This window comes from Hakea prostrata, chromosome 7, assembly GCF_041222555.1.
Source record: "Hakea prostrata isolate BN-2017 chromosome 7, UWA_Hpros_2, whole genome shotgun sequence".
Lineage (NCBI taxonomy): Eukaryota > Viridiplantae > Streptophyta > Magnoliopsida > Proteales > Proteaceae > Hakea > Hakea prostrata.
This window is the reverse complement of record NC_142606.1, coordinates 55,490,482-55,634,660: the sequence shown is the minus strand read 5'-3', so window position 1 is coordinate 55,634,660 and position 144,179 is coordinate 55,490,482. Positions and strand designations below refer to the sequence as shown.

General features: G+C 38.2%; 2 protein-coding genes across 2 annotated transcripts; one reads left to right on the top strand and one right to left on the bottom strand.

The window, feature by feature from the left end:
- The first annotated feature begins 26,307 nt into the window (after window positions 1–26,307).
- LOC149011423 (uncharacterized) lies at window positions 26,308–105,697 on the top strand. Its single transcript, XM_089163241.1, has 22 exons — window positions 26,308–27,590; window positions 46,497–46,612; window positions 57,081–57,289; window positions 64,464–64,583; window positions 65,726–65,854; window positions 65,939–66,064; window positions 72,817–72,872; window positions 72,962–73,061; window positions 73,200–73,317; window positions 73,391–73,600; window positions 81,648–81,984; window positions 83,826–83,919; window positions 91,439–91,547; window positions 91,759–92,030; window positions 92,200–92,327; window positions 92,609–92,843; window positions 102,431–102,619; window positions 102,768–103,057; window positions 103,174–103,357; window positions 103,509–103,751; window positions 104,169–104,257; window positions 104,342–105,697. The coding sequence occupies exons 1-22, from the start codon at window positions 26,758–26,760 to the stop codon at window positions 104,487–104,489; spliced, it is 4,335 nt and encodes a 1,444-aa protein (XP_089019367.1). The 5' UTR covers window positions 26,308–26,757; the 3' UTR covers window positions 104,490–105,697.
- A 3,269-nt stretch (window positions 105,698–108,966) lies between these two features.
- On the bottom strand, window positions 108,967–112,621 carry LOC149011422 (uncharacterized). Its single transcript, XM_089164284.1, has 4 exons — window positions 111,885–112,621; window positions 111,697–111,794; window positions 110,384–111,133; window positions 108,967–110,282 (listed from the first exon to the last, which is right to left on the bottom strand). The coding sequence occupies exons 1-4, from the start codon at window positions 112,063–112,065 to the stop codon at window positions 109,329–109,331; spliced, it is 1,983 nt and encodes a 660-aa protein (XP_089020410.1). The 5' UTR covers window positions 112,066–112,621; the 3' UTR covers window positions 108,967–109,328.
- Between the last annotated feature and the right edge of the window lie 31,558 nt (window positions 112,622–144,179).

Genomic DNA, 144,179 nt, shown 5'->3' with positions numbered 1-144,179 from the left:
ACATACACTATATCAAAAGGTGTTGAAAAGAGTGAAAATATGAAGTACAAGAACGAGCATGAGAAGTATGAATTGGCGCTGAACAATTGGACAACCATTGAGGAAGAGGAAGGCGACTCCCAGACATACATGATCAATTATAATTTCATTAACTTAAAGGAAATCAACAAAACCATGGGTCAAGACCAGGTTTCCGGTAAGAAATGCTACTCCCAAGCTATTGGACAAACCAATGTAACCCCAGATGTTCCCCAAAATTCTCTAACAGTTAATATCTATTTTGCATATGTGATTGGGCTACTTGTAGGAACCAAATAAATAGTCCCAATAAAAATGATCGCAGGTTCGAACAACAAATTTGAAAGGGAAATCCACTCGGCAACCTCTAGGCAAGTTGAAGCGAGAATCAAAAGAATCAACATGTAAAACAGTTCTAAGTTCTGGAAGACTAGACAGCTAGTACTAAAATTTCAAAATTCTTGATTCAACAACTCAGAACCAAAGCTCCTAACACTAGGGGGTGAACATGCCATATAAGTGTGGCCAATGATTAGTGGATTTATTGCCAAACAAGGCAGAATTGGCAGTTACATCAGTTATCCCGTCAACCTATATGAATAGTATCTAACCATTGAGACACATTGTGAATATAGTTCTGCATGTGATTTACTACTTTAAAGCTTCCATAAAACAGAGATCTCAATGATGACAACTGCTGCATCTACCATCCAAATAGATCCCCCATCTAAGAGACAAAGGACTTGAACCAATGGTGAGTGAATTCCATAAACACCAGCGAATAGAAGCTACAAATTAACTGAATCTACTAAACGCCGCCAAAATGAACCTACAAAACGCTGCATAAGCAAATATCTCGATGCATGCATCTTAAACTTACCTTTTCTTGTAATACACACTTGGAACCACATATAAACTCGAATCTCTGTTTTCTCATAGATTACCGCTCTAACAAATCCATAGGGACAAAAACGTTGACAACTGCTCATTTTTATTTGCTAATTCCTACTACCGGAATCAACTGTGGCTTATGTCAACTAGGGACCCACATATCAAGGCATTGATAGAACTGTTAAAGTTTAAACTGACTTGTGAAAGTTCTAGAAACCTAACACCTAGCAAGAATGATGTCAGTAATGAAGAAAGTCATAAAACTTTTAAGAAACAAGAAGAAGATTAAAGAAGTCTATAGAATCTTGAAGAAAAGAAGAACAACTTTAAAGAAGGCCGTAGAATTTTGAAGAAAGTAGAAGAACCTTGAAGAAGCTTGTAGAACTCTAAAGAAAGACGAATAATCTTGAAGAAAGATGTAGAATTTTGAAGAATGTCGTAGAATTCTAAAGAAAGAAGAAGACGTTTGAAGAAGGTTGTAGAAAAGAAAAAGAGGTTTGAAGAACATTGTAGAATCTTATAGAAGAAAGTGGAAATTTGAAGAAGAATGTAGAAGTCTGAAGAAGAGAGAAGAAATTTAAAGAATGTAGAAGAAGAGAGTAGAAGATCACAGAAAGAAGTAGAAGATTGAAGAAAGAAAGAAATTATTATTTTATTCATATTTGTCAGTTTACATCCCTTATAAATATAAATGAATCCCACCTCATTTGTAATGAAATTTTAAGGCAGAAGAGAGAGCCTTTATGTGAAACCCGACCCTAACCTTAACCCGGTTACTCTTTTGTCTGTAGGTCCGAAGACCCGAAGTAGAAGTGAAAGTCAACTATGGGCCATATCAGTAGAAGATATAGTGTTCGACTCCGAACCTATGGAGATTGAAGATGATGCCCCATACTTGAAGACAGTGTTGGGTATAGAGAAGAGACTACGCCTTGATGAAGAGAAGATTAGTTGATGACCATAGAGCTTGGTGGGATATGATTTAAAGCCATTTTTCCATGCTAGGTAAGTTATAGAATGTGTTTAAAGTTTCGTTTGATTCCAAGTAGTGGAAGGCCCTCAAATCCCTGATTTTGTCTTTGCTGTCTGCCTGGGTCAACTGGGCCAGGCTACCCAACCAATCGACCCAGAGATGCTGAACTCAAGCAGAATCTTCTGTTTAGGTTATATTGCTATATATACCCCATGACTTCATGATTTTAGTATCCCTAGCCTCCAAAACACTTAGAGAACAAAGGGAAACCATCTCCAAGCCTCCAAAAGTGTAGAAGAAGATCTAACCTTGCAAACTTGCAAGTTCTCTCTCTTGTTCTTCAATCAAAGGTTAGTATTCAATCTTTTGTGTTCTTGATTCATTCTTTCCATGATCACTCTCATCTCTGAACTGAGATTATGATGAAGATGCTGCAACCTTGTAGTCATATCTTTACAATCTCTTTTCATTCTCTTATGCCATGATCATCTCATTCATTCTTAGTATGATTTTTATGATTTCTTCTTAAACTATGATCATATTCTTATTTTGATTTATTCTAGCATTGTAGATGCCTCTCCATGATTATTCATACCTTTGATCTACTGTGTTCTTGTACCAGAATGAGACCTTATCATCTCTAATTCATCTCTTTCATTCATAGCATGTTTCCAATGAAAACCATGATTTTTACCAAAATAGAAACTATGATTTCAAATTAGTAAGTAATGGTTTTAATGGTTGTTTGATGTCTAAATTATGCTTTTTAGTCTTAGACTACTATGTTAGACATTCTCTCCAAGTTTCGTCGCATTCTGGATTGGGTAGCATAGGTTTCGGATCAAGATTCTCTTTTTGGATTCTGATTTGCTCTTGGGCAGACTGCCTAGGTTGACTGGCTCAGTCAACCTAGCCAATCAACCCGCAAGAACAGAATTGGATTTCTTCGTCCGTTTCGATTCGATTGATGCTTATTCTTTTAGGACTACTTCCTAATGATTGTGTGATGCTATTCTAGGGTTTATTTGCTAACTTTGGATTCATCCTCTTGTCCGTTCGGAATATATTCAAATCTATTTAAGGTAAGGAAAGTTGTTACCATATTAACATAGATTGCATAGATTTAGTTTCTAATTTGGGAACTACTTAGATTTGCTACTGCTATGTTAGTTTCTATTATGATATGAATGCTGCAAGTACAGTAGGATCTTATTTTCTTAATTACTTTATGTACTTGGATCATGTATGAATGCTTATTCATTTAATCTTGTCTTAGTATACTCTTTCATATGATGAGATATCTGTCGTGGATGATATGACTGAATTATGATTGTGATTGTTTAGGTATGGTTTGGGATTGGGGAATGTCCTTTTGACATTTCTGTCCTTGGACCTCATTGGGAGTAGTATGGGATATTTCCAATGTTGCCCTTTGACACTTTCTCGGATTATTGGTTTTCATACCTAGGACTTTTCTAGCAGTGTTTGGCTAGGATATTCCCTGTTATATCAGACCCGATTCGGAAGGGTATTGAGACCGAACAACCTGTGGTAGCAATGGGGATTTATGGGCGCTCAAGACTGGTAACCAACCCGTGAGGGGACATGAATCACATTGTGGGGGCCATTTATGGGTAGAGTTGCATATGGGTAGACTTGGGCTCACGGGCGTTCAAGACCGGTAACCAACCCGTGAGAGGACATGAGAGCTTCCCGTTTACTGTATGTTGATGACCTATAGGGTTGATGAGTCCGTAGTCTGGGACTATGCTGACTCTAGTGTGAAGGATACCGGAAAGGATCGCCAGGGCGAGGAATGGACGTATCTGGATCTAAGTTGATATGACTAAGTAGATGACTTGCATTGGGCTAGGCTTTACCCTGACATATGCCAATACTTAGACCAATGGTGATGTGAGAGAGAGGTGACCTAAACCCTTTACCAAGGAATGTCCATGAGGGATGTAGGACCCAACTACCACCGGCAGACCCAAGATGCCAAGATGGCTGAGGGGGAGTGATTGACCTTCCTAAAGAAGTATGGTGCTATGACTTAAAGCATGTCTATAGAGACCAGCATACATAGAGTTAGACTCATACATGCATTGTCTGTCTCATATCATATCACATTATGCTTTGCTTATGTTATCATGTTATTTATGCTATTATGGAATAACTTGCCTTGCTGAGTTTCTTTTGAAACTCACTCCTTTTGTACAACATCTTTTGTTAGACTTTCTGCAGGCATTGATGACTATGAAGCGCAATATGAAGAAACGCAAGATGAAGAAGCATACAATACGTAAGGTGTTGGCAACTATGAAAATTACATTGAGGATTCCTCGAGTGGTCTCACTTGTTACCAAGATTAGCCCTACTGTGGAGTGGGAGCGTCTGAGCGAAATTGATGAAGTCTATGTTTACGAAAACGTTCTTTACAAAGTAGAATAGACTCTAGCTTAGTTAGATTAAATCTTTCTTCTTGTCTTTAGAACTAGTTGTAATTTCCTTTGACTTTCGATCTACATTCCGTTGTACTCGTGGAGTGAGATTCTGCCTCACTCTACATTTGATTTTATATATCTATTGGTATCATTTCCGCACTCTGATGATTATCTCATTACTTTACTTTGATTCATTTGAATAATATTGTTAACCTTGATTTAGTATTGTTCCTGATTATATTGTTGTGAATGTGGGAGGTTGATTTACTAGATACTGGATCTTGTGGACTGTGGATCACACACTCGAGTATGCCAGATAAGGTACCGGCTGGGTGGATGTGACACTTTAAGAGAGAAAGGTGTTGCAACACCTCAGTTATGTGTAAAGTTTCTTTGTTCTTAGCACAGGCTTATTTTATTCAGCTCTGTTTCTTGTGAGTATATCTTTGAGCGAGAGTGTGTTATACCATCACTTTGCTGCCCCAACAAGAACATCAACCGTAGCTAGAGTTGAACTTGCAATGTATCCCAACCAATCCAAGTGATAGATAAAACAACTATCTTAAACACTGCAACTTCTCTCTTGGTTGGCGTACTCAGGGTTACGAATATAAATTACTGAATGGTATGGAGACATACAACCACCTGCTAATTAGGTTATACTTGGAACTGTCAGGAATCAGGGCCACTACAATACCACTGATGGGCAACCAGAGAGATTAGCAAACAAAGAGGTTTAAGGACTACAGAAGGAGGAGATACGTTAACCAATGAAATGAGATGATCCGAACCAAGGTAACCCTACGACAACAAACTATTTACTAAATCATTATGTTTAACAAATTCAGAAACTAATTGATTAGCCTGGCAATTGCAGCTTTGACAAAAAGCCCCACAAACCCACACATGGAGACAACATTGGTTGTTGAAGGCACAATTGACTAGAACCATAGGCACGCAACGCCAGAACAAACACATGAGCTACCCACTACAAATGTAAGATGGCAAGTAATTCAGCATTACATACATATTCTACAACACTAAGACATTGTTTCATAATTTTGCCCATGTTTAAATGCCATCTAATGAACTTGTGGAAAACGCTTCGCAAATGAGAATGTGATCCTTGCAGCTACAACCATTCCAGAAGAGCTTTACTAATTGTTCACATCCCCTGGAGCAGAAGACAGAATTTAGAAGATTCATTCGTGCAGACAACAACATATTCTCATTTACCACATTCGGTGTAAGATTGGACAACAACTAGCAACTGCAAAGGAATTCATTTACACATTTAGAGCCCAAAGCTAAGTGTATCATGAATTGCCGCCAATTTCAATGGACGGAGATAAGAGATCATGATTTTTGCAGTTGGACGTTTACGACACTGAGTAAGAGTTAGACAATAGAATGAACATTATCGAAGACTTCCAACTCAAGGAAGCAATAGTTCAGGAGCTCATGCACAGCATTCATAACAACCTCCCGTCATTAGGGTGCCATGAAATAAAGATTAAAAGTGATACTTCATCAATTCATTATGGACACGTATATATAAATCGAAGCAAATAGATTGGATTACTATCGTTCTGGACAAAGCATTTGTGCAGAACTTTACCAAGTTATCTAGAGAAACAAGAGGAAACCAAGTAGGGAAGAGAATAGTTTTACCAGCATCTTTTATTGGGGACTAAGAGAGATGCAAAAGAGCTATCCATAGGCAATGGCATTAGTACAACAGTTTGCCAAGCAGGATCTTTTTATCACAACATGCAATCTGGAATGGCATGAAATATTACAAGACTTAAAACCTGGGCAGCTCCCCTAGGACAGATTAGACCTTACAATGTTGTAGAGCAAAGGGACATGACCTAAAAGATCTACTATTCAAGAAATGAGTATTTAGGAAGTCACTAAAGATGTGCATGTTGTAGAATTCTGAAAAAGAGGACTGCCACATGCACATATATTGGTCATTCTACAAAAGGATTACAAAATGATCATTGCTGACTAGTTTGACACATTTCTATCACCACTAAGATACCAGATAAAGCAAAATTCCTAAATCTATACAACAGTCGTCAAACATATGATGCACAATCCATGTGGGAGTTTTAAATCAAAGGAATTCTTACATGAAGAAGAAAAAAAAAACATGTCGAATTGGTAAACCCGACCATTTACCAGAAAACACAATTCAAGGAAGAGACTCATACCCAATATATAGGATAAGGAATTGTGGGATACGAGTATTTGTAGGCAGACTGTTGGACAATAGATGGGTGGTTCCCCATAATCCATACCTACTAACATGATATGAGTGATAAGTCGATGTTTAGATTTGCTCAGGTCTAAGGTTGTAAGTACCCCTAGAAATATGTCTACGAAGGTCATGATCGAGTGTCATTTTCAACGACCACCAACAATGGGGAGGGCATAATAGTTGAAATCAGACAATACCAAGATGGAAGATGGGTTCTAGCACAAGAAGCAGCATAGAGAATATTTGAGTTCAACCTACATGAGATGTACCCCTATTTCATGAACTTGCAATTGCGTCTACCTAATAAAGATATGCTTTGGTATTGGGGAAACTAACCTACATAATGTCCTTCAATCAGAGAATACATCTAAGACAATGCTTAAAGAGTTTTTCAACCTTAACAAAGTGTCTGAAGAAGCCAAAAAGTATCTCTATAAAGAAATATTGTTGGGGTAATTGTATTACAAATTCTACAAAATACAAAAAATGAAATTGCAACACAATTGAAAGATGAAGATCCTTAACCAATCCGGAGAGCTTGATGTTGCAACCGAAAGAACCACCGACCAATGAGGTTGAGTCACACTTTGAGTGTTGTCTTTAAGGTAATTAATGCACCCTACTACCAAGGGTTCTTTGCACCACCACCTCCAAGATAAAGCAACCTCCAACTAAAAGATGAAGTAGTTCTTCTAGTCCCTTCAAAGAGCCAAAAGCATCAACACAACACTTAGACAAATTCAAAGAAAGAAATTAACTTTGTAACACAAATTATGCAAGTGTGAGGAGTGTCTCAATTACACACTACATGCAAGGGAGTGTTGGGTTTATATAGGCCCAAACCTCACCTTACACCCCTTAGGATTCTTAAGGCAATGAATTGGATTTAATCCATTCAATAACCTTAACCTCACTCATGGTAATGGCCATGAATAGTCATGAAGTTGAAATGAGAATTGATGGTCAAGAGTTAGAATTTAAGTAAATTCCACCCTTCAAGTAAGCCCACCACACCACCGTGATCAAGACCTTTAAGACCCATGACCAATGTCATGAAGAGCCTCATAACCAAGGTCATGAAAGGCCTCCCTTACTCATGGCGCCTCATTACCACCCTTACCTCATGGGTCCCACACACTAACAAAACAATTAAATAAAAGAAATGCAAAAACTAATTTTGAAACTTAATATAGATTTTATAAAAAACCTAACAAATACCAGAGCATTATGTATGGGTCAAGCAATCCAAATGTTGGTCATCATTAAGGTATAAGAATCAATTCGACATGTGAATTCCGTGAACCCCATAGAAGGTTACGATTTTATCTAAGTACTGAATCACACTAGGGGGCACACTTCATTTAGAGACCTATTGTGCACTGATGGAATAGTTAGCGGCGCAAAGAACAGGTCCACTAAAAAGTGATGATGCAATATTGAAAGGCCTCAAGGAAGCAGCCCATTCTCAAAATGCCTCAAGCAAGCAGCCCAATTTCAAATGCCACAAGTCATACGCTAACTTATCGCAACAATACTCGTCTACTATGAAATTGTAAATGTAACCAAGCTAGGGGATGAAGACATAGAGGCCATGAAGACTACAAGACAGCAAGTGTGCTGCCTACTCATCAAATCTCTTGAATTAAGAGATCAACATCTACTTGCAAAGCATGGGCAGAAGCATAAAGGACTTTGAACAACCACAATTGGAATCCCAAGTAGGTGAAGATTAAGTAGAAAAAATCACCGATGATTTTGCCATATAAATACCAGCAGAAGATTATGATGCAATACGTAAGCTGAATTCTGAACAAAAGAAGGCACACGCCCTTATTCTCAAGTACGTGGAAGATGACAATAGTTGATTTTTCCTCATCAATGGACCGAGAGCCAAAAGGAAGACATTTTTATACAAAGCCTTACTAGCCACCAAAGGGTTTTAGAAATCAGATTGTGTTAGCAACTACAACATTAGAAGTGGTTGCAAGAATAATGCCAATGGTAGTATAACACACTTAAGATCCAAAATACCTATAAAGATCAATGGACAAGTATATGTAGATTCTCAGAATAGAGTAGTATAGTTGAGTAGATCCGCAGAGCCAAACTAATCAAATCGGATGAGCACAAATGGCAAAACATCAAGCAACTAAAGCAATGGACTGAACTTTTCAAGATATTATAGGCAGGAAAGAACCATTCGGTGGCAAAATATTTGTTTCTAGAGGCGATTTTAGACAAGTACTCCCAATGGTACCTCAGGCAACTAGAGCTGAACAAGTAGATGCAAGCTTAGTGATGTTAACTTGTGGCCCGAAATGAAAAAAATACAGCTGAAAAAAATATGAGACCAAGAATGATCTAGACTTCAACAACTTTTTATTAAGAGTAGGAAACGGGGACGAAGAAACAGATTTAGAAGCCCTAGTTCACACACCAGATGAGATGTTGGTGCATTATCCAGATGAAGATTTGGCACAAGAGGAATTGATAAAAAAAAAATAGTGTTTTTGACGTTGGAATATGATGCACAGTCGGCCGATTACATTAAAAGTTGGGCAATCCTAGCAACAAGGAATGAATTGGTGGACCAAATAAATGAAAAACTAATCCAATAATTCCCAAGGGATACAATCACATACTTTAGCTTCAACTAAACAGTGTTGACACTCACTGCCTTGAAGAATTCCTCAACTCCTTAGCTTTTAATGATGTTCCACCTGACAAATTGGTTCTGTAGAAAATTGCCCAGTAATGCTGCTCCACAACTTGGATCTAGCACATGGAAAATGCAGTGGAACAAGACTAAGTTGCCTTGAATTCAAGCCCAGCTTAATCCTGGCTGAAATTTCAACAGGATAATTCTCGAGCAATTTGATGTCCTTACCTAGATTCCATTATATTCTGCAGAAAATGAAGGATCACCTAAGGAGAGAATAATTCTCAACAATGCTTTGTTTTGCAATGACAATAAACAAATCCCAAGGGAAAATATTTCTTCATGTAGGATTCCATTTACCACAAGCAGTGTTCTCCCATGGCCAACTTTACGTTGCACTTTCAAGAGGGACCTCCATGGCAACAACAAAAGTTCTAATAACTAAAGAAAACAGAAGAAAGACTGACACTTCACACATGAAGAATGTCTTCTACAAAGAAGTGTCACTACAATATGGATAAGCGATTTAGTATTACATCAACTTATCCATCTTAAATTAGTAGAAGTTTGAAAACAACAATGTATAACTAATGGAAGAAATCAACTATTTGGTTTCAAAGATGAGCATGAAACCCTCCAAGCTTCCAGAATCACAGAGTGACACCGACTATCAGTGGCTAACTAACTATGTTGGGTTTAGTGATGAAAATCACTTTATCTTTTTGTTTGAATTCAAATTTGAATTTGGTGGGTTCTACTTAGTGTTAAACATGGGTAGCTGTTTGGTATCATTAAGAGGGCTTTGGGAGAGGTAAATGGAGTGAGAAAAAGAGAGTTTCTAGTGACTACTAAAGTGGGTTTTGTCCAAAAACTGGATTGAGCTTTAGTAGTCTTCTTCTTCTTGTGATTTTGCAAGAAAATGGTTCTCTTCTCTCTTGTATTCTCTCCACTGCAACTCCATTGAAGCTTGAGATTGGATTGAAGGGTTTCTTCAAGAGCTTAAGGTGGAAGGGTATTCTAAAGAGGTTTGAGAGGTTATGTGACCGGTTGAGGTAACATTGTATCACACTCAAATCTTGTACTATTTTGAAGATTAAAATAATGAAATCCCTCCCCGTGGATGTAGCTAATCTCGAATATTATTAGTAAACCACGTAAAATTCTTGTGTGTTGTTTGCATTTCTGTGGTGGTTTGTTGTTTATTTGCTTTGTGATTGTCTTTCAACTTATTTGCACAAGATCCTTGGTTTATTTTGTTCATTTGGATGATTTGTTTAATCATCCGGTTCCGTGGATTGGGTCTTGTCTTTTACAAACTATTACAAGAAAATGAATGCAATGTATGAACGGCAACTCAACACACAAAAACATTACTAAGACTTAATTGCATGCTACAACTCTAAAAACTTGCAAGCAACATCACACGCATACTCCTTACTCAATTCATTATGCACTTTTGAAGCAAAATGAGCATGGAAAAGGGACGGAGGAGAGACACCAGCTGAAAACAGCCGTATGTAACTGGCACAAGGTAAGAAACTAACTATTTAGTGTTACAATGGCTACATGGTGATGAATGATGTTGTCGTACTGACACAATTTTGAAAGATTATGCAGGATCACAAGTGTAAATTGCAAAACCAGGGGGAAAAGGCCAATGTCATGGGTCAATCAATAGGAAAAGATCCCTCCTACTACACGAAAGCAAATACAAGCTTCCCTGGAAAGCTTAAATTTGGGGTACTGTGTTGGGAGCCTACACAAGAAAGGTTAGACTGAAAATACTAGCTGATCTTCTTCACTCAGTTGGGATCAACATTTAGACATCCATTTATATGTAGCAGCTGCATCCTACTCATGCATCAACAATCAAGATGGCGTGAATGATCCGTAGAAACTTGTATATGTTGTATACTCTATTTTGAGCTTGCCTCCATTGTTCAAACAAATGCAATAATTCTTAAGTAATTTCAATACACATTCTGACCATATTTTAGAGCAAATTGCAATGGCACCCCAAATGGAGGCTTTAAAGCACTGACACCCCAATTCATTAAACACATTAGTCCTTAGTGAAACAGTTAACCTGTTGTTTATTTTCATTCGTAGGTGGAAGAATATTTTTCCTTTTTTTTTTTTGGTAAATGAAAATAAGATTTCGTGGAAGGGTATAATCAAGGAACAATATATCGCTGAAATAATATCATCGAAATTCGGTGATATCGGTAATCACCGAACCGAAAACGCCCCGAAACGAGATAGGCGGGATATCGCCGAGAAATCCGCGATATCTCGCCTTTTTTTTCGCGGAGAAGAGAGCAGTGATCAGTTTGAATTTTTTTTTTTTTTTTTTGCTAGGATTGTAGATTGCAGCGAATATCAAACACCAGACACGACTCCAAAGGTCTATTATTTCATCTCTGATCTCATCGTCGAAACATAAATGCCCTGCTGCAAGGGTGGTGGTGTGGCTGCTGCGTTGTTTCATCTCGCCGGAAACTCCCTGCTGTTGCAAGAAAAGAGAAGAAATGAAGAAATGAAAGAAAGAGAGGAACGCAACTCGCCAGAAAATCCCTGCTGATGCTGCGTCTGCAAGAAAAGAGAAGAACTGAATAAATGAAAGAAAGAGAGGAACGAGTACAACCAAATTTTTAGATTAAAAAAGATAATAAAAAAATGACATTTACGTTGGGCTTTTGTAACCATACACGTGGTTGTGTGGGGAGTTGGTGATGGTAAATCATTTAATGAGGGTTGAGGGATGAGGATGACGTGGTTGTTCATTCTTCCTTTTGTCAAATCAGCATTTAATGCATTTTATGTTTTCTCCAGCCACTTTGCCTTTTCATTTTGCATTTAATGCATTTTCCCATATGGCGAGGCTTTCACCAATTTTTTGCATAAATTTTCGGCGAAATTCGCCAATTTGTCTAGTTCGCCCATCGGCGAACTACCGATTTCAATCGAAATATCGTTCCTTGGGTATAATAGTCTTTGCTATAATATAATTAACCATTCTAACAGAATAGGACCTATGTGTTTTTTAAACACAAAGTGAGGTGTCAGTTCTTTAAAGCTTCCATTATGGAGTTCCAGTGCAATTTGCTATAAATTTTTAAGTTTTAAATTTTTTAAAAAGTTGGTGGAGGTTGTAGTGGAATGGGAAGGATATGATTTTTTCAAATAGACAATTGGCATCGTTATCATACTATTATATTAAAGTACGTACTTTGGTTTGTGCTAGACACCTAAAAATACAAAAAAAAATCTACATGGTCATTCTAAGGTTCCAAAGATAATGGTTAATGCCACAACCCCAAGCTAAAAGAAATTCGTGATAGCAATAACAAACCAATTCCCAAATCATATCATCACCATAAATTGATCATGAAGCATTGAAGAAAGACATCATGATTTCACATCATTCATAATTTACCTATTCATATATGCGCAAGAGAAACATATTAACAATAGTATAAAAAGGCATCATGTACATAACGTTAGAAAATCATGATTCAAATACATGCACTATCACATCCACCCAGCTGGTATCCATCACCCAAATACTCAAGGGAGTGATCCATAGACATAAGATCCGGTTTCATGTCACATCACACACTATCTCACATAATAACACAACCATGAGCAAGAATAAATCAAGTGTTTGATATTAAAAGGTAAAAAGTAGCAAAGTAATTAGAGGATCTCAGAACGATCTCAAATGAATTTAAAAAGCTAATCCACAAAAGAAAGATAAATTGGAAAAGAATAATTCAAAACAAGGTCTAATTCTTCCATCGGTTTGATTTCTTCTCCAAGCATTTATACACTTACATCTTCGGATCGAAATCTAACTCGTAATCCCAACAACATGTTAGGCATCCCCTATCATTGTTGATCAGGGTCGTAAGGGTACTCCATACTGACACTCGGATCATACCACCGTTCCAAATAGGCTCCCATTGATTCCTCAATTGTACAATCAAAGGGAAATACCTCCAAACTCGAAATCGAGGTCTCTTCTTCACCTGTGTAGACATCTAAAACAACAAACTATGAGGGATGAATTCCGAAGAACTCAGTGAGTAATTCAAATAAATATGCATATCCATCATTCAAAACATGGGATAATAATAGTTACATGCTGATATAATATGAAGTGTCATGATTGCACAAATGAGATGAAATAGTGCTCCTATACTCTAACCAATGCATATCTCTATCTAGGTAGACACGCATTAAGATACAACACCAGCCTCCTTTGGGTAGTCTCTCACAAACCTCTCATGGAGTCTCACCAATTTTAAGCGTCATGACCGAGGTATAGGGATAACAGTCTCTCATCAACGATGGTTGGGCATTAGGGCCACACTCTCTCACCATGACCGTTGGCATGAGTATTGGTGTGTGTCAAAGTGAAGCCTAACCTAATGCAAATCACCTACTTAGTCATATTATTCTAGGTTTAGATACCTCCCCTCATGCTTCTCGACTTCTTGGTTTGTCATCCTTCCCTATCCCTATCTGAGTCAACATATTCTATGGCTCCAACCAACTCGGACTACGCCTTCTCTTAACCCTATTGGTCATCCACATATAATGGATGGGAAGCTTTCATGTCCTCTCACAATGTCTCGCCGATCTTAAGCCCCCATGAGCCCAAGCCTATTATATGCAACCCTACCAATTAATAGCCCCCACAATGTGGTTGTGTCCTCTCATGAGTTGGTTACCGATTTTGAGTGCCCACCACTGCACATTGCTGCCACAAGTCACTCGGCATCAATACCCCCACCGATAGGGCAATGACATGATTGGGTGCCTAACCATGTTTCATCTAGACAACCTAGAGATGTCACCTAATCTACATGTTTCTTCTAAAGTTCCTAGGGTAATGGTTAACCCACAACCCCAGATCAAGTCCACTTTTATTTTGACTCAACAATAACACTTATAATTCAATAACCAATCCTGATTCTATAACTTCAAAACATTATATGAATATAAAAATCTCTAAACTGTAGCATACAATTCAATATGCATGTTTAATATAAAGTCAATAATTAAAGATAAGCGTAAATATATGAATGTCCTCACCTTGCAAGCAACGGGAACTTCTTCAAAGGAATAAAAAGGTTGTCTAACACGTACCAAATAATCCCATTTAAATGTTGGTTAAAAGTTAAACAACCCTAGAAGTCCTATGTCAAAAATCAGAATTAAAACTGCCTGATATGGGTCTCTTGAATAATAACAATATGGGTCTCTTGGGAAGACCCTAGGCAATTGACCTAAGGGGGTATAGATTGCTTGAACAGCCCAGGGAGACCCATGCTGGGAGACTGATATCCAAGTACGGATAGAATAAATCCAACACTCAGACGACTTTAGGATTTGGTTCCAAATAGCTCTCTAAACGAAAAGGAAGTTCTAAAAACACCTAAGAGCAAGATCAATCAACATAAAGCATTCAAAAATCTATCAACAACAAGCATTCAAAAATGCAAATCGAATCGAAAACCTAACGAATCACAAATAGGTCTTTTCGAAATCTAACAAAAAAAAGAAGGAAGAATAGAGTGATTGTGGAATCAATCTAAAGTAATAGCAAAGATAGGGTTTAGGTATCCTTTAATTAAGAATCTTTCCATAAGGATCCACGAATGGTGAAAAATCAAAAGGAGATGAGCTAGGCAAAAGGAGGAGTGAACTAACCTCAAAACTTCAGTTGGTGTGCAAAAAGCTTTCCAAATGATCTCTGCAATATTCTCCTTCTTCGCAATGAACTCTTTGATGTTCTCTGACAGCTTAAGAGTGAAATAACACATTTTAAGTTAAAGAAATCAATAAATAGAGGGTCTAAAATGCCAAAATACCAAAATTGCCATTTCTCCTCGGCGGAAACCAATACGGGGTCGCCCGGGTAGGGTTTCCTTAGGAGACCCATACACCTGGAATTGCTCTAGGAACAATTTCAAGGGTGGCTCATCTGAAATTCCCCATGATCCTAACCTAAAAATCCATATTGTAGGTCCAAGAACCCGAGTCGTGGGTAGAAGGCAACTGTGGGCCATTCAGGTAGAGACCATTGAATTGGAGTCCGAACCAATGGATGTGGATGGTGATGATGCGAATTGGAAGTTCTGTCAGAGTTTGGAAAGAGATCTAACTCAAACATTGACGAATTTGGTAGATGGATCAAGCGTTCCTTGATGACACGTGTGAAAGGTCCTGAAAATTAGGTAAGGCCCTTCTTAAGTATGGTATAGGAGCTAGGGCAGAGCCTTGAAGCTGCTCTTGGAACTAAGTTCCAAGGGTGGGTCGATTGGCCTAGTTGCCCCAGGTGACCAACCAGGCTTTAGGAGAAAAAGGGAAAATTAGAAAATTAGATTTTTTAGGCCCTATTTAATGTGTTTTCATCTAAAATGTATCATTATGATCCATAGCCATTAGAGGACATCAGTACATGTCAAAGAGTGCTTCCTGAAGGTGAAGGACAGTGTGGAGATCTCCTGAAAGACTTTTCGTACGGCGATTGACTTTTTTCATCTCCGTTCATTCTAACTTTATTTCATGATTGTTTAGACACAGCGGTGTAAGTTTCCATGTGCAACAATGGCCCAACAACATCATGACCACTCCCCGTCATCAGATGTACATCCTGCGCATATGAGGAGATTGTCATTTGCAAGTTCGGCAAAAGGGAAGATAGTACAATAGCAGATAGCTAGGTACTGAGTGAGATAGAATTATCTGGGTGGCTGTTACACAAAAGCCTAAGGCTGAGTTCTTTGATCCATTTATTTACAAACCTTAATACTTGATGAGGATGTGGTAAGGTTCGATTGGCCATAGTAGCATTACAAGTGATCCATATACCATAACAAGTAATAATAAAAACGGAAAAAAACCAAGTTAGGGTAGAATTATCCTACATATTATGGGAAAACATATAGTCATAGAAATCCCACAAATCAGCAATAGGGAGGTTCTCCAAGCGGAGACCTAGTGGTCCCGAGGCCCAAACCCGTCGCGTTCATTGGCAAACTGCAAGGAGATGCCAAATTGATTCGCCATGGCTATCACATAATACACATAAGGATCAACCATGGTCCACTTAGCCAATTGCTCCTTGAAAACACGCCAAAGAAAATTTTAAATTTAGGGTGTAACAAAAGTTTCCAAAAGAATTTCCACCATTTAGAAACCCTATGACTAGTACTAGAATTACTATGACAGAATAAATAAAAATAAGCTTGCTTAGTCGACAACTGATTATTCTTAGAGTTAATAGCCATCCAAGAGTCATTGTCCTGAGTAAGATGGACAGAGGCCAGAAGAGACCTTTCCTGTGCGCCAATTGAACCCATATGGTGAGGGAATGAGTCAAGATCTATGACAGCCTCTGCCACACAGACTTTCCGAATCGCAACATTAAGGGATGTGCGATCAAAAGATGGGGCAAAAACAGGAACCACCCAAGGGTCAAACCATAAAGAAGTTGACCTACCATTTTCCACTTTCCCTTTAACCAATTTAGATAATGCAGGAATCACTTTTCGAATACTATTCCACACCAGATCTTTCTTGAACTTCAGGGTCAAACAAAGAAAAGTGTGGGAAATATGTAGCCTTAAGACACTTAGCCCACAAAGAGTTTGATTCATTGAGCAGTCTCCAACCTTGTTTGATAAGAAGAGATTGATTGACCAACTCTAATTTTTTGAAGCCAAGTCCTCCCATGCTTTTAGGTCGACAGCATTTATCCCAAGCAATCATAGTTAGGTGCTTACCTAAGTCCATGTGCCCAAGCCAAAATCGTTGGCAAATAGAGTCCAGTTTCCTGCAAATAGGAACATCTTGAAGGACTAATTGAATCAAGACTGTTCTTCCAGCAAAAGACAAAGTACAGCCAGCAAGTCTAGATTGAACCCTACTCACTAAACTCTCCAAATTCTTAATTCTAGCCCTAGAATTAAACAGATTAGTACCTAAGTAGACTGAGGTGGGTGACATTTCTTTCAGATTCAAAATGTTTAGCAAGTGATTGCGGAAAGCTTGGGCCACATTCTTGCTAAAGAAGGCTTCATTCACTCTTCTCAAAGCTAACCATTTGGCCAGTAATACAAGAAAACATGTCCAAAATGGTTTTAATAACGCATACATCCTCCTCAAAAGCTCGACAAAAAAGGAATATGTCATCAGCAAAGAATAAATGAAAATTTTTAGGGGCATTACGGGCAATAGAGATGCCCTTAAAAGCATTCAGACCTCTAAAGGCATTTAAAAGTCTAGGTAACCCTTCCATGATAAAAAGAAAAAGATAAAGACTAAGAGGACAATCCTGACAAAGACCCCTTGAAGTTGTGAACCAAGAGAAAGGTGAACCATTAATTTTAACAGAGAAAGAGGTGGAAGACACAAGCCCAACCACCAAACTACACCATCTATTATTGAAACCTAGGCAATGCATAAATTTTCTGAAGAGATGACCACTCCACTCTATCATAGGCCTTAGACATATCCAATTTCAAGGCAAGAAACCCAGGTTTGGCCTTAGACTTTTTCATGTAATAGAAAATTTCCTGGGCGAGGAAGACATTATCCATGATCTAACGGTTGGGGATAAAAGCACCCTGACAAGGGGAAATGAAATTATGGAGCAAAGGTTTTAGTCTCAAAGCAACGATTTTTGCCAAAATCTTATAGGAGACATTACAGAGACTGATAGGCCAAAAATCATTAACAAGGCAGGCATTCTCTTTCTTGGGAATAAAACACAATAAAGTATGGTTAGTACCAAAAGGTAACACAACATTCTGAAAAAAATTATGTACAAACTCAACCATGTCAAATTGAATAATATTCCAAAATTGTTGAAAGAAACAAGCCTGATAACCATCAAACCTTGGTGCCTTAAAAGCACCGATGGAAAACACTGCATTTTTAATTTCATCAATACTAGGAGCATCACAGATACTATTAGCAGCAAGAACAACTGGATTCACCTGAAAAAGATTGTCAATTAAGTGTAGCATTGAGGGATTAGAGGAGGTATAGAGTTGAGCCATATAATTAGCAAAACAAGAAGCAATCATTCCAGGTTCAGAAAACCATGTCCCATCATCACAAATAGCTTCAATTTTCCTATGTTTTATATGGACTTTAGAAGCTAAATAGTAGAAGCGAGTATTCCTATCCCCATCCCGAATATATTGCATTTTAGACTTCTGGAACCAAAACATTTCCTGAGCTTGGTAGAACCAGCCTAAACATTGTTTCTTTTGGTTATAGACCACCCAATCAGGATTAATAGAAGACTCAATAGCATACAGTTTTGATTCAATCCGATCACACAAGGAAGAAAGATTGCCAAATTTAGAATAATTCCAAATTTGCAAAAATCGAGATAAATTCGCAAGCTTGCAGGTAAAGGACTCACCTTGCAGTATATCCCAATGCTTACCAACATCATTCTTAAAATCAGGATGGGAATGCCAAGAAAATTGATAATGGAACAGTTTTCTTCTTGTAGACAACTTAGAAAGTGTGTTAATCAGGAGGGGAGAATGATCAGATCCAATTGCAGTCAAATGAGTAACTTATATGTTAGGGAAAGAAGCCATCAAAGACTCATTGATAAAAACTTTATCAATTCACTCCATAGTCAAATGGGGAAGGGGCTTATGATTGGACCATGTGAACTTAGATCCAGACACTCCCAGAACTTTTAGATCATGACCAGAAAGAAGTTGTTGAAGATATGGAAGAGCAGGAGAAGATTTAAAAATGCCCCCATACTTGTCATCAGGTGACATTACCTCATTAAAGTCTCCACAAAGGATAATAGGGTCTGATATGGAGGACAGATAATTTGACAAAAGCGACCAGCAATTCTTGCGGAGGGAATACTGGGGGGGGGGGCATAAAGGAAGACAACCATAGGGGAGGTGTGATTTTCATTAACTTTTATTGCTACAAAATGTTGAGAGGAAAATAGAATAGAAGGGGACAGAGAAAGTTGAGCAAGGAGCCAAATTCCACCCTGGAAACCTCTACTCCCATAACTAGGAACTTCAAAAATTGAATTGCAGGATTTAAGAGCTCCCGAATAATTTGCACTAACAACATTAAATTGCTTACACTGAGGTTCACAAATAAACAGAAAATCAAGATGATACTTGTTACAAATTTTCCCAAAATGAGAATTAGTAAGCTTCCCATGGATACCCCTTACATTCCAACAAAGGATTACCATATTTGCCACTCTCTCTGTCACACCCCACCCAGCCGGATCTGGTCATACCCGAATGCCCGTGGGGGTGATACACCGCAAGATCTAGGTTCAGTGATAAATCCATACAAAACATGAAATAGCATAATTAAATGGACAAGAATAAATCAAGTTTATCATACTAAGTTATCAAAACCGAAATAATGGTTACAATCATCCATTACTTCAAAATAAAAATATAACATCAGAGTTTTGAAAAGAAAAGAGAGTAATTTTCAACGCAGCGGAAAACTAAACTAGACTAGTTCTCTAATGGAATCCCACCCAAAAGAATAGTCTTGATACTGGCATGAAGCTCCATGTGCGTCCACTTCTTCTTCGGTCACTCCTTCAAGAAGATATACTAGCAACGAATCCTCCATTTGGAAGAAGTCCTCATAACCTGCAGTATAATCTAAAAGAAAAAGACATATAAAAGGAATGAGTTCAATAGAACTCAGTGAGGTCAACTCAACATCATATCACACATTCATTCTCAAGATTCCACACCACATATATAACATGAATATTAATAATGTAATTAATGACAATGATATGATATGTGAATGATTATGCTCCTAACTCTATCATTAAGTCTCTATGGTAGACACGCATTAAGTCACACACCAGTCTTCTTTGGGCGGTCTCATCACTCTTCCCTCACAGCACTCAAGCACGTCTGTTGGGTTCTCCGCGGTTGTTGTGTAAAGTCCTGTCAAGCCATGGTCGGGGATTAGGTCACCACTCTCTCACATCACCATTGGTATAAGATCTGGCACGTGTCAAGGATAATCCTAGGCCAATGCAAAGTCATACGGTCTTGTACTACATGTGGTATAGATACTTCCCCTATGGCATCAACCAACTCGGTTTAGTATCCAATATCTCCCCTCATGCCTAGTGCCCTGTTGGTTCGATACTTTCCCACCTAGAGTCAACGTATCCTATGGCACCAACCAACTCAGACTACGTTGACCCCTAACCCTATGGTCATCCACATATAATGGACATGATGTTCTCAATGTCCTCTCACGGGTCATTTCACCGGTCTTGAGCGCCCATGAGCCCTTGTCTATTATATGCAACCCTACCATCTCATGATGACAGTGGGCCTGCTTGACACACAGGACCCAGCCACTAACATCACGGGTTAACCGGCTTCAATACCCCTGCCGAAAGGGTAGTGGTACTCATGAGGTCACCTAACCAAACACTTCTAGACATGCCCTAAATATGTAAATCAGTAATTGGGAAAGAGCCAAGGACACCATAAGAATGTGTCCCATACCGCCTCCTCTAGTATCCTATGGCAGAAATGCCAAAAGGGCATTCCCCATTCCCAACCACAATATAAGCAATCATATAATGTCACCAGGGCAATGGGTGAATCCACAACCCTAGTAGAAAATACAAGGTAGAAGAAATAATAATATTTCTCCTCTCATACAATCACATTCCATTTCATAACAACAATAATAGATTTCAAAGCAAGGAGCAACATCAGAAGTAATAATAAACATAAATTATAGCAATTCATATTTAACAAAAAACATAAAATAACCACAAGATAATACTAAAGCAATACAAGATATCAATAATGAAAAGTAACTAACATCATTACACATGTAATATAAAGTTAAGTATATTCCTCATCTTTTACTTTGTTCTTCCTCCAAATCCAAGAATCCACTCCCACAAATTAGTGATTAAAGATATATTAACTTATTTATGCAAAAGAAATAATTATCACAAATTAGAGCCCATTTGGATTTCAAAGGATATCCTAAAATCTTCCCACAAAAACCCAAATCTGAAAACTAGGTTAAAAAGGGGTAGTTCTCAACCTCACTAGTGAATGGTCACTAATTTGCCACCAACTCGAAGTTTATAATGAAGCAAAACTTTGGGAAAATCTAATTGGAAACAAAAGGATCCTATGGTTACCTTCAATTTTATTAAATTTGACCCATCTCAAAAAGCCTCAAATTTGACTCTCATAAATCACCCGTGTGTGACCCGAGGAGTCAAATTCTAAAATCTTTTGCAAGGGAATAAACCATTACTCCCAAACTCAAGGGGAACCTTAATACAATAAAAGATGATCATCCAATATACCAAACATGCATTTCTTTAAGATCTCTCAAAAGGAAAGAAGAGAAATTGCTCCCAAAACCATGTATAAGAGAAGGATTAAAGAAAACTAACCTTTCATCAAATTCCCGCAATGATTCGAGTTGCAGAACACCTTTGATTGGATGAGAAATACTCTTCTCTTTCCTTTCTCCTCTTCCCAAAGCCTCCGCCTCTTTCTAGCCTCCAAAAATGTGTTTACGGATGAGATAAAACATAAATAGGGTTTTAAAATCCGAATTTCCAATTTTGCCCCTAAACAAAAAATGGGGTGGGGGTTGGTTCACCCAAACGGCCCAAACTTCTGGCCCATGGTTGGACCCTCAAACGAACTCTGATTTCAATGATTTTTGACTCTTTGGAAAGGTCTTTCGACGATCTTCAATTTGATATCTTATTTGCATCAATCGTATTCTCCATCACTGATCTACAGATATTCCAAAATTACCCTTTTTACACTATCGAGACTAATCTTCTCTCTTCACTTAAACTCTAGGAGAGTTTTTTAGTCATTACAAGGGTCATCTACCAACATTGGTTCAATTTCCAATCTTTCGGGCTCGAATTGAATGGTCCACAATTATCGCCGAAACAAGGCTCAGATTCTCGGTCTTAAAACCATGGGTTAAAGGGGTAGAAATCCGGGGGATTTCACACTCTCTCTACCCAAAAAGAAGTACACAAGGAGGAGATGGCACCAAATACTGCACTCCAAATACAAAAAGATACCACACCAGGTTAGAACTAGATTAACAAAATAGGAAACAGATGGATTGCTACTAGCTTGCAAGCGCATTACAAGGACCAGGGAAGACCTAAACAGAAGCACACAGGTTAGAAAGGAGCCAGTTATCAATGAGAAGAAAAAAGTTTATGGAACCACTTAAAGCAACAAGAACATCTAGAGAAAAAGAGGAGTCTGGTATAATCAAGTAGATTCAAAAAAATGGACGTAGGGGTCACCTGAGACTCCGCCAATGGTTGCGCCATAGTGTTTTCCTAGTAAAAAACTGTAGGGCACTAAGTCAAAGAACTAGGCTTAATACCAGTGAAAGTCCTAGCCACTATCTCATCCCGCATTTGGTGCAAAAGGGAAGAGCGGTTAGGATGATTCAGTGTAAGAGAATCAACAAAGGTGCAGGAGTCCATATGATCCATGGAAGGAATCAGTGGGCTAGGGGGCACTGATGTTTATGGGGTGGTGCACCAGTTGCTGGTTCCCAACTATCAGTATCCCCTGAGTCATCTTTCTTCAGGTTAGGGGTTGGTATCCCATGCAAGAACACATGTACTTTAGTATGACAACAATATATATTATAAACATTAACAATTTTGCCTTCAAAATGCACCACTCGATCCCTTCAAAACTCAGTAGGGGGGAAGCCATGACTAGCATTTACATTAGAAGGAAAGGTTGGAGCTTTCATAGGAGAAATTATTTCATTAAACAGACCTTCAAGGTTAAAACTCTCTAAAGGGTCCTCATTAAGAAACTTATCACCAAACATTATGCCATCGCACTCCATTGTAACAGGACCATCCGAAGCATTAGCATTTACATTCCTTGAATCAAAAACATTCCTGCTGACAGTAGGATCACTTTTCTTTTTTAGCTTAGAATCAGTAATGGAAGAAATATTCTTCATTTTGTAAGCCATAAACTTCTCAAGGCACCGAGTAGAAAAGACTTTCGAGGAGTTAGACAACAAAGGTAAGGTTCGAGCACTGAGATAGAACCCTCCTAATGGTAAATCCAAGTTAATACTTCCGTCAGGCATCTTGTAAGTCTGCCACATCTGGTACACAACATGTGAACTTCAAACAAACATTTAGAGTAGAAAAAGTCTCCTTGTTTGTTTTTAAAAGAGACCTGGAACTCCACTGGGACACCAAGATCAACCATGACCTTCACCCGAGCTACATCTTTAGAGAGTCCAAGTGTTCGTAAATGTAGTTGAACATCAACGGTTTTGCCAATAACAGCAGCAGCTTCAATGATTGCATTATCATTATAGAATTCTTTATGTATGTCAAGGATCTGGACCCACACCGCCAGCGGAGGCGCCGGATCCCCCAGACGATACGTCTCTAGGAAAGGAGAGAAAGAGAGATGAATTAGAAAATGGTCAATCCACCAAGGGGCAAGAGAAAGAACTCGGTTACGATGATCTTAAGATAGGAATTCCATTGCAAGGTGTCCGCCATTAAAGCTGAGAATAAGACTAGCTCCATAGCAGCTCCACAAAGAAACAAGTTTTTCAACAAGAATAGAAGCAGAGATCTTAGGGAACCCCATTGCATATCCGAAGCAAACCCGAGAGCTTAGTTGATTAGGCATGAATTTAGATAGTGAACCTTCAACTGCCATCACCCCCGCACCAGCCACCCGCAAAACAGCAGCCTCCAACCGAGCCTTTCCATCAGAAGACCTAGAACTGCCCTCTTGCGGAGACCGACCCAGCAAACCCGATTGAGAAGAACTTCGAGTCGGCGGTCGGGAACCAGACGATGGTGATCGCCCCATAGTCAAGTCAAGGAGTAAAGGTGAAGATAGAAGAGAAAGTTAAGAAGAAGGTATGAGGTACGAAGTACCCAGAGAGCAAAGTTAAGATGAAGAACAGATTAGGAGAGACCAGTCAGAGTAGAACACCGTAGAAGAAGTGAGAAAATAGAAGACCAGATATTGCTATAAATGGCCAAACCACCTCAAGTACTTATTTCGCATGCATGAAGTAGTTGAGGAGATTAAACTCAAACCTAACCAATAAAAGAGTACCAAATGCAACATGATAGTATGCAGGAAAACACGTCAGCTGAGTCAAAACACTATGGCACTCCCTAGTGTTATCCCATGTGACCCCTTAGAAGAGAAAGTTTAGGAAGTGCGGACAAGCAAAAGTGATTAATACTCAAAAAGATAGAAGAAATAATCTACATGATTGAAGGAATAGGGTGGATAGGTGGCACGAAGAGACACATCTCTGAGTTTGAGTGGATTGAATTTTGAAATTTTGAAAGTTACTTACGGGTAATTTATTTTCATCACTAGTTATCGCCCTTTTCTTTTTTTTTTATTATTTTGGGAGAAAGTCGAGTAACCTCTACTGGATTTTAACCACTTCATCCCTTACTTTTCTCTCTCCTGTTTTAGGTGCTTGCTGTCTCCCTTTCCACCTCTAGCAACACTAATTCACCACGGTCACCAATGCCTCCTATCTCATTTTACAGTTTCCCTCTTCAGCTCCTGGAACACGCGACAATAATTCATGGAGCAGGAAAACGCGTGGTGGAACCAATAGATCAATAGTTGGAATAGAACCCTAAGAGGGCTTACAAAGAGAGATGCTGTATCAATTGAAAATGCAGGGAAAGCAAGGAAGAAGATGACTGGTGAGAAGGAGGAGGAGGAGGAGGAGATAGTGGAATAACAAAACAAGGAGAGACATGCCATGAACCACATCCTTTTGCTGCTCGGATCTTCTCTAGTTGAGCAACCCGAGACCTCTTTGTGGGATTTTTTCTTGGAAGAATGACCTCCCCCATTACTACTACCACCACCACTGCTGTTATTTTTATATTTTTGGTGTTGTTCTTCTTCTTGTACCATTCTTCTGCGTTGCCATCTAACTACAGATTCATTGATGACTAACCCAAGATTCATTCATCGTTTCCAAAGAGACGGCGACAGAAGTTTAACGTTAAAGGCTCTATTGTTTGTTTGTTTGTTTATTTTATTTTATTTTAAGAATTTAATGTCATTAAATGACAACTGGTGATAGAATGTTAACATAACTAATTCATAAATAAAAGATAAAAATGAAGAAACGTTCAGTTAAGAGATTCACATGTTCGTTCAGCTACCACCTTCCGATAAAAAATAGTTCCAAAGAGAGAAAGAAATTTCCCTAATATTTAAACTAACAAAAATTTTCCATTATTTAAACTATGCTGAAAAAGAAGACTTGCCCATCATGAATTCAAATCTAACAAGGTCATGGGGTCCAGAACCTCAGGAACATCGACATTGTTAGGTGGTAGTGTTGATCAAATACTTTATATTGAAATCAGTTAGCTTATAGTAATTGGTTATCTTGCTTATTATAAACACACGGAAATTCTTTCTTTTTCTTTCTTGTGTATCGTACGCAGTAATTGGTTATCTTCTTTATTATAAACACACGGAAAGTTCTTTCTTTTTCCTTTTTTTGGATCACACGGAAGTTCTTTCCGATAATGTAAACTATAAGGACGGTTACCAAATTAAATATTCCCTCTTTAGGGCATCAACTATACACAGACGTGAGAGGTTGCGTAAGGTGTGGTTTGGTTTATGGACCCCCACCACTTTTATTGTCGTTGGTAAGAATCAAACTATGTGCCGCACGAGCACTTCAGAATGTACACGTGGCACGCGCACGACGAAAACCTAACCCTAAACATTAATGACACTTGGACCGACGCAGTTCACCTGTCGCAGCCAATCAAAACTCTTCATAACAGCTAAGGTCGGCCGTTAAGTAAAGGCAAGCGAGTGTGTTGAACCGGGTTCGAATTGGTTGAACCATTCAGATTTTGGTTCGACCCTCGAACCCTTGTGGAAGATAAGAGAACATGGTCACGTGTCAAACGACTCACTGTTGCTAGTTACGCGTATGAGTGTCTTGTAATAACGAAAAAGCCGTTCTTTCGACACTTCATACTTTAAGAGTTTCTTGCTGGCCAGGTTTTCGCTTCTCTGTCGTTCTTCTCACTGTTTTCATTTCTCATAATATTTAAAACGACAAACCGAGAAGAAAAGAGAAGAAAAGGAAGGCTTTTGTTTTTGTGGATATTCAGATTCCTGCAATATATGATTTGGAGGAACGGTTTGTTCTTTGTTCGATCGAGTTCTGTTGTTAGTTATGAGCAACAATAACTGACATAAGCGGAGATTCGGGAAAAAGTTTTTTAGATGTGCAGAGGTTTTGCTTTCTAAATTCTCTCATGGTTCTATGAGAGTTTTTCCTACTTGATTGAGTTTAGGGTTTTGATTTGGGCGTCAGGGGTTTAAGATGATATTAGTTTCAGAATTAAGGTTTATGTGGTGATGAGTTCCCACCTTTGTGGATGGCGGCAGCTGCTTTCTGGTTTATCTTCTATGGATTTGTTTTGTTCGTCGTCAACCCTAGTTTTGTTACCCAAATTTGGGTTGTTTCTGCTTCGAAGGAGGATTTTTCGATTCTTCAGTACGATGATCTATTTAGTCATGATTATTCACCTCCTTCACCGCCTCCAAATCCTTCGCCACCCAATCCGCCATCAGTTTCGTGTGTGGAGGATCTCAAAGGAATTGGTTCGCTGAATACTTGTTGTAAGCTTAATACTAGTTTGCAGCTCAAGGATGATGTGTACATAGAAGGGAAAGGCAGTTTAGAAATCCTTTCCGGCGTATCCGTGCGTTGTCCTGTCGCTGGGTGTTCATTTATAGTCAACATTTCTGGAGTTTTTAGTTTGGGCCAGAATGCGTCTATTGTGGCAGGGACAATTTCTTTGACTGCGCAAAACGCGAGTTTGTTTGATGGTTCCGTTATCAACACTACGGGTTTAGGCGGTAGTCCTCCGCCTCAGACTAGTGGTACTCCGCAAGCCGTTGATGGTGCGGGTGGGGGTCATGGCGGCAGAGGTGCTGCTTGCTTGACTGATAAGTCCAAGCTTCCAGATGATGTATGGGGTGGTGATGCTTACTCCTGGTCGTCGCTTACAAAGCCTTGGAGTTATGGTAGCCAAGGTGGCTCAACTAGCAAGGAGGAAGACTATGGTGGGGGTGGGGGTGGACGGGTGAGCTTGGAAATTAAGGACCTTCTTGAGTTTAATGGGACTGTTTTAGCTGACGGAGGTGATGGTGGTCTCACTGGTGGAGGTGGTTCTGGTGGGAGCATCTACATCTACTCTCGAAAAATGTAATTTCTTCTTTTATGGCATACTTTTGTTTAAGCGGATAGTTATTAATGCATACAATCTCTCATTATAAACATGCTGCGTTAGCATTTCTGGTTCTCACTGGAAACTTCTTTTCATTTTGCTCGCCTGTTGCTTGTTGAAATTAACGGAGCATTAGTAAGTTTCATGTGACTTTCTGCTGTTCATATGGGTCCTGTTGATAGCCAGTTACCGCTACTAATTAATTATTGAAAGAGACACAGTTATCCTTTCTTACCATAATTCACTTCGTCAGTATCTGGACACTTATGTTCTTATTATAATTCACTCCTCGTTTTCTGTAAAATTTTGCAAATGTTTGTTTATTTCCTTCTTTGGCTTTTCTGTAACTTTCACTTTCATGCATTTTCTGAAGTTAATATATTATTTTCTTTCCCACCCTGTGGTCTTTATGGCATCATATTGCTTAACAGTCTACATAAATGGAATGCTGGCTCTAACCAAATTTGTCATTTTGATGGTGCAAAAGATTTGTATGGTCTGCCAAATTGAAGTTTATCTCTGTTTCGTCTATCCCACTCTAATCCTTTGGACAACATCCTCTTGTATACCTCCTTCACTGTTTATGGATGAACTAGGAAATTGAAGACGGTCATTGCAGACATCTCATGACCGTCAATCATACTTAATTCCATTTATAATTGTGGTAAAACCTTTAGAAGGAAAAAGCATTCTTTTTGGTTACTATAGCACTCAGACTAATTTGGTTTCTCTGACCAAATTTAAATAACCATGTCATTGTAATCATGCACTTAGGGAATTTATCTTGCGTGCGTGTGGTGAACTCGTTTATTGATTTGTAGATTGTAACATATATGAAGTGTTATGGAGTAAAGCTTAATACATAACAAATACAGCTTCAACTCATCTAAGCCTTATCCCAAGTTCCCAACTAATGGGGTTGGCTTCATAAATCTTGTTTCGTCACATTTATAGTCATTTTTGCTAGAATAGAGTAATTGTGACTGGAAATTTGTCTCTCTCTCTCTCTCTCTCTCTCTCTCCATGAATAGTTTTTTAAATTGTGGGTCTTAACTCCATCATGCATGGTCTTTGTTTAACAAAAGTATCTACTAGAGCACCTTATTTTTTCCCCTTATTTTTGGATTAGTTTGCTTTCGATTGGAAAAAGGAAATGTACATAGATGGCAACCCCCTAGAACCCCTTAATTTTTTTTTTGGGGGGGGGGGGGAGAGGGAGATGGGACTCCACACAAGGAAGACATTCCTTCCTATGCGTTGCCCAAACAGGAACCAGAACCCAATTACACGCTGTAAAAACAAAGGAATCGCATCCTGTTGGGCCATATCAGTAAGTTGACTAGGCAATTTGTTAGGTGACCACACTAGATACCTGTTTTCCACATTGACTCCAGCCTTGAACTCTACGGGTGTTCTGTTCCCTCCACATAGGCCTCTAAACTCCCTATCATTATCTGGTTATGCTCTTACTGTTTCTTGCTTCATGCCTTGTACTATCCATGTTTCTTGGATCCTTCCATTCAAAATATCAACACAGCCATCTAGGAATGAGATCAAATGGATACCTTTATGATCGGCATTAATTGCTGACCCCACCCCTTTAGAGTTGCTAGTAATTCCCTGGCTAGGACTTTTCTCATTTCCCTGCATAAGCTAGTAAAAGTCTTCCATCAGCATCTCTTACTAAACCTCCATAGAAGCTGCTGCTCCTACTAAAGCTCCATCACAGTGTAATGCCACCATGTGTGGGGGTGGTTTAAACCTAACACAGGCTTTAGCTATTCTATCGCTCCATGCAATGTGATAATCCATTTTTCTACTCAATGTTTCATTTCTTGTATATGTTATGGCCTTGCAACTTCATCCAACATCCTCAAGAATGGCTACCACCACCTGATCTCTGGTTGTTGTTTTGTCTTTAAAAATTCTGTAAATTCTTTCAGCCCATAGATGCTAAATGGTTGCACTATATCCCAGCTTCCTGACACCCCAATTTGTTATTAGTCCTATGGTAATACCATACCCAAAGCTGTCACTGGCATCCATGTCATCAATTTGCTTCATTTGTTGGCCTACCAAATATGCATCTCCTAATGAATTACTGAATGCATAATTAAAGAATTGATGATCTCTAATTTCTATCCTTCCAAATGAAGGACACAATTCATCTGCACCTGGATTTTTCTGGGATAAACAAATAATCTCTTTAGGAACGTATTAGTTTTTTTCCCTTCTTATAGTTAATAAAGACATCAAGTGGGGTATAGTGGTTTACTGTTACAGAATAAATGGTGACAGGGATTAAAAAAAATTGGTCATTAGGTTGATTTCTTAGAAGTTTAAGCAGTAAAAGTTGAGAAAAGGAAATAGGTCTGGGTCATCCAGCTGCTACCAGTTTTAGGATTATGGCCAAAGTTGGGCTAGGTGCAGGCAAATATAGGTTGTAGCTTTTCCAAACTGTTGGACGGATATGGTTTGATGCAGATCATAGGCAGAAAGAAGAAAGAGGGAAGGGTCTAGTTCATCATTGAAGCAATTTTGACCCAAGCAATTGCGGTTTTCTGATTTGCTGTATATTCATCACCAAATTTGGGCTTCTTCCCTTAGGAGTATGATGTGAACCAAATTCTAGGGTTTAGAGTTTTAGGATTATGCTTGTAATCGAAGATTTCTTGGAGGAATTAGGGTTTTGAAGGGTAAGGTAATGCCCTAGAAGGGTTTGGCCGGGTTTGGGAATGGAGAATTCTGGGTTTTGAAGCTGGGAACCTTGCTGTAATTAAGGTTCAGATCTGGTATAGAAGGTTGGGATTGGGATTATGAGGTTTCAGGGCTTAGGATGATTGGAATTAGGGTTTTGAAGGGTAAGGTAATGCCCTAGAAGGGTTTGGCCGGGTTTGGGAATGGAGAATTCTGGGTTTTGAAGCTGGGAACCTTGCTGTAATTAAGGTTCAGATCTGGTATAGAAGGTTGGGATTGGGATTATGAGGTTTCAGGGCTTAGGATGATGGGTATTAGGGTTCGGCTGTTGCTGTAATGTAATTTCAGATTAGGTTTTATAAGTTAGGGCTTGGGCAATTGGATCCTAGGGTTTTGGTTGGGCTGGAAATAGGCATATAGTTGATGTTTTATAATGTCAGACAAATCCTAATGGGTTTGGGCTTGTTTTGAAGTATCCTCCTTGGATTAGGACTCTTAGAAAAGTCAACTAGGGTTGGGGGAGGCAGAATGGGAGTGGGATGGGAATCCTGAGAGGGTTTGAAGTTTGGTTAAGGGAAATGGATATTATTAGGTTTCTAATAAGGTTACGGTTTAGGATTTCTAGAGGTTGAAGATGAATTGCAGAAAATTTGAAAACCTAATGGATGAAGGCCTTTTGATGAACTGAAAGTAGGGATTTGAGAAGGAGAAAGGTGTGATCCTATATGGGAAGGGGGTGAGAGGATTAGGGAATCTGAGGTTGTAGGGTGGGGGGTATAGCGCTGCCGCAGGGAAGAAAAAGGGGTGGGGGAGCTTGTGGGTAGGTTAGGGAAGCGGCTGGGATTGTTGTTTACTTGCTTGGAGTTGAAGGTAGGATGTTGGAGTTTTCAATCTCCTGCTGGAATTGAAGAGCAATGGCTGAACTTGAAGAAGACACATTCTCAAAGCGGCCGCAGACCTCCCAAGGAAGCCCACGGCATGTTTCCTCTGAACTCATAAATTTTATTAATCAATTTGACCTGTCAGTTACAGAGTAAGGAGGCTTTATTTATAGCCTCAAAAATAAACAATCTACGACTTAGACTTGGAAACCTAATTTACTTCAAATTGAATTCTTAATTCTAATAATTAGAGCTTTGACTTGACTAACAACTTTTCACATAAACAAAGACACTATCATAACTTACTCTAGGGAGTTCTGATTAGGATTCTAAGAGTAGATCTGGAGTCCTAATAAAAAGTAGGCTTAAATTAGGGGATCTCAACACAACTTGGAATCACACCTATAGAAGGACTCCACGATAAAACACAATTAATAAAATAAAATTACATCCAGGGCCCAGACAACTAACTGGACTCAATGGGACTCAAACCTAGGACACTACAGAATGGGAAAAATTACCAAAATACCCTTGGATCGGAATAGGGGCCATAGGGCTTGGGTAAGTGACCCTAGGGATAGACCTTTTATATTTATATGTGGTTTTTTTTTAATATGATTTTTTAGTTTGAGTTTGAGTTCTATTCTATGTCAATTTCCTTTACTACTTTACTTTCCTATTCAGTTTATGATTGGGTTAGGTCTGTCCTTTTTAGTATAGGAGTCCTAAAGTTGTAATAGGGGCTATAAGTTATAACAACTTCAGATATTTAGAAGGCCAGACCAGAAGGGATGATGAGAGTGAAAAGAAGAGAAGAGGGGAAAAGAAGTAAAAGACAAAGAAAGAAAGAGGGAGAGAGCTCTTGTGTATTGAGGCTCTCCCATATGTACTTATTATCATATAGGGCCCAAACCTCAGCTCAAGAAAATTTTCCTAAACCGAGTTACAACAAAAAGAAGAAATGCACGACGTATAGAATCTCCCAAATCTACTGAAAAAAATATAGATCTACTTAAAAAGAGGAAATATCCTAGGGAGATTACTTGTCAATCAAGCAATAAGAAAAATAGTAAGTAACAAAAATAGTGACTGATAAGCCCCTCATTACTCGGGTGTACAAACTCAAGGATAGGCAGAGGAACACAGCATCACTCGCAGCAGGGGCAGGGGAGAGGACAGATGGCAACTCCCTATTGGACAGCAACCACTATTCTGCTGTGGGCAGAGGTGCAGAAAAGACAGTCCAGGTGGCAGAAGAAGACTGGATAGGAGAGTAAGAGTTTGTTACGAAGGTTGGGGGTATGTAATGAGAGAGAGAGAGGAGAATGTAAGGGTGGGGGGAATAGCAGAAAGGAGGGAGCAAGCAGACTTGCTGGGAGAGGGCAACCTCTCGGGCGTGGTCTTGGGTCTGTATTGTTTGTCATTACAGAACCTTAGTTTGTTTTTCTGATTCCAAGAATTAAGTATCATCTAGTAGGAACAGGGCTGTACCTATTGGTGATCCTTACCAGAATTTATCTAATGCAATGAATGTTTCCTTATTGCTGTTTGCACTATTCTGTATTGGTAGATGTTAGCAGAATTTATTCCTTGTTTGTTATTTGGAGGCTCTAAGAACTACATTTAAGAGGGTCCATCTAGTGACCCAAATAGAAAGTAACCATCCACTGGCTGGAGCATATCATCTTGCACAGTCCCTCTCAAGGTGGAGCTTATAACTCCCATGCCCAGCTTGCAACATTCATTCTTGAGTAGTTGAATGCGGACCCGAAGAGTGAGCTGGTAAAGATGTCTCTTAGTTGCTTGGTATTAGAAACAAAGGGAGTTACAATCTTCTATTTCAGAAAAGTATCTTGGGCAAAATGGTAATCCACTTTGATGTGCTTAGCGCTCATGGAAGGCAGGATCACTATCAGTGTAGATTGCAACTTGATAATCACAAAACATACATTCTCATAGGTTGAGTCACGGGCATGTGAATTACACCATCTCAGTAAGTACTGAGATGAGATGGCTTGTGAAATGATGGAAAAAAAAAATCTCAGCGAATTTTCGGTAATTTTGGCGAAATTTTGGTAATTCTGGAAATTTTGGTGAATTTTTGGAAAATTTGCCAAAATCTTGAAAATTCCAGTGAAATCTTGAAAATTCCAAGGGGTTGTGCTGTACGGGGCTTATGGCTATGCATATGGAATTGGTTGAGCATATGGTGGTAAACTTGTTGATTCCAGTATGGTATCTGCATATGGGTATGGAGAGAGGGAGAGAGAGAGAGAGGATGTGAGATGAGGGAGAGTGAGAGAGAGGATGTGAGATGAGAGAGATGAGAGAGATGAGAGTCGCATTCGCCGTCTATTTTCCTTCTCTGTGGCTGGCTTCTCTTTTATGTCTCTCGCACACAATGAATCCCTTCTCTTTACCCGTTGATTTGACCTTTATTCTTTCGAATTTTGGAAAAACTGGAAACTGGAAAGTAGGTCTGTTTCAGATTTATTACCAATTTTGTTCCTTAGACCTCCACATATTTCCAATTTGGCTAAGATCTCACTTTTCATGATTTCTTGGGCTGCAAGATTGAATGCCATGATTTAAAATCCACCAATATCTAATATATTTGCCAACTTTACTCCATATTATCTCTAAGCGCTCGATCGATCAATTGAGAAGGTACTTAATAGTGTACACCCATGGACAACGAACCATCTCTTTATCAGGGGCAAGTCCACAAGTGACCAAGTTGTTTGTGATATCAAGGCATCCTTCTCGTTGTCCATAGCAGCTTTCCACCTATTGTGGGAAAGGGCCTCATGATGGGATTTTGGAATAACGGTAGCAGACAATGAGGACACAAAGGACTGGTGCAAAGGAGGTAGATGTTCAGTAGAAACAAAGTTAGCAATGGAATAAACAGTGGAAGACGTCAAAGTACAAGAGTGTTTGCCTAGACAAAGTAACTGGTAAGTTAGTAGGACTGTAGAGGTAGAGGGTGGATTCGGAAGGGTCTGAGTGGTATGGTAGTAGCTGGTCGCATTGGAGGATTCTGCCGTTGTTGTCGCCTTTGATACACAATCAATCACTGGCCAATCCTCAGTAGTAGGAACAATAGGGAGTGCAGGAGTTGGAGGTTCATCCTCAGGGAAAACCATAGTTAGATCATCATGAGAGGAGTAAAAAGGAGTATCATCAACACTCACAAACTACTGGTTTGAAATCAGATCAAAAGAACGGTAACCTTTTTGAGTTTGTGAATACCCAAAGAAAATACATTTTGTTGCACAGGGATGAACAATAGTCAGATATCTCAGTTCGAACATATTCTAGGGCATTATTAGACTGGAAAATTTTAACAGAAGCATCAAATTGGGTCTTTATTTCATTATAAAAACTTTGAAAAACAAATTCTGATCAATCCTTTAATAAGTACACCCAAGTCAAACGAGAGTGATCATCCACAAAACTCACAAAATAACAAGAATCTACACTATTTTTGACTTGGCACGGACCCCAAATATCAGAATGCACTAAGGAAAATAAAGATGAGCTATGCGGAGTACTACTACTAGGAAATGTAACGCTATGTTGATTTCCCAATTCGCATGCTTCATGTTGAAGAGAGTGACTAGACCGACAACCAGGAACCATAAGTAGTAATGTGGACAAAGATGGATTTCCAAGACGGAGCCACTGAAGTGGTGTGGTATGTATGGAGGCAGAAACTACAGAAGTTCCAACCATGTTTAAGTAGTGCTGGCAGCCCTGTTCTTGCCCACTCGCACATGTTCCCAGATTCTAAAAATAGAATTAAGAGGGAATAAAATGTGATAGAATAGTTAAGGATTTTGTAAGTTGGCTAATAGAAAGCAAGCTCAAAGGCATTTTAGGTACAAACAAAATAGAAGATAAATGCATGGAAGATGTAGGGGAAACTGCTCCATGTCCAAGTAGTTGGTGGAGGAGCCATCGGCCAAAATAACTGGAGATAAATTTGTACACTTGGTCAATGGAGAAAATAAATGAGACTTAGCAGTCATATGGTAGGAAGCACCAGAGTCAAGGGTCCATGGAGTGGATGTGGATGTGGTAAAAGCAATTTTACTTGAATGAGCTAAGGTAGCAGTGGAGGTGGAGGCTGAATTAGTTTCAAGCTATTGTAGTTGCTTAAGAAGCATGTGATAATTCTCATAGGAAACAGTGGAACTAGTAAACTGTCCACCAAATGCCAAGTTAATTGAGTTGCCCACAAGGATCAAAATTTCGGTCATCTCACAGCAGAACTAGTGGACTGTCCACCATATTCCTAGTTAGGTGAGTTGTCAGTAAGGTTCGAAATTTTGCATCTCGGTTTAAATTGAAATGATCGATATTCCGAAATTTCGGGGAAACTTTTCCTAAATTCTAGGATATATATATATATATATATATATATATATATATATATATATATTGATTGAGAGTGTTATTTTTCCCTAAACCTAACCCAAAGTGGTGTTCTTGATCAATACATGCTTGGCTGTACATGGGCAAAACTGGAAGTCTTGAACATGAATTTCAATCAATATTAAAATGGATATGATGCAAGTGAATACTAAGATCTTCATGAAAATGCAACAAAAAAGGCAACAACTGAAATTCAATGTGCAAGTAGTCAAATACAAGTGTAGAAGTCGGTAGTCAGTGGTACACGGTTAAAACAGTATAAGTGTATAACGTAATAGTATATGAATGAATTACAAGTTACAAATTTACAATACACATCATACCTATGAATAACCTAATAATAGTTGCTGTGTCATGGTGGCTCCATCGTCTCAACCCCGTAGGCTTGCCTCTGTGAACGATGGACATGCTCAGCCTATGTCATCGAACCCGTATAGTGCTCCATATGGTCAGATGCTACCCTTTTGTAGGTAGCATCATCCTCATAAAATAGCCAACTCATCTTAAAGCGTCATAAGGGTAAGGACTGTTGCTTAAAGTTTCGGTGAGATCTTGAAAATTTTGACCGAAATTTGGACTTTTTGACCTTGAAGCAGATTTCATTTTGTTGTTCACCAAAACACCGAAATCTTGGCGAAATTTTGCCAAGATTTCGTGAAATTTAAAACATTGGTTGCCGGTGGGGTCAAAAGAGTTCTTCATAAATCTTATGTTTGCCAATTCATAAGCCAACTATGGTTTACCATTCGTTGCCCAGCATTTGTCAATAATGTGTTAGACTTTCCACAAAAGGTGCACTGGCAAGTGGACTTATCAAGTTGCTGTCCACCACGCTTAGCGGATCCTTGACCCTGACCTCAAATCTGTCCCTGACCTCTAGGGGAAGGTTTTCCACGACCAGAAACTAAAGCATAGTTCTCCTTAGGGGAAGCATTTGAGGTTTTGGAAGGGCTAGGGACCAGCCTATTCAATCGAGAGAAGACTTCATTGAGTGAGGGCACCTTTTCTTTACTAAGCAATTGACTCTTAACCGTCTGATAATCAGGATGAAGTCCAGCCGAAAATTTGGCAACATAAAACTCAGTCAATGCTCCTTCATTTTTTCAAGGTCAGTGGTGATGGGCTGGTATAAGTGTAATTTCTCAAGATAGTCTTTGAAGGTATTGAAGTAATCATTCAGAGATTTCTCCCCCTGAAAAAAACTGAGAAATCTTTTTATACAACTCATAGGTGCAAGAGATGTTCTTAGCCCCAGAGTAGCTTTCATAGAGGTCTTCCTACACTCCCTTTGCTGAAGATGAAACATTGCATTGGCAGCGATGGAGAGCTCAACACCATGGTTGTCAAAGCATCTGCCTAGGCGGCAATGCGGTTTTTCAACTGCCTTGTTTTGAACTGCTTTGTTGACATGCAGTTTTTTTCCCGCTTTTTCCCTAATTGCTACCACTCTGTCGCCTTATGCGCCTTATTGCCACCTAAACGCCAAAACGGTCGCCTTTTTGACATTTTGTACATGATAATATTTTTTCTTTATTTTTTTAAAAATTAAATTTTATTCTACAAAGCCATATACAAATTTAATAGTTAGTCATTTTGGAATTGAGAATCAATGAATCATTAAATGGATAAGGCACTTATTTGGCATCACACTATCATAGAGGTAAGTAAAAATGTAAAATTACTACTTCATTTTCATACTTATAATTTGATATAGTTTATAGACAGATGTTAAGATGCTTGATGAGATGAACTTATGTTTGTGTTCTTTTTTGAATAATCGATTATTGAATGCTTTGTTCTTTAGATGAATGTGATTCTTGAATGTTTGTTTAGCTTATAATAGAAATTTATCAGCTTAAAAGTAGTTGTATTGAAAAAATTCGCCCCAACCGCTTTGGTCGCCTTGCCACCTTGACAACCTTGCTCAGCACTATTCCACAACCAAATGTTAACAATAGAACTCTCCCATCCATTTATCATGAGCAGTTACAGTCTTACAGAGCAGTCACAGATTAAGTTTTCCTTGGCATGGATGTAGGCATCAGCAGCTTGAGGCCATAACAGATAGTTTTGAGACACTACTTAACTTAATGGTGGTAATCTGTACTTGTAGGGTATCAGCAGGTCTAGGTTCAACCGATCAGAAGCAGAACTAGTTGCAACAGAACCAGTAGGATTGAAGCAGGGGGCTGATTTCCAGCCGTTAAAACAGTAGAAGAACATGCAGTAGCAACAAACCAGTGGCAGTATGAAGCAGTCCCAAAATTTAAAAAACAGCAGTAATACTGGAGTAGGCAGCAGTAACTCAGGAAAATAGAGTTCTTTTGCGAATGCCGAAACGCTAAAAGTAATTGTGTGATGGATCATGCCAAGCAGTCCTTAAAAAAGGCAGTAACAGGTTAATGGTGTGTAGGCTGAATTCTCAACAAAAAGAAGGTAAAAGAACCTTTTATCAGTAACAGGTTAATGCCAGCAGTTCTTCAGCTTGTCTTCAGTCTTCACCATGAACCTTTTATCAAGTACGTTGGAGATACCTTCCTAGGGTTGAAATGTTATTCACTCAAAAAGGTAAAGAGAGTAAGAGAATTAGCAGTAAAGCTGTAGAATTTCATAACAACAATTTAGGGTAAACTAATCTATCGATCCCCTCCTTTTCTTTGAGCAGTGGGGGAGGGGGACTGTCATGTGGTGTTATGGGGCAGTGGGTAACTGCTTTTTATAGCCTTACAGTAGAAGTCATCTAGAAATTAGGACTTGACTGGAATAAAGAAACTTACTTGATGTAGGTCTTCCTTTCATGGACATCCCATCGTAGGCTACTTACTACAATTCTTTTATAGAACAAAAGAACTGATTTAGACAAAGAAAATATGACGGACTAAACTGACCCTGATTTAAAGCTAAGCACAGTCACAATAATGCCGCTACTAAACCGATTTTTTTTGCACTGATAGAAACTAAATATAAAATACTATTAAACTAATGTGCTGCTGGGCATCAAGCCTAGGGGCTTTGCTTAGGCTTCTAACTGCTGACTTTTGAATCTGAGAGCCCTAGCAGGGGCTGGACATGCAACATTGGGCTTTCATTCCTCCTGATCTTCCCGCTTGGCTACTAGAGCCTCTCCAAAAAGGTACGAGGGCTCTATCGGGCGCCTGCCTACTGGTCCGCTTGGACATCTTGTTCCAACCATCAACCAGCCAACCTAATTGTCGTAAACATGGGTATGCAGGTATGTATGAAATTTCCTATGGTTTACTTTTAGTTCTTTTTTGTCAAATTAATTTGACCCTTGGTTCAATTTAAGTTAGCAGTCATTCCAACTTAAGTTAAAGGACAGGAGAGTTTATTTTAATCAGTATTAGGCCTTATGTAGGGCTCCAGGATTTAAAGGTTTGAGTTGTGTATTAATTCTTTTGGTTGTTCAAGTCCTAAGTAAAGTAGGACTTCTAATGTAAGGCTGTTTAGACCATTATATATAAACAATGCCCGCTGTTTGTCTCTCCCCTTCATCTTGATGGGATGAATACACAACTTGGTTGCTGAATTATTAAGCTTTGCAGGTCTTCCGGAGATCTCTGATCTAATTGTTCTAAAATTGGATTCTGTATAAGGCTTTTTGGCCCATTAAATAGTCCTGCCCCCGGTTGATGGGATGAATACATGATTTGATTGCTGAATTATTAAAGTTTGCAATTCTCCCTGAGATGTCGGATCTAATTGTTCAAATATTAGATTTTGCTGCTTGGTGGTTACAGTCCAAGAGACCTGGGGTCTTTGGTGCTTAAAATACAAGGTGTTTTTGGTGGTCCAAATCCTAGATCCTTGCTTTTGCTATGGATTCAGTCTACCTTTTCCACTAATCAAGGTCCTCCATCGATGAACAAGATCTGCAACAGGGTTAGTGCATACAGATTATTTCCACTCATTTCTTTCTCCTTCTCTTTCTATTTTCTTGAATTTTGGGATTCTCCAAGATAATCCTAACCATTAGATTTGTCCCTTACTTGGACCATCATCCCTATACATCATCCAAGATTCAGATCAATTTGAAAATCTTAACAATTTCAGGAATGGATTATTTTAAGTTTGAAATATAGATTGTTGCAAACTTGAAATGGTGCATTGTTACACCATTCCATACAAACGTTCCAAATTTTGACCAAAACAGATTATCTGAAACCCGATTGAGATAAGCCATGTCAAACCATCGCAAAAGAGAGATATCAAGATTCAAGACCAAGAGCCATCAATAATCTTGAATCTTGAACTTTGAATCTTGATATAACCAGTGCAGATAGTAACCAACGAACTTCCCACCAGCCCCATACAGTTACCATTAATCCTTAGCATTCCATAACAGATCATCATCCCATTTGTGCCCCTCAAATCCCATAACGAGTTTTCAAGAAACCCTTTCTTGTACCCATTTCATTTAATTTGGTACTTCTAAAAATTTTGATTGATTATTGAGGCCACATGAGATTTGGGTTCTGGTTTCACTGATCTGTTATTGCTGATGCCAAGTTTGTTGATCTATGTTCAAAATTGATCACCCTATGTTTCTATTCCCGGTGTTGACTGTAGTGCTATTAGTATTGGCTCATAAGTTCTGATCCGGCCCAGGGAATGAGTTAAGAATTTCAGCAAGTGTTTGGCCTCTTATTTGCTGAACTCAACTTAATACTCAAGACACCGTCTGAGTTCTTGATTTTGATTTGTGTGACTTTTCCCTAAGAAAAACCAAGATGACAGTTCGAGGGGAGCAGAAGGGAGTTTATAAATGGATTGCAACCGGCTCTCCTGTACTACCAGGGTGAAGGGATATAACCATATCTCACTGCAACGAATTAAAAGTTGAGCTGCAATGGGTGTGCAGCATATATCAAGAACTGTGAAACTTTTGTGTCCAGCGTTTTTGCTTGTTAAGTTGCTTTTTTAATTTTGTTGTAGCTCTTGGGTATGGTGAGGATCTTTACCTTTAATTAATTTTCTTGACTTGCCTTAAAAAAGAAGCTGTAAAGATAGTTGTCAAGGCGTTGCCTATAGTGGTTCTTCTAAGGGTCTAGGAAACTGTTGCCGTTGTGCAAGGTGATATGTTTTATCCATTATCAATTTCTTTTTATTTATTTATCGCATTTTTATTGGCTTTGAACCAATGTTGACACTAATTTGTCCCATACTTCGTTTAAGTAAATTACTTTGTAATTAAGGAGATATTCAAAGTTGTAATAATTATAGAGGCATAAAATTGATGAGTTATACTAAGAAATTATAGGAGTGAGTAATTGAAACCCGTTTGAGACAAGAAACTACTAGTAATGAGAACCAATTTGGTTTTATGTTAGAATGGTTTTAAATGGAAGCTACTTACCTTATTAAGAGATTTATGGCCAGGCTTAGAGTGTGTAAGAAAGTTCCTCATATGGTATTTATTAACCTAGAAAAAGCTCATGATAGAGCCCTTAAATCATTAAATTTGCAAGTGCTAGAGAATAAATGTTCAAGTAAATATGTGGACATAGTTAAAGATATGTATGATGGTTTAGTGACAGGTGTAAGAATTATTTTTTTATTTTTTTCGTGTGGGGGGGGGGGGGGGAGGGGACAAGGTGGTGAATTCTGATTACAGTTGGACTACATCAAGGATCAGCTTTAAGCCCGTTTTCATTTGCACTTGTAATGGATGATTTAAACAAAGACATCTAATAGCAGGTGCCTTGGTGGATTCTAAGATGGATTAGTGGCAAAACTAGGAGTAATGAGGTAGGAATGATCATATTAGAGCTGGTCTAGGAGCAGTTCCGGCAAATGATAAGCTAGGAGAAAGTTGATTGAGGTGGTACGACTACTTTCAACAAAGGCCTTTAAAAGCTCCTATATGGTGAAGTGATTTAAACCATATTGAGGGAATTAGAAGGATTAGGGGCAGATCTAAGATAACCTCAAGATAAGTAGCTAAAAAGGATATACATAACTCAAGCTTTGTATCTAGTATGTTGTCTAATAGAGTTGATTAGAAGGCAAGGATCCATGTAGCCGACCCCATTTAATTGGGACATGGCATGTTGTTGTTGTTGCTGGCTTAACCATAAATTAAAAAAAGGTGATATAATGGATGTTGTTTTCCAAAGAATTAAAATAGGGTGGATGCATTGTAGAGGTGTGTCTTGGGTCTCATGTGATCGACATATTCCTTTAAAGTTCAGAGGAAATTTTTATAGGACCGTATTTTGACCAGTTATGAGGTATTTGCCAAGTGGTGTTGTTAAGAAACATCATATAAACTTAGTGTAGCAAAAATGAGGATGCCAAGATGGATGAATGGCAAAACTAAAAAGGACAAATGAATGATTATATAGAGCTGGTATGAGAGTAGCTCCAGTAAATGATAAGCTACTCGAAAATCAATTGAGGTGGCACAATCACATTCAATGGAGGCCCTTAAATGCCCTTATCTAGTATGACCTCAGTTTGAGCTGATTGGAAGGCAAGAGTCCATGTAGCTGACCCCATTTAGTTGGGACAAGGCTTATTGTTTTTGTTGTACTTTGTAATTATCTCTCCATTGATGTATGATATTATTCATAAATTAGTACCTCTGATGTATCTATTAAAGTAGTTACCAATTCAAATTTTAAAAGGATAAATAATTTCAAAAAGTGAACTCCCCAGTTGGGGGGGGGGGGAGGAAGAAAATTCCGGTCATAGGTGTGATTTTCAACTTTCAAATGGTATGTTTTTTTCAAATTTAAAATTTTAATAGCTTTTTATTGTGATAGAATCTCAGTAAAAGCCAAAGAGTAGCAAAGTGATCTTTGTTTTGATGTCTAAAAATTTATTTGATTCAGGGTGATTATAAGCCGGCTCATATCCATTTCTAGTCAAAGTTTGCTGGTTCCAACTGAAAAATATTGAATCTGGCGATCATAACTTGTAGGGTTAACATGATATTGAATTGGTCCGCCATTTTACTCTTCCCTTATACAATCAAGTAGCTGGGTAACTGCTGCTTCCCAATTGAAGAGTACTGCTGAAACATCAGCCTACCACACAGAATATCCAGATCAGACATGATGGAAGTTTATAGTCTTGAGGTATGAGAACAATAAAGACTAAGTGGTTGAGAAATTCTCTTTCCTGCTAAATGCGAACAAAGAACTAGCGAGGCCAAACCCCATCATTGTGCTTCCAGTTGGCATGTCAACAACCAATTGCTCAATATGCCAAGTGACTTATATGGAATAATTGCCACATATTAGTGTGAGGGAGTGGAGAAACATTTGTGTAGTAAGTTGATACTGTTGTCCTAATCTACCCTGCAACTGGGCTGATTTCCAGGTCTTACAGCCTTCCCCTTTTCCTTAGTGAATTCAACTTTTTTGGATTTCTTTTACTACACCCATAAAAGTTGGTTTGATTGATAATAGTAATTAAAGATGTCATGTGGATGATGATTAATTTCAAAAGTGGACAGCATAGAAGCCAAATAGATTTCTTCCTAACTAGAAGGACTGATAGATTGTTGTGCAAGGATTGCAAGGTGATACCGGGGGAAAGCTTAACTGCACAACATAGACTTGTGGTCTTGGATATGTGCTTAGTCCCAAGAACACATAAAAGGTCCAAGGTAAACTATCCCAGAATAAGATGGTGGAATTTGAAAGGAGAGTACTCTAAATCCTTCGTTAATGAAGTAGTCAAACAAGGAAAATGGGATTTTAAAGGGGATACCAATGCAATGTGGAATGAGATGGCTATGTGTATTAAGAAAGTGGCTAAAGATGTTCTAGGTGAATCAAAAGGAAAGATCCATTCTTATAGAGAGACGTGGTGGTGGGATAGTGAGGTTCAAGCTGCCATTAGGAATAAAAAAGCTAGTTTTAAGACATGGCAAAGAACTAAGGATGTTGAGGATCTTCAAAGGTATAGGTTAGATAGAAATGAAGCTAAGAAAATTGCGGGAAAAGCAAGGGAAAGGAAGTATGAAGAGTTATACAATAAGTTGGGCACAAAGGAAGGGGAAAAATCTATTTATAAGATAGCTAAGATGAGGGATAGGAAGAGTAGAGATCTTGACCATGTTAGATGTATTAAAAATGGAGATGGTAAAGTATTAGTTTGTGAGGAGGATATTAAGAAAAGATGGGAAACCTATTTCTCTAGTTTACTAAATGAGCATTCTTCAAGCACTTATGTTTCGGACGATTACACTTTTCACCAAGGCACTGGTGTCCGAACTTATATTCGTAGAATTTCGATGTCCGAAGTAAAAGAAGCTTTAAGGAGGATGAAACTCGGCAAGACACAAGGTCCCGATGAAATCCCAATTGAAGTTTGGAAGAGCTTAGGAACCCATGGACTAGTTTGGTTGACTAAGTTGTTTAATAAGATTATGAGCACAGGGAAAATGCCAGATGATTGGAGGAGAAGTGTTGTGGTTCCAATTTACAAAAATAAAGGAGATATTCAAAGTTGTAATAACTATAGAGGCATTAAATTGATGAGCCATACGATGAAATTATGGGAGAGAATAATTGAAACCCGGTTGAGACACTTAACTATAGTTACGGAGAACCAATTTGGGTTTATGCCGGGAAGATCTACAACGGAGGCTATTTACTTAATTAGGAGACTTATGGAAAGGTATAGAGAATGTAGGAAAGACCTTCATATGGTATTTATTGACCTAGAAAAAGCTTATGATAGAGTCCCTAGAGCGTTAATTTGGCAAGTACTAGAGAAAAGAAGTGTTGCAAGTAAATATGTAGATATAGTTAAGGATATGTATGATGGTTCGGTGACTAGTGTTAGAACAAGGGGGGGACAAAGTAATGAATTCCCGATAACAGTTGGGCTACATCAAGGGTCAACTTTAAGCCCATATCTATTTGCACTGATAATGGATGAATTAACCAAAGACATTCAAGATGAGGCCCCCTGGTGTATGCTTTTTGCGGATGATATTGTGTTGATTGATGAGACCCAAGTGGGGATTAATACCAAATTAGAATCATGGAGAGTAGCTTTGGAATCAAAAGGCTTTAAACTTAGTAGATCGAAGACAGAATATCTAGTTTGTAACTTTAGTCATGATCGGGCAGATGATGAAGTGGTGATACTTGACGATAAAGAGATTCCTCAGAGTGATTGTTTTAGGTACCTAGGTTCAATCATAAGTAAAAGAGGTGATTTAGAAGATGAGGTTTCCCAAAGAATTAAAATAGGGTGGATGAAGTGGAGAGGTGCATCCGGGGTCTTATGTGATCGGCGTATTCCATTAAAGCTTAAAGGAAAATTTTATAGGACTGTTGTCCGACCAGCTATGATGTACGGTGCAGAGTGTTGGGCTGTTAAGAAGAATCATATAGATAAACTCAGTGTAGCAGAAATGAGGATGCTAAGATGGATGAGTGGCAAAACTAGGATGGATAAGATAAGAAACGATCATATTAGAGTTGGTCTGGGAGTTGCTCCTATAAGTGATAAGCTTAGAGAAAGTCGTTTGAGGTGGCACGGCCACGTTCAACGGAGACCTATAAATGCTCCTGTTCGGAGAAGTGATATAATCCATATTGAAGGAACTAGAAGAGCTAGGGGTAGACCTAAGATAACCTTAGGAGAAGTGGTGAGAAATGATATGTATAGCTTAGGCCTTGTATCTAGCATGGCCTTGAACAGAACCGATTGGAGGGCAAGAATCCATGTAGCCGACCCCATTTAGTTGGGAAAAGGCTTATTGTTGTTGTTGTTGTTGTTGTATGTGGATGATGATTAATATTATGGGTTTGTAAAAAATTCATTTCTGCTCCCTTTAATTTCCTGTGCAACCAATCAAAGCTTTTAATTTTCATATGGTTCTCACAGTCATTGAGAAAGAGCTAATTAAAAGTGAAATCAGACCAATCCGAGGAGAAAATTGGAAGACACTGGCAGAAAAATGTGACGGCAGCAAAGCCATGTTGTAGTCGACAAACTGTTAGGACCAGCTCAAGGGACACTACTAAATAAAAAACGGATATTAATACTGATTGAAGCCTTAACAGACCTCATCTCTGCTTGGTTTCCAGTCCTCCATCCACTTATGAATCAAAGGAGAAAGGAGCTAACTTCTTGATTATATGTCACTGCTACTAATTATAAGCATGTAAAGATATCCAACATGCTCTTGTTTCCATTCAAATTACATATGGATATAAGACAAAAATAAGGTAAAAGGAAAGGGCTTTGGTTAGGTGGATACCATGTTTTGGCCTATTCTTTTTGGGTTTCAAGGATCTTAGTTCCTTTTCAACATTTTTAACTGGTTGAAAGATCTTCTGATGCAAAAGAAAGGTATTACTCACCCTTTCCTGGGACTATACAATTGTCGTACTCTCTCACCATATTGCTGAAGCCTCTGTTTAGTTGGACTGAAGTAAAGGAAAAGAAATAAGACTAATTGAGATGGTTAATTACCTTCTTTGATTAGATTTTAGGGGTGCTCAATCATGGTTGCAAGAATTTCACTTCATTTTATTGCCCTTTAAATTGAACCATACAGCAGAATTGAATTCAAGATTTGAACATGGGAAATATATTGCCCAAGTTAACTGACTCTCTTCTGTATCCTGCCTGACAAGAATTCTTCCTGATGCTGCATATACTGAAGTAGCTGGTATGACAATTTTGTACTTTTCCATATTGTGATGCCTTAGGTTTTAAGAAGTCTGCCTGAACATTCCTGATCTTGCCATTTCTTTCCCAACCGTGGAGTATCCTATTTCTCTTTCATTTACGCATCTTGTTAATACAGATACTTTTTAAATTTCACATTTATCTTGCTGGAAATATTTCCTTCTCTGAAGCATATTTTTCCCTGTCGAGCAGGATTGGATGTGGTCGGATAAGTGCATCAGGAGGTAATGGCTGGGGTGGAGGTGGTGGTGGTAGAATTTCTATTGACGTCTACAGCAGGCATGATGACCAAACGATTTTAGCTCATGGTGAGTGTTCTCTCTCTCTCTCTCTCTCTCATGTGCATCTCTGTGCAGAAAATAATCTGTTAAGAGTACTTTCAATCGAGTAGGCTTTGATTGAACTTGTTGGACATCAAGTGCTGGTATGGGTTTCCAATTATTACTATAGATACTTCACGTGTGAAGTATCGAGCAGATAAGAAAAATCAAGGCATGGCAGCACTTACTAGGATTTGAATTTTCTCATATGGTGGAACCAGTTGCTTCTTTTTTCCTTCTCTTTTCCTGATAGGTAAGTTTCATGTTTTAAAAAGTAAGAGAGCATACATAGAAAGGCAATCACAAAAAACCCTTTCTAGAAATCCTAGGAAAAGGGGAAAAGATCCCTAAGGTAGGATAGACCCTTCATCCAACAGAAGTGTCCAGTTGAAGCTAAAATGAACCATCTGTGATATATCTTCCTTTCCATGTCCATCTGTGTCACTATTGAGTTGCATAGCCTTTCATCAAAATCTGCTGGATGTATTATTCCATCTATGGGCATTGATGTTATCATGCTAATCCTGCAACATACATTGCAGGCTGGTTTTGCTCTCTCCAGTTATGGATAAACTCCTCTTTAGTGGCCCATTCTGTAGAGTATGGATTGTGTTCTTGTTGTTGTTGGTTTAGGCACACCAAGGTCCTGGAATTTTCTGTTGAGGTTATCCACTGCTATCTGATAATTGGAGTTGCTTGATACCTCAAGGAATGTCTTACAAATGCAAACACTGATTCCCTTTAGAATAGTTCTTAGTCCCATGTTTAGCACATATTACTCATTGCTTGTACATGCAAACACCATGACTGGACTCATCTCTATCTGGGATCAATCCTCGAATGAAGCCCTGTTATTAGATAGGTATCCATCACACTGCAGTCTCACCAATTCACATGTTAATGTGCAAGGGGAAGCAGGAGCAGGCTTTAGGGATTGGAGCTGTCCACAAAAGCTGGATGGTGTAGCCCTTGATTGAGTAGGATCAGCTAGGGGCCAGTGCCAGGATCTCAATTCTAAAGGTTTGGATTTTAGAATTTTAGGTGTGGGTAGTTGATTTGGAGTACACAAGAACATAGGTTATATTGGTTGGATGGGGATGAAACTTGTACGTAAGTAAAAATATGAGAATAATGTTTGGGATAGTTCTAATGGAGATCTGAGTTTGAAATTTTGTATTTTCTTCTGGGAGTACAAAAATAGAAAGAGAAAAAAGAAAGAAATTTTGGGCTTGGGACAGAATGTTCGAAGATTAGATGAAGAAGAATGGGTTAGGCGATAATTGAATCTATTTTTGAAGATATTCTTGAACTCTAAGTTGAATGAGAAAATATATTGTTGGGAGAAGAAAAGAATATCAGGTTGAATGGGGGAATGTATTCTTGGGAGTAGAAAGGCAGAAAGTGAAGAGAAGAAAACACATTAGATGTGAGAGAGAAAAGGGGACATGCTATCATTGTGGCTCACTGGAGCAGTAAACAGAACTCAAAATTCTGTTCATCAATTCATCAGCTAAATGGTGGGGGATGCTTATATGTTTATACAGACCTTCCTAAATTCTTAATTTGACTCACAAAAGAACTCCTAATCACTCTGGGAAACTCAAATTGAATAAAATAAAAACAGAATTCCATCAAATGAGTTTAACCTTGGTCCTGTGTACTTTCATTACCCCATTTTATAGGCTTATAAATTTGGCCCTTCACATTAATAAACCCAAGAAAAACTTAATGCCTATAGAACCAACTTATGGGTCAAAATTAAGTATTTGAAAGCCCAATTGACCATTTTAGCCATTCTTTACTCATTTACTGCATCACTGGATGCCCCGTTTCTTGTGTTCAAGTGTTACTTTAGAATTCTGGGAACCAGATAAAGAGAGGGTAGCACATTTAGGAATAGCTTGTTTCTTTGATGACTGCTACAATGAGGAATTTTGTCTTAATCTGTTTATTTCTGTCCACAGGTGATACACTGACACATAATGCCAATTTTCCAACTCAGCTGATATTATTTTCTTCTCCAAAATAATATTTAATCCAAACTGCTGCCTCTTCCAAGGTAGGAGGAAGTCTTCCATCATTAGAGCAACAACAACAAAAAGAAGAAGCCCTTGGCCCAACTTAATGGGGTCGGCTGAATAATCTACACAATAGAGGGCAAAGTTGTGTTCAATGAATAGATAATCTCTAATCTCTTTTGCTACCCAACAAAATGCAGATTGCTGCTCTACCTAACTTTCTTTTGATGAGGTTATCTTTGTTAGGAAGAGCATTCATCAAACACATCTAGGTGTAAAAAATTGTGCCTTTGAATGTTTCTTGCATGCCAAAGAGACGTGCACTAGTCAAAGTTGTCTCCTTTCTGTGTAATGATAACCCAAGCTGATTTGAAACTTGAAACTCCAGTAAAATTTCTTACCCAGGTGATCATATCTTTGCTTCACAGTGCAAAATATTTAATCCAGCCAGCTTCCTCCTAGCAGCTTCTAGTTTTGGAGTCATAATATATATGTTAACTAATTTTCTCTCCTCCTTAATCTTGAATATCTGATCTTATATCTTTTTTTGTCCGCACACCTCTTAATTAGATCCCATATTGTACCACTACTGATGATATACAACCCATTACTGATGATATGTTGAGCTCCACTTTATCCTTGTATTCCCAAAATCTTTCGCAGTTCCGCTTGACGAAAGAGCAATTTTATGGTGTCTTGATTGTCCTTATGGAGACTGCTCCCATTTGACCCAAAGACCATTCTTTGAAGTTACTTACCAGATTTGCTTCATAATGCTAGATACATGAATGTCTTTGACCCTCTTTAGACAAAGTCCACCCTCTTCTTTGGGCTTACAAATTAAAACACAGGATATGTAAATGGAGTTTTCTTTCCAATGAGGGACCTGACTGGGAAATCGAAAACATGGGATCCAGCTTAGCAATAAGGTTACCTGGGAGAGAAAATAAACTGAACCGGTAAATTAACTTCCTTAAAGCATTGGACAGAGAAATTAGAGTATCCTTGCATAAAAAAGCAATCTTGCCTTCCAACCTTCTAGCTTCTTTCTTACCCAATCAAGAATAGAATTGCAGTCTACCAAGGATAATTTTTGTGAAATTGAAGGAACACCAAGATACTGTATAGGCAACTTGGTGTCGGTAAATCCTGTCAAATCCAGAAGTTTTGGTCTCTACTAAGGCCATCTAAATTAATAGAAGCTTAGCTTCATCGAGGTGTAACCTAGAGTAGGTCACGAGGTCCAATAAAGCCTTCAAGCTAGAACTAATAGGTTCTCTGGATGCCTTCACAAAGATCAATAGTTCATTATGTGAAAATGAGGTGAATGGCCTTGCATAAGGGCAGTAGGTTGATTTGCCCATCAACCTCTAATCTTCTCATCAGCCCAGGGAGTGCTTCCATTGCTTAAGTAAACAAATAGGGTGAGAGAGGATCTCCTTGTCTAATTCCATTGTTACTTGGAAAAAATCCTGGTAGACTCCCAATTGTGATAATAGAGAATATAGGAATACCAATACAGGCTCTAATCCACCCCATGTGTCTTTTTTAGAAAGCCCATATGCTCCATAGCTTTAAATAAGAACTTCCTACCAAGAGTATCATAGGCCTCGTGTTATTCCACCTTTAGAATTGCTGTAGGGAAAGTTTTTTGTTGGGTTATCCCTCTTCCCAAATCATGGCACACTAGAATGTTATCAGCTAGATCTTTCCTTGGTGAAAGCTGACCGGTTATTACCAACCAAAGTACCAATGACATGTTGCACTCTATTGGATATTATTTCAGTAGTGATCTTATGCAATACATTGGAGAGAGCAGTCATGGTTTAGTAAATTCCTGATCTTTTTCAATTACAATTTGCGATAGAAATATAAGCTCAATTCTCATGTAGTATTTACGTATGCAAGGGATAACTTTACAAAAGTAATGCATGTATGCATCTGTTCTAATAAATATAGTGACCATGATCATAGATTTAAATCTCGTTTCTGTTGGTATCTCAGTGGGATTGAGACTATCAAAATACCAAATTCTGGTCAAATCTAGTGGAAAATTGGTAATTGGTACAAAATCTGCCAGGTTTAGTGCATGTTTTGGTGAGTTTTATGCATTTCTTGGGTCTGGTCCTTCTTGGACAGCCTACTTCCCAGCCCTGTAAAACGCATATCCATGGTTAGGTTCATCAGAAAACAACCCACGAGGTCTGTTGGATTCACACTCATGCTTTATATGCGGTCGGAACTGAATGTATTTTCAACATGCTTGAAATATAAATGTAAATTGACATGAATGATAAGCAATTTCTATTGATAATAAAGTAAAACATTTAACCTGCATTGAAATATGTATTAACATCTAGCTAAAATATTTGCTTATATGCCATTAGTAGTCAAATTTCATATACAACTCATGTGCACACTGTTCAAAAATAAGAGTTACAGGACAACTTTGATTTGTAGGAGATAGAAAACCAAATAAATCCCTCTAGAATATAGACTAAAAAACATAAAAAAATGATACATATTGTGCAAATTTTTTTTGACACCATGAGTTTGTAGATTGTCCAGTGTGTTAAATGTATCACATTATTGAACAACTTTTGAACATATATTTTGTAAAGTGATAGTTTAGGGAAAAACAGGTTACCTCAGATTGAATACAGTCCTAGCGTTGGGAGCTTCATTGCTATCATGAGTATGTCGGTTTTCTTGTTGAGTTCTTCCCTTGATTTGAGGTATAATTTACTCAAAATGGTCAAGAAACTATACTTGGGGGTTTCCTGTCAAAGCCAGAGACAAATTGAGGTTTCTGTCGAAATCTAGGTCAAGATTTTGATGAGATCTGATTCTGTTTCTTGTCTTTCTTTTTTACGCTTAAGTCCCTTGAATTTCCAGGATGTCATAAAGGGCTGCAATTTGAAGATATCTTGAAATTTTGGTCGAAATTTGGTATTTTTTTGTTACCCACTCTCGTGTCGATGGGGTTGAGATTCTTGAAATGGTGAGATTTCTTGAAATTTCTAACCATGGTCATAGTTATTAACACTGAGGTTTATCTGAAATGAGTGTGCTCCCAAGTTCTTCCTTTAGTCACATGCTACATATACATATATACAAATATTCACTTACACATATACACACACACACGCACGCACGCGCACACACACACACACACACACATATATATACACACATACACATATAAACATACATATACACATACACATTCACACATATACACATATACACATATACAAATACACATATACACATATACACATATGCACATATACACATAAACACATAACACATGCAGATATACACATATACACATATGCAACATATGCACATATACACATATGCAACATATGCACATATACACACACACATACATGCACATATACACACACATACATACACACATACACACACACATACACATACACATATACATACACATACACATATACATTCACATATATATGTCATGGAATGCCTATCTCAGAATGGTGAGACAAGGTTTTGAAAAAGACTGGACTACTACTTGAAAAAAAAGAAAAAAGAAAAAGATAGGACTCTTTAACTCTACTCATGCATCATACTCATATTATGATCATCTGACAGTGTGAGATTCAACGACTTTTTCACGGAATCGTGAACATATCATATAACCTTAATACTTTATGGGATTATATTATCATTTGTTTTCACAAAGAACATCACCTCCTCATGAAGCTTTGTAGGCATCATCGACTTTTTCAGGGGCCATGTTTCAGAGTGGCTTATTTCTAAGTTACTCATCAAGGATTATTTTATATACTGGCCGTCACCAATAGCAGAGGCACGACTGTAGGCATGCTTTATGATTATCTAGTTTGAAAGAAAGAAGAAAAGATAATAAATAATAAATTCATATCTGATATCTTACTTCAGGCCCATCCCTAAAACCTTAAATAAAAAGACTTATCGAAGAGGACGAGAGTCTTCTTCTTATCTTGAGTTCATGCACTTCTTCTATCTGGGTTGAGGAAAGGCTTCTTTCTTTTGGATACCAAAAAAGGAATGGCATATGGGAAGATCCAAAAGAAAGAAGCCTTTCCTCAACCCAGATAGACATGCAAGAAGATATAAGATAAGAAGTGCATGCCTACAGTCGATAAGTGCATGAACTCAAGATAAGAAAAAGACTCATCCTCTTCGGTAAGTCTTTTTATTTAAGATTTTAGGAATGGGCCTGAAGTAAGATATCAGATATGAATTTATTATTTATTATCTTTTCTTCTTTCTTTCGAACTGGATAACCATAAAGCATGCCTACAGACGTGTCTCTGCTGTTGGTGACGGCCAGTATATAAAATAATCCTTGATGAATAACTTAGAAATAAGCCACTCTGAAGCATGGCCCGTGAAAATGTCGGTGATGCCTACAAAGCTTCATGAGGAGGTGATGTTCTTTGTGAAAACAAATGATAATATAATCCCAGAAAGTATTAAGGTTATATGATATGTTCACAATTCCGTGAAAAAGTCATTGAATCTCACACTTGTCATATGATCATAATATGAGTATGATCCATGAGTAGAGTTAAAGAGTCTTATCACCAGACTGTGATGAAGTGGTTATGATTGTTAACGGTTGGGTAAAAGCCTCTCTAGACTCTTCTAAAGGGCAGCAAGTAAGAGTAAGTCCCTACATATAAGAGATGAGAGGTGCCAAAGAACTCGGTCATGGAATGCCTATCTCAGAATGGTGAGACAAGGTTTTGAAAAAGACTGTACTACTACTACTATATATATATATATATATACTCTGTTGTTCTCTATGATTAAACGTACTACTTCTAAAGGACGAAAGTTCACTATCTTGAAGGATAAAAGATCGGAACCGGACTCTCTAATAAGGGCCTCTTGCCGATAAACTACAGTCGCCCCCTCTTCCCACATCAACCCTCGTAAGTAGCAGGATCCCTCCAATTCACTTCCTTGAATTCTTAGTTTTGTAAGCCTATCAATAGCAGGAGCAATGTCCAGTTCAACTGAAACTACTGCTGCATAAAAGGCAGGTCCAACGGCACTACGCCTCCTATTGAGAAAAGAAAAGGTAAAGACTTAGCTTAATAAGCTTTCAAGAGAACAACATGTTCAAACCGAAGCTCCTAGGTCAAAGGCATAACTTGGGTCAATTGGTCTTACATCGCCCCTAGAATTGGATACGATCGTAGCCTAGCTTAAAAGAAGTCGGTATGTGAGAAGGTTTATATTAAAAGAGAAAACCAATACAAAGAAGGCATCCTCCTAAAGCCCTTTAGAAGAGGGGTTAGGAGAATCCACACAAGGATTGCAGTGCCTCCTAACCAATGTCCCAAATAGGAAATTGAGCCCAAGTACAATTTGTAATAAACATGTGCTGCCTTATCCCTTTGAATCAAATCAACTAGCTCTTCAGGGAACTTGGTCACATGCTATTATTGCTGAAAATCTCAAGTGGAACCATGTTGGGTCCACCAATGACACCCATTGACGTTATGGTTAATCCCTTGAGGTCTTAACAGTTAACACTCTTTCAACAAAGGTTTCTTTTCTTCTTCTTCCACTAGTTCACTTAAATGAAACTTACCAACAACTAACTAGCCATCCAAGTGCAACCACAGTTTCATTCTGTACTTCTAGCTTTGTCCCTTGAGATCCTCCAGTTCCTTCCATTCCATCAAACCCCAAACGATGAAGCAATAAATTCCATACCGGGTAGCTTTTGTTGGGGACAACCCTGTGATAGTAAGAGGGTTCAAAACTCGGACAGATCTCTTCGATGTAGTTGAGTTGAAATGCTAATGAAATAGAGAATCCACATTTGTCTCAGTCAATGTTTCGGTGTTTCTACAATATTTCAACCTATATCTTATCATTTTGGTGATATGGTTGAACAACAAGGTACATTAGATGCCTTATTTGAAATGTGCCTGGTCAAATTTTTTACCTAGTTTGAGCATCTTACGTATTTCCCCTTTTCTTTGAGGGAGTAAGGGAAACCCGCTTTTCGCCTTATTTTTGACACCTCACCTCTGCACATGGCTAGATTATGCTGCGGAGGGTTTCAGTGTCATCTCCAAGACATCGGTTGCTGCATGTAGCATGTGTGTGTGTGTATTTGATCTTTGGACTGGTTTATACGAGTCTATATTATATGCATGGAATAAATTTTGATTGAAACGGTCGAAATTTTGACCGAAATCATTGCATTTTCGGAAATCGAAATGAAACCTTCAAGATTTGTCTAAATCACAACCTTTGACCGAAATTTCGTGGATTTCGCAGGTATCATCCAAATTTTTTTGCAAGTTTCAACACTCCAGCTTGTTTTTCCTTGGTTTTTGTTAGATTTCTATCCCATTTTCACCTAATTTTCACAACTCCTTTGCCTTCAAACACCTCTTTTTCTCTGCTTTTGCCTCCAAATACCTCTTAAGCCACAACAACTACAAAAGAAACTCAGGTGGCAATAAAATTTGAAGCACAAGCCATACCCAACAATTCCAAACTCCCCCTTTTTTATTTTTTGTTTTGTTCATGCCTTAAATGATCTTGTATTACCTTGAAATTAATATATGTTTAGTTTAGGACTATGATCTATGATTGTGCATTGTTAAACTTATTTTTATTTTATTTTATCTGCTACTTGTTTTTTATTTTCTGATTAAATTTTTTTTTTAAATTATGTATTTTGAAAAAAAATACATATTTATACATGATATATGGGCTTCAAATTAATATATGTGAGACACCATCCCTTGATCTAGTTGGTCATTGTATTTTGTTGACTACTTGTATATGTAACCATTCTATCAAACAATTCATGTATGTTGATAATTCTATGTTTGTATGCAATACAGTTTGAACTTGTCAGACTAGTCTTTTGTGAGTATACTTGAATGATAAACTTTTAATGGTTTTTTTTGGGAAAAATACTAGTTCCATTGTGTTTATTATGCTTTCAATAGGTAGGAGGCAAGAAATCAGATGAAATGAAAGTCATATATGGCTCGGAACCTGGGGTCCGAATTTCAAAAAATATGCCAGGTTTTGACCAAAATTTCGGTCAAAACCTGGAGATCTCAGTTTTTGCCTGGGTCGAAACTTAGGTTTGGACTGAAATTTGCGCCATGGTTATATGTACTCTGTACTGTTTCATAATTGATCAAGAGACTTTCTTATCAACAGCCTGGAAGGTGTCAAATAGTTTGTAACCTTACTTTTTTATCCCTTTCCTAAGATATAATTTTTTTCCCAACAGCAGTTTTCATTGCACTTGTATTTCAGAATATGCATAGAAATGAAATGCTGATGCGTCACATTCAATTATTTTTGAAAATCGTTTTATACATTGTAGTAAGCTTTATGCCTAGCAGTAAGACAAAGTGAATTAAAAGAAAGTGTCAAGATCTAAATATGCTTACAGAGTTGTCATTTGGACACGCCCATTGGTCAGTATATGTTTCTTCGTTCATGGTGCTCAAACTAGTCAATATATGTTTCTTCATTCATGGTGCACAATTTCCATGTTTTACCTGCCATTTCTTTCTCGTGCCAAAACAATTTGCAGAATGCTAAATATGACAAGTGTGCAACAGGGTTCATTGATACTACAAAGGGTGTGAATTCAAACCACAAATTTGTGCTACTATTTGTGCTGTGTCGGTTTACATATGTTGAGATGGACTAGAATATGGTTTCTATGAAGTATCATTACTCAATATTGCTGTTCTGAACATTGAAACTAACTGGCTAAAGCAAAATGCATGTTTTGGTGAAATTTCAGATTTGGTCAAGGCTGGAATGAGACTAAAATCCGAATTTTGAAACCATGTGCACTACCATCCTTATTGTCCATCCAAGAACCTAAAGACCTATTAAACCCATTCTTCGATCTAGCTAGAGAATCCTGGAATTGCAAAACGCTATGCTTATCAGAAGGAACTTGGAGTTTCTCTCTGACTAACAGGATCCCATGGTTATTGTCATCCTTAGTGATTTTCTAATATTGAGTATGCAATATTACAGGCTTTGGTTAGGACAACTGCAAAGTGGTTGTTGGCCTATTGGCTGGTGGCCAAAGTCATTTGTGACCGCTTGATTGAGTGCTAGTTGGATGGGTCTTCGTTGTACTTCTAAAAAGATATTCTAGATCTCACATTAAAATATCCTGCTGGGTGCTGATTTTTCCCATGTTTTCTTTATTTTTGGGTCTAATTTTCCTTACTTTCCTTATTTAATTGTTAATATTTGTTATAGTGACTTTCTAGTTGGCTGTGAGGTTTGATAGCTCTTTTATATTTGTTGCTTGATCTGGAAGGCTTAAAGTAGCCTCTTATTCCCTGGCTTCTACGCCTCCAATTTGACTAAGTTGAATTTGATTTGGAGTTCTGATATTTTATTTGCAGGAGGAAGAAGTTTTGGCTGTCCACAGAACTCTGGTGCGGCGGGGACTATTTATGATTCCATTCCCCGAAGCCTCATTGTCAGTAATCACAATAGGTCAACTGATACTGATACACTTCTTTTAGAGTTTCCAAATCAGCCACTGTGGACAAATGTGTTTGTTCGAAATCATGCAAAGGCTGCTGTTCCTTTGCTCTGGAGTCGTGTTCAGGTGAATTTAGAGATCTGACTCTTTTATGCTTTGGAATTGCTTGTTCTTTATTCTCTTTCTTGGCTGCAATTCACTTTTTTGCAGGACAAAATCTTTTTGTTGTGTTAGGAACTCTGAATCGAATATAGAAATTAACAAGATTCTATTACTGAAACAAAGAACAAACACGAATAATGATACCCTGATTTTGGTGGTGCCAATCAGTCAGTCACCTCCTACAGCAACTCTGCTTCCCTCAGCCAAAGGCTGCCCAGACCTTACACAAAATAATCGATGCCTCTCCTCACATGCCTTCGCCCTTTCAGTATCCACCAACCTGCAGTTAGTAGTGATGTTCCCATTCTCTCCCCTCCACATGGCATTCTCCCGGAGTCCTAACGTACCCACCCCCCTTAAAATTCACCTTGTTCTCAAGGTGAAGGAGAACCAGAAGCTTTGCCTTCACGTGTTTGCCACATAACCATGTCAGTTCAGAGTCTTCAAGAACAACCCTGCTTCAAAACTTGCCATCTGTCTCTTCACCCACAGTGTGAAGACCCTTGTCATAGCCTTGAAGTGACTCTTTGTTTGAGGTGTTGGACATAGGGACACTAGATCTCCTTCCTCGCCCCCTAACCCCAAACTTGACCACAGATGCTAAAACTTCATTGGCTGATTCTATGAGTGAAAGCTGGGCACCCCAATCACCAACAGTGAAGTTCATTCTCCTATGGATCATCTTGGCTGGCGATAGTGGCAACTTGAAATCATGCGCAAGGTCCACCTCTTCTCCCATGAGGTAAAGCCAATTTGACTCAAGTAAAAGAATGACAATCCCAGAAGCGTATGGGTTTGCAACTTCAGTACCTGGCTTTTGCGACCTCTAAGACAACGCGATTGAGAGAGGAAAGGTGAACTACAAATAGAATCTCATCTTGTGCCTGACATCCTATTGCCTCAAGGCCAATCCTATATCCTAGTTTCCCTGGTTTGCGAATAGAAGTTTTACATCTCCTAATCTCAATCACAAACTTGTATGCACAAGCCATCATCCTCCGTCACTGGAATTTGGAGACTCGGTGGTATAGTGCCGGTCGCCGGCTTCTTACGGTAGATTTTCCCCTTCTTTCGCGGCTGCTGCAGGTCGCTTCTCTGCTGGTGTGAGGTTGAAGGTAGAAGAAAGTGGAACGATTACCACCACTGCCATCGGATTTTGAGGGCTTGATGGCGATATGTCGCTGGTCCTCAAGCTCCTTGTTTCTGCTTGCTTCGGTTGTTCTCCTTGGTGCACAGATCTGGTGGAGAAGATGGAGGTAAGGAATGCACGAACAGTGGGTTTCCATAAATAACCCTGCTCAAAAATCCTTATAAATGGCCTACAGCTTGCTGCCCTGGTTGTGCATCTCTTAGCCCACATTCTAGTTTGGGCCTAGCCTAAGGTCTTTCCATGGACAAGAAATTGGGCTGGTGGGAGGTTGATTCAGTTGGGCTTCCGGAGGCCCAATTCTTATCTTTTTTTTTTTTTTTTTTTTTTTCTTTTTTCTTAAAGATTTTGGCCCAAGTGTTTCGTCTGGACTAGTGGTCCAACTATCTCACGGTCCACCCACTTCTTCTCCTTCTCTTCTCCCTTGATCCTCACCCATGGCTGCAAACCCTAACCACTTCCTTGTTTTCAGCTGCTGGTTCTGCTATGCACTCCCCCTTTGACGATGGGGATGAAGATTGGGTATAACTAAACTGGTACTCACCTCCTAACTGCCCCCATGTTGCCCAATGGCTCCCCCATTCTTGGTGTTGTAACCGGCTGCAGGTTTGCTCTGTCATTGCCTGTTGCCATGGTGGTTTTGCCGGAGGTCTAATCGCCCAATGGCTTTTCCCTCTAGTTCGATTTCACCTCTGCCTCTCTTCACTTCTAATGTTGTCCTCTTCATTCCCTACCAAATCCTTTCCACCATTTACACTCGTAAAAGAAGTGTTCATATGTTCCTGCTGCCCCTCTTTACCACCAAACTCTTAGATATCCTCTCTCAATATTTTCTCCCCCTCCTCTATATCCGCCAGCCGTTTCTTTCTTTGAATATTTGAAGCTTAGCTGAAGTGCTTTCCCCTTCGACTTGCTTTCTGATCTGGCGATGCTTCGCCACTAGCCAAGCTTGAATACCCTTTTGCAGCATTGCAGGCATGATTTTTGGAAACCTCTTCCGTGCGATCAATCCTCCGATCTCGACTGTTTGACTTTTGGAGCTCATCCTTCTTTCAATCTGGCGGCGTCCAATTCAACTCTGAAATTTGACATCATTCCTTGGTCAAAATCAAGTTGTAGGGCTTCTTTGAAACATCTCCAATTGAATTCTAGCCATTTTCTTCAATAAACCCACTCCAATGCCTTACCCCTCTAGATGTTGGAGAGCCACACCCAATCGATAATCATATTCAATCTGGTTGCCCAACAGAAGCGTATTACCTCTGCAGTCCATTCTTGTGCATCACCTTCGCCAACAAATATGGACAATCTAGTTTCAATCTTTCCTCCCTCGGATCGGAATGCGCTCGGTACCAATTGTTAGGAACCTGCGAGTCGAATACAGAAACTAACAAATTCTATTACTGAAATAACAAAGAACAAACACGAATAATGATAGCACTGGTTTTGATGGTGCCAGTCATCCCTTACAGTGACTCTGCTGCCCTCAGCCAAAGGCTGCTCAGACCTTATACAAAATAACTGATGCTTCTCCGCACATGCCTCCCCCCTTTTAGAATCCACCAACCATCAGTTGGTAGTGATATTCCCATTCTCTTCCCTCCACATTTCATTCTCCCAGGGTCCTAATTTCGTTTTCTATTCTCTTGAGATGGAGAAGTACTAGATCATGCAGCATTTAATTGATGAATAAAGGAGGGATTATGAAGGAGGGTAAAAGGAGAACAATGGCCAAGCAGTCAATGTTGAATTTCTTCTTACTGGAGCCACTGTATCATTACATGAGGTGAATAAACAAGTAAAAGAGACCAAACTTCCCAGTTACAGTATAAAACAGCGGAACAGCTATTCTCTTCGTAAAAAGTTCCAAAATACTCCTAATAATAGGTGCATAATAAAACACAACACTCCTCTTCTTTTGAGGGACACACAAATAACTCTACTCATCAAGCCGACACATATACATCACTCATGCCCGGCTTGAAACAACCATCAAGGAAAGCTGGAATAAATTTACTGATTAATAGAAGTGACAAATGAAGTTGAGATCTGTTCTTATCATTTTATCTCATAGAAACTAAAGTCCACATAAATGTGTTTTGCCTGCTCATAAAAACAGGGTTACTGCATGGCGGCCTTATTGTCATAAAACATATTAATAGGTTCACCTATATGGGAAACTAAGAACATGAGAAGTGATTTCAGCCACATACACTCAGTTGCAATATGAGTGATAAGCCCATAACCGTTTATCAGCCTTATCACTAAACGTTGCCATTGTAGTCTGCTTTCTGATACAGTGACATGATTACCATCTACAGATAGTGCAGTACCTAGTAGTTGACCTCCTATCTCTTTCAGCAGTCAGACCAAACCAATCTACATCTGTATGGCCATGATGTAGGCCCTATTGAATGAGGGCCACTTCTTTGAAAATCATTATGAGAACCAACTCATATGGGACCAACAAATAGTTTTTGTGGTCATGAAATATTATTGGGGGGGGGGGGTATCTTTTTTTTTTTTTTGGATGAATGAATAATTTAATTAGTGAAGAAAGAACAACACAAAGCCTCTATAGGGGAGGCTGGAAAGAGGAAGTGAGACCCCAGGATACAACAATGAGCCTGTTCCTTGGGGTGTCATCCACCGAGGGATGGTGGATAGAAGAAACTCTAGCAGAAACATCAAAATAGATGGCTTTCCAAATCATGTCAATTGAATGGGATTTGGAGGTCAATCTTCTAAGGTTGCACTCCCACCAAATGTGATGAATAGAAGCACTAAAGACTAGCTTACCGATCCGGTCACATATGGAAGAACCTAAGAAACTCCTCAAAATCCAAGACCAATCCCTAGCAAATCCAAAGGGCGATGCGAATGGGGCGAAATTGAGGCAAGGGCTTTCCTCCAAAGGGAATTGGAGAAAGGGCAAAGGAAAAAGAGGTGCTCAATGTCTTCATGGTCGCACCAACAACGGGTACAATTTGGGTTAGCAAGGATGTGATGGCTAATGAGGAAGGCCTGGGTGGGGAGGGCGAGAATGAGGGCTCTCCAAAGGGTAAGTGAATGGCGGGGGATATGACCTTTGAACCAGAACCAATGGGGGCCAAGGGGGAAGGGGTGCGGAGGAGGTCCCAGACTGTTATGGGATATTAAGATGGGTGTGGTTAGTGGCGTTTGAATTCCCTTGTTGGATTAGTTGGACTAAAATAGTATGAAGGATGATTGGTGCTAGTTTTGAAGAGATTTAGAATGGTGGGATATCTTTAGATATAGGATGAAAAATTATTGGAATAGGGCAAAACTTTTAGGGAATATAAGTAATAATATAAAGATATGTTCCCCCAAGTGAGGAAAAATAATAAAGGGCTAAAAATAACTAGGATACACAATTTCATGTTCAAATTCCTTAATTTCATGATTCAAAAAAAAAAATTTTTGTTTGGGGGGGGGGGAGCAAAGCTTTTATATACTCGTGGAATATAGGAAATTCAATAGATGTCGAGAAATTATGTAACCCCATTATTCTGACAGTAGCAGTGGGGTTGATTTATAATTTGGAGCATAAGGGGTGTAAATGTAATAGAGAATATTTTCAAGGTGGTGTAATCATAGTCGTCTACAAACTTAGGGGTGTAATGCAATTTGCTCAAGATTTAAAGGTAATTGAGATAAGAGGACAGAAGAAGATGAAGAAGAAGGTGAAACTAGTCGGGAAGACAAATCATGAGAACAAGGAAATTAGCAACAAAAAAAATTGAGAGCAAGATTGACAGTGAAGAATCCAATAGACAGAGAGAATTACTCAGGGTTGGCTGGGGATGGAATAGAGAAGAAAGAAGGTTAAAGAAAATACGTAGAAGGAGAAAGCTAAGAAGAATCAACCTTAGAAGAAGGGGAATATGGAAAAGAGGAGAAGAGGGGGGGGGGGGAGGGAGGGGGCTGCAAACGCCCATTGCTGAAGCTTCAATTCATCTTCCCACCCCCCCTCCAAAATTCTCTTTTTCGTTGCAATTTGAGGGCCTATTTATAGCGTGGCCAAAGCTTTATTAGAAATAGAAACTTGCTAGATTAAAAATAGAAATTAATATCCTAGTTGCTAATGATATAAAATCTTATGAAAATTGGAACTAATTAAAATTAGAAACTACTAGGCTTTATTTTGCAGCCCCATGCATAAATAACTAAAACATAAACTAAACTAAGGTCCTAAAGCTCCCAAAATTAAATTTTCATAAAATCTGATTTTGGGGGCCCCACAAATCTTCTATGAAGCATTCCCAATATACCAAACGTCAGGAGTCCATTGGTGAGAAGGGGCTGGGGAAAGCTTTCACCCAATTCCTACAGTGATGAATATAAGCGCAATTGAAATTCCTGGGGAGTTATACATTTGTGTATTGATAAGACCATTCACTATTTCTTGAAGGTTGGTCCCCTCCAGACCGCCTGGATCCCTCGAGTGAATAGAAAGTTGGATCTACATTGGATCTCACCTAAATCGCCCCATCTATCCTCCTGAGGAGAAGTTTGGTTTCCAACTCTGGTTCGAATAGGAGGAGTACGCCATGCTAATGTGCAAAGGGTTGTGACACTGTTCATATGAACGGTGTTTTGTCCTTCTTTCTTCATGTTTTCTCTTATTGTGGCCCTCCCGGCTGACTTGTCAATATGTGGAACAAGGGGAACTTCTATTTTGGCTAGTTGGCTGGTTTGGATTGGCGTCGAATGCTGGTTTGAATTGGTCCTACCTAGTTGTCCGACATCATGATCATAGGGTCTGAGATGGTTACTAGTAAGTAATTACCAAGTTATACCTTTGTAAAGATAGTGTTTTTGCTTATTTGTTCCCTCCTAACCCACCCCCCCCCCCCCAAAAAAAAAAAAAATAATAATAGTAAGAGGATGCATTTAGGGGATGCCACTTTAAACTGAGATTATTATATTTTGGAGAGTGAGGCATCAACATGTGAGGGACTAGGTTTCCACCATGGACTGATGGGGGAGGCCCCCCCCTTAAAGTGGTTGAATCCCATCTAAATTTAACAAATACTAAACATGTGAGGGACTAGTTTTCCACCAAGGATTGATGGTGGAGGACCCGCTCTTAAAGTGGTTGAACCCCATCTAAATTTAACAAATACTTTGAACATGCTTTAACTGGACTTGGATGTGAAAAGGTGATTACATTATCAGATGACATAAGGCGACAAAAACCTTCTGGTGTTGGTGTGTGGTTCCATAAGGTTCAAGGTTTCAGTTTTTGTTGGGGTTTCAGCAGGGTTGAAACCAAAACGTACCACTGAAAGTCTGAAATGACTTCAGAATAGGTTGTTTTGACTTCTGAGTGCACTAGGCTCCTACATTTAGCAGGTCTTGGGAGGGTCAGAAGTATGCAACCTTCCTCAGAATGCCTCTAATTGACTGAAGGATGAAATGGCACCAACATTGAATCCGTTTCAGTTCCGTTTAGTTGAAAAACTGAAACATTGAAGACCATTCATTTATTTTATTTAGCTTGGACAAGTGTTGATGCGAAGTTTCATCAAAATTTCAGTATTATGAACGCGATTCAAATTTTGCTGCTGAACAGTGAAATGTTGTCAATACATGCCATCCTGATAATAGTTAGGTTGCTATAATCAGCATTAACTAATTTAGAATTAAAAAATACCTGCTTGTTTGAGGGTTGTTTTTTATTCTTATTTTTGGGTGAATCTGTTTTTATTGGTTACAAGATTCAGTTTGAGCTGCTTTTTTTTTTTTTTTTGGGCGCTTTAATATGACAAGTAATTATTGCTTCAATTTGTTTTGTTCTTTTGGACCTCTTTCTTCCCCATATGTGAATACTCTCTTTTCATTGTATCTTCTTTCATTGATGTTTCTGCAGCAGATATTTCTTGGTTTGGTCAATGGTACTCTGTATAATTTTCTAAAATTCCTATTTTGGTTGTAACCTTTTTCTTCATTTTCTTTTGCATTATATAGGTTCAAGGACAACTTAGTTTGTTGTGTGGTGGAATTTTGACCTTTGGACTTGTTCACTATCCATCATCTGAGTTTGAGCTTATGGCAGAAGAGCTCCTTATGAGTGATTCAACACTTAGGGTAAGTTGCTAATACTATTGTTGATTTGTATTTGAATGACATATTCTTAAGTCTAAAATAAAGATCTTCCCTTGAATTCCGTGATCAATTTAATGAATAAACTACTGCAACTTTTGATTCACATCTGCATGGAGAGTCCTTTGAGGAAGGCATATCCTCGTAACTGGTATCCCAAATAGGAAAACAAACCCAATTGTAGTTTGTAATAAGAATGTGCTTCCACATCCTTCTGGATTTTTTGCCTTTTTTGACTGGTGGAGGATGTGTGTGTCAGAATTTGGCATAAACATGGATTTTTTTGCCGAGATCTTGTTGATATCTTGGTTTCTTGAGATATGGAGACGAAATGGAGGTCGAAACTGTGGATTACTCCAAATTAACTGAAATCTTGGATATTGGGCGGTATATCCGATATCTCTTCATGTTTTGGGTATCTCAGTCAAATCTCAGCGAGTTCTTTGTATATCTCGGAATTTTTCTACAGTTTTATGCTCCTACCCTTATCCAGCTTTGCTTTTAACAATAGTGAGTTTAGTCCAACTTGTTTTTACCACTAAGTTGGCCTTGAAATTGAGTTCTCGAACCTTGGGTATAAATGGGCTAAGTATGTCAAACCTAACGGATCTTTATCATTAGTTTCTAATAAGCGTATCCTATACAAGCTTTATATGAGCTTTTAGTTCATAGAAGACTGAAGTTAGAAATAGTTCATTGAGAACTTTAAAAAGTATAATTGTAGTGAAGTACCCTACTTGTTCATGCTTGGTGCTATGAGTGGATTGAAAATATTGGTATTTATTGATTATTTGAATTATCATTATTGAGTAATTTTAAATCCTGTGCATTGATAACTTGACGTGATTCAAGAGAGCGCATCTAGGCGTTGCATTCATAGTTTATTATTTCCAAAAGAAGATATACTGATTACTGAGTAAACTCTAAAGTCAATATCATTTGCAGTTGCTATTTGTTTGTCAGCACCCTGAATGATATGATCCTTTGAAGACTTCCATACTTTTAAGGTTTTCTAGCCTGGTTTTGGATACATATCTTCAAGAAGGCATTTTTTGCCTTCAATGCAATTTTGGGTTTTTTTTTTCTTTCTGATTTAAGTTCTTGCCATTATTTTCAATCAAATTCAGGTTTATGGGGCACTACGTATGACTGTAAAAATGCTTTTGATGTGGAACTCCAAAATGCTTATAGATGGTGGTGGGGTTGCAATGCTTGCAACATCCATGCTGGAGGCTAGCAATTTAGTTGTTCTTAAGGTATTCCACTGCAGTATATTTTCTGTTCTCTGTATTACATTTGGTTGTTGACGTGTGAGATATCTTATTGTATCATCTTTTCAGGAATCCTCTGTCATACATTCTAATGCAAATCTGGGAGTTCATGGGCAAGGCTTGCTGAATTTATCTGGACCAGGAAATCAAATTGAAGCTCAACGTCTCATTCTATCACTATTTTATGAGATTCATGTAAGTGGAAAGCTTCATTATTTAACGTCTATTTTTGTTTTACCTTCATAATTTCATTTCTGATCTGGTTCCTTTCCACTCCATTAATTTTTTCGTCTATATTTGTAATGTTTAGTTTAGTTATGGTACTACTTGATGGGGTTCTGAGTTTCTCTCTTTGAACCTTTTGAACTTACATGGTTTTAATTTCCAACCATCCTTAAATATCGTAACTGGTGAAGATTTATATTGTCCCTGTCCCTGTCCCTGTTTCTTTGATGCAAAGTTAGATACAACTGCAAGCCAAATGGCCAATAACTTCACTCTGGCTTCCCATGGATGGTGGGTGTTGAAACTGTGTTAACCTTTAAATGCTTCAAATAAAAACATAGATATTGTGCGCATATCATCGTTCACTGCATTTTTGGCTGATAGGCACTTATGACAGTGAAACAAGATACTGCTTTTCATCCATTTTGAAATGGTGAGGATCATTTTGGTTGATGTGTTTTTATTGAGATGGCTCGTTGGCCCCTCTGTCAAAGCTTGTGACTCGTTAAGTGAAACAGGGGCCTTTCTGAGCTTAGGGTTATATGATGCAGCCCGAGATTGAAGAGGTTCAACTTGCGGCCAGCTTTCCAGGATTTCAATTCAAAAATTAAGGTTTTAGGGTTTTAAGATTTTTTGGGTCGTTGATTGGGATACGTAGAACATAGGTTATGGTTGTTGGATGGCTTTGGAGAGATATAATGAGGTAACCCTGTTGTTCTAAAGGCTGCCCTCTCTCGGCTGGATGTTCGTCCAGCCTACTTCGAGGACCCCGTATCCCGTACATCATCTTTCTCCCTCCTGGGTCCTGTGGTCCTATGCCGCCGCCTTTCCCGGTCCTTTTCTTTTAGTGCTTCGACCCGAAGCGATAACTTCTAGCTAGTTCAGTGGATAAGATGGCTGCGCTCCAGCTCACTCAAGAATGGGATATTGGCCTTAAGGCAGAGACGAGCTGGCTAGACTCTTATCGAAATTGCATATGCGTAAGTAAAGAGAGAGAGATTCGTCCTGCTTATTTGCTTGATCATGTGCGCGGGAAATGCTTTTGACTGAATTTCCCATTGCTCTCTCTATGGACTGGGTAGATTCCTGAGATATGGGATGAGAAGGTTGGAGGGGAAGCTATGTGATGAGGCATTAAATGAACAAGTGCAAGTGAGGAGGATGCCCAACTTTCAATTTGAATAGAGGTGCTACTGAAGTAGTAGAGAGTGCTGACGTCAAACTCCTAGTATTCAGATTTAATCAGGAGGACAAGATCAAAGTGATGGGGGAAGACCCTTAATACATGCAAAAAAGACTATTAATTCTATGTCCTTGGGCCTTGGACAGGGTTTGAAGAGAATTGATCTTTAGTCTGTTTCGATCTGGAGTTTGCTGCCTAGTTTCCCTTTTTTTTATTGTTTTGTGTAATTTTGAGAAGAAGATAAGGAGAGGAATGAAGGAGTGGAGAAGAAGAGAAGTTGATTTGTGCTATGGAGGCTTTAATGGAATTCGTGAGTACTCCCCTTAACAAAAGTCTCATTTATAAGCTGTTTGCCATAGGATTCCCAATAGGTTTTGTCATAGAATTTAAGTAGGAATAGAACTCCTAATCTTATTCAACTAGGAGTCTCAAATTTGCCTATTTTCCAGGCGCTAACTCACGATGGTTCTATATTCTTTGAATTTTTCCCTTCCTATCACTCCCCTTCAAGTTGGAGCTTATATATTACTCATGCCCATCTTGTTACAAGTACAGTCAACCCTTGCACTTGCTAAAGCTTTAGTGAACAAATCTGCAAGTTGCTCTCTAGTACGCATGTAACTGGGGAATGTTATGCCTTGTAACTTTTAACGAACAAAGTGACAATCAACTTCAATATGCTTGGTACGTTCATGAAAGATTGTATTGCATGCTCTCTGAACAATAGCTTGGTTGTTGCACCGCAACTTACATTAGTGAGTCATCAACAAATCCTAACTTCTGGAGTAATTGTTTTATCCATACCATCTCATATGTGGTATGTGCCACAGCACGATACTTAGATTCTTCGCTTGACCTTGCTACCATAGTTTGTTTCTTACTCTTCTACGATGTTAGGTTTCTTCCAAAAATTGTGCAGTAGCTTGTAGTTGATCTCTTTATCAATAGGTGATCCAACCTAGTTAGATTAGAGAATCCTTCAACATTCCTATGACCAGATTAGTGTAAAGAAGTCCATGCTGTGGTGCTTTCTTAAGATACCTCAGAATTCAAATAATGTGTTGTTTGTGGGGCAGACAAAAACTGACTCACATCATTGACAGGAAAGGCAATGTCAGGTTGAGTCACGGTTAGTAATTCAGCTTCCCTACAAGTCTCCTGTACTTCTTTGGATCATTAAGAATGGTTCCATCTTTTGACATTAACTTTGAATTGGTTTTTATGGGAGTGTTTAGGGGTTTTGATCCCAACGATCTTGTTTTAGAGAGTAAATCAAGTACATACTTCCATTGAGACAGGAAGATGCCCTTTGTTGATTGGGCGACTACAACTCCTAAAAATTATTTTAGCTTGCCCAAGTCTTTGGTCTAAAATTTCTCTTGTAAATAGGTTTTTAACCTATCAAATTCTGAAGTGTCATCTCCTATACTAACATTATCATCAACATAAACCACAAGAAAGATTATGCTTGCATCGGAGTGTTTAAAGAATATAAGTGATCGCTCTTACATCGTGTCATCCAAAATTCTATCACAACAGAAGTGAATCATCCAAACCATGCTCGAGGTGACTGCTTGAGGCCATATAATGATTTGTGGACGCGACAAACCAAACCCTTCTCCCCTAAAGCAACAAACCCAGGTGGTTGCTCCATATACACTTCCTTATGCAAATCTCCATAAAGGAATGCATTCTTTATGTCCAACAAAACAAGGAACATTGGTAGGTAGTGGCAAGAGAGATCAAAATGCGAATGGATGTAAACTTGGCAACATATAAAAAACTATCTAGATAATCTACTCCGTAAACTTGAGCATATCCCTTTGCCATGAGATGAGCTTTCAAGCGAAACTAAGAACCATCAGGATTAACTTTCTCACTGATTGTCCACCGATAACTAAGAGTGGAGGCACAAGATCCCAAGTTTGATTGTCTTCTAAGGTCTGTAATTTGTCTTTCATTGTGCTAGCCCACCTAGGATTAGACAAGGCTTTAAGAACATTCTTAAGGACAGAATGAGTCTCAATAGTAGATAAAGCAACAGAAAAAGCAGAATAACAAACAAAACTAAAGATGGGTTGTTGAACAATGACGAGTACCTTTCCTAAGGGCAATAGGAATATCAAGGTTAGATGTTGTGGGAACGTCCTTAGGATCAGCCGACGAAGTTCTCATAGAGGTAGAAACCGCAGGTGCAGGGGGTAGGTGGTTTTGGATGGGGCCAATACAGTTTCATGATGGTCGGCAGAGGTGGAGGTGAAGGGATTGTGCCCTATGGAAAACATTTTGAATAACTGAGAGAAATCATCATTTAGGTCAAAAGCTAATAGATTCAGTGTAAAAAGGAGTGTACTCAAAAAGTGATACATCTACAGTAACAAAATATTTTCGTAAGTGGAAAGAATAACAACGATATCCCTTTTGGGTGCAAAAGTACCCAACAAATGTACTCTTAACAACGTTTAGAAATTCCAGGGCGACAATCAAGAAGGAAACATACATTACCAAATATGCAGGGAGGCAAAGCAAATAATAGAGAATAAGGAATACCACCTTGTAACACAGATGAGGGCATCCTGTTAATGAGATAATAGGTAGTCAAAACAACATCAACCCAAAAAGATTTAGGAACCTTCATCCCAAAGAAGAGAGAATGGGTGACCTCCAATGGTTGTTTATTATTATTATTTTTTTGTAACCCCATTTTGTTGAGGAGTACCAACATAGGAGGATTGATGAAGAATTCTATTAGAAGCCATAAATTTACAAAAGGTATTAGAGTTTTTAAAATTTTTTTTTTAGTAATTCTCTAGCATTATCACTGCGAAAAGTGTGAATAGAAACACCAAATTGAGTATGAATTTCAATAAAAGAATTGCAAATATGTCTAGTAATTCTAAATGATTTTTCATCAAATAAAGCCAAGCGATTCCTGAAAAGTCATCCACAAATGTAACAAATTATTTGTAGCCTAAAACAAAAGTAACAGGATAAGGTCACCACACGTTAGAATGAACCAAAGTTAAAGGTTGGTCTGATCTTTTATTTATATATGTGGGTGAAAACTCACACAATGAAGCTTTCCAAGCTGACAAGATTCACAGTCCAAACTAGAAAGAGAATGAAAATGGTTATCTAATAATTTTAAGTTTTCCAAAGAGGGATGCTCTAGTTGACAGTGTATTTGATTGGGGATGGAAATATTAGAACAAGTAGTAGAGGATATCTCCTTGAACAGATACAACCCCCTTGACATAAGGCCTCTAGCAAGCGTCTAAGATACTAAAATAAACAAAAGCTAGGAAGAAATGTCACAAAACAGTTATTAGTGAAAGTAACTCTATGAATTAATAACAAGTTGAAAGGCAAATTAGGTATGTAAAGAACTGGAGGTAAGGTTATGGATGTAGTGTGTTGAACGGTGCTCATTCCCTTAACATTGGTAGGAGACCCGTCAACAAATGTAACCAAGGAGGAGGATGAAACAAAGTAGAAAAGTTTACCTATAGCCCTAGTCATATGATGAGAAGCGCCTGAGTCAATGATCCAATGGCGAGATGTGGTAGAAAGGCAAGTGGTAGTAGTACCTATCTGAACAAGGGTGACAGTGTTGGATTGTGGTTGAGTGGCCTAAAACTGAGTAAAATGAATGAAGTCTTCCTCGATCATCTTTAAAGTCTTACCCTTAGGTTGAATTTTAGTGGTTGTAGAGGTTGGTTCAAAAGTGGTGTTTGCATTAGCAATCTTTGGGGCCTTCCAATGAAGTTTCCACCAAAATCATTGAATATGTCTTGGACGGCCACCAATGATTTGTCCTCCAGAAGTGCTGCGTGAAACGGTTGCCAAGGCTGAATTTGCAATAGTGTTATTTGGAATCTCTCTTGTGTCACAAAGACCTCTCAAAAATTTATAAGCCAAAGCAGGGACATGATCACTACCAAGAGTTTGTGCTCTAATTGCCTCATACTCCTTTCTAAGACCTCCCAGGAAACTCATGATGGCTAACTATTCTCTTCGATTTTGCATGGTTCTTACATTGGAGGAGATGGGTGGGAAAACAATTATTAAATCTTTATACATTCTTGTAAAATCTTTAAAATACTGAGTAATATCTCTACCCAGGATAGGGTTTAAATATACTGAGCGATCTGAATCAGATCAATCCCAGAAATTAAGAATCAGAGTCAGAACCAGATTTATCCCAGATATAAGTACCAAATTGCAGCAGCAACTTAACTCAAATCAATCCAAACTGAACCAACAAAACAGAACAAACCAATCGAACCAATCAGTTTCAGAATATCCTAATCAAACTTCCAGCCCTAAACATATCAAAACCCTACCATAATGCAGAGAAAGAACTCTCCAGCAAGTCTCAGAGCAACTTACCAGAAAATAGCAAAACTCCGGCACAACTGCGGCATCAAACAAGGCAAGAAGACCTACAGCTTTGGTACCATGTAATTTTGAGAAGAAAATAAGGCGAGGAACGAAGGAGAGGAGAAAAAAGAAGAAGTTAATTTCTGCTGTGGAGGCTGTAATGGAAATCGTAAGCACTCTCCTAAACAGAACTCTTATTTATGAACTGTTTACAATAGGATTCCCAATATGTTTCGTCATAGAAATTTAAGTAGGAATAGAACTCCTAATCTAATTCAACTGGGACTCCCAGATTTGCCTATTTTCCCATTGTGAGTTAGTGTCTTCTGCTAACTCAGATGGTTCTTTCAGGTGCTAATTCATGATGGTTCTATTTTCTTGTAATTTTGGCCTTCCTAACAGCTTGGAATGCCTTAAGTTCATTATGGTGATTGATAATGTGACGAAGATGATGGAGATGCGACATCTTATGTGAGGTTGTATATTGAAGTCGGGGTGAAGGTGGCTGATGTTTCCTAGGATGTGGGCCAAATTCAAAGGATCCTTGATGAATAGAAGACAGAATCAGGCTTTTTAGGTCCAGTAGCTAGGGTTTTCGGACCCTACAACCTGCGGCTAGGGTTTTCTAGGTTTTTATGGGAAATTTAGGGTTGGAACGGAAATATACAGGGTTTGGCCAGAAGGATTTAGGGTTTAGATGTGTGAGGGTCAAATCTGATTCTCGTATGTTCTGTTAGACCTTTATTTAAATGGGTCTATACCTGTAAGAGAAGAATGGGACCATAGGCCTGGGATGTGAATTACACGTGAGGAACAGCTGGGGAGAGTGGGAAGGGGGCCCATTTAGGTTTTAGTTGGGTTTGCCATTGCCTCTATCTTTCTTTTCTTTACTCTTTTCTTTTGGTTTTGTTTCCTTCATTTTTTTCTTTTTTTTTTTTTTGGGGGTGGGGGTGGGAGGGGAAGATATACCTGGAATGGTTGGCTACTTGTAACCCTTCTTCGATTTCCTACATGTCCTCTGAAAATATTTGGCTGCTGAATGTGCTTTGTTGTAAATTGTTGAACTTCTAAATGGTTGATGGATGCTTCATTTTATTTGCTCTTCTTAGTTTGCTCAGGTGTATGTTTCCCAGTTAAGTGTTTTCTATGTTACATGTAGGTTGGGCGTGGATCTGCTTTGCAGGGTCCCTTGGAGAATGCAACCACTGATAATGTGTAAGTTTGGAGTTGGATAGGCCTCAGCCCTCATATTTGCTTCTTTTCTGTTTTCGTATTCATTAGGTTCTCTCTTGCTATATGTTTAGGACACCAAGGCTTTACTGTGAATCTGAAAATTGCCCATTGGAACTTCTTCATCCACCTGAGGATTGCAATGTGAATTCTTCTCTAGCCTTCACTCTTCAGGTGTTTCTCTACATCAAATGCTGATGTGATTGAGAATTAATTCTATTCGTTACAGTAGGCTTACAGGTTCAGTACTGTGCATACAATGTGCTAGTCTCCTTATGCCTTCACGATAATGATTTTGTAGCTTCCATGCAGATTTGCCGAGTTGAAGATATTACTGTTGAAGGCACCATAAAAGGATCTGTCATTCATTTCCATCGGTTGAGAACTGTTGTTGTCCAGTCTTCTGGAATAATAAGCGCTTCTGGGTTAGGTACTTTTGACTTGCTTACACACTCACACATACATATACATATATTCCGTTGATTCAAACTGTCGGTATGTAGGTTGCAAAGGTGGGGTTGGTCGAGGTAAGGTTTTGAGCAATGGTATTGCCAGTGGTGCGGGGCATGGTGGTAAAGGTGGCAATGCATTTTATGAAGGTAGTTTCATTGAGGGTGGTGGCACATATGGAGATGCTGAGTTGCCTTGTGAACTGGGTAGTGGAAGTGGAAATGATAGCTTAGGTGGCTCAGTGGCTGGTGGTGGTATCATAGGTAAGTTTTCTATGCCATTATTTGGAATTTTCATCCCGCTTCCCTTTTCTCAGTTGTTTTTTCTTCTTGTCTTTCTTCATTTGTGTGATTTTTCTTTCAATAAAGAAATTGTAACATGTTTTCTGCATTGTCTTGTATCTGTTCTTTTTTCATAACAGAAGTTTTAATGTGTTTTTGCTTCCTATTTTATTATCTTGATTGATATTGGTTGAAATGGCATTTGCCATCTTCTTCATTTGATTGCATAGCGATAGAGATGTACTATGATAAAGAAAGCCCTCAAAACTTTTGACAGCTTGGGATCCTTCTATACTGGTTTATTCTTGTTGCATTTGCTTTAACTAAACTTGATAGCTTCTAATGAAATTTGACATTGCTACTCGTAACTGGTTGCCTTATGGGTCTTGGTGAGATCCCTATTAGGTTACCCTCTGGATATAAGTGTTCCTACTCCTATTCATGGTCCAAATTAACACCATGGGAATCTGAAATTTCGGTCAAAATGACCAAAATTTCTTTGACACTTCGGGGACTTTTTCTTACAAGTTTCGACAACAAGTTTTGACAAGTTTTTGGGGGTATTTTTCAGGTGGGACTCTACATATAAGCTAATAAAAGCATAAATAACACATTTAACACATGCATTTTGCTAAAAAAATCAATGTAAATATGTCATTCAAAGTCATAGCATACATGGAGAGGTTTCCGACAGATGTAGTATAAACTGTAAATGTAATTTTCATTATATAACTTCAAGAAATGCCTTAAAAACACCTAAAATCACAGAGTTCAAGTAATCAAACCTCAAAACTTCGAATGCATCTTTATGTGTTCCTTATGCTTTAATTAGCTTATATGTAGAGTCCGCTCCAAAATGCCCCCTAAAACCCTGTGAAACTTGCGGTAGAAACTTACAGGAAAAAGTCCCCAGTTTGGCAAAATTTTGACCATTTCAAACCAGTTCACCCAAGTTTCGACCCATTTCGGTCGGAATCTGGGCTTTGACCAGTTTGACCAAAATTGTCGAAATTTTGGTCAAATTGGGGATTTCGTATCGGTCCCTCTACATCTCATTTTGGTTTATTCCAAAACTGAAATTTCAGTCACATTTTGGTCGAATTTTGGACTATGGTCCTATCCTCAGCAGACCTCATAGACTGTCCAGATTAATTCCAGCTGCATAGCTGTACATGGGGAGTTAAATTAGAAGAATATTTTGACCATTGATATCTTGGCTAAAAAGAGAGATTTGGAATGTCTCTCCTTAGTGTTATACTAAATTCTAAGACTCAGGACAGTTACTATTTACTTATAAACAAGGTCTTTAATGGAAAATGATAGTTCAGTTAGGAATTTAGATAACACTACAAGCATGGTTTAAGTATCAACCAAGACGAGGCGAGACAGATCAATACGTCTAAATATCACTTGCTCATTTCTCTTAAAGATTGGGTGGTGCTTCATACTCGGGCTTGATTAAACTTCGCATTATTTTCTCTATTCAATTTGGGCTAAAATTTTACAAATGAGGTAGATAAGATACTGTTTATATGAGATACTCTTTACCACACCGATCCACCCTTATCCCTCCACATGGTAGGTCATGGAGCATTAAATATCACTATAAACTATGGTTGGGAAACTTAATTAGTGGTTAATATAATATTTTTCTAGGTTTCCCCTTAATGGATTGCTCATTCAATACAAACAGAAACTGAAGATGGCAATAATCACACTAAATGTGCAACCAAAGAAGCTTATCTTGCTTAGTATTAATTACAAAAATAAAACCATGTCCAAGGCCAAGCCATGCAGAGACATATCTATATGACACACTATTACACACTGCCGTTGAACAACAAACTCAGGAAATTGCTCCATATAAACTTCCTCATGGAGATCACCATTGACGAGAGCATTTTTAACATCAAGCTGATATTGGGGCCAAGGAAACATATTAGCTAAAGAAATTAAGATCCTAACTAATGTCATCTTAGCAGTAGGAGAAAAAGTTTCCAAGAAGCCACACCATACACTTGGGCATACCCCTTCACCACGAGTCAAGCCTTCGAAAGAGCAAGACTCCCATCTGAATTAACTTTCATAATAACCACCCCACGATACCTAATGGCCTTCTTCCCAGGAGGCAAAGGCACTAAATCCCAAATATGATTGTTTTGTAAAGCAGACAATTCTTCCATCATAGCAGTTGTCCATTCTATACTAGACAAAGCTACTGTAATAGTCATAGTAAGAGGGTAATTCTCAATGGTAGATAAGCAAGCATGGAATATGAATGATAAGTTGGCATAAGCCACAAAGTTAGGAACATAATATTGAATAGAACTCTTAGTGCCTTTGCGAAATTGGTACATCAATGTTAGACAGAGCTCCTAGGGAGGATGGTTTAAACCAAATTCTCAGGTGTATTGATTTTGATATTAAGACCTAAATTGGGTTCACTCCAGGATCCTCTCTTTGACAACCAGCAATACTCCTTGGAGGAATTAGGGTTTCAACTACCCAATCAGTACCCAAGATGTGTTGGGGTTGGGCTGAGGAACTGGTAATTTAGGTATAGGATCAACTTCAGACCTGGGAATGGGATTCTGGATAGGGTAAAGGGGTTTTAGAGTCTGTGCCTAATGGGAATTAAGGTAAAGAGTCTTGCGGCAAGGGGGATGGGGTTTAGGGTCTGTAAAAGGGAAGGGGCTACAATCTTGCGGCTAGGCAAACGGGCTTTGGAGGTTTGCGGTTGGATTTAGATAGGTTTAGGGATGAATTGCGGTGAGAATAGGTGGCTGTACTAAGGTTCTTGGATGGATCTTGATCCTTTTTTCTCTCTTTCTTGCTTACTGTGATCTTTCTTGGGATTTTTTTAATGGAATCTTGATTTCTTTTCTTTTCTTTCTTTTGTTTCTGTCTTGCATTCTTTGATCTTCTTAGGTTAGGGAAAAATTCTGCTGTTAAGGTTTTCAGGGTTTCCTAAGCTGCTGCAGGTTAAAGAAGAGGAGATGAAGGGGAAAAGGAAGGGGGAAGGGCTGTAATTTCTTTAGGGTTAGGCCTTAGGGGACGATAGGGGATGACCTAGGGTTGAAGTGGGGAGGGTTCCTAGAGGTGCAGCAGGGTGAGAAGGGGGCTGGGGATGTCTGCGATAGAGGGAAGAGGGGCTGGGGTGGGTGGGGGGGGGGGGGTTCTGTATCTACTTGGAGATGGTGAAGGGCTGCTGTGGTTGTTAGATTGCTGCTGGAGGTTAAAGAATGCTGAAACTGAAGAAGATGATCACTAAACACCAATATGGCCTTCCCGAGAAGCCATGATTTGACTAGCCTTCAAACTCATATTTTCTTGATTCAATTCAACTTAAAGATTACATAGTTTAAAGGATTTGCTTATAGCCCCAAATAAAGAAATAAAATAGGACTCTAAATTGAAAAACCAATTTGAACTCTAAATGGCTTATCCAAAACTAACTCAATTACTAGTTGACCAAGATGTTGACTTAAACAAGAAAACTCAATGACTAACTCTAAAGAACTCCATTCCAAATGTAAGAGTAGATATGGAGTACTAAAAATGAGGAGAATTAAACGTACTTGTATTAGGGGATCCCAACTGAATTGGGAATCTCACCTAAACAAGGACCCTTAAATAACTTGCAAAATATTAATCAGAAAAATAGAATAAAAATATATCCAAGGTCCAGACAGTATCTTGGACTCGATGGGACCCATGTCAAGTTATCATAGGGTAAAATTACCAAAATACCCTTGGATCGAATAAGGGGTCCTAGGGTTTAGGGGATCATTGGAATCATCCCTATGCCCTGAGGAACCCCTAGAAATGACCGGATTTGGAGAAGGTGCAGGAGCAGGAGGGGTAGCATTTGGTTGGTGTTTTCTTCGGTACTCTATTAAGGCATTCAGATGATTAGCTGGAATTCTTGGATGAAGAGTATCCTGTGAAACAGTAGTTTGAACAGTGGTGACAGAGACATCATCCTCAAGGGTGGAGACAGAAACATCAGCAAAATAAGGTGTTGATTAGAAAGGAAGCATCAGTAGAGACAAAATATTTCTGTTAACTCAAATGAATAACATAACTTTTCTGAGTATGAGAACAACCAACAAATATACATTTCAGAGCTCTGGAATCCAATTTAGATATGCAGGATGAAGTCCACGGATAAAGCAGACACTCACAAATCCACAAGGATGTAAACAATCCGGGGAGTGGATGGAAACTGTTGTAAGTTTGAGAGATTACTATTTAGAATGTGTGATTTATTTATACAATGGGATTGGGGTATTTATAGTTACAGTTGAGTAAATCTTACTTGAGAAGGAAAAGGAATTCAAAAACAAGTAGGAATAGAAAAACTAACCCTAGACTGATAAGGATACTAGTCTAGCATGATAGAAAATGAAAATTGATAAGATAAGGAAACAAATATATAATTAAAATAGGATTTTAAAGAGGAGTCCTACTCCCATTAGGAAACCTCTGAATATAGTGCCAGCACTAGTTAGCATCGGATTGAGAGGGTTATTTTCCCTCTTACAATACAAACAAAACAGAATAAGGAATTCCTTGAAAAACACAAGGTTGCATAGTATTACTAAAAATACAAACAGCTAATGCTGCAGCAGTCCAGAAAGATTTAGGCACCTTATTATAAAAACCAAAGAATAAGCTACTTTTATAAGGTGACGATTCTTCCTCTTTGCAACACCAGCTGCTGTGAGGGTATAGGCAGTAGATACCTGTTGGAGGATGCCATTAGAATTCACAAAGAAACTGAGAGTGTTCAAAAAATACTCCTTCATATTCTCACTTCAATGAATCATAACCATAGTATTGAACCAAGTATGGATTTCCTCAATAAATAAAATTACAAAATATATCAAATAATTTAGTTTGCTTTTTCATTAAATAAATCCAGGTGACTCCGGTATGGTTATCCACAAAAGTAACAAGATGTCTTAAACAGAAACTAGAAACTGTAGGGCAAGGACCCCAGATATCAGAATGAAACTAAAGCAAAAGGGTGGAGGTCCAGTGAAAAACCCAAGGTGGATAGCTCAAAAAGTGAAGCTTCCCAAATTGACATATGTAACTCAATACTGAAAACAACGATCAAATTATTTCAGACTTTGCAAAGAAGGATGTCCCAATTAACAATGAATCTGATGCAGTAGCGAGATGCTTGAACAGACCATAGAAGTGTCAAGCAAATTTAGCCCCTCAGATTTGCAACCCTTACCAAGCATCTTGTTCATCCTAGGATCCTAAAAGAGACAAGAGCTAGGAAAAAAGGGTCAGAATTATTATGTTAAGTGTGAAGTTTATGAAAAAATCTAGGGCCGAGAGGCAAGCTGTTGCATTACTTGATTGTATGAGTGTAGCAATAGTTGGCTAGGAGTCCACGATTGGGCTGCCTAAAAGTGGGTGAAGCAAATAAAATCTTTTGCTGACATCTTCACAGTTTTATCTTCAGACTGTGGGGTTGTTATGAGTGGTCTATGTAGCAGTAGTAGTACTAGCAACCTGAAGGGTTTGCTGTGTAACTTCAAGCAAAATCTCTGAATGTGTCCTGGTTGACCACAGGTCGACAGTGATCACAAGTCATAACAGGGGTATCTATAGAGTTTTGAGAAGTCGTAGGGGGTTTTCTTCTCGTAGCAGCCCCACGACCACGAGTATTTCCAGAATTAGATCTATGGTTATTGGTGAATGTGACATGAGCAGATGTTGCAATTGGCTGTAGTATCATAACGGCAAGTTGCTCACGTACTCATGGTAGCTCTACACATTGGTAACATTAGAAGTAATTAGGAGTATGGAATTCAGTTCTCCATACATTGTTTTGAAGTCTATAAAATATTGAGTTGAATGACAACCCTTTTGATCAATCTGTAGAACTGTTGGGACAACTCATATATGTGGGAGAGATTATCTGTCTAGAGTACAGGATATTCAAGTACTCCCTCAGTTCTCTGTTAGTATTAATATGGGCAACAACATCCACAGTAAGTTTCTCCATAGAATTCAAAATTTGTCGTAAAATAAGAGCATTCACTGCCTGCCCAGTTAGGGTCTGTAGTATCAGGCTTTTTGGTCAAATGGTCTGGTTGGCCTCTTCCAATAATTACTACCCGTAGTGCCTTCATGTTTATGGTCTGAGGAAGAGTATAAGACCTCAGACATGGTATTTTTGTTCTCAGTCGGCCTCAGCCATCAAGTATTACTCATATCTAGAAATTGTGGTGAGAATCCTTCAATAAAATAGAAGGTTAGACACTTCTTAATCCATTCAAATCATCCAAAGACCAAAACCAGCGTGAGGTGCTGGCCCCTTTTTCAAACGAAAACCAGAAAGCCTTTGAAATCAGCAGTGATGCTTGTTCAAGCATTGCAAGAGATGTTTGAAGGAATAATATTAGGAATTTAAATTCCCAGTGCAACCTACTGATGCCATGTAAATCAAAGAGCAGTGATGCAAGAGAAAAGGAAACAGGAGAGGCGAAAGGTAGAATAGCAAGAAGAAGATCCTTGCAGAGGAGCCATTTTGTGTTGTGTGTAAGCCTCCAAAGCCAACTATCTTATTTATAAACTAAAATCATAGTGCAAATATAGAAAGGAAGGTTTAAAGACTGAAAATATAAACAAATTAAGTCATGGATCTTTCTGTCTTGAGTTAGCGCTAATGCTAACTTGAGGCTCTATTGTTCTTCCAATTTTTCCCTCTAACAAATTGGAACCATGATGTTTAACTACAATTTTCTGGCATTCTCCTTGCTCTCATAATCTTATCAAACAGCTTTGTTTGCCAGGATAAACCACATACTCATAAGCTCTTCCACACCTCTAGTGAGACCTCATATGGAAATCCTCCTTAAATATTCTTTTACTTCATATCTCTTAACTTCTATTTGCATTTATCTTTACATGTGGCGTCTTGATGGATAGTCTAGTATTTTCCAACACTAATACTTGAAATATCTTCATTTACTACACTGAAGATATATCCCTTCAATCTCTCCTTAATGTTCAATCTTCACCTTAATGAGCTTCAACGCAAATTTTACTTGTTTTATGTCATCCATTGTCCATTACACTTTTGTGTATTTCTGGGAAGGGGTTGGGATGAGAGGTTTTATTTCGAAAATAGAATCTCTTGGTTTTGGCAGCTTGTACATCAACTTTATAGCCTCAAGGTTGTCCCAGCGAAAATTGTTGGGGTAAGCCTGCGTAGGAAAACTGTCCCCACTGGACTCTGCTTGTGTGGAAGCCTTTGGCACTGGGTTTGCCCTCTTTTATATCTACTTTATAGGTTCCATATTGATCCATATTGGTTCTATGGATATTGTATTTTATGTATCATTTTGTATCATATCGACATGGTGAATTTTGATATGTATCTTTTGATAGTTGACACCTTCTCAGGAATGTTTTCTGTTCGGTAGGCAAGCTGGCTGAGTTGACCGGTCTAGGATTAGCTGTGGACGAGTTCTTGATAACATATAATTATTTTATCTCATCTTTTTTTGTTACTTTGTGGTTGGCTGTCTTGGAGGGTTCTTTATATATATATTGGATGAATGTTTTGGAGGGTTTATCTTGTTGTACATAATTTTCCTGTTTCCTTCTTATAAGGTTTGTTGCTTATCAGTGTACCTAGGGAGGGGACAGGGAATGATCAAAGTCCTGGATCAACTTCAGGATATGAAGCACTTGAATTTCAAACCATTCCTTGTGTATAATGCTGGATAACTACACTTAATTTCCATTCGAGCTGTAATTCTGGTGCTTTTGATGATCCTTTTCTAGTGAATCAAGGAGTAAGGCTGTGTACACATTTGCTCCTGCTCAAACCCTGTGTTAGCGGGGGTCTTGTTGACTGGGATGCTCCCCCCCCCCCCCCTTCCTTTTCTCCTTTTCGGTTGATCCTCTTGTTGATTTTCTATATCTAAGAAGTTGCCTGATATAAATTGGGGCTTGAATTTTTAATAACGTCAGTCACTCCTGTGTCTTCTACTACTGACAGTGATGGGTTCGTTGGAGCATTCATTGTCAACTTTGACAGTTTATGGTTCACTTAGAACAGATGGGAAAGGTTTTGGACAGAATATCAACATGCGAGATGACTGGGTCATAGATTCTTCAGATGGAGGCCCGGGGGGTGGATCTGGTGGTACTATTCTTTTGTTTTTGCGCACACTGACACTAGCAGATACTGCTGTCCTTTCAAGCGCTGGAGGACATACCAGATACAATGGCAGTGGTGGAGGTGGTGGGGGAAGGATTCATTTTCATTGGGCATATATTCCCACAGGTGATGAGTATCAGCCTCTATCAAGTGTTGAAGGACGCATAATTACAGGGTCTGTATCTAATTGAGTAGTTTTTCATTTTATATGGTGTGCTTTATGGCTTACCTGCCAGTGTCTCCATGAGTTACTAAACAGACTATGAATTTGTGTATTGCATCCATGTGACAATGTTCTTTATGCACTGTGTGTTCTTGAAGTATTTCTGTCTGTATTATCCTCCTTTATTCACTAAGTACATGATGAAATTCTCACAACCCCCCCCCCCCCCCAAAAAAAAAAAAAAAAAAAAAAAAAAAAAATTTACATGCTGAAATTATATTAGCTACATTCTAACTCTATCCAGCTTGTCCTTGTAAGCACCATCCAACTCTAGTAAAGTCTAAGACACGGAAAAAACAATGCAGATACATCATTTAGTCACCTGAAGGGCTTAATTTGTTGGAAATAAGCCTTGGATTGGGTTCTTCATGTGTTGAGCCTTTTGATCCTGTATGTTCGCATTGTAATCGGCCACTTTGATGGGCATAAAATATGGATAGGAAGGTTAGAATATGGGATTAGACATAGTTAGATAGCTATTTAAGATTTTCTTCTAGGTTTCTTTTCTTTTTCAATTATATTTTGTTATTAGTAGTAGTATTTGAATTCATAGCCAATTATTATTTGGCATGGTTGCCAAGGCGACCAGGCGCTAGAGGGAAGCGTAACGAAAACCAAGGCGACACCAAGCAATGCGATAAGGCATCGCCAAATTGCCTTGACCCAAAAATAGGACAAGGTGACAAGGCGGCAGCCTAGGCACACCTAGGTGGACGCTTTGACAACCTTGTTATTTGGTATCATAGTTGATTATGAAACTGAGTTTAAGCTAGCTGTTTAAAAGCCTCTAAAGTCCGTTGGTTTCCTTCATGAGTACTGTGTGGTTCTGTCATGATGAGAATCCTTGAACAGTGAGATCCTAATCCTATTGGTTTTAAACCTTGGACAGTGGGATTCTGAGTAGTTGGTGGGAATCCTTTGTTATCCTTTCTTCTCTCTCTTATACTAACTGTTAAGGTATTGTTTTTCTGTTATTTTCTCCACTAACCTGATACTGAAGCTCCCTGCAGTTCCCATTACGACCATCATTAGGCCTTCAATTTGAAGGTGAGCTTATAACTTGATTTGTGTTTTCTTTAATCACATCGAGCTACCCAATTTAAAATGAACTTTCAGTCTTTTCTGCTGGTTAAATCTACCGATCCTACTCGTGGTTGACAGTATCATATCGTATCGGTATTGGTCGTTTTCAGTACAATAAATACCAATATCTTTCTTTCTTTTCCTCCTCCGTCCTCTTATTCTACATTTTGATTGGTGTCAAATTATAGGCTGTTCTGGGCTGATATGATACATATAGATACTAAGGATTGTAGGTGTCAAAGTGTCACCATGCCAGTTTTGTTGGGTTTTAGGTGACTGTCACCCTAGCGCGGAGTTTAATGGTTACTGAATCTTGATTGGCCTTATTTGCGCCAAAAATCATGTAATTAGTTTCTTATAGTTCAGAATTAGATATTACTATTTATAAGCAAATACTCTCCTATTTTAGTCTAATAAAAATAGCTTGGAAAAAAAATCCCTTGTTTCTGAATCCCTAAGTAAAAGTCCCAGTTCTTTCAGCTAAATGATTCTAGTAAGAAGGGCTATCATATGCTCCATGTTATGTTGTATATCTTTCTCTTCATAAATTGATCTTCTCATGTTTTAACCTCTGTTCTGACTTCTGAGTCTTCTGACAAGACTTCTAGGTTTAGTGTTCATTGATTTTAGTTTTTTTCTGATCAGTAGCACCACCTGTCCTTTTGTCTTTTTTATTTGTCTGACTTTAGAGTTCTTGGCTTTTATGACAGGGGTGGATTAGGAAGGGGTCAAGGCTATTCTGGAGAGAATGGAACTGTTACTGGAAAGTCTTGCCCAAAAGGCCTTTTTGGGGTGTTCTGTGAGGTAATTCCAGCGATCTTATTCCCCCCCCCCCCCAAGTAATTCATCATATCATGTTAAAGCTTTGTACTCCTATTTCAAAATTTTAGGTCTTGCTGAGTCCATCAACTCTCTTTTCAGGTATTGAATATTTGAATGTGATAGTGCTGCTTTAAAAGTTGAAACTCAAGCAGTGGCCTTGGTGCATTAAGATACATAGAATTACCTTTGTCAGAATATTTGAAAAAATAAGAATTTTCATCCAAAAGTTTTGTTACTAAAATAATTACATCCGTGAATTTTCAGAACCTGTCGAGACCTATTCCAATTGTCTGTGATAGGCTCTCAATTCACATACCGAAATGAGAAATTTAAAATGGAAACTTTAGTAAGTAAGAGTTGTTTTGGATACCTGGAGACCAGCCTCCTCAGTTGTTGACCTTCTATCGTCAACCCAATGAAACCTTTGTTTTGACCAAAAAAAAAAATTATCCCCCTTCCCTATATGTGAGTTGCATAACTGAATTGATTTGCCTTCCTAACCAGGCTGTCCTCGTGTCCTCCCCTTGTTCTCTTTATTTCCTTTTAATTAGTAATTTATTCTCCCCTGGTCTACCTACCTAGAAGCAGGCCTGATCCCGCGAGTGTAAATTTGTGAAATCAGTGGCCTATCAGCACCACCCTTCATGAGTTTAACCTTGTCCTCAAGGTTGGAAGCAGGGAATTGTTGATTCATTTCAGCGTAGTCTTCCCTGGTGTTTTCCCATGATGACAAGCCTGTCCATTTAATCAAATTTCCAAAGAACCTTGAGGTGAGTAGTGGAAGTCCAGCAACTCTTCCGGTGTGAGTATGAGTTACCAATCCTTTTCTATGCAAGATGGTAGTGGTTGTGATTTGAGTTCTGCTGCCAGTAACTTTATTCAGCTGTGATACATGGACTGGATGGATCCTGGAATTAGCCGGTAATTGGAGTCTATAGGCTACTGGTCCTATTTGTTAATCATTATAAAATGTAATGAACATAAAAGCAAGGGCTTAGCTTCTCATTTCAGCTGCTGGTAAGCATTTTGAAGTAGTAAGGCTGCAACTTGGGAAAGACTTCATCTCTGACATATCCTACTTTGCTCGGGTTCTAGTTTGCAGAGTTCTGCATTCTGTCTTGAGCCACCAATAAATTTGCCTTAAATTCATCTAGGATCCGGTCACGGTGTCACGCTCCCTCAAATAAGAGTCAACCTCATCCATTTTGGTAGGTGCCCATCCTAGCAAATCATGGCAGGTGGCTCTCGACCCTACACCACTTGGGAAGGTGCCATTTTTGCGGAGGCATGGTAACTGGTGTTGTACCAATGGTCGACCGAAGCGAGCCAATCTGGCCAATCTTTGGGCTGACATGCACAGAAACATTGCAAATAAACCTGCAAACATCTGTTAAATACCTCTGATTGGCCATCCATCTGCAGGTGGTAAGCACTGCTGTTGTTGAGATTTGTGCCCGCAATTCTTAGCAATTCCGACCAGAAGTTGTTTAGAAAACTGTGTAGTGTGGGAGCCCTTGTAATTTGACAACCTTTCAGCTGATTAACAATGCTACCTCGTGATCTGTAAAGGGATGAGAAAGAGCTATGAAGTGCACTTATTTAGTAAACCTGTCTTCCTTGACCTTGAGTATTGTTTCCCTCCTTTTGTCTTGGGTAGTCCTCCAATGAAATCCACATAATGTCTTCCCATATAAATTCAGGTATAGGTAGGGGCTGAAGATGTTCTGCGGGACTCATTTAACTGGTGCTTGCTGTGCTGACAAATATCACAAGCTGCTGCATAATCTCTAACTGTTGCTTTCATGCCAACATGGTAGATCACTGCCACTATCCGTTTGTAGGTCCTTTGGAATTCCAATTGCCCTCCTTAAGGGGTGGAATGAAATTCTGCAAGGAGCTTAGGTATCAAAGCTGAGTCATCTGCTACCACAGGCCTCGCTTTGTAGTCAAGGACCCCATTTGGAGATCGATACTTGGGGTGAGAAGTGGATCCATGTAGACGTAGTATCTCTTAGATGTTTGTCTTGTACCGTCGATGAGGGCTGACTTCTTTAATCGGTTGCTGTCCTTGCCAAATGCTCGCTGAAATTGTTCCCAACTCAGTTCGCTTTGCTGTTGTCGCGACAAAGCATTGGCAGCCTTGTTCTTGGAGCCAATTTTGTAGTGGATCTCAAAATTTTAGTCCAGCAACTTCATGATGCATTTCTGTTGGTCAGTGGCGCCAAAAGATATGTCAAGCTGCTCGGTTTTGACTTTGAAATGCCATCCAGGTATCCAATTGAGTAATGCTGCCACTTTTTTTTGGATGAATTACTAATTGTATTAAAGCAAAGAAAAAAACATAGCAAAATAAACATAAAGGGGGGGGGGGGGGGGAGGGAGAACCCACAAGAGGGAGCAACACTCAAGGGGAGGAAATAAAAAAGCAACTGAGCCGCTAGGTGCTAACAATTAACCTATTCCTGAGGCTATCATCAACATGGGGATGGGGAAGAGAGAGCAGTCTAGAAGACACATCAAAACAGATGGCTTTCCAAATCAAATCTATAGATCGAGATTTGGAAGTCCATCTCCTAAAGTTACGCTCCCACCAAATGTGGTGGATGGTGGCACTAAAGACTAGCTTGCCTATATGGTCGCAAATGGAGCGCCCAACAAAGTTCCTCAAGAACCATGACCAATCACAAACAAACCCAATGGAGCGTCTCAAGTGGGGCCGTATGGAAGCAAGAGCTCTACCCCAAAGTGGCCGGGTAAGGGGCAAGAAAAGAAAAGATGGTCAATGTCCTCGGAACCATTCCAACAAAGGGTATAGTTAGGGTTAGTAGGGATGTGGCAGCTAATGAGGAAGGACTGAGTTGAGAGGGCAAGGTTGAGAGCTCTCCAAAGGGTGAGGGCATGACGGGGGATGTTGCCTTTGAACCATACCAGGGGGCCGGGGGTTTTGGGGAGCGGATAAGGTTGCAGGAGGAGGAAGTGGTAAAGGATTTAGATGGAGAAGGGGCCCAAATGGTGGTATCTCGGGGAAGGTTGTGGATAGGGGGAGAGCATTCCAGACTTGTGTGAGACTGGGGTGGGGGAGGGGGGACCAGAACCCATTAACAATGAAGGTGTCAAGGGTGGTGGACTTGTGGATACGGGAACCATACACCGTACGGGGGCCAGGAAGGGTGTAGAGAATGCCCAAAGGATGCCAGGGGTATAGCCAAAAAAGAGTGGAGGACCCTCGATAAATTTGGATAGAGATTGCAGAGAGAGCTCTAGGCCGAAGGAGCAGGATCTTCCTCCAAATCCAGGATGAATTCGAGGGACATGCAGCCGTCCAAAAGGAGTCATGCTTGAGGATGTAAGAATAGACCCAGGAAACCCAAATAGAATCATGCTTAGAAGCAATGAGTAATGCTGCCACTTGGTTACTGCTAGAACTATGGTCATTAATTCTTTTTCATACACTGATTTAGCTTGAGCTCGTGGGACAAAGCTTGATTCCATTAGCCTATTGGGGGTACTTTCCTGCATGAGTACAACCCCTAATCCAAGCCCTGATGCATTTATCTCCACTATAAAGTCTTCCAAAGCAAGGACTGGTACTGTGGTCACAGCCTCTTTGAGTACTTTGAAAGCTCCCTTGGTGCCCTCTCCCCACACAAATGCATCAATAGTTGGTCAATCATGCTCTTTATTTTGTGTGGATCAGCTGCGGCCCCCATTCTAGAGATGACGTGCTTCACATACTCCAACTCTGTCACTCCAAATGAGCATTTCTTCCTATTCACCACAAATTGATGCCATGCTAACAAGGGGAAAGCAACCTGAAGATGATCTGCATGCTCTTCCTAGGATTAAACACCAAGATGTCCCCCCAAAAAAAAAAAATACAAGTATAATTTTTCTGCAAACATTCTCTAGATACTTCTTTCATTAAAGCCTAGAAAGTCACTGGGAGTGTTGGCCAGTCCTAATGGCATGATGAGGAACTCGTAATGCCCGTTGTGGGTTTTAAAAACAGTCTTCTCAATGTCCTCCTTCCACTCTGATTTGATAATAATTAGCCTTGAGATCAACTTTGCTAAACATCACTTCCCCTCCTAGCTCATCCAGTAACTCATCAATAGCTGGAATGGAAAATTTATCAGGGATTGGGATTTTGTTCAAGGCCCAATAGTCCACCCAAATTCTCTAGTCACCAAATTTTTTTTTTCCCAAAACCAGCAACAAAGGACTTTGTTCAAGGCCCAATAGTCCACCCAAATTCTCTAGTCACCATCTTTTTTTTTTTCCCAAAACCAGCAACAAAGGACTTGAGAAAGGACTTATGCTTCATTGGATTATTCTTGCCAACATCATCTCACTCATGAACTTCTCCACTTCATTTTTTTGAGCATGTGGGTGGCAATAGGATATGATGTTTGGCGGGTTGCCACCGTTATTAACTTAATGTGATGATCAGTGACCCGTCTCGGTAGCAATCCTCTCAGAACAGCAAATAGGTGCTCAAATTCAGTCAACAGCTGGAAAAGTGGTTGGTTGGTAGAATTTTGTACTTCTGGTTCTTCAAGTGCTAGCAGCTGTAGCCAGTATCCCTTTCCACCTACTTGCATCATTCTCCACAGTCCGCGTGGTGTAGTCTCCTTTGGTAGTAGGGACGGGTCTGCCTGTAATCTGACGTGTTTCCCATTCTAATCAAAAGTCACAGTTTGTTGCTTCCAGTTACTCCTGACTTCTCCCAGCAAGAATAGCTATTCCATAGCCAGAATAACATCAACATTTCCCAAGTTAGTGGAAGCAAGTTCACCAAAAACATGGCGTTACCAAGTTTGATCGGCACCTTTTGATAGACACCACACCCTGGAATGCTACCCATTGCCTAGCACCTCTCTGAAACCCTTTTCCTGCATGACCCATCGCCTCTGCTAGTTCTCACTATATGAAGTTATCTAATAACCCACAGTCAACCAAAACCAGCGCACAATGCCCTTGAACCATCCCACATACCTTTAGGATGTGTGGAGGGTCAATTCTAACAAAATAAATGGTGAGAAAGCTCCACCACCGCGTCTGGTGGTTCTTTTTGCCCAAACTCGACTTCGTTGTCACCAGAGTCCCTGGGTTTGTTTTCATTTAATGGCATAACAAGCATCTGCTTGTTAGGGCACGCATGACCTCGAGAATATGGGCCGTCACACCTAAAGCATAGCCCCTTGTCATACTTTTCCTTCTGACCCAAGGAGAAAGCCAGCAGTAAGCATTACCTCTCCTTCGTCTGCCTGTGACCGTCGCTGGAGAAGATGGAGTTCACGAGGCTTTTTGTGCCATCCTTTGGGCCTATTCAGGCCTGGTGTGAGTTGCTCCCTTAATTTGCATGACCTGGCTCCTGATTAGAGGCACTTAAAGTCCTTAAGGTGAACCCTATGGTTGGACTTTTTTGTCTGCGGTTAGGCCCTGGTTTTGATCTGGAGGATCGTGGGCCTGTCCGGAGCTCACAAGGCCCAATTCTTCGCTTTTCAATAGCTTGTGCAAAGTCAATTACTTAGCCCAAATGAGTAAGGGAAAATAATCAAACTTCTGCTTGGATCTCTTTTCCAAGTTCGGTGGGAAAAATCCCTTTGAGCCACTTTGGATTCCTCACAGCCGCTGCGACTACAAGTACAAGCCAGTAAGCCACTCAAACCTCTGTCTATATGCAGTTACAATGCCGGTTTGCCTGAGTTTTGACCAACTCCCCTAGGGCGTGTGGCAAATCAAACCTCTTCAACAACTTGAGTTCTCCCCATGATCAAAGGGAAGCACTGAGCTCCTTGAACTGCAGCTATCCTAATGCTGCTCCAATGGAGCAGACTAGGGCCTCAGTCGCTCGCTCCTCTTGAACACCATTAATGGAGAAGTAACGTTCAGCGAGCCACCCACGGCATGGGATCTTCACCCCATAACCCGGGCAGTTAAGGATGTTGCTAGTAAGCCAGCCTTTCTTCGACTCTCATCTCCTACTCTTGCCCCATTCCTTCTACTGTATCACCCTGTGATGACCTTCCATAGTCCATACACCGTCTGAGGCTGCTTGCCACTGCCTACCAATTCTGTGATCTTAGGAGATCGGGAATCATTCTCAATTGATTTTCCCTAACCTCCTTGATGGTCTCTCATTACCTCCATAAATGTATCAAAGTGCTGCCCGCCTTTTTTGATCTGCTGAAACAGCGATCCAAACTTCGATTCCAATGCAGCAATCTGCCCTTGCAAACCCTGAACTCCCCCTTGTAATTCCTGAACATTTTTTTCCACATCCTTGACTCTCCCATCCATTCTCGTGTTCACCATTCCCTTAGGATTGATTACACATGATACCAATTTGATAGGCTCTTTATTCTCATGCCAGTATGAGAAAATTAAAAGGGAAAATTTAGCAATTCTGGTTACCTAGACCTAAGGGTGTCAACGGTGCGGTTTGGGGCGGTTTCAAGCTGAGCCTAACGGTTTTGGGCTGAAAAACACCTAGCCCAAACACGGCCCATTAGCAAAATAACGGTTTCGGGCCAGTTTCGGTTTGGTGCGGTTTGGGTTCGGGCTAACTAGCGGTTTGGGTTCGGGCTAACTAATGGTTTGGGCTAACGGTTTAGATTCGGGTTGACTAACGGTTTATGGTGTGTAAGAAAAAAAACAAGATGAAACAATTGAGCATATATCCTACAACAAAAGCAAAAATTATATGGAAAGAAAAGTTGCTATTGGTCAATGTCCATTAAAAAAAACCCACCCATTCTATAGAAATCAAGAACCTAGATATTAAGTAGTAAAATGACTATTTGATCTTTGAATTCATGCTTAATTTTTTTAATTGTCTATACCAACTACCTAATGGTAATATAATAATTCACATACTATTTAATGTAAAATTACAAAACGGGTTGCAGTTCGGTTTCGGGTTGGTGTGGGCTCCACAACCCTCAGCTCAATTACGACCCATTAAGGTTCGGTTCGGGCTATAACAGGCCGGTGCGGTGCGGTTTTAATGGTTCGGGCTATAAATTGACACCCCTACCTAGACCTAGAGACCAGCCTCTCCAGCAGTGGACATGCCACCATGAGCCAACTGAAACCTTCCTCGGCTGCCGCAAATTCTCCTCCTTCCCCATATCTGAGTTGCATAACTGAATTGATTTGCCTGCCCAACCAGTGCTGTGCACGTGCCCCCCCCCCCCCCCCCAATTCTCTTTGTTTCTTTTTAATTAGAAAATTATTCTTCTCATTTACATATGTATAACTGCTCCTTACCAATGTACATAACTGCTGGTCAAACTACACTGCAGCAGGCCTGATCCCACAAGTGCAAACTTGTGCAATCAGTGGCCTGTCAGTCTGCAAGATCATAATGGCCTGATAATTGTTTATTCCTTCACCCCTTTATCATTAGTTCTGATTTTTACAAATGGGATAAAGAGAAATAGATGAATCCTGGTTCTCTACAAGATTATGGTGACTTTTTTCCTCAATAAATATGCAGGAATGTCCAGCTGGCACTTTTAAAAATGTAAGTGGATCTGACAGAGCTCTTTGTCTTCAATGCCCAGCTTATGAGCTTCCGCATCGTGCTGCCTATGTAAATGTCCGAGGTACCTGTTTGAGGCCTTTGTATGCTGAACTAAACTGACTGCTATTGATTTAGTAGATATCATTGGGTTTTCTTGGTCCTGATTTTCGTTTTCTAGCGTTTTCTAGCCACATGTTGTGTACATAACCAATGGCATTGTGTAATCTGGTAGACACACCGGGTTTTCCTCCTGTGATGTATACTGAATTTGTTAGAGAACTCTTTTTTGACAGGTGGTGTTGCAGAAACTCCTTGTCCTTATAAATGCGTCTCTGACAGATATCACATGCCACACTGTTACACAGCTCTTGAAGAGTTGATTTATACGTTTGGAGGCCCTTGGTTATTTGGTCTCCTTCTCTTGGGTCTTCTCATCCTGTTAGCCCTAGTGCTTAGTGTTGCTCGAATGAAATTTGTTGGTACTGATGAATTGCCAGGTCCTGCTCCAACTCAACAGGGATCCCAAATAGATCACTCCTTCCCTTTCTTGGAGTCATTGAATGAGGTTCTCCTTTCCTCTAATGTTGCTTCCTTGTACTATTAACTATTAATAATTAAACATTTGTATCCTGCTTGACTATTTTCATAGTTGTTGCTTAGAGGTGACATTTTTCTGTTTTTCTCCCTTCTCCCCATCCCAAAATGAAAAAATATAAAAAATAAAATAAAAACAGGTTCTGGAGACTAATAGAGCTGAGGAGTCCCAGAGTCATGTTCACAGAATGTACTTTATGGGGCCTAATACTTTCAGAGAACCTTGGCATCTTCCTCACACTCCTCCTGAACAGGTTACAGAGATTGTGTAAGTGTCTTTTGTGGATGGTGGATAAAAATTGTACAAGTAGGACTTTCTTGAATTGCTACTGTGATACATCCTCTCACTTGGGCAAAGAGGGATCAATTTCCATTTTGGACCATCTCTTTTTCTTGGATAAATTATATCCTGCTTCTGTCTAGCCTGGCAACTTATTCTGTCCAATTTTCTTTTTAATGTAACAATAGTACTCCAAAATTTGGACAAGAATAAGTGACTAATTTAATTGTTTGATTACGCTCTCTGTTTTTATTTTTTTTTCATGGCAGATATGAAGCTGCATTCAACAGATTCGTTGACGATATCAATGCTCTGGCTGCTTATCAATGGTGGGAGGGGTCTGTTTACAGTATTCTCTCTATTCTTGGATATCCCCTGGCATGGTCATGGCAGCAGTGGCGACGGAGGAAGAAATTGCAAAGATTGCGTGAATATGTTAGATCAGAATATGACCATGCCTGTTTACGATCATGTCGTTCACGTGCTCTATATGAAGGGCTAAAGGTTCATATTTTTTGGAACATCTCTTCAGATCATAGTTATGAGATACTGATATTAGGCAAACTTTTAATTATTATCAAGTAATATAAAAGAAACTCAACTACTATTTATTGAAATATCCATAAGAGTATGTAAAAGAAAGAGTATGCATAAGTAACAAAAGTATGTTGGTTGTTGCTGCTGTTTGTTTATTTATTTATTTATTTTTTTGGGGTTGGGGGTGAATAAATAAATAAATCAGAATATAAAGAGAGCTACAACATCTTCTGAAGAAGGAAACAACAAAAGACAAGCTGCCTCAAACAGGAAGGTAAGGTTCAAGGAGTGGGGTTGGTTCCCCAGATTAATAGGATGTGCCTATTCTTGGGGGTATCATTACAAGTCACGTGAGAGCATTTCCTTCGGACTTGAAAGAAAATGGAATTTTAAATCTGACGAAGGGGTATAAAGTTAGGGGAAACATTTCCTAATGCTCCATTCCATCTAGATACGTAGTGGCACCAAAAGCAAGCTTTCCTATTAAGTTTCAAGTGGAGGAACTCTCTGCCAAAAATGAGGATTCTTCTAGATTGAGTCAGCATTCTGCAGGAATACCTTCCCAAATTGAAGCAGCTAGAGGGCGTTCAACAGAGAGATGATTTATGTCTTCACCTGCATTTTGCAAAGAATACAGTTGGGTAGACATTGAAATGCCCATGACAGAGGAAAAGGGGACATTTTGAGAAGACATGCCACACTGTGAAGCAATGATGAGGGGATATACTCTTTGAGAACCAACAAGCTTCCTCCAAGGAACAAAGGGTCATACATTGTATAAAAAATGTCATTCATATGATCGACCTTGATGTATGATGCGGTCTATTGGGCACTTAAGAACAAGAAGCATAAAATCGATGTGATCGTATGCTTCTTATTATTTTGGATAAAAATGTTAGTGATGTGATTGGTTATGATGTATACTGTGGACTGTTGGCACTTAAGAAGCATAAAGTTGATACTCTCATTTAGTGGAGATGAAGACGTTGAGATAAATTAGTGGCAAAACTAGGAAGGATAAAGTAAGGAATGATAATATTAGAGCTGGCCTAGGAGGAGCTTTGTTACATGATACAATATGAGAAATTTGTATTAGGTGGCATGACCAACTTCAACAGAGATATTTGGATGCTTCAGTTGGAGAGGTGTTTGGTTCAGATTGAATGAACTAAAGATCTGTAGGCCTAAAATGACCTTAGGGGAAGTGAGGGAAGGAATGCATGGTATAGGACTTGTCTCAATATGACCTCAAATAGAAATGATTGAGTATGATTTTTTAACACTTTCAAGCTACTCATTTCTTGGGGACCTAAGTATAACTTCTCATGATACTGAATCTGAATTAAGGTGATTTGTTGGTTTTGCTTTTAAATTCTGGTTTCCAATGCCTAATTGTGATCTGGGTCCTGCAATGATGAGCCCTATTGACACTCTAGATTGGTTACATTGTAGCCTTATTTGTAGTTCTTGTATTGATTTTTGATTCAAAGTTGATCTGACTTGTAGGATGGTTATTTATTTATTTATTTTTAATTATTTTAAAATTCCTTTAGTTATCATGAAACTCTTCCTACTTCTGAAAACATTACCAAACTGAGGACTACAGTGTAGTTTTGCATGGTCCTAGAAAAGAAACAAAAAATGAAATGGTGAGGGTCACCATAGCTCCCAATTGCTTAAGAGGCCAGACTCTAGGAAATGTTAATATGTGTTTTTGCTGGGTGGACTAAACAGCTGACGTTTATAGGATAAGCTTTTGGAACATGGTAGCGAAGCAAGGTTTGGTCATCAGTCTTGGAAGTGCAATGGGTTCCCCTACACATGGTAGAAGATCTCGCTCTTGAGTGAGATCTTGACCTTCTCGATCAAGATATGCGATTTTATGCGTTAACTCGGTGAATTTTAGGGTACCAATTGGGCTGAAACTTGGTATTTAGCCTATTTAAGGCTTTTTGAACACATTGATGGCCTTAGATTTGTTAGAAAACAACCCTAAGTATGATTTCTAAGTCTACCAATAGTGTGAAACCAAAATATTGTAGGATTAGGGAATGCAAGGTTATACAACATGTAATATAAATCCTTTAAGGCATATAAATGAAAAGCAAGTGTATAAAATGCATCAAATAACCTAAATGTCATCAAAATTCCATCTATATGAGTATCACAATCTCAATTTTCAAGAATAGAATAGTAAAAGTATACAACCATTAGAAGTTCTATGTAAGTCATTAAATCATAATTTCATAAGACAAGGAATGAATGATTGATCTTCCTTCGATGTTGTAGATGTGCTAAGAGTAGTTGCAAGTGAAAATCCAGCCGAAATTCGCAAAAAATTGGCAAAAATTGAAAGTTCTAGCGAGATATGACAAGATCTCGAGTGAGATATCCCAACTCTCTGCTCTCGATCTCCATCTCGTCTCGCTTATTTGAAAAAGCGAGATATCTGCTGAGATCTTGGGAAGTCTCCGACCATGCCCCTGCGTATTTCCATGGAAGTGCATGCATGTGCAGATGTTGTAGCCTCAACCGAATGAGGTCCAGTTGTTCCTAGATCTTTAAAGTGAACCAACTCCAATAAGACCAAGAAAAGGTTTCTTGAAATTTTGGATATGGGACATGGGTGGTGTTTGTGATATGGGCTTTGATGGGATGATCTTGCTAGTAAGGGTAGAAACATAGCTCGAATTTTGACCGGAATGTGGGAAATTTTGAATTTGTATCTAGAATAACTGGAAAAGTAGAAACATAACCAGATACAATTTGATTGTTAAGAGCACATCCCAAAACTTGAATCCACCTAAGTTGGACATAAGTTACAGTGCTGCTTCCAACAGCAGCTAGGGTATATTGATGAGTTCCTGATCTAACTGGGGTTGGACCCCCCAAAAAATCCAGACCCGAAAAGCTTCCTAAAGCTGGCTGAACTACCGCAGGGGTATTTTGGCCATTTTTCCAGCCCCCTATAGGGCTCAATATGTGCCTTGACCGAATCCTCTTGATCCAAGGGTCATGGATCTACTTTTGAGTCGCTAGTTTGAGAGCTATGGTCCTTTTAAATTATCTGGAGTGAGTTAGTTGTGGATAAGATTCCTTATCCAAAGGGGATCTTATCCTTTAGAATTTGTTTCTATTTAGGAGTCAGTTATTTGAGTTTCTTATCTCTTAGAGTTAGCTATTTCTTAAATTTGAGTCCGTATTTAGTAAGAGTTTTTTAACTTAAAGTCCAAGGTAGAGGTTGTTGGATCCCAATTAAATAGGGAATGCCAAATTGAGTCAAAGTGTTTTGTAATTTGCTATAGTTCTGAATAAAGCGGATTGGATATTGTGAGTTAAACAAAGGCTTGGGCCATGGGGAAGGTGTTGGATTCTATTAGGAGTCTAATAAGAGTTTGTATAGGAGTTAAATTAGAGTTTGCATTCATGTAAACTTCTATTCCTTGTAATAGTCTACTTTCCTCTTTATTATAAATAAAGGGCTTGAGATCATAGATCAATAAGTCATTCTGCCAAACATTGTATTTCAACATGGCATCAGAGCCTAAATTCGATTTGGGAAGCGACCTACCTTCTTCTTCTTCTGATTTTTTTTCAAACCCATCGCCAATCTTCAGTTCTAGGCAGTTTTTCAGTACCATCTTGGTCGCCAACTGAAACAGAAAAAAAAAAAAAAAAAAAAAGAAAGAAGAAGACGATTTTGTTCCGTCTCGATTCAATAAATAAGAACAGAAAACAGAGGAAAGAAGAAGAGAAGAAGAGAAGAAGAAATCAGCAACTTCCGCTGCTTCTGCAACAACTTCGGCTTCAGCTCCTGCAATTTTTTATGTCTGATTCTTCATCCGAAGCTGCGCGATTCCGAAGCTTGGTTAGTCATCCGAAACCTTCGATTGGGGTTCCGCTATTAAGGTTCTTCGATCGGGGCTGTTCTCCTTAAGCCTGTGAAAGACCATAACGGATCTGTTATGGTTTGAATTTGATTTTTGAATTCAATTTTTGAATATAAGTTTTGAATTCAAGTTTTGAGTTATTTTGGTAAATTTGCTTTATAGGGACTTATATGTAAATTTGTATAAGTTCTGAGATTTATTTGCAAATTCCGTTTTTTCAAGGACATATTTGTCATTACTGGGAAAAAAAAAAAAAAAAAAAAAAAAAAAAAAAAAAAAAAAGAGGTAGATCTGTTTGGGTTGTTTGGCTATTGCATTCTGCGACATTTCTGTTACTTCGAAAGGGTGAAGACTGAAGAACTGCAGATAATTTTGTCAACATGACAACTATTGATGATACTACTGCTCCCACTGGATCCGAATATTTTTCTACTTTTCATTCTCTTTCGGTAAGATTTGACGGCACAAATTACTTGATCTGGTCTCGATCTGCTTACCTGACTATTGCTGGAAGAGGACTAGTTGGATACATTACGGGCACTACTATCAAACCCACTACCGCAGTGTTTTTACAGATAAATGGATATCAAACGACTCTCTTATTATGTCATTCCTTTTGAATTCCATGCATCCAAATATTGCCCGGGGTTACCTATTACTTGATACTGCAGCCCAAATCTGGAAGGCTACTACTGAAACATATGGACAGTTGGGGAATGATGCACAGGTTTATGAGCTACGAAAGAAGCTTCATGAGACTACCCAAAAGGAACTAACTGTGGCCCACTATTATGCTGAGTTGCGATCTTTTTGGCAAGAGTTGGATCATTATGGGAATTATCACCCCACTAATCCAGATGATGTGGCGACATATAAGAAGTACATTGATAAGATTCGAGTATATGACTTCTTGGCAGGTTTGAACGTGGAGTACGATCAGATCAGAGTGCAAGTCTTAAGTCATTTTCCCTTTCCTACACTAGAACAATCTTATGCTCTTGTTCAGTGTGAGGAAAGTCGTCGATTAGTCATGCTTCATACTCCTATTATGGAGAAATCAGCTTTACAGTCTGTTTGCACTAAATCTGATCCGGCTAAGGAGATTATTAAGTGTGAGCACTGTCACAAACCATATCATACCAAGGAAAATTGTTGGAAACTGCATGGGAAGCCTGCTGATTTTGAGCAAAAACGAGCACAAAGACAGGGAAAACAAAAGGCTAATCTTTCTGAGACAGTTTCCACCACACCCTCTGCAGACGTTGGTTTTTCGCAGGAGGAGTTAGCTACTCTGCGACGTATTATGCAGTCTTCTACTGCCGGTACAACCTCGACCACTACTTCCTCTACTACCCCTACCAACTCCTACCTAGCTACTTCAGGATCTGGGGAAGGAGATTGGTCGTGGTAAATGGACTTTATTTGCTTGAGCCGATTGGAGGATCTACTTCTGCTTTGACTACATCTTCTAATTCAATCCATTCGGTAATTTAGACCTTCATTAGTGGCACCGTAGGCTCAGTCAACCCCCTTTCAAATTTTGTCATTTTCTCTGGATTTGTTTTCCTGATACTTTTATCTTACCATTATAATTTCTTCCTCTTCAAGTTTCCCCATTGGAATTTCCTTTGTTATTATCTTCCCACGTGTAACGCTACACGTGAGGGGGAGATTGAAGATGTCTACAATTCAAAGCCTTTCATGTAGACTTCCTTATGCAGAATTTGATCTTTGTTACCTTTTAAAGTTTGTCCCTTACCTTCGTAATCTTCTACTCCTTTGAAAGTTGTCCCTTACCTTCGCAATCTTCCACTTTGGAGATCTAACATTGCTATAGATCTATCTTTTTGACTGTGCAGAACTTGATCTCTGTTAACCCTGGAGATTTGCCCCTTAACTTGACATCTTCCCTTCAGAGATCTAACCTTGCAAAAGACTTGTCGTTTGACCTTTGCAGAACTTGATCTCTATTACCTTTGGAGATTGTCACTTATCTTGACAAATTTTCCCCTACCTTTGGAGATTGTCCCTTGACAAACTTTCCCGTTAAAGATCTAACATTGCTACAAATCAAAACTTTCACTTTGGCTGTTTTACCCTAGCTATTGTTACCCCAAAAATATTTCTTCCCTCAGATTTGTGCAGAAATTTAGTCTTCTCAACATTTGAAGATTCTACTTTTTTACTTGAGGCGTTCTTCCTTGGAGACGTAAAGTTGCAGTAAAGATGATGACAAATCAAATGGAAGTCTATAAGGCAGACGCAATCTATAAGTTTGAAGATCAAATTGCAGATGTTTACCTGGATAGATGTTTTATACTTTTTTGGTCAAGTTGGACATGTGTGATATCCATGCCTCAACTTGAGGGGGAGTGTTGGATTCTATTAGGAGTCTAATAAGAGTTTGTATAGGAGTTAAATTAGAGTTTGCATTCATGTAAACTTCTATTCCTTGTAATAGTCTACTTTCCTCTTTATTATAAATAAACGGCTTGAGATCATAGATCAATAAGCCATTCTGCCAAACATTGTATTTCAACAGAAGGAAACTGTTACGGCCTGATCTGGAGAGTAATTCTCAACTTCAGAAATTCCAGCAAACAGCTTCATGTCCTCCTTCAAGTAACCAGGCATGCAGGCACAGCATTCAAGTACAGCAGTCTTCAAGAATTTGACCAGCAGCCTTCGCCTCTTCCCAGCAATCCCAAGTAGGCACAGACGCTCCCCTACCCCTTCCCTCTCCTGCACAACCTTCCCCAACCCCATCCCTGCTGCTGCAACAAACCAGCAGCTCCCAACACCCCCCACAAACCCTAGGAACCCCTTCCCCTTTGCTACGGCCCCACCAGTCCTTTTCCCTTGCCTGTCCAGCCTTGTGAGTCAGCCCCTAATTCCCCTTTTCTCGTTAGGTTCCCTGTTTTGGGGCAGAATTCTGAGAAACAGAAATTCAAAGGCAGCAAGCTCAAGCCCCTGTTCCACCCTTGCCGAAACCCTAGTTTAGTGCTGGTTCCTATCTAGAAGATCCTGAAGATCTAACCCAGAGCTTGGGTTACATTAGTAGTATAAGAGCTTCAAGAACCAGCAGTAGGTAGCACCATGGATGACTCAGTTTGTTGCCACAAAGAAGGAACTGAACATGAAGCATTTGGTGGGTCCAGAAACTGAAGGAGCCAGTCAAGAGATCAACCGAGATACCACCACCAACTCCGAGGCCAAAGCTCCACAACCAGACGATGAATCCTCTTCACCAATCCAACATTTTCCTATAGAGGAGGTGATGGAAGAAATTGACAAGACTTCCCTAGGAGAAGAAGATCCTGTCGATGAGTACCCACTACACCAGAGTCCTGTGCTGCTGCCCATAGACATCAGAGCCATCATGCAAAGCTGGCCCTCCCTTGGGTCCTAGTTTCTTTCTGGGAGAAGATATTATAAACATTCTAAGGGCGATATCTACAGTAACGATAAAGGTGGTGGCATAGGAAGACCCCAAAGGCAAACCAATTGACTCCTTTTTTCCTCCGAGGGCTCCTAACACTTAGGCCCCTGGGATTTAGGATTACATTGCCGCCAGTCCAATTTCACCAACGTTCTGTCAAGGAAAGGTGCAAGCAGCCACCCATCTGCTACTTCCTTCCCACTGAAAGATGAGAGGACAAGTCCACATGCAACCCCTCCAAAGGGTTGACCCTGAAGCACATGACAAGCACATTCATCTGGAGATGAATGTTTTCAAGAAGGGGAGAACTGATGTAACTTGGGTTGGACCCCTTCCCAGAATTGTCCAAAAAATCCAGACCCAAGAAGCTTCCTAAAGCTGGCCGAAGTATCCCAGGGAAATTTTGGTCATTTTCCAGCCCCCTTTTAGGGCTCAATATGGGTTCTTGATCAAATCCCCTCGATCCATGGGTCATGGATTTACTTTTGAGTCAGTAGTTTGAGAGGTTATAGTCCTTTTTAAGTTATATGAAATTACCTAATTGTGGATAAGATAATTTTCCTTAAGAATTTGTTTCTATTTAAAGTCAGCAATTTGAGTCTATCATTTCTTATGAGTTAGTTATTTCTGAAATTTGAGTCCTTATTTAGTAAGAATTTGTTGAAGTCCAAGTTAGGGGTTGTTGGATCCCAATTAAATCGGGAATCCCAGGTTGAGACAAAGTGTCTTGTAATTGGCTATAAGTAGCCTCTTTATTTCTGAATAAAGCGGATTGGATTGGATATTTTGAGTTAAACAGAGGCTTAGGCTAGGAAATCGTTACGGCCTAGTCTGGAGAGTAATTCTCAACTTTCAGAAATTCCCACAAACAACTTCATCTCCTTCAAGTAATCAAGCATCCAGTCACAGCATTCAAGTACAGCAGTCTTCAGGCATTTGACCAGCAGCCTACGCCTCTTCCCAGCAGTCCAGCAGTTCCAAGTAGGGACAGAGCTTCCCCTATGCCTTCCCTCTCCTCCGCAATCTTCCCCAACCCCTATCCCTGCTGCCGCAACAAACCAGCAGCTCCCACACCCCCGCGAACCCTAGAAACCCCACCCCTTTCCTTTTTGTGTTCAGGCCTTTGGGGCCCTACCAGTCTTTTTCCCCTGCCTGTCCAGCCTTGTGAGTCACCCCCAAGTTCCCTTTTCCCATTTGGTTCCCTGTTTTGGGGCAGAATTCTGTGAAACAGAAATTCCAGAAATTTCTGCAACTTCACCCTTGAAGCCTGAAAATCCTTAGAATAAGACCTGAACCCTCAAAAGCAGCAAGCTTGAGCCCCTGTTATACCCTAGCCGAAACACCTAGAAACCGTAGTTTTATGCTGGTTCCTTTATAGAAGATCTAACCCAGACCTCAGGACTCGGGTTACATTTGTTCCATATCAGTCCTTATCGAATGACCTGGAGGACCATGGGTCATTTGATGAAGTGGCTTTTCTCCAGTGTCCTTAACAATAATTAGCTATTTAAATGTTGTTTTGGCCAATCTACTGTCTTAGATAGTCAGGATGCTAATTCAATGTAAAGATTATTCGATGCACTGCTCAATTCTTTGTAGAAATTAATCTGGTTGGGCTGCCATTTCAACAACCCATGACAGTGTATCTTTTCCATAAAGGTCTGTGAAACAAGTTTCCTTCTTCTTTGAAAAGAAAAATAGAAATGGGCGTGTGTAAGAAACTGCAAGGTGTTCCTGTTCAATAGAATCAAATCTATCCAATTCAGGCCTTTCTTTTCTGGAGGATGAGTCAGGATGGTGATAAGTTCCAACAAAAAAAGAAAAAAAGGGGGAAAATCCCCTTCTGAATGTTCTGAAGGATTTGATGATGTAAGATTAACTACTGAATGAAACAGGGCATCCAATTAGCTATATGTATCAAGGTCTTGGTTTCCTTGATTTAATGAGGGGGCGTTAACAAGTACATGTCAGAAAATCTAACTTCTAGTTGGTGTTGAAACCTAAACTGTTAGTGTGACATTTCTTTCTTGCCATGAAATCTCGTTAGTAGAAGAACTCTAATTGCAGTGAGATATTTGTTAACTTTTGTTTGTCAACAGAGTATGAGTTTTCAGTTTTTCCAGATTTCTTTTTGGGTCCATCTTGTTTGTTTGAACTGGTTATTGATTGCCCTTCTAGGTCAAATTATAAACATATATATGTATTATCTTTTTGTGTTACTGCAGGTAGCTGCAACATCTGACTTGATGCTAGCTTATGTGGACTTTTTTCTTGGTGGTGATGAAAAAAGAACAGATCTCCCTCCTCGTCTTCATCAAAGATTTCCCATGGCATTGTTATTTGGGGGTGATGGAAGTTACATGGCTCCTTTTTCACTTCTCAGTGATAATGTTCTTACTAGTCTTATGAGTCAGGTTCGCAACTCATTGCATTCCAGGAAATTTTTCAGTTAGAACTCCATTGTGTGACCAGTTCCCCGATTATGTAGTGTCATAACTCATTTTTATTAATATCTTCTGTCGCTAGAAATTATTCTTGATTGTTTTGTTTCTTCACTTGTAGTCTGTACCACCTACCATTTGGTATCGACTGGTGGCTGGTCTCAATGCTCAGCTTCGTTTAGTTCGCCGTGGTCACATGAAAGTGGATTTTCAACCTGTCATCAGCTGGCTTGAAACACATGCTAATCCTGCTTTGAGCATCCATGGTGTCCGTATTGATCTAGCCTGGTTTCAGGCTACATCTTGTGGCTACTGCCAATTTGGACTTTTAGTGTATGCTGTTGAAGATGAATGTGAGCGTCCATCTTTTGAATATATAGATGGAGGAATCAGAATTGAACAGCAATCACGGTAAAAAAAAAAATTCATGTGCATCTTTACCGTAGCAGTTTTATTTTTCATTTTTGGTGGGGCAAGGGTGTTCCAGTTATAACATTCAGCTCAACGTCTTTTATTGAATGATGCAGTGCAAACAGTAATCACAGAGATATTGGGCATCACCAAATAAGAAACACGGAGAATATTATGGTGAAAAGAAAGATAAGTGGTGGGATTTTGAATGCTTACACTCTACGAATCTTTGAAGAGAAGAAAGATTTATCTCATCTCTTCTCATTTATAGTGCATAATACTAAGCCTGTTGGCCATCAGGTACCCCTTTCTCTTAGTTCCCAATTGTATCTTCTCTCTTTCTTGTAGGTGACCTATTGTTTCATTATGACATTTTACAAGTCAATTGTTTTTCCACCGTTAAAGACTTAACGTGCCTGTCTTGTTCTAATGTGACTTTAAATCATTGCAGGATCTGGTTGGTTTGGTTATTTCAATGTTACTTTTAGGAGATATTAGCTTAGTGTTGCTTATGCTGCTCCAGTTGTATTCTATTTCGTTGGTGGATTTCTTTCTGGTTTTGTTCATTCTCCCTCTTGGGATACTCTGCCCCTTCCCTGCTGGTATCAACGCTCTGTTCAGCCATGGGCCTAGGAGATCAGCAGGTCTTTCTCGTGTATATGCTTTGTGGAACATAACATCGTTGATTAATGTTGTAAGTTGAATTCTTATCCTCGTGTAACTTATTTTTATTTGTATCATATACCTGTTTTTCTTCTTCTTTGTGAAGGGTTTAAATAAAGACATTAGGCTTTCATGAGGAGAAATCAGGCCCAGTACAAGCTGGGCATCACAGATACCTTATTTAGTTAATGACTCTAGCACATTACAAACCAGCCTCTCTCTCTCTCTCTCTCTCTCTCTCTCTCTCTCTCTCTCTCTCTCCTTTGTTTTTCCCCTCCTTCCGGCATACATATGTATTGATGTTCTTGTTTATTCTTCTTTTGAATCATAATTGTAAAGCTAGTTAACTCTAGATGTTGCTTTTAGTCTTGAGCATTCTCTCCACTGTTAGGTACTCCAGAATGGATCCCACAATTCCAGTATTTAAACATGAACCATTGTTGTACAGGTGGTTGCGTTCATTTGTGGAATTGTTCATTATAAAACCCAATCGTCTAGTAGAAGACATCCAAACTTTCAGCCTTGGAATTTTAGCATGTGAGAATTCTCTCTCTCTCTCTCTTGAAATCACTGCAATGGCAGTCATCCCCTAACTAATGCCGTTTGTTTGGTGAGTTGCAGGGATGAAAGTGGATGGTGGATGTTTCCTACTGTACTGGTGCTGTGTAAATGCGTCCAGGCACAACTCATCAATTGGCACGTCGCTAATCTAGAGATTCAAGACCGCTCACTGTATAGCAATGACCCAAGCATTTTCTGGCAGTCATGATCATGGTACTCGTTAACCAGGTATTTTTGAACTAAATCCAGATATATATTTTTCTGTTTTGTTTTAACTTACTCTGTATGTTGGCCAAGGGTTGAGTGATTGGGGCAAAAAGAGGCATGCGTTCATGTATCCGTTGTGAATGATGTGCAGTCTTTACAGTTTTGTTATTAATGTAAATATAATGTAGGCCTGCCCATTCTTCACAGGATTCTGTTGCCCCCAATATTGTCTCACATGTTTTTAATATTTCTATAAAACAAATGGTTTTCATTTTAATATATGTACATATATTTTTTTTGTTTTTTAATTTAATATTCCTTCCAGTTACTTGAATATGATAAGTTAGTAGTTGTATTCTCGCTGCTGCATCTTTTATTTGGGTAAGACTAGGGGTGTAAACGGGCCGGATTCAGATCGGATAGTGGTAATACCATATCTGCATCCTATTATATTCGGACGGATTCGGATAATATCCTATCGGTTTTTGGACGGATTTTGTTGGATTCGGATGATAATCGGATATTTATTTTCTTAAGTAGATTTTTCTAAATGGGTATGAGTACATATTGAATACAAGTTTTTGAGTATCTGTTTACATTCTTACCCTTTTATTTGTGAGGGCTAAGTTTGAAATTTAAGAATTTAACAACTTTGGTAGCTATTTTAGAAGAAAATCTAGAAAAATAGTCACATATCACAATAAAAATAAGAATAATAAATCTAAATAAGTAACTTAATCCGATAATTTTATTGGACGGATAATAATCGGTAAGAAAGGGATATACCATATCTGCATCCTATTAGTAATCAGATGGATTCAGACACCCCTAAACGGATGCGGATGCGAATTTCGGTTATCCATTTACACCCCTAAGTAAGACGCTCTTGCATTTTTTTTTAGTCTATCTGCCAAGCCTATATTGTCTAAGGATATCCTCCATTTGGCAACTCAGTTTACTACTAGTGGTTTTTTTGTTTGTTTGATTGTTTGAACATGGGAGCGAAATAGCATTGCTAACTGACGTCCTGGTCCATAAAGAGAAGGCCCAACAGCTGTGTATTGACTGTGTGGCCGGTCCCTAACCCATGATTAATGAGTCTGTTTTCGACTCAACCGCGGATTTCTGGGCGGCTCTAAAATAAAAAATGATTTTTTTGGCCAAAAGAAAATCTCGTGAAAGTGAATTTTAGAAATGCCTTTTATTTGGTGGGTTTTTTCTTTTTTCTGTTTTTTTTGCGGGGGTGGGGGGTGGGAGAAAAGATACTCAATTAAGCTAAAGGGAAGATGATTCGGATTCAAGATCATGAACATCCGTGGATCCATGTTCAATACGATGAACCTACCTGACTAAAGTCGTATACTGCTTTAAAATTAACCAGAAATGACAAAAAAAAACAACAATGTTGTGGTATAGTTAGAATTAGGATTGGAATTTATTTTGGCCCAATGTAGAAGTAGAACCCAAGTCAGCAACTAGGCAGTTGGTCGAGACCGGTTGGCCCGGTCGAACCCCAGATCTGAAATTCATGCCTTGGGTCCATGAACTTGGAGAGGGTTTTAGCCTATTTTCAGTCATGGATTAGCACTCTTAACAACAACCACAAACAACAAAGAAACGTAGATCTACTGATTTTATTAATCTAAAAGAAGAAGATCCTATTACGGAATGTTCTGCAGTTGGGAAAGCAGTAGATCTCATCCTTCGTGTTATATTTGTGACCTGTTCTTATCTTTTAGATTAAGACCATGTGGAGATCCAAGCTTAAGCGGTCGGCCGAATCAACTGCCCCCAACAGACCACTGACTTGCAATAGAGTGGCCAGATGGTTTAAGAGTGGCTCTAGTTACGACTTACGAGTAAAAACTATTGGAGAAGTATATGGTTCATATCTGGACTTCGAATCTGTTTGGGTTGGAGCTCAATCTTCTTTCAAATTTCAACACGGTTGCAAGACCTCGATCTTGAGCATTCAATTTCTTGTCTCGTTGGATGGTCCACAACTCTCCTCTACTGGATCTCTGGGTCCTTCGGCTTCAATTAGACTTCAATTAGACTTTTGGGTTAGGATTCTAGGGATATCACACCATGAATCTAATCTAGCCTTGTCTGGAAAGGATGCCATAGAAGCAGCATCAGAGCAACATCGAACCACCAACAATAAATTAGTAGGCTCCGCTATCAGGAACCTACAATGAATGATTGTCCTTATCAATGGCAGTTGTAGTTGCCCTTCTTTCCCCCTTTTCTCTCTCTCTCTCTCTCTCTCTCTCTCCTGCATAGACCTTTCTTCTTCTTCTTCTTCACCACCTCTCTGCGACCCCATCCAAGGAGATAGATTGCAGCCCACCCTCTTATTTTCAGCTTTCTTTCTTTGAAAATCTCATTAGCCAGTGGAGATTATCAATTAAGTTGGATTTTAGTGAGTTTCACTCATGGTAAATATGCATATAAGCTGTGGAATTAATATGCGTATTTGAATGTATAATTGAAAAAAAAAAATGAAGTTTTTTCGTATATTGAGCATGCACTTATTCCATACCGAACTTCGAAATTAACTCATATCGGCTTTTCTATTAACTATTGTTTTAATTAGTGTATTAATTAGCATACTAATTACTTTGATGCTTAAAAAAATAAAAATAAACACACATGAAAAATCCTTAATCCATGTATATATTCTCGCTAAACCCTCATTCCCATTGTTTTCCTTTTTCTCTACCTATTTATTCTTCAATCACAAGTCGCAAGATTCATAACTTGCTCATCATCAACCTGTCATCTTTGTTAGACAATTCTTTTTATCTATGAGTTTCTCTTTAAGATTTCCTAAATTAAAAAAACAAGGAGTTCAAAGAGTCATGCAAAACAAGATTTTTTAAGCTTACTATGTTTGAAATCCATTTCTTAATGTTGAGGATGTCATAAGAACAATGGTGGCATCATCAAAATGGACTGCCAATAGGCATTGTAGTCTCAATAGGTGCAAATGACCATCGAAATAATTCAAAATTTATGGTTTAGTACAAGTGGAAGGGATGCATGCTCAATTTTGGAACTTATTATCATAGTCCTTTGCTTGGTTGTGGTGTTGGAGCTACTAGTCCATTTTTGTGTGAGAATGTGCCAAGGGCAAGAAATACTATGTAAAAGGTTGCAACAGACTCATCAAGGTACAAGAAGATATTGAAATTATTTGATAGTAGAAAAGAAATACATCATGTACTTGTGACTATTGTTTTTCTCAATCACTATTTTTATTTGTTAAGTAAAACTAGTACCAAACATTTAAATGTGCAAAAGGCAATACTACATATGATTAAGACAATGATATAGAAGATTTTTGTTTATGGAGGCATGAACATTTGAATTTAATTGCAAAACATTAATTTGCTCTTGATTTTACTAGACTAAACCCCCCCCTTCCTCGCTTGTATTATTTTTACTTTCGTACTTATTCAAATCAATAGAATTTTTTTTTTTTTTGACCAAAAAAATCAATTCTATTAAACACATCAAGTATAATTGTCGTATGCTACTCATTGAGGCAAATTATTGAAAACGTACTATTTGTCGTGTAGAGTGATTAATTGTCAGACGGAAATATATCCAAATGGTCAAACATTAGCATAGTTAGTAAATACGCATATTAATTACCATATTGATATACATTTTCAAATTTAAGGGGGGAGACAAACTTTTCCGGTATTAAGCATGCAATTATTCTATACCTGACTTCAAAACTAACTCCTATCGATTTCTTTATTAATTGTTGTATTAATTGGTTTTATGCTTTTAAAATAAATAATAATAAAAAAACATAAAAAGTGAAAAGAAGCATTAAAATCCCTACTCCTATACATTCGTAGAACCTTATTCCTATTGTTTTTCTCATTTTTTCTTTATATTCCTTCTTCATTCACAAGTCACAAGATCACAATTTTTTCATTGACAACTATCACCTCTGATAGACAATTCAATCTATCTGTAAGTTACTTAGTTCTTTTTCTTATAAGATGTCTTAGGATAAAAAACAGAGAGTTGAAATTGCCATCCAAGAGAAGATTTTCTAACTTTTTATGCTTTAAACCAAGCCTTAATGTCGAGGAAGGCGTAAGAATAATAGTGGCATCATCATAATAGAGGCCAATAAGCATTGCAAGTCTCAATTAGGTGTAATGGCCACTGAAGTAATTCAAAATTCATGGTTTAGGGCAAGTGAAAGAGATGTATACTCAATTTTAGAACCACTTATAGTAGTTCTTCACTTGGTTGATGATGATGGAGCAACAAGTCCGTTTTTGTAAGTAAATATGTAAAGGGCAAGAATCAAAGTACAAGAAGATATTAGATTTGTTTGATAATAATGTGTTTGTTGCTAGTGTTGTTTTTCTCAATTTTGTATTTATGCTTTAAGTAAAACTAGTAGCCACACATGCAAATATGCAAAAGGCAGTGCTTCATATGCCAATCATTATATCATGTAAGGGATCAACCAGCATCTTCAATTTCATTTGGCTTACCAAAAAAACAACAAAAAAGTCACTTGAAAGAAATTTGAATCATCTGATGCAATAACAGTCGAGTGGCTATGCTTGTGCATAGCTTCGCTGGTTAGTTTCAAATAATTTACAAATGGAATTAAAGGGATTTATATATATAAATCTGGAGATTCTCTGACCATTCCCATTCTGTCAAAGAAAATACAGACATGACATGCAATAGGAGGAGGAATTTAAAAAAGAAAAAGAAAAAATATAACTGTGGAGAAAAAAACCAGCAGAAATGGGGAGAGTAGGAAGAGTCTCTACTGCAAACTATACACAATGGGCACTCATGATTATTGACTTGATGAAGCTTTTCGAGTCCCATTACAGCCCTTCAGAACTTCTGCAAATTTTATCAGTTCCGACTTGTCACGAGCAATTTGATCCTGATCAAGTCGAAGATTATCAGAAGAATATATCCTTTTGATTGCAAATGATGTTCCTAAGTCACTGCTGCTCCGGATTCTTTCTTCATCCCTCATATCATCAAAGCTCATGTTTCTTGTTCTTTGGATATCCATGGAACGCCTTGAAGTGGAATGCCTTGAAGTAGAACTCTGAGACAAAACAATGTTATTCAAATGTCTGTCGCTCCTGGTTCCAATTCCTGTAAAAAGTGTTTCCATGACACCTGAATTGTTGTGGGACGAAGAAAGTGTATCACTAGAATTAGTTCCCCCAATGTCTTCAAATGAAGTACAGGAAGCAGCAGAATCATTCCTCCCTGATCCAGCAGAACTCACATGGTTTTTCTCTAATGGTGATGTCCTGTGGCGATGACAATCATTCCCAATTACAAGCTTTTTGAGCTTTTTGAAGAACTTAGATTTTGATTTATGGTGGTGGTTTCTTTTGGCAAATGAAGCATCAGTGGGAGATATATCATCATAGTCACCTGACTCTGTGCGGAATGAACCTTGGGATGAAGACCAGTAATCAAGATCAAAATCTACAATACTGGAACACTTGTTATCAACAAAACCCTCTGAATTTGCATACTCAAGTACGAGTTTCTTGGCTTTCTCCTCAGAAGTTGGGCTTAGACTCTTGCTCAAGTCTCTAGCTACTGTTTTACCGGGTGAGGGTTTATAGTTCCTCAGTTCATACCTTAAGCAAGCATTAACCCACCTGAGATAGACCAACTCCTCCACATCAGAACATCGATCTGTGCGAAGTCTCTCTAGTTCTTTCATGATTTCTTCTTTTTCTTGGCTCAAACTGTTATTAGCTTCCCTCAATTCTTCGGTCTGCAACAGAAGAATTCCACCACCAAGAGACTAAATTCAGAAAGAATGGCAAAGAAGAAAAGAAAATGCATCACCGGGATCAATTAATGAAAGAAAATCACCTCTGGGTCTTCCAAAATGGAAGAGGCAAGAATTTGGGCAGACTCCAACCTCCTGGCCAACTCAGCATTTTTTTGCTGCAGTTCTGAATTAGACCTTTTAAGTTCTTCAGATTCTTCCCCCAACTCTTTCAATCTCTGAAGTTCATTTTTCACTTCAACGTCATTCAGGATAGCCATATGCTCTTGTTCTTGCAAGTTGGCAACACTTTTTTGAAGAACAGACAGCAATTCCTTGTTGTGCTCTTCGTCAGACCTTAGCTTCTTCTTCAACATCTTTATCTTTGCTCTAGCAGACTCAAGGTCTGCTACCACTTTCTCATAATCTGCTGTTTGTGTTTCTAGTCTGTGGTTTTCAGCCTGTAAAGACTCAATCTTAAGAGTGAAAAACTTCACCTCCAAGTTATTGATTTTGAGACGATTTTGGAGTTCCATCATGGCAGCCTCTTGCTCCTTAAGGCCATAATACTCGAGCAGCTGGGTTTCAAGATTCCTCTCCCTCTCTTGCAGCAATTTGACCCTGTTCCTCAGGTTTATAATCTCTTGTTCTGTCTCCTCCTTGTCTGTGGCTTTTTCGCTTGCTATGGATGTATCAACTTCTTCTTCCCGAGGAAAAATACCAGATTTGTTGGAAGTCAACTCAGTCTCCTCGTGTACTAGCTCCTTAGACTCCTGCAGGAGCAACCCCTCTTCTTCCCCAGAATATTTGCTGGTTGGTGAGAGCCCAACAGCATCACTGTCAATGTTGATCTTCTGAAGAGATGATGGTTTTAAAAGGCAATCATCAAACTTTTAGTCCTCACAAAGTTCATTTCTAGCTACAATCCCTACTTTGTAATTTATTTATTCTAATTTACAGGAAAATTGCCTAATTTGATCAGTTAATTATACGCACAGAATTCAGCTCAAGCAAGTCCAGGAAAAGGAAAGAAAGACTGAGATTACTGATTCTTCAATAATCATATATTTTCAACGAATTAAAACCAAACCCATCAGGAAAATAGAAACAGGATTGGAAATCTTGGATTTCAGTAGAGAGAAGTTAAAATACAGAGTAATGGGTTATATGGGTTCTTGTGGAACAAGAAAAATAAATGATCTTACATGCAGAATCTGTCTGTCTGTATAGAACAGAGTCCAGAAAATGGAAAGAAAGATTGAGATTACTAGTCATGTCTTTTTCCAAAAAATTAAAACCAAACCCATCAGGAAAATAGAAAAAGGGTTGGAAATATTGGATTTTAGTAGAGAAAAGTTCAAATATAGATTGATGGGTTATATAGGTACTTGTGAAGCATGAAAGTAAATGATCTTACATGAGAAGGCGAGAAGGCAGAATCTGTATGTGTCTGTGTAGAACAGAGGTCATCTTTGAGGCCTGCTCTTCCATGTTTATCAAACTTAAAGCCATCACCTGGTTCATCAAATCTTTCAACAAGTAAATAACAAGAACTAAAGATTACAATTGAAATAAAGGATGAAAGAAGAGGAAAGTTAATTGGACCTGAAGGAGGAGGGGCCAACAGTGGAACAGAGGAAGAACGCATTTTTCTTGTTCTAAGCTGTGAATAAAGAAAGCCAGCAAAGGAAATAGCCAAAGCAACCCCCAGTTTCAGAACCAGAGGTCTCATATCCCGCTTGTCCTTAATCATCATGAACAAGATCGCCATATTATAACTATCCATTTCTGCCCATCATTTAATTCATCTACATATATACAAGGGCAGCCAGAGGAAGAAAGAGAGAGATGGGAATAGTTTAAACAGAGAAGAAATAAGAAAGGAAGATCCCTTTAAGGGCCTTATGATTTGTCATACAATGCTAGTGTTGTTCCCTTCTCTTTTACCTCTGAGGTTACGTTTCTCTGTCCTTCTCCATGGCTAAGAAAGACAGAAAACCCCCCAAAGAAGACGAATCTGTGTGGGGTTTCTTGGTGAAGAAATTGATGACTGTTAAAAATGGAGAGAAGGGGGGTTAAAAGCAGAGAAGGATGGGGTGAAAATTATTGGTTTGATGAAATCACGGGGGCTTATGATCTGAGGAGATAGATGTCCCCGATTTGATTTATAAATAAAATCCCAACTGTTAAAATAGGTGTAAGAGATGAAGATGGATTGAAAAATGAAGAGGGTTTGTTGGGTTTTGGATTTGAGTTGCAAGCCTGTAACTCTGTTGGAGATTTTGTAAATAGCGAGAGAGAGAGAGAGGATTTTCTTTGGAGTTTGTTCTCACAAACACAAAAGCGTGGTTGTCCGTTGGAAGCGCCCACTGTCCTTTCCCTCTCTTTATCCAAGTTTTAGCGGGTTCAAATTAACCCGATTACCCACGCGTACCTTATTTCAGATCCGTATTTCTATCCACATCTCTCTACCCAGATATATTCTGCACGTGCTTAATAACGTCAGAAAAATAAATAATTTAAATCCGGTGACATTTCGCGGTGGTGTTTTTAAAGCCTTAACAAACACGGTTTAGTCGTTTACTTCTGCATTCCAAAAAAAAACACACACACGGTTTAGGGCTCCAATACTTTTTATGATATGTAACTTATTTTCTATAAAAAAGTTAGTAAAATTGTTAAATTGTTAAATTGTTAAATTGTTAAATTGTTAAATTTTAAATCTAATCCTCATAAATAAAATAGTAAAGATTTAAACGCGAGTTGAAAACTTGTATTCAATCTGTTTTTATGGTAGAAGAATTTACTTAAGAAAATAACTATTCAATTATCATCCGAATCTGACTGAATCCGTTCGAATATAATAGGATGCGGATATATATATTACTATTATCTAATCTGTTTACACCCCTAGGAAGGATAAGGGGAGCACTGCTCCCCTCCAAGAGAGATTATCCAGATTCAAGATATCATTTATGTTCCATACCTTTTAGCAGAGAGGTCATGGGTTCAACCCTTGCGGAAGACAAAGTTCCCCCCTGATGATGTAATCAAGGTACGCACAAGCTAACCCAGATGAACCTCAGACACCAAAAAAAAAAATGTAAAAACAAACACATGTCTAGGTGAATAAGGAAAATACTGGAGTCCGGTGATCTTTACAGGGCTCAAATGCTTCCGGATAAGGGGGGCAAGGGCATTATTGTGGGTCCCATCCTTCTTAATGTTTTTGTTATTTTTACTTGGAACCCACCTGATTTTTTAGTTGGGAGGATAAGGGGAGTACTGCTCCCCCACGAAGAGAGATTATCCAGATTCAAAATATCATTCATGTTCCTGTGTGTTTGATAAATTTAAATAGGTCAAAGAAGTTTCATTTGATCATATGATTTCAGTGTCTATGTGGACGGGAAAGATGTGTTTGAAAACGATGAGAGGCATATATTTTAACCTTCTTTGGGATGAGATCGTGAGTTCACACTCCTTTGTGTCTACAAATGAATCATGTGATCAGCTTATATTATTGTTAATTTAATAATTAACTATTTATTCATTTCATGTAAATAAAAGATTATATTATTATAATGTTTCATACCTATTTAAGGGGCTAACTGTGAGGACATTTCGTTTTGTAATATATCTAGGCACATGTTTTAAACCAAACTCTAAAATCACCTCCTAAAACACGGTTACTGGCTAATCAAGAGTCAAGACTAGTTAGGTTTGACACTTTGACCTATAGGTGTCAACAATGTAGATTGACATTGGATTAATAGGATTAAGATAGGATACATAAATTATGTATAATTTTCAACTCCATCTCGAATTGGTGGTTTAATTAGGTCCATGACCTTTGACCAAGAAACTCAAGTCGACCGGGGTTCGATCCTAGGTTCCCAGGGGATGATGCAATACCTGCACAGGAAGAGAGGTCGAGGACTTGGGATTGCTCTAATCTGACGAAGAGGACTTCAATCTTCGTCAAAGAATCCCCCCCCTCAATATTGGAGAAATATGGGAAGATCAGTGCTTCGGATTACCTAGAGCCGTAATTAGAAAGGACTGGGATTCTAGTGTAGTACCCTACTTTATAAGCGGGATACTCGAAATCAAATCAATGTGGATGATGCACTCTCCAAGGAACCTATGAAACTTTTAGGGAAACGGAGTATCAAGCCGAGACTTACGCCAACTAGACTCTAATGTGTCAAATGGAGGGAAAATTAGAGTCAGCATTAGAAACCCGACAATTGTATCGATAGGTTATATTTTATATAAACCATGTATTTACCTCAATCAAAGGTGACTAAGATCTACTTACTGCATCTTGTGTATGCTTGTTGTCTTCTCTTCCAACTCTACAACTCCTTAGTGTTGAGCCAAATGCACCCCTACTGGGGACGGTGTAGCATTCTCTTACTTGATCATAGGATGTAGTTACCAATTAAGAGGTCGCCGTACTTACATTTTTGTTTTGTGTATAGGTTCTGGATCAGTTCCTAAGACCTTGGGGCACTTGAAGAGTCAAATTTGGACACAACACAATGTTATTATATAAGCTTGAGATTAGACAAAGAAATTATGACGAAAAAGTGGTCTTAAGTATGCAAGGGGCACAGTCAAAGTGGCCTAATTTGGGTCAGGGCCAAGTCAAGGTTGAGGCTTGATTAGGATTCATCTAGCCTAGTCAAACCCAACTACATAAAAATAAGGCTACAATACATTGTTTTATTGCTACATTTGTGGTTTGGGTTAGGCCAAGGTTCGAATTAAGTGTCTAACTTGGCATGGCCCTATAGGATTAGGGTTACACCAGAGTAAGGTCTTTTAGGGGCCAAATCAGGGTTTCAAAAAGCTTGATTCAACCCAAGTCTATTGTAGCCATGTTTACATATTATATCCAATTAGAGGTTGCAAATCCGGAATCAACAGTAATTAAACTATATAGGGATAATTACTGTTGTCGACTTATACTATACTTTAATTACTAATCAAACCTCACTCTCTATGAACTTACCATTGCCCCTTCGATTCTAACGTTGTTAAGAGACTGTCAAGATTGGATGTGCAATCGATTTTATTCTTTTGTAGATTTACTTATGTTGTATTGTAACCGAATTACTACCTTATCCCCTATACTAATTTAAAATACTAAAGCAATCTTAGACTTTGCCTTGCTATTCTCAACTATTAAGTTCCATTAGTTAATTGCTATTAGTTATTTACCCTTTATGTTAGCTCATTAGACCAGGCTCTTTGAAATCCTAAATGATCAGAATATAAGGGCAAAATTGATATTCCATATGATTTTTCCAAATGAATGCAATTCAAATGAAGGAAAAAATGAACATTGCAACTCAAACCTTAACATTTTTTAATACTACTAGAAGTGAGGGGGCCAACAGTAATTTCATAAAGAGCAGAGATTGATTAGTGATTAAGCTCAAGTACAAGGAGGCATCAAGAATTATCCGAAATAATAATAAAAGCTCAGGATTACTTTGTGGTTTTTGATAAAAATAAAGATATCACACGATCAGTTTAACTAACGGAGTTTAATGGTAGGGAAGCATTAGTAATTTCAAGCAAACTCCATAATTGAATTGGTAATTTCAAAAAGTATAGAAACTAAGACAGTAATTAAGCTATATTTCAGGAAGCATGAATAATTATCCCAATTATACATGAATTGATCTAATCCGCCAAAAATGATTGAAATCTTTATGATTCTCTATTTGGTTTTTCCAAAATCTTGTATTTTATTTAACTATAGAAACAAAATCATTGAATTTTTTCATCCATAAAAAAATATCATTGAATTTCTAAATTTTAACGATAAAAAAAAAGGAAAGAAAGGGAAATAAAAGAACTAAAACCCTCTTGTTATCACAAAATTTAGCCACGGAAGAATGTTTATAAGTATCCACTCCTAATTCTTTGATCCTTAATTTATAATATTCAAATTATCTCAATCTACGTATGTTATAAGATCTAATTATCCTTCACTAGGAGTGAAAAGACTTTTTTTTGGTATAAAGAGACTTTATTAAGTCGGGGATTGGGATATTAATATGCCTTAGAAAAAGTCGAACCCACGACCTCTTCACTAAGAGGTGTTGGTTTCACCACTAGAATAGCTCTGCGTTGGCTGAAAAGACTTTTCTTTATCAATGAAGATTATGTCTAAAGACTCAAAATTCTTTAGTACTAGGGAAAGTTTCAGCGCCACTCCTTGAGTTATCTACCAAGATTAATGTTGCCTTTTGAGTTGCTCAATTTATCAATCAAATTCTTTATTACATATAACATTGTTAGTCTTAGTTTTTATCATTCATTTTTTATATTAACCCCACATCTTAAGGGAAGAAGATGGAGGAGAGGAAAATGCGGGGGGGGGGGGGGAATTCATGGGAGAATAGAAATCATGTAGAAAATACAAGAACGGAAAAAGAGGAGTGGTTGTTGTCCTAATGTAATCCAAGGGCTTTCATGTCTTTTTACATGTATTTGGGACATGGGTGTATTATGTAAATGTCTTTGGGGGGTAGTTTGATCATTCTGGTAGTTAGTATGTATATTCTCTTTGGAATTAGGGTTCAACATACACGTTATTTTCTTTGAGGAGAGCTTGTTCGTGTGAGATAGGTTGCTCTCTGGTTTGCGACTGTGGTTTATGGTTACTCTTCAAATTAGCTCTCAAGCATGGTGATGATGGAGTTTCTTGGATGCATCATATGTGGAAGACGTTGGTCATTGGTTGTTCTTCATTCATGTTGAAGAGTATAGCAGATCCTTCTTGTTCAAGGTGTATTCTAACATTGTTGTTGTTGTACTTTTTGGTTCATGCTTTGTGAGCTTGTGAGAGTAGATTCTTAGTGTCGTAATCATTCTCTTTGATATTGATTAGTGCAATGTCTGATGAGTCTTCGCGCTCATCCTTGGATGTAGGTCTTTACGACCAAACCAAGTAATGATTGTATCTCTTGTTCTTGTGTATTTTTTTTGTTTATTTCGCTACATATTAGGTATTGTTTCTTAACATATTAATATCATAACCTAGTAATCTTGAATGTACCTTGTCTGATTTGTTCTTATATGCTTCTAAATATCTTAATCGAGCCTTCCTCATTGATGTTCTGGTTGATTCTTGCATTTAATTTGTTTCAAGAAATTTCTGTTTTAGTCACTATACCTTGAAATCCTGAATTTTCCCTAAACCCAAATTTTGGGTTTAACCTATTTTCTTAAAGGCTCCTCTTCCTAGCCCTAATTGAAGGGGTTTGCATTTAGAATCCCCAATTCTTTGTAAGAATTTGAGACCCATTGACCCAGATTAAGTTTCTTGAGGATTCGGTTGTCAGAAATTTTAGTTGTATAGTGTCTGAATCTTTTAAAACATTGTTTCTTCTTCTCTAATTTGGGGCTTTTGCATGTTAGATGTTGTAACTGTAAGTAAGAAATTGATGCTTGAAATAATCTTGTAATCTAAAATAGATTGTGTTTTGGTTTTTGATCATGTCTTATCTTTAATTTATGATCATAAATTGTTCATTCCTTGCTGATCTGTGATCTATATTGTTAGCTTATTAGTCTGAAAATATGTTGTTCACTCAAATTCCTATTTTACCCTCTTTAGATAATTGAAACTTGAGTTAGTTCTAGAATTCATTATTGTTATAAATCTGAAATCATTTTAAGAATTATTTTATATTGGGCTGTTGTCTAAATTAGTAGTATAAAATTCTGATTTAGTCCTTTTCATCCCTGTCATGGCTCTTACTCGATATGAACTAGAGAAATTTGATGGGAAATGTGATTTTGTGGTTTGGAAGAATAGGATGCATGTCATCCTCGTCCAAAACTGTTGGCATAAAGCCCTTAAGGGGAATAAGGACCTTCTATCATCCTTAACTAAAGATGAGAAGCAAGATATGCTAGACCTATGTTATGAGGAGCACACTAATCTTGCACCTAAAAAACAATATAATGAGGAGGGTAAGGGACTGTACAACTACAGCTGAAGTTTGACTAAAACTTGAACAACTTTACTTGACTGCTTATGTTCCAAATATTACCTTATTGAAGGAACAATTATTTAGTTTTAAAATGGATGCATCTAAGTCTCTTACTAATAATGTAGAAGAGTTTTATAAATTATCATGTGATCTTGCTGATTTAGATGAGGAATTGATTGATAACACCATAGTTGTCTTACTTTTAAATTCTTTATTTGATTCTCATGTTGGTGTGAAAAATACTATCAAATATGATAGAAAATCTATAACGTTAGATAATGTTATGGAAGCATTGAAAGTTAGGGATATAATTAAAATCTAAAAAAAAAAAAGGTAAACAAGTAGGTGAGGGGTTGTTTAGTACTTCTGATAATAAGAATGGGTTTGAAACTAAGAAAAAGTTCAATAATAACAAGCAAAAAAAAAAAATTCATGGAAAAGAATAATAATGCCAATAATAACTAGAATAATAATAATAATAATAATAATAATAATAATAATAATAATAATAATAATAATAATAATAATAATAATAATAATAATAATAATAATAATAATAATAATAATAAAAGGGTTTGTTATTATTGTAAAAAAGAGAGACATATAAGAAAAATTGTAGAGAAAGGCTTCTAAATAAACATAATGAAACTGAGACTGAGAGGATGGAGGCTACAAATGTGGTTGATGTTACAAGTGATGTACTTGTAATATTTCCTAATGGTGACCATGATCATTGGATCTTAGATTCAGGTTGCACCTTTCACATGACCCCTATGAGAGAATGATTTGTCATTTTTAAGCTTATAGAAGGTGGTGAAGTGCTGATGGGGAATGATAATGCATGTGATGTTGTAAGGATAAGGTCTATAGGACTTATATTCAATGATGAGAAGATTAGGGACCTTGAGCAAGTTAGGCATGTGCCTAAACTTAGAAGAAACTTGTTGTCCCTAAGTCAACTAGACTCTAGAGGTTTTCAATACATCTCTAAAGAGGGTTCCCTTAGGGCTATGAAGGGTAGCAATGTCATTTTGACTAATGATTTGAGAAATGAGTTATATCTCTTCAATGATAGTGTGGTTTTAGGAGCTGCCTCAGTGTCTAGTGAAATTTTTAGTAAGGTGGAGCTATGATGTAAAAAGTTAGGTCACATAAGTAGTAAAGGTTTATGGCACTTGTGTAAAAGTGGCCATATTGACCTTAAGAAGTTTAGTTCTCTATATTTCTATGATGTGTATGCCATAAGTAAACTTTACAAGACTAAATTCCCCCACTTCATTTATAAGACTTCCCAAAATTTAGAATATATACATTCTGACATTTGGGGAAGCCTTAATTTACCTCCATCTCTCTCGAGTGCTCAATACTTCTTGTCTATAATTGATGATTATTCTAGAAAAACCGGGTTATACTTTCTAAGAGATAAATCAAGTGTATTTGATAAGTTCCTAGAATGAAAGACCTTAATCACTACAAAAAAAAAAAAAGAAACTTTTGGCAACGGTTTAAAACCATAGCCAAAAATTAAAAAAAAAACTGTCGGCAAAAGTATATGCCCACGATTTCTAACCGTCGCTGAGGTCGACGCCGTTCTTGCCATAGTGGAAAATCCCTGACGATCTGTTGTGTTCGACTGGGAAAATAGTTTTGACGACGGTTTTGTAAAGACAGTCGCCGAATCCATATTTTCGGGGACAGTTTGTATGTAGAGCATCGCCAAAAATTACAGTTTTACGCGACGCGCTACATAAAACCGTCACCGAAAATACCCTTACAGGTCACCAAAAATCATGGTTTTAATATGTATTTATTGTATTTTAGCGACGGTTAAGTATATAATTGTCGCCAAAAATGTTTTTTATTTATTTTTTATAATTATTATTAATACTTAAAAACATCATCATAACCCACATGAAGAAACATTTACCTAAAGTGACACATTTAAAATTATCAAAATCCTAATATTTATGCACTATTTTTCATATACCAAAAAATAAATATAATAAAACAATCAATAATCATTATATAGTACAATGAAAATTTGTTAAAGTTAGACCTATGAAGTACATAGAACAAAGAAAACTACTGGTATTTTTACAAAACTTGCTTTGAAAATGACTGATGTTTCTTGCTATATCAACATATTCCTGTAGAGACTAATGCTTGTGCTAAGTATCTCCACAAAGTAGACCATTCTCACTAAATCTCCTCTGAAGCTGCATAAGACATCTTTACTTCCGCTATGAAATTTCCAATATCAGTTCCTTCTTCCCAAATTTTGTTCATCTTTGACTCACTAGGCTTGAGCTTTGATTTGCTGAAATCTGATTTAAAAAACTGCAAAAACAAATACAGAAAAAGTTAATTCTGCTTGCAATATAATCTACAAAGAGTTGAAGCATTTTTAAATGTAATCAATCAAGAATATTCATCATTATTACTAAAAGAGTATTTACCTTAACTAGTATCAAATATTTACCTTAGCTTAACATGAAAGAGACTTTTTTGTAATCAAAATCTGGCATCATCTGAGACAAACAGATGCTTCTTCACATATTTGGCTTTGACAAAGATTGCAAATGCTTCACAAACTACAGAAGATGGCCTCAAAAGATTTCTTGATTCGGTGGAAAACATCATTTTTACTTGAATGGTTTTAGCCTAGAATGCTAACCAGATGGAAGGCTCTAGCCTTTAAACAATTGCAAGAGCAAATTCCCATATTCTTCCACACAATCAAGATTGCCTTGCACACTTATCTAAAGATCAAGCATACAACTCAAGAGCAAAAACTCAGAACTCATTCTACCTTAATTGGACATTGGAACCAGTCCCAGCTTATTTATGCCAAGCAGAAAGTAATGATAAATTAAAAGAAAAAGGAAGTTTGGGGTTACATAATAAGGCTAGAGCAGGTCTCTAAGAGTCCAGGCTTATTTCAGCCATTTTTCATTATTATTCAATTTTCTAGTTTTCTTTCATCAGTTTAGGATTGGTTTAGGCCTTTCCTTCTTGAGTTTTGACCATTCCATATTACCTTGTAAGGGATTACAGCCTCATACACAAGTTTGAGTAATAAAATTTGCTTGTTGCATTTGGTTCTATGCTAATTCAGTTTCAAACCCTACCATAGTGATTCAGTAGGTAGCTTGTGGTAATTCTAGTTAAGGTCTTGGGTGGTAATTTCAATTTTCAAGTTCTTATTCTTGTTTCTTCCTTTTATCCTCTATTGAAACTCAAGTAAACTATTGTGCATCTTTCCGTTTCAGTTTATTTTTCTTTTTCAAGTTCAATGATATTCTATCTCATTAGATGTGTAATTGTTGTCTTTAGTATTCTAATCATTGGTGGAAATCCTGAATGATATCCGAAATCAAGATTGGATCTTCTATTACCTAATGCCAAGTGGGTTTGGGGACTCTTGATCCGCAAGTCCGATTTCAATTCTAGTTTCAGATTTGACAATTATTTGCTTCTTGACTGATTTATGAATTCAAAATTTAATCCTGCTGCAGTCTTCTGAGAATCCTACAATTTGATTTATGAAATTATTAGTTTCAGGTATCTAGTTTGAGTTTAGATTCCTATATCCCATACTATATGGTTTTATTGACCCTTTATTGTTATGTTACTCAACAATGCATTATTAGTTAACAACTGGTTTCAGTCTTCCAAAATCTCTTTTCTCAACAGGCATCTACAATATTTTGACCAGTGGCCATTTCAGTTTCGGTATTTCTTGTTAAAATCAAGCTGTTAACTCCTCTCCCCTGGCAAAGATATATCTCAGACCAGATTTATTAGATTGATTTAATAAAAGTTATCATGAAATCTGGAATTTAGTTTACTAGCAATTTCCTAACGATTCCAGCTGTAATGGTATTTTGAAGGGACAGGGGGCTGCCCATGGCATGATAATGCTTTGTCCACACATGCAATCTTGCAGTGATGATCTCACATTAGCTTTATTGGTTTGAGATCAATTCTGCATTACATGGTTAGAGACTCAACATAATACTCCGGCAAAATTGATGGAATGGATGCCATAATATTAGCATGATAATCAAGATATTACCTTAGCACTGACAAAATCAAAATGAGGGAGTGTGACACCTATTACTAGATCAATATTAGGTATATTAAGCCCACGAGTAGCAACATCTGATTCCAAAGAAAATAATCTAGCATCACACTCCCAAAGAAAGGACGTATATCAATTGAGACAAAAATAGCTGGTCCCAACACAGCCCTCTGAGCAAAAATAAGACAAAAAAATAAACATTATCTTGCAATTGTATCTACATTAAGATTAGAAGGATTCACTTGTTACTCAATTTCAAAAACTCTTCCACTGCAATTTAATGCACAACAGATCTGACTAGAATTGGGTTAATGCACATTAAATGGTCAGTCAACAGGAACGAAATAAGGTACATTAAGTTCATCGTAAGAATAAAACTATAATCTATCATAGAATCCATGAAACCCATTTTTAATATCTTCATTAAAGATAGAAGATATTAAAAATGACAATTATGATTCAAGAAAACCATCAAGAAATTGTGATGAAGAAATTGTTTTATAGTGTATATGGTTTAAATCGATAATATACTTATGGCTCAATAGAATCTGGAGGTTGTGTAGACTGTGTAGATTGTGTAGACTGAAATGACTTGAAATATTGTCCCATCATTTGTAGCTCAGCCTCAAATGTAGACATTTTTCTCACTTTGCATTGCTATTTTTTTCATCTTGTTCTTTTATCTTTTCACCTTGTTTCAACACAACATCTTTCAAATTCTCATTTTCTGATCTTAACTCTTCAAATTGAGATGCATTACGTTCCTCACGCATAACCTCTTTGCCCCACAATTTTTTAGTAGTTACTCCAACACCCCACAAGTGTGCTTTCCCGCGAGTATAGGATTTAACAACTTCTTTAGCAGCAGTTTCAAAGATTTCTTCTCGCACCTCAATGCTTTGTTGGTTTTCTTTGGTTTACTGACTCAGTTCATCGTGAACTTTCTCCTGTAGGTTATATACAACAATAACAATGAGAGTGATGGGAGTTTAAGAGAAAGATTTTATCACCACTATTAGATACATAAGTTAAAATGCAAATCATAAGCTTCTCTGATATGTGATCAATAAATCTTCCGGTCTTCTTTGACTTATGTGTGATATCAAACATGTCAATGCGAGTAGGAGATAAACGTTCTGGATGCTCATTTTTCTTAAAAAAAAAGTATAAGTCAAATATAAATAAATATGAATCTATAACAACTATAAATTTAAAACATATACACGTACCTTCCTTTCACGTATCACTGCAAAAGTTGTATTCCCCGTCGTATGACGCATAATTTGTTTGGACTTGTTATTAGAATTCTTCAAGGAGATTTCCTATATTGAAATTTTTATGCGATTAAAACAAGTGAAGAACTTAAAAAAATTTACATTCAATACAATGAAAAATAGAATTCTTACTTGATGTTTTTCATCACCCTACATCTTGAACATAATTTTCCAATCTTCTTTGCGCATAAGTTGTAAATCAATGTTTGCCCACCGCTCTGAATCTGTTTCATGACAAGTATAATAATCGGCTTTCAATTGGGACTTGTAGTCTCTCCAACAACTACAAAGCTTTTCTAGAATCCAACTCTTACTAGATTCATCTATATCAAATTTTTGCTGCAATAATATGGCATCAATATAAAAAGCTAGTTAGGATAAGTATATTATTATGCACATAACCCATACAAAGTGATAGTTTTCTATAAAAAGAATACCTTTACTCTAGCATATGCATCTTCTTTGTATGGTTTTGGTACTAATTGCCAACTGGGGTACGTGAGAGGTAACACAGAAGTATTTCTAGATGTTAGACCAATCCATGTAGATAATTTCTTTGTAAGTCCACTGCAAGCTTGGCCAAATGGATTTTCTCCCCATCTGGCATATTTACAATGTCAGGAGCCAATGTTCTCCTCCTTTTACCTTTTCCCCTACTAACTGTAAAAGTTATAACACAAGAAAGGAATTAATATATGATTAAAAAACATATATACATGCTTGATATGAAATTTAAATAGTAATGATATAATTGACAAACCTGAACCGCTAATGTCACTTTGCTCTTGACTCATTTTTCAGCCTTTGTAGGTTGTTTGTTAATAGAAGCAAGAAACTAGTTGTACCCACCTACAACCAAAATATTTTTATAAAAAATCAAGATGCAGGAACAAGAAAGCAACAAACAAGAAATGAAAATTTTTCTCACATAAGCAATAGTATTAAACAGAAGATTTTAGAGGGTCTATCTACATTCTGAAAGTAGGATCCAATCATTCATATTAAGTATAAAATAAACATATGGAATAACAACAGTTGAAAAACCATAAATAAATAAGAGACACTAAAATGTGAAACAGAATGAACAATATGATGAAAAATCTAATTAAAAGCTAACAACAAAGTATGAACCTGGAAGGTACAAGAGTACAATACATATTAACAATAGCACAACAAAACAACAAAAGAGTAGTGATTTAGTAGCAAATAAATTAAAGAATTTCACAAAGTTAAGTAGTAAATGCATTAAAGAGTAATATGTTGCTAATAAAGCAATAATTAGACAAGACATAAAGCAAAGAACAAGATAACAAAAATTTTATTCTTCAGACCTGCAAGTGAATGGGAATTTATTAGCCAATTTGAGGGACACACTGAAATCCTAAATAAGATAAAAACCAATACAAGTCCAAATGTTGATCTTGTGAATCCCATGACAACTTAGAATGTGACCTTGTGCAGACCATACTATGAAGATCAATCATGTTTTTCTCTAAATATTGAGCTCTTTACTCCCTTCAGCACTATTGAAATTAGACTGAGAAGCAAATTATGCAGTCTAAAGAGTAAAAAACCAAGAAAAACAGCATCTAATGAATTCTGAGCATGCAACTTTTTCAGACCTCTAGGCACCCTCCGCACCCTCCTACAACCTTGCTGAGCCCTTCCCCCCCATCCAGTCCAATCCCTGTGAGCCCCCTTAAACCCCCCCCCCTTCATTTGGCTCCCTGCTTGGGCAGAAATGAGCGAACCAAAAAAATTCAAAAATTTCTGCAACTTAAAACTAATGAAATCTGAAACCTAACTCTATTGCAATTCAGACCCTCCCGGGCTCCAGAACCATTGGAATAATGTCTGAACATTCAATGGCAGCAAATTCAGCCCCTATCCTACCCTAGCTGAAACACCCCCCCCCCCAAAAAAAAAAACTATCATTGATATGTTGCATATTCATATCAAGTTGGACCAGTGCACTATGCATAAGATTATTTTAAATGTTAATTGGAATCTTCTTTGATCAATCTTTAAAATCATGCTTTACTAGATCATATCAGTTCACCGTGCTTCGCAACCCACGGAAGTTGCATGCACATGACCAACTAGTGAGATTGTTGTGGAATATTTTGTCCAAGCCCTTCAAATTGATAGTGATTATATTTTATACTCTGCTTGAGCTAATGAGAAGATCAAATCACATGGATTTTAGGGAAATTCTCAATTACAAAGAATATAATGACTCCTCAATAATGTATGCACATGTAACAACCAGTAGAAAGACTCAAGAGCCTTGAAATGATAAATGATCAGGTAACAACCATGGAACAGCATGAGAACAATTAGTCAATGCTGTTGTGACCATGATTTAATCGAAATGCTAAGTTCCAGCCAGTTATTATGTGTATCTCTACAAGATCTTGGATCATCAATAACTGATCTATTGAAACTTATCATATCAAAAGTCTTTTGTGAACAACAACTATCTAAAAAACCACAAGTCTGAGTGACCCAACTAAAAGAAACAAAACACTTAGTTTACTTTGCAATTCCTCTCCTGTTCTTTCACTCTTAGCCCATTTAGAAATCAGTGTAATGTCAAGACTGTCTTGGATGGTAGAAGACTGTTTCGCAAGCTCAACTGCAAGAGAATTGTCTTCATCCCCGATAGTGAAGTGGCCTACCCGACAACATGACTTGGATGATCAGTGTTGGGTTTTAGGTAAAGGCAGTGGCTGTTGCCTCTGGCTTGTAACTATAAAAGGCCAATGTCAAACTGTATATTCTTCTAGTTGTAAAGGAAGAAGCTATTGAGTTCAGCTGTAGAGTATAGACCATCAGCAGCAACTGGAAGTTCTTTCACTTATTCTCTACTAAAGTAGTAACGCAATTTATTTATTTTTTTAATGTCTTTGTTTGGGGGATAAACAATTCCAAACTAACAACTCAACCATGCCATGCGAGATAACACACAAGAGAAAATGGGAAGTGCAAATATGATAACATGAGATCATCAGGAATAAAACCGAAAGAAGGAAAAGAGAACAAAATTTTCTAGTTTGATACAGGTTGCAAACTGAAAATTAATCATACAACAAAAACTAAACCGAAAAGCTGTCTTTTCTCTGCCACCAACCAAAATAAGAAAGAAAAGAAAAACACACACAAACAAAAAAAATCCGGACCTCCTAGTTTCAGTGACTGAAGCTCCAAACATTAACTAGAAAATAAATGGAGGGGAAAGATGAAGAAAAACTGCTAACTATAACCACCACAAACTTCCGGATCGAGCAGAGAAAGATAAATACCGAGAGAGCGAAATAGCTGGCCAAGAGCGAGACCAAGAGGCAGAGAGCGAGAGAGCTGGCGATACCACGAACCAGAGGAAGAGAGCGAGAGCGTGAGGAGGGAGAGAACGAGAACGAGATCGTGACAAGGGAGCAGAGAGCAAGCGTGAGCTGGCGATACCACGAATCAGAGGAAGAGAGCGAGAGCGTGAGGAGGGAGAGAACAAGAACGAGATCATGACGAGGGAGCAGAGAGCGAGCGTGAGCAAGAGGAAATCGAAGCGGGAGAATGAAAATAAGGGCACAGATTTACGGATTTTCGGCAAAAATAGTTGTTTCGCTACACTTTATGACCTAGCATAGCCATTTTAGGAATTTCAGCGACGGGTTAAAGGCAACCGTCGCCGAAAACAACAGATAGGGCAACGGTTTCAAAGGAACCGTCATGGAAATGTTTGGGTTTGGGTCGAAATATGCGTCAATTAGGCATTTTCGGCGATGGTTTGGTATAAACCGTCGCCGAAACCAAAGATTTCCCTATGTTTCTCAATGGGTGTCGCCCTATCCTACTATTTGGCGACGATTTACGACAAACCGTCGCCGAAAATAACAAATCCTTACGCTTTTTTCAAGGAACATTGCCTTATCCTAATATTTGGTGACAGTTTCCTAAACCGTTGGGGAACATACTTAATTAGCGACGTTTCATTATAAACCGTGTGGGAAACTATATATTTGGCGACGCTTGCAAAAAAAAGCGTCGCCAAAAATGGGTTTTCTTGTAGTGAATTGAGAACCAAACTGAAATGAAAATCAAGAAATTAATAAACTAATAATGGACTTGAATTCTGAAATGATAAAATTTTGGATTTTTGCAAAGAACATGGCATTACTAAACATCAAAAATTCACATATACCCCTTAACAAAATGGAGTAGTTGAGAGAATTAATAGGACCATCATGGATAGGTTGAGATGTATGTTGATAGAATCTGATCTAGGGAAGAAGTTTTGGGTTGAAGCTGTAAATACAACTTGTTTTGTCATAAATAAGTCCTCTAATTCATCCATTAACTTTGATACACATGATTCTAAGTTGAGAAAAATTAAGTGTGACTATAACTGTGAAACCTAGCCCTAACCTTGACCCGGAAACCATGTTGTTTGTAGGTCCGACAACCCGAAGTAAGGCAAGAAGTCAGCTTTGGGCCATTTCAGTAGAAGACTTGGTGGCTGGATTGAAATCCATGAGTGTTGATGTCAGTGTTCCATTTATGGAAACTGCATCCTGTTGAAGATTGGATTAGTTGATGGACTTGGAGTGCTCTTTGTATTGGTTCGAAGGCATTTCTACCTACTAGGTAAGTCACTTTAGGTGTGTGCAAAACCCCGTTATGTTTGGACTTGATCTGAGCCTTCAAATCCACTGTTTGAACTTGCTGTCCTGATTGGTCGACTGGACCAGTCGACCAATTGGTTCTGTTTTGCTAATTAGGTTGTGGCTACTCTATTTAAGTCTAAATCTCGGGATTACTCCGCCTCCTCTGCCTCCTAAGCCTCTGGAACTAGTTAGAACTCCATTCTAATCAATTTCCTTGCATCCTTGGTTGATATCTCGCAAGAACTCAAGTAATCTCCTTCCTCCTGCATCAAAGGTATGTCTACGCTCTCTTTTCTTCTACATCTCTGAATTTCTTTTCTTTAATATTGTTCTTGATTGAGATCAGGAAGGAGATGCTACATTCTTGCAACCATCTATTCCATGATCTCATTCTATTCTTTGAGATCTATGATCATTGTCATGATCTTAACCCTAGCCAAATATTTTCTTGAAACCCTAACCCTTGTATGATCTTCTGAAAACCTTTGGTAACCTCCCATGCGAGGGAAACCTCATGGGCAATATTTATGTTAATCTAAACTTGATCATTGAATGATTTTCTTGTTGTTTTTGACCAAACAATTTATTCCCTTTCATCCTGTGATCACAACCTTTTCATGAGGGCCATAAAGGTTGAAACCCTAGTTTCTTGGGTCAAATCAAGAACCCATATTTTGATCATGTTAATATCCAATCAATGTGTTTTCTTTACAAGATTTGTAACCTATCATCCCCTAGTTCTTTATCCTGATCATACCATACTTTCTTAATGATCCATGATTAACCTAATTAGGGTAACTTTTTAGTTCCTAATTTGTAACTTGAAAACTTGATTCAATTAGTGTTTTGATGTCCTCTATATACTAGTATGCTGCCATTGTAGTTTCCCCTTGATTTTGTACCCTTTTGAACCACCAAATTCGGTTCTATTTTCCCAAAATTCTGATTCTTGAAGGCCACTGTCTCGGTTGGTCGACTGGGGCAGTAGACCAATCAAATCGACCAATGAGTATAGTAACCTCATTGTTGGTCTGTTTTGATTGTTTTGATATCTTTCCTTCTAGGTATCTTTCCTAATATGTTGTATACACTTGTTTAGGACTTTCTTCTCAGGTTTAGTCAAGGTCTTACTTGATTCCCTAAGATCCTTTGCGGGTTATATAAGGTAAGGACAGTTATTCTTTAATTACATAGATCACTTACTCTCTGGTTTCTACTTTATGAAACTATGAGTTTGGTTACTGTTCTTATATTTTATACTACTGATGTACTACTGTAAGTACAGTAGCACTTCACTTATGTTCTTTTTATTATCCAAGCTTACATGCATTGTTTATTACTATATTGCTTAACGATTAGCTTATACTTTTACATTCTCTTTTATATGATGAATTGTTGGTTGTGTATGTCATGACTGATCTGAGAATGTGTTTGATTAAGTATGGTTTGGGACTGGGAAGTGTCCTTTTGACGCTTCTGTCTGTGGACATCGGAGGGAATAGTATGGGATGTTCTCCAAAGATGCCCATCGACGCTTTCCCGAATCATTGGTTGTCATACCTAGGGCTGTCTAGTAGTGTTTGGCTAGGATGTCCCCGTTATATCAGACCCAAATCGGAAGGGTATTGAGACCGAATGACCTGTGGTAGCAGTATGATTCACGGGAGCTCAGGACCGGTTACCAACCCGTGAGAGGACGGGAATCATATTATGGGGGCCATTTATTGGAGGGTTGCATATGGCTAGACTTGGGCTCATGGGCGCTTAAGACCGGTAACCAACCCATGAGAGGACATGAGAGCTTCCCGTTTACCATATGTGGATAACCAGTAGGGTTGATGAGTCCGTAATCCGGGACTATTAGGACTCTAGTGGAAAGGATACCGGAAAGGATCGCCCGGGGCGAGGAATGGAAGTATTTGGACCTGAGTTGATGTAACTGAGTAGATGACTTGCATTGGGCTAGGCTTTACCCTGACATGCGCCAGTACTTAGACCAAATGGTGATGTGAGAGAGCGGTGAGTTAACCCCCAGCCATGGATTGTCCCGAGGGATGCCGGACCCACTACCAACAAGAGCCGTACGCGTGACCTACCCAAAGAAGTATGGTGCTATGACTTAAACCATGTCTGCCAATAGAGACCAGCGTACATAGAGTTTAGATGCTATATATATATATATATATATATATATATATATATATATATATATATATATATATATATATATATATATATATATATATATATATATATATATATATATATATATATATTATCTGTTTCATATTGCATTGCATCTTGTTATGTTCTGCCACATGTTATTTATGTCTGTTTCATATTGCATTGCATCTTGTTATGTTTTGCCACATGTTATTTATGTTGTTATGGATTAACTACCTTACTGAGTTTCTTCGAAACTCATTCCTTTTTTGTACAATCTCTTGTTAGACTATTCTACAGGTACTAACTACTATGAAGAATAGTACAATGAAGCGCAAGCCGATGAAGCGTACTACACGCAAGGTGTTGGCAACAATCAAGATTACTCTGATGATCCCTCAGGCGATCACATTTCGTACTACGATTAGAGGCAACGTGGAATTGGAACATCTCTGTTGGATTGATGAAGTCCACTATTTTGAAGATGTCATCTATAGGATAGAAGACTCTTAAGTTTAGTTATTTTCTTATTTCTATTGTTTTAGTTGTAATTCCTTTTAGACTTACATACTACGTTCCGCTGTATTTGTGGAGTGAGTTTCCGCCTCTCTCTACTTCTTTTGATATCTTCGGATATCTGGTATCATTTTCTGCACTCTGATTATATTGTTTATTCATTTCTTGATTTGAATCTTGTTTATAATATTTAAACCTTGATTATTTCCTGTTTATGATTATGTTATTGTATATGTGGAAGGATGATTTCCTTGATACTTGATCTTCGGGGCTGTGGATCACACTCCCGGGTATGCCAGTTAGGGTACCGGCTGGGGGGATGTGACAATAACATTTTAAGACCTTTTGGATGTGTGGCTTTTATTCACCAAAATAAGGGAAAGTTAGAGCCTAGAGGTAGAAAATGTATTTTCCTAGGTTACCTGTTAGGGGTGAAAGGGTATAGGCTTTGGTGTTTAGAAGATAAAAAAGTGATTATTAGTAGGGATGTAAATTCAATGAACTAGAATTTATGAAACCTAGATCCTCTAGTGGTGTTTCTAACTCCTAGAATTTAGATAAGAGTTTTATTGAGGTGGAGTTTGATGACAGACCTGATAATGAGTGTGATACCCCTGATCCCATTGGTGTAGAAGAAGATTTAGGTGTTGGTGGTGACCCCCTAAATATCAAAGAAGAACATGAGGATGAGGGCCCCTTAGACAATTATGTTTTGGCTAGAGACAGGACTAGAAGGGAGATTAGGAAACCCTCTAGGTATGCCAATGTAAGTGAATTGTCTAGTTCAACATCTAATCTTATTTCTTATGCCCTTAGTGTGGCTAACCAACTTGAGATATGTGAGCCTAAATCCTATAAAGAGGCTCTTGAGAGTGTAGACAACAAGCTTTGGCTTGCTGCCATGAGTGAAGAAACAGATTTCCTAGCTAAGAATCATACATGGACATTCGTAGATAGACTTGAGAGAAAGAAGCTTATAGGTTGTAAGTGGGTTTACAAGTTTAAGGCTGGAATTTCTAGTGTAGAAAAACCTAGATTTAATGCTAGATTAGTAACTAAGGGTTATTCTCAGACTGAAGGGATTGATTACCATGAGATTTTCTCTTCTGTGGTGAAGCATACCTCTATTAGAGTTGTGAAATCCAGCCCTAACCTTGACCCAAAAACCCTGTTGTTTGTAGGTCCGACAACCCAAAGTAAAGCAAGAAGTCAGCTATGGGCCATCCCAGTGGAAGACTTGGTGACTGGCTTTGAATCCATGAGTGTTGATGACAGTGTTCCATTTATGGAAACTGAATCCTGATGAAGATCGGATTAGTTGATGGACTTGGAGTGCTCTTTATCATGGTTCGAAGGCATTTCTACCTATTAGGTAAGTCACATGGTGTGTGTGCAATACCCCTTTATGTTTGGATTTGATCTGAGCCTTCAATTCCCTATTTTGGACTTGCTGTTCTGATTGGTCGACTAATTGGTAAGTCACAATGCTCTTTGCTAATTAGGTCTTGCTTGCTCTATTTAAGTCCAATCTCGAGTCTACTTCGTATTTTCTGCCTCCAAACTCTTTGGAACATACCAGAGACCTCTGCAAGTCATCTCCCTTGCGTCCTTGATGTTTATCTTGACGGATCTTCGTCAAAACTCGTGTTCTTACACAAAAAGGTATGTCTACACTCTCTTCTTCTTCTTCATCTTTGTTTTCTTTCCTTTTTGGGTTGAGACAGTAGAGAAGATGCTGCATTCTCTGTTGCAAACATCTTTGTACTTATCTCTCATGATCTTCCTAAGGATTAATGGTTAAAGCAATGATCTTAATCATGATCACTGCAAGCTTTTGAAGGAATCATGATCTAAATCATGATCTTGTCTTCGTTCATCTTTGATTTAAATTCTGATCTTCTCAGATCTATTTTATTGATCATATTAGAAGTCAATCGCTGTGTTTTCTTTGCATGATCCATAATCTATCAATCTCTAGTTATTTCTCCTTTATCATACCATGCTTTCTTCAAGAATCATGATTGATACATCTATGGTAAGTTTTGTTTCCTTATTTAGATCCATGTTCTTCAGTCATAGATCTATTTTCTTGAAGATCTATGCATGCCTTTCATGATTTCTTTATCAAAATCAATGATCCATCATCCTATTGTTCTTGCCCATGATTTGTACTTTGAATTCTTCAAGAACTATGATTGTTCTAATTATGGTAACTTTTGTTTCCTAATTTGTAACTTGAAAACTTGGTTCGATTAGTGTTTTGAAGTCCTCTATATACTAGGATGCTACCATTGTAGTTTACCTCTTGTTTAGTACCCTTTTGAACCACCAAATTCGGTTCTATATTCTAAAAACTCTGATTTTGTAGGCCACTGTCTCGGTTGGTCGACTAATTGGTCGACTGAGATAGTAGACCAATCCAATCGACCAATGAGTACAACAACTCCAGATTTGGTCTGTTTTGGATGTTTTGATATCTTTCCTTCTAGGTATCTTTCCTAATATGTTGTATACACTTGTTTAGGACCTTCTCGAGTTTGTCAAGATCTTACTTGAATTCTTAAGATTCCTTTGCGAGTTATATAAGGTAAGGATGGTTATTTCCTTAACTACATAAATTGCATATCTTAGTTTCTATATTTGAATCTTGTTAGTTTACTTCTTTAATTAGATTCTTACAATGTTATACTACTGTTGTACTGTCTTGATATCAGTAGCATTACTTATTTATGATTCATGTATGATTTACTTAATTCTATATAAGTTGAATGTTAGTATTGATTTCTTTCCATATATGAAGTTATGGATTGATGCTTGTGTATGCTTAAGTTATGGTTTGCAAAGGAGAGGTGTCCTTTTGATGCTTCTGTCCTTGGACTACTACGGGAATATTATGGGATGTTTCCAGAGATACCCTCTGGACACCTTCCTAAACTGTTGGATGACATATTTAGGACTGTCTAGTAGTGTTTGGCTAGGATGTCCCGTTATGTCAGACCCTAATCGGAGGGGTATTGAGACCGAACGACCCGTGGTAGCAATGGGGATTCATGGGCTCTCAAGACCGGTAACCAATCCTTGAGAGGACAGGAATCACATTGTGGGGACCATTTATCGGTAGGGTTGCATATGGTTAGACTTGGGCTCATGGGCACTCAAGACCGGTAACCAACCTGTGAGGGGACGTGAGAGCTTCCTGTTTACCATATGTGGATGACCTATAGGGTTGATGAGTCCGTAGTCAGGGACTATGAGGACTCTAGTGTGAAGGATACCGGAAAGGATCGCCAGGGGCTTGGAATGGACGTATCTGGATCTGACTTGATGTAACTGAGTAGGAGACTTGCATTTGGCTAGGCTTTGACCCTGACATGCGCCGGTACTTAGACCAATGGTGATGTGAGAGAGTGGTGACCTATACCCCCAGCCATGGAATGTCCCGAGGGATGCCAGACCCACTACCAAAAGGCGTTGTGTGATGAGACCATCCTAAAGAAGTACGGTGTTATGACTTAAAGCATGTCTGCCAATAGAGACCAGCATACATAGAGTTAGAATCATATTGCATCATGTGTTTCATATCATATAGCATTTTACTTTGCTTTGAAATCCTGCCATTTATGTTGTTATGGATTAACTGCCTTACTGAGTTTCTTTGAAACTCATTCCTTTTGTACAATGTTTTGTTAGACTACTCTACAGGTTCTGAATATCATGACTGCTCGTATGAAGAAGCGCAAGGAGAAGATGCATATCTCCAGGAAGGTGATTGCGGTTACAACAATTACACTGAAGATTCCGCGGGTGGTTATGCTGCGTACGATGCTTAGCCATACCATAGAGTGGAAGCGCCCTTGCGCCATTTTTGAGATTTATACTTATAGAGATGTTGTCTATAAGATTGAGAACAATTTAGTTACTTATTGTACCTGCTATTGGGATTAGTTTTCATTCTCTTTCTTTAAATTTACGAACTACTTTTCCGCTGGTTGTAGAGTGGGATTCTGCCTCACTTTACTTTATTGATTAGACACTCTGATTATCTTTCGTACTCTGATTATATATGGTGTACTCTTTCCTTATTTGGATATTTGGTTTATCTTTTGCACATTGATTATTATTGTTCATGATTATGTTATTGTCTATGTGGGAGGTTGATTACTCAATACTTGGTCTTCGGGGCTGTGGATCACACACTCGGGTATGCCAGGTAGGGTACGGACTGGGTGGATGTGACAAGAGTATTGCTAGCTTTAGCTGCCATCATGATTTCGACCTTGAACAGCTTGATGTAAAGACTATTCTTGAATGGTAGATTAGATGAGAAAATTTACATGACCCAACCTGAAGGTTCTGTTATTAAAGGTAATGAGACAAAGGTTTGCCTATTATTGATATCTTTACATGGCTTGAAACAATCACCTATGCAATTGTATAAAAGATTTGATGAGTTTGTACTCAATAAGAAGTTTAAAAGGAGTTATTATGATAATTGTGTATATTATTGTGAGTTTAGATCCAATTCTTTCATTTATCTTTTACTTTGTAGATGACATGCTTATTGCATTTAAGGATAAGGGGGTTTTGACATTGTCTCAGGTGGGATACATTCATAAACTTGTAGATAAGTTTGAAAATGCTAATTGTAGGGTTGTGGATACAACTTTTGGTGCTCATTTTAAATTTAAGACTATTACTGATGCTGTTATAACTAGTAGACCATATCAAGAGTGTGTTGGTAGTTTTATGTATTCCATGTTTGTTCTTGACTTGATATTGCATATTCAGTTGGACTTATTTGTAGGTTCATGAGTAGACCTTGTGATTCACATTGGGATGTTGTTATGTGGTTATTAAAATATCTGAAAATTTTTGCATCTTATAGAATTGTGCATGATAACTCTTGTATTGAAAAGAGGTAGGGTCCCATTGAGTTCTTACTCTTCCAATAAGGCTTTGATCCATCCCACAAGATAAAAAAAAAAAAGGAAAAGTTGGAGATAATGTGAGCATTACTAGGTTTTGTGACTGATTTTACTGCTGACTTGAACAAGAGAAGGTCTTTGACTAGATACTTATTCACAGTTGGTGGTAATCTGATGAGTTGAAGTCTACACTTCAACATGTGGTGGCACTTTCAACCATGGAGGCTGAGGACATATCCTTGGCTAAAGCCATTAAGGAGTGCCTATGGCTGAAAGGACTCTTAAGTGAGCTTGGTTTTAGTAATTTGCATTCTCTTGTGCATTGTGATTCTCAAAGTGCTTTGGGTCTTTCCAAGAATAGTGTTTATCATGAAAAAACTAAACATGAGGATGTTAAGCTTAAAGAAAAAGTTGGAGATAATGTGAGCATTACTAGGTTTTGTGACTCTGATTCTACTGCTGACTTGAACAAGAGAAGGTCTTTGACTAGATACTTATTCACAGTTGGTGGTAATCTGATGAGCTGAAGTCTACACTTCAACATGTGGTGGCACTTTCAACCACGAAGGTTGAGGACATATCCTTGGCTAAAGCCATTAAGGAGTGCCTATGGCTGAAAGGACTCCTAAGTGAGCTTGGTTTTAGTAATTTACATTCTCTTGTGCATTGTGATTCTCAAAGTGCTTTGGGTCTTTCCAAGAATAGTGTTTATCATGAAAAAGCTAAACATGAGGATGTTAAGCTTAAAGAAAAAGTTGGAGATAATGTGAGCATTACTAGGTTTTGTGACTCTGATTTTACTGCTGACTTGGACAAGAGAAGGTCTTTGACTAGATACTTGTTCACAGTTAGTTGTAATTTGATGAGTTGAAGTCTACACTTCAACATGTGATGGCACTTTTAATCACGGAGGCTGAGGACATATCCTTGGCTGAAGCCATTAAGGAGTGCCTATGGCTGAAAGGACTCCTAAGTGAGCTTGGTTTTAGTAATTTGCATTCTCTTGTGCATTGTGATTCTCAAAGTGTTTTGGGTCTTTCTAATAATAGTGTTTATCATGAAAAAACTAAACATGAGAATGTTAAGCTTAAGCTTCATTTTATTAGAAATGTTATTGCCAAAGGCCCAATTGATGTTTGCAAGATTGATCTATCAATCCAGCCAACATCATGACTAAGGTTGTACTTGAAGGTAAGTTCAAGTCTGCCTTAAACATGCTGAAGGTGTTCTCTTTCTAATTTGTTTTTCATTTTATTTTGATGAGTTCTTTGTTTACTCACAGGTGGTTGTATGGTCAAATATCAAAGTTAAGGTAGAGAATGTTGTAATGTAGTCCAGGGGCTTTACCTTCTTTTTACATGTATTTGTGACATGGGTGTATTATGTAAATGTCTTTAGGGTAGTTTGGTCATTCTAGTAGTTAGTGTATATATTCTCTTTGGACTCAGGGTTCAACATACACAATATTTTCTTTGAGGAGAGATTGTTTGTGTGAGAGAAGTTGCTCTCTGGTCTGTGATTGTGGTTTCTGTTTTCTTTCCAAATTAGCTCTCAAGTATAATGATAATGGAGTTTCTTGGCTACATCGTGCCTGGAAGACATTGGTTATTGGTTGTTCTTCATTCATGTTGAAGAGTACAACATATCCTTATTGTTCAAGGTGTATTCTAACCTTGTTGTTGTTGTACTTCTTGGTTCATGCTTTGTGAGCTTGTGAGGGTAGATTCTTAGTTTTGTAATCCTTCTCTTTGATATGATTAGTGCAATGCCTGATGAGTCTTAGTTCTCATCCTTGGATGTAGGTCTTTATAATCGAACCAAGTAAATGATTGTGTCTCTTGTTCTTGTGTTTTTTTTGTTTATTCCGCTGCATATTAGGTACTATTTCTTAGTAGTTGCATATAGCTAAAGATGGCGAAGACAAATCAAGTATAGAGCCTTGTATTTGATGGAATTTTTGTTGTTTCCAAAAAATTTAACTTGCTAAGATGCTAATAGTGATTTCATACAACAAAGGGTGTTGTTGATTTTTTTCCTTAAATAAAAGTCTGATTGATACATTTGGTAACTTGGGAGGGGGGGGGGGATTTAAAAGAAAGCTCAAAGGGTGACGTCGAAAATTTTCCCTTAATAATAAGATAAGCAATCTTCTCTCATATTATCTATTGTAAATAATTATTCCGTTTTTTTTTTTTGAGAAAAGGGAGAATATATTATATTAACATAATAATAAATAACTACATTTGGAAACACCTATATCGAAATCATTGGATAATTTAATTATAAATAAGACCAAAATACTTTATTCTCAAACTTTCACTGACTCTAGTCAAGATCATATTAAATTTTTTTTGGGGTATATGTCAAGATCATATTAAAACCATCTTATAAGAGATAGTCAATGCCAACCACTTATAGATAACCACCTTAAGGTTTTATAATTGAAAGAGAAATAATAATATAATTCCAATTGTTTGACTCTCAATAAGTTATTTCTCGTACTTCTACCAAAAAGAAAAAGCCATTTTTCTACAAAAATATAATATAGGGTAAATCAATCTTCTCTTAGTTTTAATATCTGAGACAAATTTTTATTTCAAATAGTTGTCAGATCCACTATATATAACTTTTCACATTTGTTTACACTAAATCTTAATTCTAATCAACATCATACTAAAATCACTCTACATATTTTCTTTTTAGTAGGCCTAAGAGTGCCCTACACATAACAAAACAAGAAATGCCGATGCTAATCATTAACACATGAACACTTAAGATCTCATTAATTTAAATAATTTGTGAGAAAATTTAAAAAAAAAAATCAAATTTCAAACTGCTTATCCTAATAGAATTTTGTGAAATTTTATTTATTTAAGTAGCTATTTTTTAAGACTCTCTTGATATTAAGGTTTATAATTGAGTCACCATATAAGAAACCAATTACTTGAGGTAGTCATGGCAGAATGGCAGTTGATGGTTGTTTTGGTTTTCTAGTTTTTCTATTATTTTTGAGTAATTTAAATTTTTATCATTTAATTTTTTTCTATCATATTTACATTCTTTATATTTGAAATCATATATCAATTCTATCCTTATCATTACAATAATATGATTAAGTAATGAGTTGGTTTTTATTGTGTTTACAACATACATGTATACGTTACCTTCATTACTTCCTTAAAAAGTATAGAACTTTTTTTTAAAGAAAAAATAAGCTGACAAGTTGTTGGAAAATTTGTTACACTTGAATGATTGTTGTAATCACAATATTTGCTTAGAGCTGAAACGTACAAAAAGTACTTTCTTTAAGGTATTTAGACACCCCAATTTATGTAATACGTGTTCCAATTGTGTCTTCACTCCAAGATCAATTAGCCTAAACCTTTAAGGTTACACCCCATAAAGGTTACTTAAGAGGTTATGTTCACTGCTTAATAGAATAACAACAGGAAGAGAAAGAAAGAAAGAGGAGGAGGAAATTCAGTGTCCAAAAATGAACTCTAAAATAGGTTTATATAGAGTCCCAAAGGTTGTGGGTGAAAGGGTAAGGTCACCCCCCTTTGTGAGGGTACCTTTAAGCTCAACTCCCTACAGGAATGTACCTATCCAGCTGACTTCCCTATGGCATCTCCTTTTGTAAGGGAAAGTGCCTCTCTAATGGCATCTCCACACTTTCACTCTCTAATGTCATCTCCACACTTTCACTCATAGTGGGCTTTTCGGATTAGGGCCCATGACAAAATGGGCCTTCTGAATCAAGGCCTATGACCCAAGTCCCAAGTCATATAGAATTATTAATATTAATTAATATATAGCTATATAAGCATGGTTGGGTTAGACCAAGGTCAAACTTGGTTCGTGTCGCACATGGTTTGATCCTTAATCCCAAAGTACTATTACATAGGTCATTACCATATATAAACGAAATAATCAGCTCCTTTCAGCTCGATGTGGGACTAAAGTTTCTGTTATGAAAACCATAGGATAAAAGACATGATTAAAATATATATTTATATAAAAATATAAACATAATAAACATAATAAACATAATTTACGAAACAAGTTAAGACATTGTATGTGGCATTGCATATTCTACTTATTTTTAGGTGCTTTTCTTTTTTGAAAATTTTCTTCAATTATAAAAATATTTAATAAAAATAAATATCTATTTATGTATTTAAAACTAATGGTATTAAGCATAGGATGACATTTGCAATTCAAGGCGGGAGACCACTGCAACAGTAGATTTTATGTGTTAGACTCTGATGAAGTGCCTTGGTTTGATGTCATTATAAGAAGGATAAGATCCAAGTTTAAAAATTCAAATGTTAACCAAAGAGTTTGGATATGATATGTATATGCTTGGATAGATTTACTCGATTGTATTCTATGGTTTGTTATAGACTTGATGTTGCATATTCAGTTGGACTTATTTGTAGTTCATGAGTAGACCTTGTGATTCACATTGGGATGTTATGTGGCTATTAAGATATTTGAAAAATTCTGCATTTTATAGAATTATGCATGATAATTCTTGTATTGAAAAGAGGTAGGGTCCCATTGAGCTATTACTCATCCAATGAGACTTTGATCCAATTCATAAGATAAAAAAGAAAAAGTTGGAGATAATGTGAGCATTACTAGGTTTTGTGACTCTAATTTTGCTACTAACTTGGACAAGAGAATGTCTTTGACTAGATACTTGTTCACAGTTGGTGGTAATTTGGTGAATTGAAATTCACACTTCAATATGTGGTGGTACTTTCAACCACAGAGGCTGAGTACATAGTCTTGGTTGAAGCCATGAAGGAGTGCCTATGGCTGAAAGGACTCCTAAGTGAGCTTGGTTTTAGTAATTTGCATTCTCTTGTGCATTGTGATTCTTAAAGTGCTTTGTGTCTTTCCAATAATAGTGCTTATCATGAAAGAATTAAGCATGTAGATGTTAAGCTTCATTTTATTAGAAATGTTATTGCCAAATGTCAAATTGATGTTTGCAAGATTGACACCTTTATCAATCTAGCCGGCATCATGATTAAGATTGTACCTATAGGCATAGAAAAAGATTCGAGGGAAACTCAAGTTTTGACCATGTGAAAATGGGAAACTAAGAATTTCGAGGAAACTTAGGACTTTTTCGTACAAGTTTCGACAGGTTTTAAAAAGTATTTTAGGATGAGACTTTGTGTTTAAGCTAATTAGAGTATAAAGAACACATTGGCTGTATTTTGCTCAAAAAATCAATGTAAATATATTATTCAATGTATATAACATCAACGTAGAATTATCCAAAAAGTACACTATAAACTTAACTACTTAAGCACATAACATTCAATATATAATTTATAACTTCAAAATAGCTAACAATAAAAAGAAAGTACAACTTAATGCCAAGAGGAGTGCCAAGAGTGGATCCATCCTGTGAGCTGAGTAGTTTTATGCTTTTAACATTCTCTCTTCCAACCAACGAACATAGACATCCCATGACATTTTATGCATATGGTTGTCAAGGTAATCGACAACTGTAACTTTATGAGTTTGGTCATCAACATGCTTAAGATAACCAGTATGAGGGAATACGTAATTTGGATAGGGAAGTCTTAATGGAGGGGGTATTTGCTGTGGTATTTGGGGAAACATGAAATAAACAAAAAAATTAAAACTTTGGGAAAACTACAAAATTTACAAAGAAAACTCTCAGGTTTCCACAAAATTTCCCAAGTTTCCCATGAAATTTAGGAATTTTTTTTCTCAAGAACCAACTGGTCTAGCTGGGTTGAACCAGGTTTTGACAAGTTTCCGACAAGTTTCAACGAAATTTAGACAGTTTCGATCGAAATTGAGGATTTTTTCGGTCCTCGTTAGTTTCATTCGACTTTTCAAAAATGTGAAATTTTGGTAGAAATTTCACATGTTTTGACCGAAATTTGTACCATGCCTGTAAGTAAGTTCAAAGTTTGCCTTAAACATGCTGAAGGTATACTCTTTCTAATTTGTTTTGCATTTTATTTTGATGAGTTTTTTGTTTATTCACAGGTGGTTGTACGGTTAAATATTAAAGTAAAGGTGAAAAATGTTGTAATGTAGTTCAGGGGCTTTACTATCTTTCTACATGTATTTGGGACATGGGTATATTATGTAAATGTCTTTAGGGTAGTTTGGTCATTCTGGTAGTTAGTGTATATATTCTCTTTGGACTTAGGGTTCAACATACATGTTATTTTCTTTAAGGAGAGCTTGTTAGTGCGAGAGAGAGGTTGCTCTATGGTTAACAATTGTTGTTTTTTGTTCCTTTTCAGATTAGCTTTCCAACATGGTGATGATGGAGTTTCTTGGTTGTATCGTGCGTGGAAGACACTGGTTATTGGTTGTTCTTCATTCGTGTAGAAGAGAACAACAAATACTTCTTGTTCAAGGTGTATTCTAACCTTCTTATTGTTGTACTTCTTGGTTTATGCTTTGTGAGCTTGTGAGGGTAGATTCTTAGTGCTCTAATCCTTTTCTCTGATATGATTAGTGCAATGCTTGATGAGTCTTAGATTTCATCCTTAGATGTAGGTCTTTACGACCGAACCAAGTAAATGATAGTGTTTCTTGTTCTTGTGTATTTTTTGTTTATTCCGCTGCATATTAGGTACTTGATATGGAGAAAATATGGTCAAACCGGGTTCATACTTGGTTCGACCCTCGACCCTGATCGAGGCGGAGGGAATCGACTCGCTCTCGAGCGAACCAGATCCAGAAGATAGCTTGCTGAGGAAGAAAACTAATTCAGCTACAAGCACGCCCTAATCCAACTTATGGATTAGGTTAATTACCCTAATGATGGCAGGCACAAATTGACGGCTGTTGCTTATCATTATCAAGGGGATAATCATCACATAACCTAAAGGTTATCTCTGGAGTCCTCTACTAGTCCAAACTAGTAGAAGTCTATCGCTCAACGGATCTAACTGTTAAGATCCAACGACTACCCGAAGAAGGCTCAAGTACATCCAACGAAGGAGATTCGAAGGTACACTCTATATAAACCTCACTGACCAACGAGGTGAGGGACTCAGATTCACATACACATTGGTAGACGTAAACTATTAGAGGCTTACGATCTAGATCACCTTTCCCAGTCTTTCATTCCTTAGCTCTGTGCTTTTAGCAGAGCCGTTTGTAATTAAGTTCATCAACTGACTTAGCCTTCGGAGGTGGACTCCCGACCCCAGCGGTGGGGCCACGTCTGACGCTTTCGTTTTGCAGGTCATCACGAGAAGATCTAAGGGCTGAGCAGATTTTGGACGCATCATTTGGCGCCGTCTTTGGGAAAGACTTGTAAAGCCATGGTGACTAGATCAGCAGCAGCCGCTGCACAGCGCGATCCCGGTGTTCAAATCCCTTGAGTGAATAATCCAGACATTCCCCAGGGAAGCCAACATCCTCTTGAAGTAGATGGTGGTCAGGGAGGACATAATCCTCCAGATACATTCCAAGATCAATTGAATCAGGTGAAGATTCAACTCTTGGAGGTGAGTCAAGCACTCCGCGTGCTCACTAGACGAGTGGTATTACCGCAAGAACCTGATCATCACGATTCAGGGAGGCGTGCATTGCCACGTGATCAAAGATTGGCTGAAGATCAGAATATCGGTCAGAACTTTCGTGAAGGTGACCAAGGGCCTAGGAGAATTGACGATCAACCTAGGCGGGACGATCGGTTAAACAGACCGCAGGAAAGTACAACCGATTCAAATACAAGGTTGGATACTGGGGTGAGGACTCACTCACCAACTGTCAGAAGAACCGTTCGTGATGATCGAGCAGTTCGCGATGAGCGGAATGTTCGTGATGGACGGGCCGTTCGTGATGATCGAATAGCTTGTGAGGATCATGTTTTTCGAGGTCGTATAACTGAAGATATTTACTCAGTCATTCGGAAGACCCCCTTTGCCGAGCCAATTGCGGGATATCAGTTTCCCCATAACTTCCGTTTGCCTACCTTTTCTACATTTGATGGCTCCGGAGATCCAACGGCTCACATTGGCTATTACCAACAGACCATGGCAGTTTCAGGTAATTCTGAAAAATATTGCCGATTCCACAAGGACTATAGTCATTATACAAATGACTGTCATCATCTAAAAGCAGATATTGAGAGATTAATATCTCAGGGACACTTGTCCAATTTTGTTAGCAGAAGAAGGGAGGAGCCACGTGAGCCATGCGGGGCTGCCCCTAAAAGGGATCGTTCGGTTAGTTCAGAACGATCAGAGGAGG

Excerpts from the sequence above, each read along its gene's own strand:
- LOC149011423 (XM_089163241.1), top strand. The coding sequence starts at position 26,758 with ATGGCGGCAGCTGCTTTCTGGTTTATCTTCTATGGATTTGTTTTGTTC. Across the intron at positions 27,591-46,496 it reads TACATCTACTCTCGAAAAAT|GATTGGATGTGGTCGGATAA; the intron begins GTAATTTCTTCT and ends CCTGTCGAGCAG. Across the intron at positions 91,548-91,758 it reads TGCCTATGTAAATGTCCGAG|GTGGTGTTGCAGAAACTCCT; the intron begins GTACCTGTTTGA and ends CTTTTTTGACAG.
- LOC149011422 (XM_089164284.1), bottom strand. The coding sequence starts at position 112,065 with ATGGATAGTTATAATATGGCGATCTTGTTCATGATGATTAAGGACAAG. Across the intron at positions 111,134-111,696 it reads CTGCCTTCTCGCCTTCTCAT|AAGATCAACATTGACAGTGA; the intron begins GTAAGATCATTT and ends TCATCTCTTCAG. Across the intron at positions 110,283-110,383 it reads CCATTTTGGAAGACCCAGAG|ACCGAAGAATTGAGGGAAGC; the intron begins GTGATTTTCTTT and ends CTTCTGTTGCAG.